This window comes from Pseudorca crassidens, chromosome 3 (genome assembly GCF_039906515.1).
Source record: "Pseudorca crassidens isolate mPseCra1 chromosome 3, mPseCra1.hap1, whole genome shotgun sequence".
Classification (NCBI taxonomy): Eukaryota; Metazoa; Chordata; class Mammalia; order Artiodactyla; family Delphinidae; genus Pseudorca; species Pseudorca crassidens.
In genome coordinates this window covers 50,105,759-50,249,937 of record NC_090298.1, presented here as the reverse complement: position 1 = coordinate 50,249,937, position 144,179 = coordinate 50,105,759, and the positions used below count along the sequence as shown (strand labels likewise).

The window sequence follows — 144,179 nt, the reverse complement described above, 5'->3', positions numbered from 1 at the left end:
AAAGTAAAAAAGACAGAAAATACCAACTGTTGGTAAGGATGTGAAGGGACTAGAACCCTATACATTGCTGATGATTTTGTATTCCAAGGTAGTGTCAACATTTTACAATTTAGTGATTCCTCAAAATATTAAACATAGAGTTACAATAGGACCCAGCAATTTCATTCTTTGTTATATATTCAGTAGAAATGAAAACATATATCCACACAAAAACTTGTACACAAATGTTTATGGCAGCACTATTTATAATAGCCTAAAAGTAGAAACAACTCAAATGTTCATCAACTAATGCATGGACAAAAATACATGGGATATATAAATAATGAGATATTACTAGCCTATAAATAAGAATTAAATACTGTTACATGCTACAACATGGCTGAACCTTGAAAACATTATTCTAAGAGAAAGAATCCAAACACAAAAGGCCACATATTGTATGATTCTGTTTATATGAAATCTCCAGAATAGTCAAATCTGTAGAGGTAGAAAGTAGATAAGTGGTTGTCAGGGGCTAGGGAAAGGGGAGGAGTAACTGCTAATGAATATGGAATTTCTTTCTTTTTTTTTTGTGGTACGCGGGCCTCTCACTCTTGTGGCCTCTCCCCTTGCGGAGCACAGTCTCCGGATGCGCAGGCTCAGCGGCCATGGCTCACGGGCCCAGCCGCTCCGCGGCACGTGGGATCTTCCCGGACCGGGGCACGAACCCGTGTCCCCTTGCATCGGCAGGCGGATTCTTAACCACTGTGCCACCAGGGAAGCCCTGAAATTTCTTTTTGGTTGATGAAAATGTTCTGTGATTAGTGGTGATAGTAGCACATCTTGTGAACATACCACAAACAGAATTTTATAGTATGTAAATTGTATCTCAATAATGCTTTTATAAAAACAAGATGACTACTGTTTTTTCCAAATTTCTAATATATTCCCCAGAAGGTTTGCCATCCCATTGTATGTCCCATCTCCTTATGCTCCAGAACTCCTTACCATTGAAGGTCACCGCTTTAATGAGATGAAATTTTCCCCTGCTCCACTGTCAGGAATGGGGAAAATTTGAAAAATTTTACATACGTATTCTTATATAAACACTACAACAGATGAGGATAGTTATACCTGTGCCCATTCTACAGATCAGCAACTCCAACCACTGAAGTTTGCTAACCCCCTCAATCTACCCAGAGCAATTTAGCTGATTAACAGCAGAGGAGCGATGCAAACACAAAGACTGACTTGTTCAAGTCACATCTGTGGCCAGCTTCGTTACAGGCAATATAGTTAGGAGTGAACATTTTTACCTGGTTTCACTAGATTCTAGGCTGTGTGATCACGTCCTATCTTAAAAACTAACAATAACAAAAAAAGAATGACAGCAGTTGTATAAAAGCTTTTTTAAGACATATAAAGTTATAACTCAATATAAAATATGAATTAAACTAAAAGGGTAGATATGCTCCTAATTACCACCTCAGTCCTTCTTAATTTAATTATATAAGCTTACTCTAGTATTTGAGCCAATTAATGTTTGCCTATACTAATTCCTACCCATCTCTTCCCATGGCATGGATTTCCTTAATGCCAAACCTTCCTCGGTTTCATTTTCTCTTCGTGCCCTGAACTATACTGACATACGTGATTGGCAGAAGGGACCTTATGTCAACAGCTGTGAGTCTACTAGCAGTTTACGAAAGGAATCAGATTTGCTTGTTCATCCTTATGGGCAAAATGCAGAGTATGGCCCTCACTTCTCCTGGGCTCCAGGGCTGTCATTATTGTCGTAAAGAAACCTTTTGTTTTCTTTCAGCAACAGAAGCAATGTCTCCTGCTCTGCTTTTAAAGGCTTCTGATATGACAGCAGTTTTGTGGCAACCAGTCTACCCTGACACATTATTTGGCACCTAGTCCCCGTCTCCACCCGCAAACGAAGCAATCAAGTGCCGTTAAAAAGCGTAGGGGCCTTGGGCTTCCCTGGTGGCGCAGTGGTTGAGAGTCCACCTGCCAATGGGGGAAACACGGGTTCGTGCCCTTGTCCGGGAAAATCGCACATGCCGCGGAGCGGTCTGTGCCTCCGGAGACTGTTTTCCACTATGGTAGAGGCCACAACAGTGAGAGGCCCGTGTACTGAAAAAAAAAAAAAAAGTTAGGTTTTAGACACAGAGTTGAGAAAACTTCAGCAAACTCTGAACCTAGAGTGGTGATTGCTTCAAGTAGCTATATTCTGTAGTTAGAAGTTTTTTCATTGTTAAGGTTGATAAAATATATTTCTAAAATCCTGAGTGGATGGAAGAATGAGCTCAGCTTTAACTAACACTGCTTTTAATTCCTTTAGAGGATTATAGCACTACAAGATGATAGATTTGTGTGCACTTTGACAATGTAAAACTTTCTATTTTTTGAAGAACCCAGGGAAAGCAAATGGTTTTCTAATAATGATAGCTAGGGAAGCATCAAAGGAAAAGCAAGCATGCTTTTTCCTTAAAGCTAGTCAGTAGACATAGAAAGAAAAGCATGTGGATGGAGAATAAAAAAGTTAATAATTAAAAACGCAAGACAAATCTCAACTCTCCTCCTCCAAGATGAACAGATAAAATAAAATTGAATTGAAAGAGGAAATTCTACCTACAGATTCTGAACAACACATTGAGCTTAGGAGATAAATCCTAAACTTAGGAGATAAATCCCTGTGCATGTGGTAGCCTCTACGGTTAGTTACAGATTGCTGGGCCTGGAACTGCAAGTTAATAGACTGTGAAAGGAAAGAATAACCATGAGATGAAAAAGCTGATACATCAGCAACTATCAGGATTGAAAATAAGGAATGACTATTACCTCTTACTTCCTAGGATGTTATAAACCTTCAGATTTCAAAAGAGAACAAATTTACTGTGACAGTGTAGATGGAAGAAGAGACATTTCTAAGAGCAATTTCTATGACACCCTTCATTTAAACAGGGACTTGGGAAGAACAGAAAAGGATACTAGAGGTGAAGCAGTACTTTGGTTTCAGTTTTCTAATGCTTTGAAGACAGCTTTATTTCTATTTGAAGTGTTAAGTTAAATATTACCTTTCTATTTAAAATTTTTTTTTAATTGACGTATAGTTGATTTACAATGTGTTAGTTTTAGGAGTACAGCAAAGTGATTCAGATATAGATATATATATATATAGATATAGATATATAGATATATATATATATATTCATTCTTTTTTCAGGTTCTTTTCCCTTATAGGTTATTACAAGATATTGAGTACAGTTCCTTGTGCTATACAGTAGGTCCTTTTTGGTTATCTATTTTATATATAATAGTGTGTATCTGTTAATCCCAAACTCCTAATTTATGCCTTCCCAAATATTACCTTTCTAAATATAGGAAAATTCAGTTTAGGGAAAAAACAAGTAAGAATTTGAGGGTAAGCCTTTGATAGTAAATGTGTTCTATTAAAAATTAAAGTTAAATGATGACACATGAATTTTATCCAAGGTATATGGGTATTATGAAAAAAGCAGAGGAGTATCCCGCAATTTTCCCTTATTCAGCTATCTAACAACTATACATTCTGGTTTTTATAATAGGAAGAACTGAAATCAGTCAGTTTATTCCAGGCTTTCTTCCAACTCTGTTGGTAGAAACAGTTTGGGTTCTGACCTGAAGCTCTCAGAGCTCAAGGTATCTATGAGTAGTTCAGTGATTAAATATGCTAGGTAGGTCTTTTTCCACAGCAACTCTGAATGCTAGGAAACAGTGATCAATCCTATTAATTCTTCAAGGAAAAAATATATACCCTATGAAATTTATTCCCAGAGGGAATACAATTTCTATGCACCCTTCTTGACAAAAGTATTAGACAACAAACCTCACAGTATCGTGTACTTCGAATTTTGTTGAGGGTAGATGTAATGTTAAGTGTTGTTACTTAAAAAAAAGGACACTATGGGAGGTTTTGGATATGTCCATTACCTTAATTGTGGTGATAATAGAAGTGTTTGCATATGTCCAAATTCATCAGATTATACACAATAAATACGTGCAGTTCTTTATATATCAGTTATACCACAATAAAACTATTCTTTTTTTAAGTCAGTGAAGCAAGAAATGAAACCATGGTAATAGAAAAGAATGAAAGTATCCCAAACCTTGATAGTGTTGGAAGAGGGAAGGTAAAAGAAGATGAAGGACAGATTGATCACAAAAAAATAGTCCCAACTTTTCAACCCTCCCTGGATTCATGCCATTGCTCTATAACTTTTCAGTGATTTCACATTGTGGCTGGAGCATTCCGCCTCACCTCCCTCAACTGGACTCAGCTAAGTTATATTCTTTAACCCAAAGCATTATATTCAATATATGTATGCATACATATGTATTTATCTATACACATATATGTGCATATATACAGATAAATAAAATTTATCATGTAGATAGGTATTATCTTTGGGGTTGGGAAAATTAAAATAGGTATAGGCAGAAGATAGAATGTAATTATTTTCCTTGTTAATTTGTTATGTGTACTCAGAAGTCCAAGGACTAAAGCAGTCTTTTTGAAATTCCCTATTTTTTAAAACTTCTAATGCTGAAGTGAAATATTTATAGCTTAAATGACCTAAGTTAAAATTTAGGCTGGCATCTCTAAACTAAGGATATGTATTTATCACTAATTCCTTTTCTGAAGAACTACACAGCCTCCATTTGCAGTTACAAAATAAACAGATTATGTTTTTCTCAATTAACAATGGAGTCAAGAAAGCTCTTCTCCTTATAACAGCCTTGACAAAGAACACTAAAAGTTGTGTGAGGAAAAATTAAAGCGCAGGTGAAATTTTAGCAAGGCAAGCCTATATATAGTGTCTTAGATTTATTGAAGAAAATTGTAATGATAGGAAAGGCATATAAACAGAATTTGTTTCAAAAATTTTGTAAACAGAAACAGCAATAATAATTGCATTATATCACATATATTGCATTACATATAAATAATTCATAAAATCAAAATTATAGCTCTGAGTTTATAAAAGTGATACTTGCCCTAAAGTTGAAGAATTATTACAGAAAATAATTCCCACTTTTTTTCTCTCCCTGCTTGCACAAATCATGCTCACCTATACCCTCTGGGAAAACTGTTATCAGCCATAAACTTTTAAAGCTATTTGTTATTAGTGAAAAAAGGAAAGACTATTCATGATAAAGCAAGTTCACCCTTCTAAGAGTAAGCATATATGTAATTTACATAATAGTTCAGTAATGCATTCTGTTATACACTATGCCATTATCTCCTACCTTAGTAGATACAAGCAGAAATCATAAAAGTAGCCATATGATCATATATAATCATTTCAGGGATTTGGGAAATAATATATGAAGAATACAATGGCCACAGTTGGCACAAGCTGCTGTAATGAAGAGATTGTAAATTCAATGACTCAATTAAGATAGACATTTTATTTTTCTCTCATGGAACAATTCCGAGATACAAAGCTCAAAGCTGGTAGTTAGACTCTGCCATTAACAAAATAGGGCTTTCATGGTTGCTCTGATCTTCTTCATCATTTCCAAGCCAATAGAAACAGAATAAGAGAAATCCGTGACAGACAAGCAGCTTTTTTTTTTTTGGCCGCACCACATGGCATGCGGGATCATGGGATCTTAGTTCCCTGAGAACCCATGCCCCTTGCAGGGGAAGTACAGATTATTTACCACTGGCCCACCAGGGAAGTCCCAGCTTCATCTTTTTTTTTTTTTTTTTTTTTTTTTGCGGTACGCGGGCCTCTCACTGTTGTGGCCCCTCCCGTTACGGAGCACAGGCTCCGGACGCGCAGGCTCAGCGGCCATGGCTCACGGACCTAGCCGCTCCGCGGCATGTGGGATCTTCCTGGACCGGGGCACGAACCCGTGTCTCCTGCATCGGCAGGCAGACTCTCAACCACTGCACCACCAGGAAGGCCCCCAGCTTCACTTTTAAGAGGAGCCTTAAGAGGAAGGTCCAGATGTCACTTCTACTCACATTCTTTGGCTGGAACTTTACCTCTTGGCTATAGTTAGCTTTCAAAAAAAGAAAAAAGAAAAATGCTGGAAAATACAGTTTCTAGTGAAATTCTGAGAATCTATTTATTAAGATAATGAGACAGTGGAAATTATAAAACAATGAACAGACTTATCATGGAGGATGTGGAGACTGCATCTTCCAAAGATGATCTGTAAATATATCTCATACCATATGTTCTTTTTAATGTCACTTTGCCACTCCAACATCAAAAGACAGAGTCTTATAGCTTATCTTGCTTCTGGGATATTTGACCAATAGAATATGGCAGAAGTGATATTCTGTGACTTCTGAGGCTGAGTCATAAGAAGATTTAGAACTTCTTCCTGGACTCCCTGGAATACACACCATTGGGACCCTCTTCGAGGAAGGAAGCAATCTTGCTGTGAGAAGTTCAAGGCACATAGAGAGGGCATGTGTAGGTTTTTCAGTCAACAAACCCACCCAAGCTCTTAGTGGACAGCCAGCATTGATCACCAGCTGTATTAGTGACCCATGTGACACATGCAGCCCAGTTACACCTTTGGATGACTCCAGCCTCAGCTTCCAACTGACTACAATTATATGAGAGTCCCTAAGCCAGAATCAGCCTGGTGTGCCCTGCCAACCACAGAACCATGAAAAATAATAATAAATTGTGTTAAACTTCTAAGTTTGAAGGCAGTCTGTTACCAACAATACATTCCTGAAGCAGATGATAAATATTTATTTTGGACATTGAGTAAAATCTCTGTCTCAGTTTCTCTCAGAGCTGAATAATAAGTATTATACTAGCAAAAGATGCTCTCTGCCTTTACTCTCCCTTTAATATTTAAAGCAATTATTTAAATCTTTACTGTAGTAGAGCAACTTCAGGGTCCTTGCCTGGAATACCTTTCCTCCATTGTTAAAATTCAGTTACCCCCAGAAAAGTAAGATTTTAGATGTTATCAAGCATTTTTACCTTAATTGGAATAAAGGATTTGCAAGACTGTGTTAAAAACGGTGTGGGACAGATTGGACTTCAGGCTTTGAATATGTAAGGGAAGTAGAAAATAAGCCATCAGCATCTAATGGGGGAGAAATTGAGAGCAATCAAATGCAAATTTCATGTACCTCATAAGTTTGTCTAAAGTCTGTCCTGTATTCAGTAGCCACTTACAGGAAAGCAAAACTCCCAGGAGGACATAATAAGAATCAACAAATTATTTTATTGTATGTCTTACAGAGTTTTGAGCTTCCATCATGGTGTTCATTCTTTCAAATTATTTCTATTGGTATCTAATCTATTTATTTGGGTGTCTATAGTTATTGATAAGAAGATATGGAATATACAGTAGTTTATAAGTGATTACTCCCTCCAGCAGATTTAGTTTCCAGAGGTTGGTTACTTGTAGAGGCTGGATTATATGATTGGTTGCATTTTCTTATCATTAATATATCAATTATTTTCCAGAAACTGTGTGAGGAAAGTATTCTTCACAAGTTGAATTAAGATCATTTTTCCATTTATCTTGAAAAGAAATTCAGATGGAGATCATCATCTCTAAATTATACATAGATATCGAGTGATCCATATACTTGAATGATTCACAATATAATTAGTTTTACTTTCAAGGATGTAATAAAATCGATGGTGGTACCTTTCCTTATCAATACATACAATTACTAGAAAAAAATCTGTTATAGTCACTTTTGAGATGTCAGAATCAGAAACTATCCTTTGGGGATATTTATGAATGGAGAAATCAAGATATATGTATTTTCATTAGCAAATGTCCAATATTTGTGCCACTGAACATATGTGAGTTACTTAGGAAAATAAAGCAGTATGACATAGAGAGGAATTGTCTCTATATAAAAAATACATAAATACATTAATACTTATACAAATATATCTCCCTGTGTTTCTAAGATTTATTAATTTGAATTCCCAAACTGGGGAAATCAACAGTCTATTGCTTATTTCTTTTTCCTGTTTACACTCTGGAACTCATCAAGATGGACCTTTCTGAGGATTAAATTATAGCCAGAGAGTTACGTGGGCCCTGAAGGGGAAAAAAAACAATACACCGTGTTAGTATCATGTTGAAGATAGGCAGGCCTGATGATCTCTATGCCGCTTGTATAAAAACATCAGACTTTTGCGACATTTAATTGCAGAAGTAAAGAAGAAAACAGACCTAGTCCCTCTACATATATGATTTTTAGTAATCCGAAGTCTACAAATTATAACTCTTAGAATATTTTAATCTTGAAAATGATTGGTAGAAAAAGTCATTGACCTAATAGTCATTACAAAGCCCAGCTATTCTGGAAAGGTTGCACCTACACTCTAGATCTGTGAACTCCTTTCGTATTACATTCCTCTGCCTATAGCAGAAAACCTAAATAGGTCCAAGTGACTTAAATATAACAGAGCGCAATTGTTCTCAGTTAAGAAGTTCAGAGGTAACTGGTTCAGAGCTGGTAGTTTGACTCTAAGAAATGCCAGAGGGACCCAGGCATCAGCACCTTTACTGAGTAGTTTCCTTTTCATGTTCACAAAATTGTTGTTCTACTATAATATATTATGTTCAGAAAAAAAATGTAGGACCAGTGAAAGGCAAAGGTGAATGTTGAGTGATTTGTCTTTATGAGGAAAACAATAGTTTTCTGTAAGCTCCAGCTAATGGAGCACTTCTTATATTATTTTGGTCAGAATTAGATCACAAAACTATTGATAATCTGTAAAGAGCCTGGAAAATTAAATATGAAGGTGGGTACCTTCCTTTGGTAATAAAGGAGGGAGGAATGCAAGTTGGATAGCAAAAGCAACATCTGCCACAATCCTGGGTGACCCTTGTTCCTGTGAAATTAAGAATTTTCCCAGGGAAAGAGTAAGTGGACTTTTATTTTTCAAAGTGTTGTTGAGAACTTTGCTATTACAGGGCAGCAGGGAAAACATTTGGGTGGCAAAAGGAATCAGTCGTGGAAAAGGGGTTGGACAGGTCAATAAATATAACACTGGCAAGCAGACTTTGATGTATGAGAGAATAACAAGCTCTGACTTCCTGTGGTGCTGTGCTACGTACCTTGATGGGAGACAAATGCATCAATAGACTCCTTAGCTTGGAATTACCATACCTAACTGGTGCAGCCACTTTCATTACTGATGGCAGTCAGATATGCTGGAGTCAGTCTGTAATCAGTAATGTGAGGGTCCTCATGGGAGAAGATAGAAGGATAATTTGAGTGAACCAGTAATCATTAGCTACTATAACTGGCTCTGTCCTTCTGTTAGAGGTGATCACCTTTTTAAAATAATGATGGTGGGGCTGCCCTGGTGGCGCAGTGGTTGAGAGTCCGCCTGCCGATGCAGGGGACACGGGTTCGTGCCCTGGTCCGGGAAGATCCCACATGCCGTGGAGCGGCTGGGCCCATGAGCCATGGATGCAGAGCCTGCGCGTCCGGAGCCTGTGCTCTGCAACGGGAGAGGCCACACAGTGAGAGGCCCATGTACTGCAAAAAAAAAAAAAAAAAAAAAATTAAAAGTAAATAAAATAAAATAATGATGGTGGAATGACAGGTATATATGAAGACAGTCGTCCCTGGGTACCCACAGGGGATTGGTTCCTGGACCAGTGGCAGATACAAAAATCTATCAGCACTCAAGTCCACACTCCAGGTATCTGCAGTTTTGCATCTGTGGATTCAACCAACTGCAGATCATGTGGTACTGTAGTATTTATTGAAAACAATCCAAGTATGGGTGGATTCACATAGTTTAAACCCATGTTGTTCAAGGGTCAGTTGTATATTCTTTATGTCCTATGTTAAAAACAATAATAATAAGAGAAGGACAGATGGCACAACTGAGGCACCACAGGAAGTAATATGCAAAAGGAATAGCTGGGCAAAGGAACTGATTTTATCTCTAAGACACTTCTTGTGATATTGATGGTTTTCATTTTCTATAAAATATACTGATAGATGTGAAAATTTAGAAGTTCCCTTTTTTCATATTTCTGAATCCCTCTTCCTATATTGTTATTCTTAAATTACTGCCATTTTTACTTTTGTATTATTATAGCACAGTAGTTAAATACCTTAAATGGAAATTGATATAGAACTGCTTTGGCTGTTGTATCATGTTCAAAATATTGCCATTGGTCAATATTATTTAGTAACCATCCCCTGTGTTCAGACTGTATGAAAAAGATGAGGAAAATAAAATGAAATCTAAGGATACTCTCTTCCAATTTGTTGGTTGCTTTCCTCAGCCTATAGACTGGCTTAAGCTTTTCTACCTGCATTCGTCTGTTCAGGCTACCATAACAAACTGCCACAAACTGCATAGTTTAAACAACATAAATTTACTGTCTCACAGTTCTGGAGGCTAGAAGTCAAGAAATCAGGGTGTCCACAGGTTTGGTTCCCTATGAGGGCTGTGAGAGGAAGATCTGTCACAAGTCTCTCTCCTTGGCTTAGAGATGTCATCTTCTCCCTAGGTTTCTTCATTTCATCTACCTTCTATGCATGTCTATGTCTGTGCCCAAATTTTCCCTCTTTATAAGGACAACAGTCATACTGGAGTAGGGGCTTACCCTACTCCAGTACGACCTCATCTTAACTAATTATATCTGCAAGGACCCTATTTCCAAATAAGCTCACATTCTGAAGTATAGGAGATTAAGACTTCAACAAATAAATTTGGGAAGGTGGAGGATACAATTCAACCCATAATACCATCCTAGAAAATCTTTGAATTTCTGCGCCAGTTCTCACCTTCCCATTATGCCAAACTTCTTGAAGGTAAATATAATTATTAGATCTATGATATTTACCAAAGCATGTTCACATGCAATTATCCCCTCCATCCCTTTTATCCTGTGGCAATACCCTAAGGTAATACACCTTCAATGAATAGGTGAAGTAACAAAGACTTACAGAGTTTCTACGATTAGATTACAACCACTGGGAAGTGGTTAAGCCACGACACAAATCCATGCTTTCTGACGCCCAGGTTCCAAGATATCTTCAATATGTTATTCTGCCTCCACTCCCTCACCATTCATGCACATCTTGATTTCAGATCGTACAGTATTTTTTATATTTTTCTGCATCAGTTTTTGGTTCACATATTATCTCAAAATGTTTAGTCTATAAGACTGTGTCATTAAAAACATGAAAGTTAACAGAAGTTAAAAAAAAAAAAATCTTAGGTAAGATTCACACCAGTTCATGCAGCTTATTTTCAGGCCAGAAAGGATTATGATAAATTGCTTAACCACACAACCTCCTCACTTCTCTAACTCTCCTCAGCCATCTCAGGCAAATAACTTTTTTTTTAAACATCTTTATTGGAGTATATTTGCTTTACAATGGTGTGTTAGTTTCTGCCGTATAAGAAAGTGAATCAGCTATATGTATACATATATCCCCATATCCCCTCCCTCTTGCGTCTCCCTCCCACCCTCCCTATCTCACCCCTCTAGCTGGTCACAAAGCACTGAGCTGATCTCCCTGTGCTATGCAGCTGCTTCCCACTAGCTATCTATTTCACGTCAGGGAAGTAACTTTTAACTGTATGGTCTATTAGAAGAAATGTTTTAAAAATTATTTATCTGTGCATCTTTTAAATCCTCATTAATACTAAGCCATTGTGACCTTATTGCTCCTACAAAAAAACTGAGTATATTTCTTCTAAATATCCAATAAAGCATATTCTACCTAATACACAACTCTTCAGAGGTTCGTGCCTCCTGGACGGGTTCGTGCCCCGGTCCGGGAAGATCCCACATGCCGCGGAGTGGCTGGGCCCGTGGGCCATGGCCACTGAGCCTGTGCGTCCGGAGCCTGTGCTCCACAACGGGAGAGGCCACAGCAGTGACAGGCCCGCATACCGGAAAAAAAAAAAAAAAGGCAACTTTTACATAAATCTGCCTGCCATGAAAATACCAAATTTATCCTCTTTTTCCAACTGTTTAGAATTTTGCCTAAACATTTCACCCATTTACCTAGCAATCTATGTAATCATTAATTCTTTGATTCATCTGAAAGAAACTTGACTTTCCAGTATAAACCAGTGCTGGGTTATTAAAGATAAGTAAGAATGTACTCATGTAAGTAATGGAGGTAAAGCATGTTAACATATATTTTAGCACAGTATATGTGCTACATCATATATTGGATATGATATGCATATATACATATATGTATGTATGTGTGTACATGATATATAGGATACACACACTTATGTGTATTACAGTGACAGTGTAAAATACCAAAAGAGAGACATGAACATAAGGCTATAGGAGGTGAACACAATAAAAAGAACTGCCTCCAACTGGAAGCATCAGTCAAGGATCCTCATGCTGTTTTCACTCACTTGGTTCTTATTTAAATAGTGCTACTGATTCAAATGAATGAGCAAGTCAGTGTGAAAAATGCTGTGCAACTTTCTTTGCTTTTCTCCTTAGACAGACTCCAGAGGGAAAAAAACATCAGAAAATTGATCTGCTCCAGAGACATCAGCTGCAAAGCCTTAGGCATTCCTTGACCAATATAGCACTGAAAAGAATAAATAAGTTTGAGAAAGAGATATTATCTCTGCTACCACATTCCTAAGCTGTGCTACACTTTCCAGTGCATTATGTGTAAAAATATTGGTTTGGTTGAATTTTAGTTTCTCATTTTTTGTTTAGCTTGTACACACACATATACTTGTATATATATATAGTTATATAATTAATATATAAATATAATTATATATAATAATTATGTTATATTATACATTATATATCTTAATACCAATAAAATATTTAGAACAATCAAAATCAACTTAACACTATAAAAGACCCTATTTGGATATGACATAATGTTAGGCAACACACAGGAAAGTTAAAAGGCATGGTTATTAAAACTCTAACTTCCATCAAATTGGCATTGTTTTGAGCACTATCTCTTTGACCTTCACAAAAACAATGTGGAGATGTTATCCTTGATCTGTGTTACAGGTGAGGAAACAAAGGCTGTGAGTGTCTAGATGATGTCCCCAAGGTCACATAACTGAATGCAGGTCTTCAGTCAATGTACGTCCCACTACATATGACTACGCCATTCTTTAATGAATGGCCCATAGCCTACTGAAGAACTTTATGGGTCTTCTTGGTGGGATAAAGTGGTATGGAACAGAAACTCTTTCTTCAAAAATTATAGATGTGTAAACTTTGGATCTCTAGATCCAAAGGTTTTTGTTTTTTTCAGTTTCCCAGTTCCCATCCCAGGGGTGTTCTTTTCCCCATCTCCTATGCTAAATTTATCAGCAATTTCTCTTAGCTCTAATACACATCTTGAATGCAGTCACTTTAGTATACGTCTATTGTTAGTACCTTAGTCCTGGTTATCATCAACTCTTGCCTGCCTTCCTGTCTCCCTGTTTTCACTCTGGTGCTCATTTCTATGAAGGGTAAAATATGTGGAATTAAATTTATAGGAAAACATAACTCTGATTTCTGTAAGCAGATTATTTCAACACTTTTCTTTTGAAGAAACCATATATTTGTTTTATAACAAACAGGATATTCTCAAAACACTAATGTCATGCATATAAATATTTAATTAACAGGAACAGAATTAAAGGAGTTGACATATCTTACAAATATCATGAAAGCATTATGTAATATATCCACAAGAGGCATCAAGTTTTTGAACTAGGTCACCTTGGGTATGCTTAAAATTTTTCAACTGGGAGCGCACGGCCCAGGTGATTAAGTCTAATGGTATGACTTAATTTTCCTACATACAAATTTTACCCTGTAATTTTGATGAACCCTGTAATTTTCCTACATACAAATTTTACCCTGTAATTTTGACACTTCAAGATAGAGTGTGAGGTACTAGGCTAGCATCTTTTCTGTGGTTGTCTTATTCCCATAGCTTCTATTAAATGAAAAGAAAGAAAAAATGAGATTTGCCCAGCATGTACCTGACAGCTACTGTGCAGGCACTGACCAGTCCTTGAGCACCATGGCTTCCCTGTATATTAAACAAACAGTGTTCTCTTTAGGGATACAGTTAATCAGTTATCTCAATCTGGTGAATTTCAGCAAAAGCAGCCTCTGTGTCAACAGTTAGAAGTTGCAGGGGAATAAGAAATTAGACTATATATTTTTCTCTTTCTTAACTTCCAGGTATTTCTCCACACTCTTTCTTCTTAATGTGGAAAAGTAGGGTTTGTTGATCCCCACGTCATTTCTAGATTGGAGATGAAACATGAAAGTTTGTTGAAACTCCTAAAATAGTTAGAGGTATAAAGAAACCAAGGGAAAAAGAAAGAGGATTTGGTATCAGTGAATGAAATAAATTTTTCATTAAATTTGAATCCTACTTCATAGAATTGACCTAGCCATAGTCATCAAGAAACAGGAAAATATTTTATTTTGTAAATTATAATGAAAGTACTAAGCTCTGAAAAATATGTGGAAGAAATTTAGGATAGATGAATACTAGTTTGCCCTTAAAATGTGATTGAGAGATTACAAAACTTGGCAAAAGCCGTGAGAAACCAGTGACAAGCAGCTAAATCAGCAGTGCTTGTCTTTCAGAGAACAGTTTTTGGGAACACTGGCATTTGAAATGCATTACAGCTGCCTGCAATAATTATTATCAAGCATATCCAGAGAACCAGTGCCCCAGATTGTGAAGATTTAAAGCATTTTCCTCCCACTCTAAGTAGAATAAAGTAAGGAAATGGAGTTTCTCAGCAACTATCAGAAAAATACAGTAAATAATAATATATTTTTTCCATTGCATCAAAGTGTATTTTTTGGCCTATGTAAAGAACAACAAGAAATTTAAAGGGATATACAAATGTCAGAGACTGAATATATATTGTCTCCTGTAAATTAATAGCCAGAAGCTGAGGAAAAATTCCAAGCTAATATACATCTGGATATTTCAAAACATTTCAACACTTCTTAAATACAAATTTTAGATATAAATCAGCAGGTCTCAGATCAGAAAGGCTTCAGAAGAATCAGATAGCTGACTGGGTGTCTTTTTTCTCACTATAAGTGATGTTTTGTTGAGGTAAATAATCAGAAATTTCTCTGTAATATTAAAGTTACAAATCTATTGATTGACTTAGAGTAATAATCAAAGAATGAACTTCATTTAATTCTCAGGGCCACACCCCAGATACTTCCAAAGAAAATCCAGCCCTATTTTGATCCTAGATATGCTCAGAATGAAATAAGTGAAGAAGCTGGGCAATGGAGTGTTTTAATGTACTTCCAAAGTCTACAATCACCATTCTTAATTATTTTCCTTAAGAGACGATGAAAAATAATACGACCTGACACATTTCAAGAGTTCTCTTTTGATATGATATGATAATTACTTCTATATTTCATTTTTAGTTTTTACTAATAGTATTTTTAGTTATAATTTAGTCAGTAAAGTATACAAATTTTAAGTGTGAAGCCTGAAGAATTTTGAGAAATGTAGACATGGACCCACTATCCAAAACAAGAGAAAGAATATTTCTATCACCCCAGAAACACCCTTGTTATCTTGTCCAATAGATCCTAATTTCTATCATCATAAATTAATTTTTCCCATCACTGAACATCTTATAAATGAAATCATGTAATATGTACTCTTCTATATTTGTCTTACTTCTTTCACCCAACATAATGTCTTTGAAATCCATCTGTGTATTAGTGTGTGTCAGTTTTTGTATTGCTAAGTAGTGTTCCTTTGTAATGAATATCCAGTTTATGTATTCTTTATCTTATTGATGGACATTTGGGTTGTTTCCAGTTATAGACTATTATGAATCAAACTGCCATAAATATTCTTTTACATGTATTTCTGTAGACATACAGGTTTATTTATCCAATTCCTAGGAGTGGATGTGCTGTGTCATAGAGCATGTTTACCGGTAAACTTGTAAGAAATTGCCAGTTTATCAAAATGGTTGTAGCACTGTATGATACTACCAGCAATTTATGAAAAATTTCATTGTTCCACATTCTTTCTAACACATAGTAGTCTCATCAAAAGTTTTAATATACACATTCTAAAGATGTGTAACATTATCTCATTGTGGCTTCAATTTGTTTTTCCCTGATGAGTAATAAAGCTGACCAAATTTTCATATGCTTATTGGCCATCTCTTTTTCTGATGTACCTATGTGAATATTTTTTCTTCTATTGTTTTCCTAGTTAGGGTGCTTGTTTACTCATAATTAATTTGTAGAAGTTTGCTATATATCTTGTGTATCAGTTCTTTGTTTCATATCTCATATGATGTCCAATCTGTGGCTTGCATTTTCACTTTCCTAAATGTTGCCTTTAGATGACAAAAGTTTTAAATTCTGATAAATTACAATTTTTTTCTTTTATGGCTAGTATCTTTTCTGTTCTGTGTTAAGAATCTTAGCTTGCCGGAAGGTCAGAAAAACACTCACCTATGTTTTATTTCTAGAAGATATACACATTTTTACATTCAGATGTAGCTAAAGGATCCATTTCAAATTCATTTTTACAATATATATCGTATGAAGTAGGGGTCAAGGTTTATTTTCTATTCATATGCATGTAAATGTATGTATATATATGTGTGTATACGTACATGTATATATATACACTACACACATTCCCACACACATACACACAGATCCACATGTTCCAAAGCCACCTGAAATGCTTGAAAATGCTTTACTTCACCTGTTGAATCATTTTGCCATCTATGTGGTCTACTTCTGGACTCTATTCTGTTCATTGATCTATATAAGTGTCACTGTGCCAATCACACTATCTTAATTGCTGTGGCTTTATAGACTTTCTTGAAATCATGTAATATAAAACCTTCAATTATGTTATTTTTTTTCTCTTTTTCAATATCATTTTGGTTAAGGCCTTTGCACTTCAATATAAATTTTAGAGTTTGCTTGATAATATTTACAAAAGAAAATCCTTTTGAGACTGAGTGGGATTGCATTAAATCTACAAATCAACTTGGGGAAAATTAACATTTTAACAATATTGAATCTTCGAATCCATGAACACAAAATACATCTTGATTTATTTAGATATTCTGTAATTTCTGTCAGCACTTTTTTTTTTGCAGTTTTAAGTGTAGAAGTTTCACATTTCTTAAAATTAAACTTGTGTTCATGTATTTGATGGAATATTTGATGCCACTGTAAATGACATTTTTTTAAAGTTTCCAAATGTTTATTGCAAGTATATAGAAATACAGTTTATTTCTGTTGTATAGACACTTACTTTGATTAATGTATTTATTATTACGTTTGTTTATAGATACATATAGATTTACTATGTACAAAATCATGTCATCAGGTATAAAGACAGTTATTTCTCAATGTAATTGCAGATACTGCTAAGTTTATGTTTACAACCTAGTTGTTCTCTACTTTTTTGGTAGTATTATATTTGTTTGCCATGGGGATTGCAAATGCATCCTTAGCCCATCACAGCACATCTGCACTTAATATTCTACCATATAATATGTAAGAACCTTATAAGAGTAAAACTGTATTTATCCACCTTTCTGCCATTTATCTTATTGTTGTCTTTATTTTATTTCTACACCTTATAAACTCTACCACACAGCTGTAATTATTTGTGTTTTAAGCAATCATTAGTCTTTTTTAAAAAGCATATATATTTACTATTTCCGGTAATTTCATTTATCTCTGAAGATCCAGGCTTCCATCTGGAATCATTGCTCTTCAGCTGAAAGAACTAATATATCTTATAGTGCTAGCTCCTAATCATAAAATTTTCAGATTTTCCTAAAATTGTCTTTATTTAACCTTCATTTTTTGGAAGAAATTTTCACTGGGTATGTAATTCTGTTTTGTTTTTTCAGCATTGTAAGGATGTTATTCAATTGTCTTCTGGGTTTTGTTGCTTATGATGAGAAAAACAGCAGTTATTCTTGTTATTCCTTTGAATATGACTTTTTTCCTCTGGTACATTTAAGATTTTCTATTTAATTTTAGTTTTAAGCCTTTTATCCAGTATATGTTTTTGGTAATCTTCATATTTATCCTGCTGAGTTTCACCAAGCTTCATAATCTTTTATTAATTTGGGACAAAATTTTGGCCATTATCTCTCCAAATATTTTTGCTGTCACTTTTGATCATAACTCTCCTTTTCTTTTGAGTCTTATATTATCTGCTAGGCCATTTGTTACTTTCCCACAATTCTCAAGTGCTTTGTTCTATATTTTACCCTTTTTCTCTGAGCTCTAGCACGTGTAGAGTATAACTTTAGAATAGTTTTTCTGAATAGGAGACAGTTTCGCCCCCAGGAGAGCATTTAGCAATGTTTAGAGACATTATTCATTGTCATAATTGGGCAGGGTTGGTTGTACTGCCTTAACAACTTATAATGTGCAGGACAGCCCTTCAGAACGAAGAATTATCTGATTCAAAGTGTCAATAGTGTCAAGATTGAGAAACCCTGGAATAGAATGATAGACCATTTTTATGCATCAGTAGATTAAAAATTGTAGAATGTTGATGCACACTAAATTGAAAGATTTAGTCCAATCTGGATCAAAATCCCAGCTTGATTTGTCATTGAATTAACAATTAATGCTAAAATTTATAGGAAATGTCATATCTGAACCACAAATTTCTTTACAGACCTTTTTTTCCTAAAAATTCAAATTTGGAGGAGAAGTGAATGAGTACTGTGAAAATGATCTTTGTGAAATGCTCTTTTTGAAGACATGCCATTTGAAGTTCTAAATTGCTTGATTGCATATTTGACATCCCTCATTTCCAGGGAAAAAAATTTCATAAATTTTTTTCAAAAAAAGTTAAATAGGAGATAACATTTTAGGGTTCAATAAATTTTGACTAAGTATAGAATTTTCCATAAGTCTTTGAAGGATTTGCTTTATTTTATTCTAGACTCTTTTACTAAATATGAGTGGATGACACCAATTTGATTCCTGTTTCTTCTTGAGTAACTTGTTTTCTCAATTATTCGTTTTTGTGGAAAATTATAGAGGCTTCCATTTTGTTAGATGATCTGAAAGTTCTTGAGGGGTGCTATGTATTTTTATATTTATACTACATGAAATCCTCTGACTTCTTTCAATCTGAATATTTTTATATTTCTTCAGTTGTAGAAACTCTTTTTATTTAATTCTTTCTTTTATTTTTCACTGTGTCCCCTTTCTGGAATTCCAGTCATGAAAATTGGACCTCTTAAATTCATCCTCTACATTCCTTAATTTTTGTCTTATACTTTGCTTCTCCTATCTTGTACTATATCCTGGGAAGTTTTCAACAGCTTTTCTTAAAAATCGTCTGTATTTTTATTTTGTTTGTTTTTAATTTCATCATCTTTATTTTTTCCAAGACTTCTTTCTTGTTCTCTGATTCTAATATTTTATAGCTTTCCAATATTAATAGATTAAATATCTCACAACTGAGGATTCTCATTGGAATAGTTTAATGTTCTTTCATATTACCCAGATTATCTATTTCCATCAGAAACAAGTCTTATGTTTACCCTGCTTTAGAGCCTTTTCTATTACTATTTGCTTTCCTCAAATGTATGGTATTCCTTAGTTCTCCATTTTCATAAATTTATCCATTCAATAAATGCTGATTGATTAGTTACCATGTGCCAATTATTTTTATAGGTAGGTAAAAAGTAAACAAGCACAGTAATTTAATTCTATAATATGTAAAAAGATGATCAGAGCCATCATAAAAAAAGGAAAAGAAAAATTAGAAGGGAATGAGGGAGATCATATTGGTGGTGTGAGGAGACAATTTTAAATAAGATGATAATGATAGATATGTTGAGAAATAACATTGAAGAGAAAGGATTCAGAAGAGGAAAGCCATTGAATATCTAAAGGCAATCACTGCAGACTAAAACAACAGCCAATGGAAAGGCCCAAAGAAGAGAGCATTTCAGGTATGTTCAAGGAACAGCAAGAATGAACCAGTGGTCAATTCAGTTGGATCAGAGTAAGCAACATGGAGAGTCATAGGTGATGAAGTCTTGAAGCTAATAGAGGATGGTTTTGTGTCATTTAGAAATATGTAGAACATTATAATGATTATTTTATTTTATTTTGAGTGAAATGGGGAGTCATTGCAAAGTTCTGGGAAATGACATGATATGTGTTACATATTTTAACAGATCACTATGACAAGACAAATTAGATATGGGATATGAGAGGAAGAGTGGAGTAATAAGAGTCCAAATTTGTTTGTTTGGAATTTTCAGGTTTTGTTGGTTGATTGATTGAATGGTCTCTAGCAACTGGTAGAATGATGTAGAAGAGTGGGACGGAAGAAACCTAAGGGATAAGTCAAGGGTTCATTTGTGGACATGTTGATTTTGAGATGCCTGTCACACACACAATTTAAGCAGTTGGTTATGGGATTCTGGTGTTCAGGAGAGTTCTGTACTGGAGATGTAAATTTGGGAGACATCAGCATGGAGAAAGCATGAAATCACTTGATTTGTCTACATTAAATTATATACTGCTTCCATTCCCCCTAACAGAATTAAGTTATTGTTTTGCAATTTAATGGTTTAAAACTTTACTAACTGGAACAATTTGTATCATGTGTGAATTTAAAGAAACACATGAATATACTTGCAGTTAGATGCTTAAAACATTTTAGATACAATTTTTAAATTCTGGTGCCTAGAAATGAAACCAGGGATCTACTTTAACATTTATAAAGACAAAAAAACTGGCAATGAGAGTCATGTAGTATTGATCTAATTGGTGATCCCTGTGTCTATGATATATTATCTAAATAAGCTTCAACTATAAAAGTGGCACAAGATCCAAAACTTAGGAGTTATAAGTACTTTAAACTTTGTGTTTCTTACCTGACTCTTGAATGACTAATTATGCTTGTGACTTGATGAGTGTTTTAGCTAAATTCATTTTTTAAACTGTCACAGGGAATTTTTTCACTATATTTTTTAATAACAGTAGCTAATCAGTGAGCACCATCTGTATGAAAAACAACTCAAAACGAATTTTTGAGAATTTCCTTCTGGTCATTTTCAAGTGTTTGTTGATGTGCTTGCTTAGTCTTTCTGTTGGATTTACTTTGTTTTGTTTTGTTTGGCTTGCTTTGAGTAAATTATAAACATTTTGCTACTGTCAGCTAAGAAGTAGAAGATAATAATGGGGAAAATCAATGAATTAATAACATTAAAAACAGTAACAAAATATTAGATGTTATGCAGATAAGTCAGAAAGAAATTAAGACTATTCTATGTAGATGATGATGATGATTATGATGATAGTATCAACTCATCTTGAACAGTTCAATGTTTCTCAAACTGTGTACCTTGGACAATCTTCAGCTAAATCAACTAAAGGACTTGTTAAAATGCAGGTTCTCTAATGCTAATGTACCTATTAATAAGAGTCTGTACAGTCAAGGGAAGGGTCTGTGCATCCTGGAAATCTACATTTTATTTATCTTTACATTTTGGAAAACACTGTTGGAGTATTATATAGTGTAAAAATATTTCTCTATTAATTTGTTTGATTATCACAATACCTGTATGCAACAGTCTGAGCAGTTGCTATTATCTCCCAGGTTACAGATTAAAAAAAACAGGCTCAAAGAGGTTAAGTAAATTTGTGACAAAGTAAAAACTTTAACATCTTCTAGTCTCTGGTCATGAACCAATTGAAAGAACAAAAATATGATGGTTCTTTACTTAGATTTGATTTCTATCTCCCTCATTTATGAAGTGTGTGCCCTTAGAATGGATATTTAAACTACCCATTCCTCCATTTTATTAGTTAATTTCTTAGTCTGAGTTCTGAAAAAGCCAACTCTGAGATGAGGATTCCTGTGCAAATGATCTATTAAGGAAATGTGACCAACAATAAACAGTAAGTGCTGATGGAAGGAAAAGTAGGAAGTGGAAAAAGCCAAACAGCTTGTGATTGCAGAAAAGGCCTAGCATCAGCCTGATCCCCACAGGGAGCTCTGGAGTGTAAATTACACCCCAGTTTGTCCTGACTCAAGTAAGCAAGCTGGGCTGGACTCCTGCCCTATATTGACTCTGAGCATCCCAGGCGATACATAAAATCCCAGCATCTCCAACAATCTGTGTGCACAGGCAAAGTGGCTCCAGTAGCCCTTGGACAGCCTCCAAAAAGAGTCACAGTGCAGGCTATTAGATGCAAGAGAACACAGAAGCTGAGGAAATATAGGTTATTTTAAAACAAACATGCTTTTAGGAAGAAAACACTGCAGATTCTAGTACCAGTAAATACAGCTTACTAGTAATTAGTCCTAAAATGAGTCACTTTACCTCATTCAACTCTTTTTGTTTATATTTTTATCTTTCATGTAAAAAGTTAATAGTAACCTCTGTCCTGCATTCTTGTAGTATTGTTCATTGGATCAAAGAGAATAATAAATATTGTACAACACTCTGTAAAAATATAAAGTGCTATTCCCGTGAAAGATATCCTTTTATTTAAAAAGGTTTTTTGTTTGTTTGTTTGTTTTTTTATATTGAAGAGACATTTTAGAAAACCTCTTTCCTGAGGTTCATATGCTGAGAGGACTTTGTTCTTTCTGGAAGCAAACTAAATAAGAATCCTCCAACATAGCTGTTCTCTGATACTAATGGTGTATGCAGTCCTAAGTTTATTATTGTTCATCAAGTTTACTTAAGACTATAATGTTTAAACAACATGAAGATCACTAAAAACACATTCATCACTAATACCAAGAGTCAGTGTTTAATGATTTATCAGTTAAAATTGAATCAGAAGAATTCTGAGGGAATTCTGCTTACATCACAGTATTGTTCTAACTTTCAACTATAATTTGGAAATTCCTTAGATATTTTGAACTGTGTATTTCATAAATAGATAGGCTGGTTATGTTAAACTTTTCTTGATCAAATTTAAAACTTATAATAGCTCAAAAATAGCCCATACTCATATATGTCATTGGATAAAGGAATATCTTCTAATGCAAATATCTCCTGACAAGTTCTGGTAGAAAGTTATGGCAACAAGAATTGAACACTATAGAATATTCACAGATCCATCTAGAAATGTTATCCTCTACTTAAAATGTGGAGATTTGTGTCCATGAATGTGTTGCAAATTTATGAGCACAGAATTCTTCAATAAGTGATGCCACCTGAAGCAAGGGTGCATTTTACAATGCAACAAAATAGAGCCCACAAGTTGTGAAGTCTGTGTTCATTACATAAAATCAAGTGGTCTTAATTTTCCCCATAACTATGGGGATTTGAAGGAGGATCATATTCTCAAGTGTTTGGGCAAAATATCTCCTAAGTAGTGCCATATTTTCAACTTAATTTGAAAGGATAGAAACCTAAATTTAGAAGTCAACTCTGATTATCATTCAGTATTATTAGTAAAAATATTTTTATATACATTATCTCAGATGATCTTTTACCACATTTATTGGGACTACATGACCATTTGTCTCAAGATCACAATTTTTAGTTTTATAAATGAAGTTGTGTTGACTCCATTGGTATTGTTGGAAACTCTGCTGTGAACATGCAGTGTGACAAAGGCCAATTTGGAACAAACATTCTCATGGGCATCTTTGTCAGTGGCCTTCATACTATTAGGAAGTCCTGACTATAGGAAATTGTTGACTTAAGAAACAGCCTAATTTGTTCTATCAGATTCTGGGGTTTTATCTTTATTCATCTAAAACTAGAAATGAAAATTTAGCCTTAATGGGAACCTGAAAAATCTTAGCCATCTAGTGGTTCAAGAAATTGTTTTTGTATCTTTTTTTCTTTCTTTCTATAGAAGAAGTGTAATATGACCTGATTTGTTTCATAAGACTCCGTGGCTGCTGCATAGAAAGTAAAAATTACTCAACCTTGGACTCTCTGTTTATAGTCCTAAAATTGTTTTTGTTCCCAAACTTGCTACCTCCTTAATTAAGTCTTCTCAAGTTTTTTTGGCAGTTACTCATTTTCTCATGTGTTTTATATCTGCATATTATGTACTATTCTTAGTATGTTTATTGCTATTAACCTTCTTTGAGGAGAAATTTCCATACAACGTACATTTTTGTATTCCTGTCCTTTGCCCCTTCCACAAAAATGATGTTCAATAAATGCTTGTTGAATAGAATAGAATTGAAAATATAACTGGACTGGTAATACTTTCTCAGAACTTCATGAGTTCTTACATTTAAGTGAGATTCTAAAGTCATTTCATATGCTGGAACTGAAAACCACCCTTATTCGGGACATCAAGTCTACATATATGTTTGCTGTCCTTGTAGGGGGACCTGCTGACTCTGTCTAACTACAAAAAAGCTACTAAAGGAACCAAAGAGCCCTTATATTTTAAATAAAGCCTCTCTCTTCAGAAATTCTGTTTTGTTCTTGAGATTTTTTTTCCAGTGATGTCTGGAGATAATCTTTTTAGGTATTCCAGGAGTAGGAAGATGTTTAGTGTTTCTTTTGTTTTCTTTTTTTTTTTTTTTTTTTGCTATGAGATCAACACTTTCCATACATCATAGAAAGATTTCAGGACACCCATCTTCTTTCACGCTAAGAAAATTTAGATTTGTCCAATGTACCCTACCTTCTCTCATACTGGCTTATGTAGGTGTGACTCTCTCTTCCTGGAATACCACCAACCACACAACCCTCCCTTTTTGTAGGTGACCCCATTAGTTTTCCATGACTTAGCTCACGTGCCACCTCATCACCCCAGAAGCTTCCCTTCCTCACCCATCCCAATGTAGATTAGGTACAGTTCTTATTGCACCAAACACATATGCCTAATCCAATGCCATCATATTGTAATTATCAAGGTACTTGATAATCTTATTTCTAGACTATAAGCTCCCTGAAAGGAAAAATCGATAGATAGATAGCACCTAGCAAAATGCCTGAAAATTCATAGGCACTTAATAATCTTATAAATGAATATTGTTTAAGTAAGCATACTTTTGTGCGAAAGAGAGAAAGGTGGTCACAATAATCCCTGTCTGTTTTTCCTGGAATTGAGACATCTACTCCAAGGCAATGTCTCTTAATTTGTATTGATCACAACAATGCCTTCTTTTTCTAAGGAAAACTCTATGACATTAACTACATCAGCTGGATATTTTACTCAAGTCTCCTGACTATGCATATAAACACTCTTTATATATTCACATAGGAAAAAGCAACATGTGATTCAAATGTCCAATGCCACCTGCCTTGGCAGATGGTAGATTTTGTTGTGCCAGCTACACTAAAATTTTGTCAGGTTTACTAAATCATACAATTAATTTTAGACCCGAATCATGCTCTTATAATGTGATGTTAATAGGGTGGTAGTAGACAAATTGTCTGAGAATTTCATATTACTAGTGTGTTATCTGATTAAAAATATTACCTTTCATAAGCAAATATGTTTGTTATTTCAAATGACAGATCACTGTTATCTTATTTACCCTACATGGTGAAAATGTATAGATTGTTCACATAAATACAGGCTCTAAAATAAATTTTCTGACCCACTTGATCCTGTCATATAAATGATTAATATAATCAAAGCAAAGCCACTCCAGTTACCACGGGCATCTATCACTACCTCTCTCTATGGGAAGTGGTCAAGGAGCACTGATCAAGTATCCATATTAATTTTCTGGACTACTGCTGAGAATTTTGCTTCATAACAGAGTCCTTTACAAAATGACGTCAGCTGCTTCTAGTTGTTTTTCAAAACTTGTGCTCTTAAATATCAGAGCTGTATTAGTTATCTCTGACATGAGATCTCTAGACACCATTATTTTAATGTGGAGTCTGAATATAAGGAAAGGTTGAACTGAAGCCCTCTGTGTATTGCCATTATTACACTGTCAAGGATATTTTCAGGAGGGAAGAATAGCACCAATTAAGAAGAAGGCTTCATTATTGAAGATGATTGACTTATAAGACTTTAATGGTAGGGACAAGTAAAAGTTAGAATAGAACTCCTTCAAAATGAGTCTGAAAAAGTAACACTTTGTTTCAGATACCAATGGTGCACTTTTAAGATATGACAGGTTAATGTTGCTGAAAACTGGAATGACCAAATTGGAATGTCTCTAGGCAAAAGGAAATTGCTAAACATAGTATAACAAGCTGCCCATCAATCCAACCACTCAAGTGACTCCTGATAGCTGGCCATATTCTGTTTTCCGATTCCAGTTACTTCCCTGGATTGTAGCCTTTGCAGTTCCTTGATATATCCCTGGTATGCCTTTTGTGACACATTCTGCTACTGATTTCTCTTATACTCATCTTAAGCATGTTTCTTTGTCTGTTTTTCCCTAACCCCAATGTGGTGGTAGATGTACCTCTTTAAGAATGTGATCTATTCACTTGAAGTTTCCATTAGTGCTTAGAGGAGAATTTTCCAATGTGTGCAAATATTAGCCAGCAGTGAAGCTATTTTTAAGTCAATTATCCTATTATTGATAGATCACTAAACCAAGAATGATCTTTGTGTGAAGAGCAGGATCATGAAAAAGGTAGCTACACAAAGGTATCTTAAGCAATGTGATATATCATCTTCAAAGTAAAAAATAAAAATAATTCTCCAAATATCATCAATTTGGCTTAAGAAACAAAAGCATGGATTCATGAAGGATTTTCAGAGGATATGTAATAAGACAATAAGTAAGAGAGCTTATTTTAATTCCAGCACTTTTCAGAATAATTTTGGATGATTTAAATTTTTAAATCCAATGAGTATAGCTCCTACCTGAACAAAAATCTCTTTTTTTCTGGTGATTAACTACATATGGAAAGATAGATGATCTGAGCTCTAAAGATTTACTCTTTGATAAACAGTATAGTATTTTGGTTCCATTATGTTAATTCAGTATTCAGAAACGCAAAATAAATAGTAGTGTTTCCATGAAGTTCATCAGTTTTATTCAGAAGGCCAATGAAAACAAACCCAGGAGGCCTAGACAGTGGCATTATATCTGGGGCCCAAGAAAATGGAGTTTCAAGCACTCAAGCAAAAACTAAAATATTAAAAAATAAGAAACAGTTATTCTTTTTATGAATAAAGGCCTCAATTGAAGATGTGCTGGATTATCACTAAACAATCACCAGGCTGTTCTCCTGGGCAGGGACCTTCCATTATATAGTGAATAAATTTGAAGAAATCCAGCCCTTCTCCAGCAAATCTCTCTGAAGGACCATATTTATGGCAAAAAAAAAAAAAAAAAAAAAAGTTCCTGAATAAAATGGCTAAAAGACAGAAGTCTGAAAAAATTAGAGACTGTAGTTATCTAAATCAAGTCCACAGCAATATTAAATACAGTCACACAGGAAGATGTGTCCACCCTAAGGTTTGAATGTAACTTGAAGGCACTGTTGTTCATATTTCTGAGGTGCTTATAAATACATTATGATGACGAAGAGGGAATTATACAGAAGACTATTGAAATATATCTTATATATTATTATAAATATTAAAAAAGAAATAATATTCAAGAAAGTATTCAAAAAGTTGCTGCTGCCAGAGCCAGTAGTTCCAGAAAACTATGCAGTGAGAGCAATAGAATAGCAAATTGTATCAGTGAAGAATACAAATTATACCATAGACCATGTGACCAGAAAGTAAAGAACTCAAATCCAGTGACTGAAATTAAGGTATACAGCAACTTATTAAGGATGGCCTTATTGTCATGTCTTAAAGGAGGCTTTAGTCATTATTTAAGGTGATACCTAGAGTAGGCAGACATTTAATAATTATAGCTAACAGTTATTGATCCCTTACAATATGAGAGGCATTTATATGTTTTATATTAATCTCATCCTCACAACAACCTTGTGACAAGGTACTATGATTCTCCCCATTTTACAGATGAGAAAACATGCTTAGATTGAATAAACTGCTCAAGGTCACACAGATAGTAGTAAGTAGTAGAGCCAAACTTCTAAGGCAAGCAGTGTGATACATTGCTTGTGCTCTTAAACACTGTGTGTTTCTATGATCCAGGAAGTGACCAGGAATCAAGGGAGAGGGAATTTGAAAGAGGAGGACTCATTTTGCTATGATTGGTCCACCAAACACAATGAGACACAGATAAATTTAAGAGGAAACTTGAAGGAATTGTGAGATTTTCTCTAAACTCCTTTAATACTTAATGCATTTATCAGTGGCTTTCAGATTTTTTAAATGCATCTTATGTGGAACCTCACTGTATAAAACAAATATTAATAAATATAAACATACTACCCCAAAATCTGTCCCCAGGTCCCCTTGCATCTTCAGAGATACCTCAGAAGAACCCTAGGATTCTGCATAACATGAATTGGAACTCTCCGGTAATTAGACCCTCAGACTTGGGAGAGATCTTCAAGGTAATCCCACCATGATTTGTTCATTAAGTTTTCCTCACACACCCTAGGTGCTTAGTATTTATTAAGTGAAACAATGTGAAGGACTGTGTTTAGGAACAACCCAAATACCAGCAACTACCTAATTGCAAAGTTGGGAGAAGTAGCCCTCAATTTCCACATGGATACAATGGGATGATAAGCATATCTATCTCGCAGGGTAAATGTAAGAATTAGAAATAGTGCACATAAAGTGCCCAGCACAAAGGAGGTATCAATAAAAGGTAACTGTTATTTTCATTTTCATTACTATTGGCATTTATTTCATACAAATACAATGTACTCAACCCAAAATGCACTGTACATTTTGCTCAGTTTTCTTTGATGAATGACTAAGTGTTATTTTTTTCTGTGTTCTATAGCTTTTAAGATGAATGTGAGAATTCAATTGAATTTCTGTAGGCGGGCATAGACGAAAAGAGAGAGCCAAATGTATTAAAGTAGAATCAGTTTGACGTGGGTTATCTCCCTTTGAGTTAAGAATACATTTTTATCATTGTGCTCAGGGATATAATCAGTTAGGGAACACTCTGATAACTCTGGTAGGAAAAAAAAAAAAAACAGGGCTGCGTAGGAGAAGAAATGAAATGGCACACCAGGTATGAAAGGCTGTAAGCTGTCTGGAGTAGTAACTAGAGGAGCTCATATACAGCAGAGGTTGCTGCCTGAGCCTGTCCACCACTGGGATCACACCATGCCAGGGCATGGCTAGCAAACTGGTAGGATGGGCCATAGCAGTGATCTTTGCAGGAAGAATTGGGGAGTCTCCTAGGGGAGGAGTCATCCTCAGAAAAGAGGCAGTCACGCATACAAGCTTGGCCCAGTAAGAATTAATGATAATGGGGAAAGGAAAGCATGAGTACAGTATGGTATTTTTTCCAAAGATTTGTCTTTTTTATTGAAATATAGTTGATTTACAGTTTTATGTTGGTTTCAGGCATACAGCAAAGTGATTCAGTTATTTTTTTAAGATTATAGTCCACTATAGGTTATTGTAAGATACTGGATATAATTCCCTGTGCTATACAGTAAATCCTTGTTGCTTATCTATTTTATGTATAGTAGTTAATATCTGTTAATCCCATACCCCTAATTTGCCCCTCCCTCCCTCTCCCCTTTGTAACTGTAAGTTTGTTTTCTATATCTGAGTCCATTTTTATTTTGTATACAGATTTGTTTGTATTATTTTTAGATTCCACCTATAAGTGATATCATATAGTATTTGTCTTTGTCTGACTTACTTCAGTAAGTGTAATATTCTCTAGGTCCATCCATGTTTCTGCAAACAGCAATATTTCATTCCTTTTTATGCCTGAGTAATATTCTATTGTCTGAATATACCACATCTTAAGCAAATCGTCTGTTGATTGGCACTTGAGTTGCTTCCATGTCTTCACTATTGTAAATAGTGCTGCTATGAACATTGGAGAGCATGTATCTTTTCAAATTAAGAGTTTCCATTTTTACGGGCTTCCCCGGTGGTGCAGTGGTTAAGAATCCACCTGCCAATGCAGGGGACATGGGTTCGAGCCCTGGTCCAGGAAGATCCCACATGCTGCGGAGCAACTAAGTCCGTGGGCCACAACTACTGAGCCTGCCCACCACAACTACTGAAGCCCGCACATCTAGAACCCGTGCTCCGCAACAAGAGAAGGCACCACAATGAGAAGCCCACACATTGCAACACACCTAGAGAAAGCCCACAAGCAAAAACAAAGACCCAATGCAGCCAAAAATAAATAAATTAAAAAAAATAAAAGTTCCCATTTTTTCTGGATACATGCCCAGTAGTGGGATTGATGGATTATGTGGCAGCTCTATTTTTAGTTTTTTAAGGAAGCTCCATACTGTTTTCTATAGTGGCTGCACCAATTTACAGTCCCACCAACAGTGTAGGAGGGTTCCCTTTTCTCACACCCTCTCCACCACTTATTATTTGTAGACTTTTTGGTGATGGCCATTCTGACTGGTTTGAAGTGATACCTCATTGTGGTTTTGACTTCCATTTCTCTAATAATTAGTGATACTGGGCATCTGTTCATGCACCCATTGGCCATCTGTATGTCTTCTTTGGAGAAATGTCTATTTAGGTTTTCTGGCTATTTTGTGATTGGGCTGCTTTTTCAGTATTGTATAAGCTGTTTGTATATTTTGGATATTAACCCCTTGTCAGTCACATTGTTTGCAAATATCTTTCCCCGTTTTGTAGGTTGTCTTTGTTGATGGTTTCCTTTGCTGTGGGAAAGCTTTTAAGTTTGACTAAGTCTCACTTGTTTATTTTTGCTTTTATTTATATCATCTTAGAAGTCTGATCTAAGGAAATATTGCTACTATTTATGTCAGAGAATGTTTTGTCTATGTTCTCTTCTAGGATTTTTATGGTGTTATGTCTTATATTTAGGTCTTTAAACCATTTATTTAACGTTTATTTTTGTATATGGTGTGAGGCAGTGTTCTAGATTCATCGGTTTACATGTAGGTGTACAGCTTTCCCAACACCACCTGTTGAAGAGACTGTCTTTCCTCCATTGAATATTCTTGCCTCCTATGTTATAGACTAATTGACCATAGGGTGTGGGATTTGTTTCTGGGCACTCTATTCTGTTCCATTGATCTATATATCTGTTTTTGTGTGAATATCACACTGTTTTGATTACTGTAACTTTGTAATATAGTCTGAAATCTGGAAGTGTTATGCCTCTAGCTTTGTTCTTTTTCCTCAGGATTGCTTTAACAATTCTGGGCCTTTTGTGGTTCCATATAAATTTTAGGATTATTTGTTCTAGTTCTGTGAAAGATGTCATGGGTATTTTGATAGGGATTGCATTAAATCTGTAGATTGCTTTGGATAGTATGGCCATTTTAACAATATTAATACTTCCAATCCAAGAGCATGGGATATCTTTCCAGTTCTTTGAATCCAAAGATTTGTCTTTTGACATAATTCCTAGTGAACTCTTATTATCTCCTTCTAAAATAGAGAGGGAAAAGAACCATATGAAAGTGCTGACAAAATCTTTTCCACTGAAATCTCTATAAACCTTGGTATCACAAGAATAATATTTTACCTTTTGAGTAATTTTAATTAATATATAAATATTTAACTTTAAACAGAGAGAGCCCTTCTCTTCATTTCTGCATGAATACATATGGCTTTATTTCACTAAAGCATTCACACACAGTTTTGGCATCCTAGAACCCCCCCCCCAAAAAAACAGCTGCAAGAAGTAAGTGTTGGTGGTGCCCAGCGGAAGGTGACTGGAATGGAAGAAGTTAAAAAATCAAATGCTTTGTAGTAGCTAACAGAATTTGGTCGTGAAGATGAAGGATATTCCCTAGAGACTCTAGGAGACAATACAGATAAAGGATATTTTAGGGGGGCAAAAAATACTTTAACAGTAAGTGCCAGCAACACATGAGTTATGTGAATGGTTAGACACTCCAGATACAGAAATAAACTTCATGGATAGAGTTTCTGCTCCTAGGTTCTTCTGTTCTGGGGTCCAAGGTGTTCTATATACTTCTTAGAACTGAGCTGGAGCAGTACCAGCTCCAGTATATTTTGGGAGCTGTACCAATTCGTGGTTCCACAATGGGGAAACCTGTGCTCTCTTAAGGATGAATGCAACACTCTCTCTTTTAGGCAGAATTTGAGTAGAGCCTTCTAGAAGGATCAGAGTGTATTGCCTTCTACTTGATATAAGTAAAATATGAAGAGCTGATACCTTATTTTGATTCACAATATTGTCCCTTCATTTTCCAAAAGGATAAACATGGTGATGAAAATTTGCCTCTCAGCTTTCCCAGTGCAGGGAGTGTAATTAACTGACACCTGCTGCTTCTCTCTGAAATCCATCAATAAGTTGGTACCAAAGCCATGCTTCTGACAGGCTGTCCACAGCTGGTAACTAAGCCTGGTAGGGGTACTGAGGCAGGCCCATCCCTGAGAAATTCAGGACTATATTAATGGGCAACTTGGTTTGAAGACTGCTCATCAACTTTGCCAAAATTATCTTAAAACTCTGTTCTAGTCTTAAGGTCTTTTCTGTCCCATATTCCTTCCTCCCCTCCTCTTCCACAAGAGTGAATGTACCTCATGGTCTGATGGCTTTTTTCCCCAGTTTTATAGTGATATAATTTACATGTGTCACTGTAAAAGTTTAAGGTGCACAGCATAATGGTTTGACTTACATATATTGTGAAATGATTACTGTAATAAGTTTTGTTAGTGTCCATTATCTCACATAGTTACAATAAAAGAGAGAAAAAATTTCCTTGTGATGAGAACTCTTAGGATTTACTCTTTAACTATTTTCAGATATATCATACAGCAGTGTTAACTACAGTCATCATGCTGTACATTACATCCCTAGTACTTCTTTGTCTTGTAATTGGAAGTTTGTACCTTTTGACCACACTTCTCCATGTCAACCTTTCCCCGCTATGGTTAAAACAAATCTGATACCTTTTTCCAAAAGTTTTTTTTTTTTTTTAAGATTCCCCATATAAGTGAGATAATACAGTAGTTGTCTGTCACTGTCTCACTTATTTCACTTAGCATAACGCCCTCAAGGTCCAACCATGTGTTTGCAAATGGCAAGATTTCCTTGGTTTTTTATGGCTCAATAATATTCCATTGTATATAAAACCACAAATTCTTTATCCATGGCTGAATAATATTCCATTGTATATAAAACCACAACTTCTTTATCCATTTAGCCATCAATAGGTGCTTAAGTTGTTTCCATGTCATGGCTATTGTAAATAAAGCTGCTATGAACATGGGGATGCCAATATCTATTTGAGCTAGTGTTTTCATTTTCTCTGGATGTATTCCCAGAAGTATAATTGCTAGATCATATGATAGTTCCATTTTTAATTTTTTGAGGATCCTCCATCCTGTTTTCCAAAGTGCCTGTACCAGTTTACATCCCACCAACAGTGCACAAGGGTTCTTTATTCTCCATATCCTTGCTAGCATTTGTCCTAACAGGCATGAGGTGATATCACATCGTGGTTTTGATTTGCATTTTCTTAATGACTAGTGATATTGAACATTTTTTCATGTACCTATTGGCCTTTCCTATCTTCTTTGGAGAAATGTCTACTCAGGTCTTTGCCCATTTTTTAATTGGATTTGGTTTTTTGCTATTGAGTTGTATGAGTTCTTTATATATTTTGGATATTAATTTTTTATCAGATATATGGTTTGCAAATATTTTCCCCACTCAATAGGTTGTCTTTTCACTTTGTTGATTGTTTCTTTTGCTGTGAAGATAATTTTTAGTTTGAGGTAGTCCCACTTATTTTTTTATTGCTTATGTTTTAGGTGTCATACCCAAAATTCATTGCCAAGACCCATGTCAAGGAGATTTTTTTCCTCTAGGAGTTAATGGCTTCATGTCTTATGTTTAAGTCTTTAATCCATTTTTAGTTTATTTTTGTGAGTGGTATAAGAGATGGGTCTAGTTTCATTCTCTTACATGTGAATATCCAATTTTCCCAGCACCATTTATTGAAGAGACTGCCTTTTCCTCCATTGAGTATTCTTGGCTCCCTTGTCAAATACTAGTTGATTGTATATGCTTGGGTTTATTTCTGGGCTCTCAATTCTGTTCCATAGGTCTATTTGTCTGTACTTATGACAGTACTACACTGTTTTGATTACTGTAGCTTTACAGTATAACTCGAGATCAGGAAGTGTGATGCCTCACACTTTGTTCTTCTTTCTCAAGAATGTTTCGTCTATTTGGGGTCTTCTGAGTTTTCATGCAAATTTTAGAATAATTTGTTCTAGTTTTGTGACAAATTCCATTGGTATTTTAATAGGGATTGCATTGAATGTGTAGATGCCTTAGATAGTATGGTTATTTTAACAATATTAATTCTTCCAATCCATGGACATGGGGTACCTTTCCATTTATTTAGTTGTCTTTGATTTCTGTCATCAATGTCTTGCAGTTTTCAGAGTAAGAGGTCTTTCACCTCCCTGGTTAAGTTTATTCCAAAGTATTTTATTGTTTTTGATGCTATCACAAATAGGATCATTTTCTTTTTCAGATAATTCATTGTTAGTGTATAGAAATGCTACTAATTTTTGATATATTGTGTATCCTGTAACTTTACTGAACATTTTATTAGATCTAACAATTTTCTGGTGGAGTATTTAGGATTTTCTATATGTAAAATTAGTTCATCTGCAAACAGAGAAAATTTTACTTCTTCCTTTCCCATTCTGATGCCTTTTATTTCTTTGTATTGTTTGATTGCTCTGGCAAGGATTTTCAGAACTATGTTGAATAGAAATGGTGACAGTGGGCATCCTTGTCTTATTCCTGATCTTAGAGGAAAAGCTTTCAACCTTTCACTAATGAGTATGATGTCAGCTGTGGGCTTATCATATACATCCTTTATTATGTTGAGGTTTCTTCTATACCTGATTTGTTAAGAGTTTTTATCATGAACAAATGTTGAATATTGTCAAATGCTTTTTCTGCATGTATTGAGATGATCGTATAATCTTTTTTCATTGTCAATGTGATATATCACATTGATTTCCATATGTTGAATTGATTTCCGTATGTCACATCCCAAGTAAAAATCCCACTTGATCACAGTAAATAATCCTTTTTAAATGCTGTTAAATTCAGTTTGCTAGTATTTTATTCAGAATATTGGCATCTGTATTCATCAGGGATATTGGTCTGTAGTTTTCTACAGACCAATATCCCTGGAAGCATACTTTCTGGAAGCATACTCTCCTGACTTTGGTGTCAGGATGATGCTGACACCATGAATGAATTTGGGAGCGTTCCCTCCTCTTCAGTTTTTTGGAAGTGTTCGAAAAGAATTGGCATTAATTCTTCTTTAAATATGTGGTAAAGTTGGTCCTAGGATCTTCCCCACTGGAATATTTTAGATTACTGATTCAATCTCCTTACTATTAATTGATGTATTCAGACTTTCTATTTCTTCCTGATTCAGTCTTGGTAGTTTATATGTTTCTAAGAAGTTTTCCATTTCTTCTAGGTTGTCTCATTTGTTGGTGTATAGTTGTTCATAGTAGCCTCTTATGATTTATTTGTTTCTGTAATATCAGTTTTGATGTCTCCTTTTTCATTTATAATTTTTATTTGGGTCTCCTTTTTCTAACTTGGTTAATCTAGCTATAGATTTTTCCATTTTGTTTATCTTTTCAAAGAGCCAACTCTTAGTTTGGTTAATCTTTTATATTGTTTTCCTGTTCTCTATTTTATTTATTTCTGTGCTAATCTTTACTACAGGCATACCATGGAGATATTGCACATTTGGTTTTAAACCACTGCAATATAGTAAATATTGCATAAAAGTGAGTCACACAAATTTTTTGGTTTCCCAGTGCATATAAATGTTATGCTTACACTATACTGTAGTCTACTAAGCATACAATAGCATTATGTCTTAAAAAAAAAAACAACAATGTGCATACCTTAATTAAAAACAATACTGTTGGGAAAGGGTATGACAGACTTGATTCATGTTAGATTGCAACAGAATTTTGCAGTATGTGCAAAGCACAATAAGGCAAAGGAAATAAAACAGTTTGCTTGTATTCCCTTCCTTCTGCTAACTTTGAGCTCATTTTGTTCTTTTTCTAGTTCCTTAAGACAGAGTTAAGATGAGATCTTTCTTAATGTAATTGTTTATTACTATGAACTTCCTCTTAGAACTGCTTTTGCTGCATCCCATAAGTTTTGGTATGTAGTGTCTCCATTTTCATGTCTCTAGATATTTTATTATTTCCCTATTAATTTCTTAGTCCATTAGTTGTTCGGTAGAGTGTTGGTTAATATCCAGGTATTCATAAATTTTTGTTTTCCTCGTTATTGATTTCTAGTTTCATATCATTGTGGTCAGAAAAGTTATCGGTTATGATTTCAGTCTTATTGAATTTGCTAAGAATTGTTTTGTGGTCTATCCTAGAAGATGTTTATGTGCACTTAAGAATGTATATTTTGCTGCTGTCAAATAGAATGATCTGTCCATGACTGTTAGGTACAAATAGTCTGTAGTATTGTTATATCCACTGTCTCCTTTTTGATTCTTAGTCTGAATGATCTATTATTGAGAGTGGAGTATTAATGTTCCCAGCCATTATTGTACTGCTGTTTTCCTTTTACCTCTGTTAGCTTTTGCTTTATGTATTTAGTTGCTCCAATCCTGGGCTCATAAATATTTACAATTATTATATTGTCTTGATATATTGACCCCTTTATCATTATATAATGACTTTTTTTTGTCTGTTTTTACCATGTTTAGTTTAAATCTATTTTTTTCTAATATAAGTATAGCTATCCTGCTTTTTTTGGTGACCATTTACATGAACTATGTTTTTCCATTGCTTCACTCTCAGACTTTGTGTATCTTTAAGGCTAAGGTGAGTCACTTGTAGGAAGCATATTGTTGGATCTAGTTTTTACATCCATTCAGTTATTCTATGTCTTTTGACTGGAGAATTTAATCTATTCTCCAGATTAGAGAATAGATTAACTCCAGTTTAGAGAATAGAATAACTACTTTAAATGTAGTAGTTATTGATAAAGTAGTTATTTAAAGTAGTTATTGATAAGAACTTACTATTGTCATTTTGTTAATTGTTTTCTTGTTGTTTAGAAGAGCCATTGTCCTTTCTTTTTTTATCCTGTTGTGTTTTTTTCATTTGTTTGTTTGATATCTTGTGGTATAAGTATGCTTTGATTTTCATATCATGTTATTTTGTGTAATTACTACAGGTTTTCCCTTGCGATTACCATGAGGTTTACATAAAATATAACACCCTGTTTTCAACTAGTAACTTCAATAGAATTCCTAAGCATTACACTATTACTTCTCCTTCCCCTCACATTTTAGGTTTTTGATGTTACAATTTACATATCTTTTGTATTGTGTAACTGATAAGAGATTATTGTACTTATGCTTACTTTACATTTGTTTTTTTAACTTTTAAACTAGAGTTGTAAGTGAATTACACACCACCATTACCTCATTACAGAATCCAATTTTGACTATATTTACCCTTATCAGTGAGTTTTATACTCCCTTTTAATGTTTTTATGATGTTAATTAGTGTCCTTTTATTTCCAAAGAACTCTCTTTGGCATTTTCTGTAAGGCAAGTCTAGTGATGATGAATTCCCTAAGCTTTTGTTTGTTGAGGAAAATCTTTATCCCACCTTCCTTTCTGAAGGACAGTGCTTTTTCTTGCCTGAAAAGTTTCTGTTGAGAAATCCACTGATAGTCTGATAGGGGTTTCCTAGTATGTAACTTCTCTCTTTTCTGTTACTGCTTTTAAAATTCCATCTTTGTCTTTGAGTTTTGACAATTTAATGTATCTCAGCGTAGCCCTTTTCAGGTTCAACCTTTCTGGGGTCTTTTGGGCATCTTGGATCTGGATAGCTATTGCTCTCTCAGGTTTGGGAAGTTTTCAGCCTTTATTGCTTTAAATGCACTTTATGTCCCTTTCTCTTTCTCTTTTTCTGGAATTCCCATAATGTGAATATTGTTTCTTTTCATTGTGTCCCATAAGTCCTGTAAGCTTTCATTACTCTTTTTCATTCTTTTCTCTTTGTTCCTCTGACTGAATAATTTCAATTTTCATGTCCTATCTTCCAAGTTGCTGATTCTTCCCTCTGATGGCTGAGTCTGCTTTTGAAGCTCTCTAGTGAATTCTTCAGTTCAGTTATTGTACTTTTTAGCTCTAGGATTTCTGGGGTTTTTGGGTTTTTGTTTTTTGGATGGTTTCCATTTCTTTGTCGAATTTCTCATTTCGTTCATGCATTGCTTTTCTAATTTCATTTAGTTGTGTGGAGTTCACTGAACATTTTAAAGAAAATTATTCTGAATTCTCTGATAGTTCATAGCTCTTTATTTCTTTAGTGTCAGTTATTAGAGCTGTATTAGCTTCCTTTGGTGCTGTCATAATTACCTGATTTTTTTTTCATGATCCTTGATTCCTTACATTGGTATCTGTGCATCTGAGTAAGTAGTAGTTTCCTTTTCCAGACTTTGTAGGTTCACTTTGGCAGACACAGTTCTTCTCTAGTAACTTCAGTTTGGGGGTTCTGAACATGTCTGCTGGCTTGGTTCCTTGCCCAAGTGTGACTATAGGATTGGCTTTGTAGTTGCCGGGATTCTCCCATCAGGCTTACTAAACACGGGGGACTAGGTAGTATACTCAGCAGTAAGTGGGTCTATGAGTAGTTTCCCAGACCTGGCAGGGCAGCAGGAACGGGACCCAGGGCCTGTGCAGCTCATTGTTTTGGGACCTGAATCAGGCAAGAGTATGTACTAAATATCCTGGTCAGGTGAGGCCACTGGTTTTGCTCCGCAGACAGGTAAAAATCTGCGGCTATGCTTTCTAAGTGCCACTGTAATCAGTGTTGTTAAATGACCTACAGTTTCCCATGTGTTCTGGTAGGATTCCCAGTCAGGTAGTCTGAAGGCTGTGTTCAGCTGTAAGTGGGGTTACATATTAATTAATTTCCCTACCTGGGTGCAGCAGGAGAAGCAGCAGCAGGAGAATCAGCTTCAAGGCTGCTAATCCTCTTTGTGATCTTAACTAACTTAAGCCAATCCGTGCCCCAAGTTCCCTGGTTGAACAGGGCCACTGGCTTTGCTCTGTGGGCCATGCTCTGCAGTGAACGGGGCTGACTCCTGCCTGGCTGAAACTGGAAGGGCCTACATCTGGCAGCTCCAAAATTTTTCAGAAGGCTTTTTGGTTGGGAGGGGCTAGGAGCTATAATTTGCAGCTGATGGAACTATGAATTAACTCCCCTACCTGGCTGTAGCAAGGGAACCCTCCATGCCTGTTACTGGCTTTGTGCTAATGGCCAATAGCTCTCTCCACCTGCTTCTCCACTTAATAGTTGCTGGGTTATGTAGCTTCCAGGTATTCTCACTAGCCCTTCCTGTCAGATGGGACTCAGGGCCACACTCTGTAGCGAGTGGGAGTATGATTCAGGCTCCTGCCTGGCTATGGACAGACCAGGCTCTATGGACAGCAGAACTCTTTGTTTGGGGACCTGAATTAAGAAGACCTGCACCCTGCCAAATTCCCTGGTCAGACTCTGCCCCTGACTTGGTTCTGCAGATGAGCAAAACCACTTGTTGGGACTACTACTTGAGCCCTGCAGGTAGGAACTTGGCTGGTTAGTTGGAAGCCCCTCCTCTCTTTGCAGTATCAATCAGATTCCCAGTGGTTGAGCCCCACAGATTCCTCTGTGATCCCTGTGCTATCCCCATGGAGTGAAACCAGAGTAGAGACTCCGGCACAGCAGTCCACAATGCCGTAAGAGCTTGATGTCACCCCCGGCTCTCTTTCCCACTAGAGGAAACGTAGGCTCAAGGGAGACCTCTTGGTGTACTGGCCTGGGGGAAGGGCAATGTAGTCAATGTGTAGCTACTCCTTTCACACTTCTAATGCAGTCTGTTTGGGTTCCTATGGTACAGAGAGTTGCTTCAGCTTCAACTCCAAGTTCTAGGATTATTTTCATGGTCTTGTCCATCAACAGTTGTTAGTTGTTGTTCTTATGAGGGAGAGGGAAGTCAGGATTGACCAATGTTGCCATCCTGGTGATATCACTCTTCATGGCTTTTCCAATAGCTGGCTCCCTCTCCTTTTCTAACTCGCAGGCATTTTCTTAATAATGCTCTTGCATGTTTAATTCCATCTTGGTGTCTGCTGCTCAGGGAATCCAAACTAACAATGAATAAAGTGAAAATATTTTCAATAATTGCTTTAACTGAAAAGCAAGTAAAATTCTGTGAGCAAAACAGATCCTGGAGTCAGATCACATGGTGGTGTGCAGCATAACTAAAACCTAGGCTTGGGCTTCCCTGGTGGTGCAGTGGTTGCGAGTCCGCCTGCCGATGCAGGGGACACGGTTCGTGCCCCGGTCTGGGAGGATCCCACATGCCGTGGAGCGGCTGGGCCCGTGAGCCATGGCCGCTGAGCCTGCGTGTTCAGAGCCTGTGCTCCGCAACGGGAGAGGCCACAACAGTGAGAGGCCCGCGTACCGCAAAAAAAAAAAAACACAAAAAACCTAGACTTTATCTTACCTCTGTTTTCTCATCTGCAGCAAATGAGTTAATATACTGCTCAGATTTCAGTCATAGTTGTAGCATACACTTCCATGCTAAGCATGTCCATTATTTTTTCACTTTTTTGCTTTGGGTCTTTCTTGAAGCTGTGGAGGCTACTCAGGCAACTGGCAGGTACAGTCTGGATATTCTGGGAAGTTAACATCCCTGGGGAAACATTCAATGGAATACATGTCAATGGATAAATGTCCCAGCCCCTATCCTTTAGATAGATTGTTCTGGAAGTCATTCTCTGTGCTTCTCAGAGGTCCCTGCAGGATCGACCCTCTACTGCCTAGAGCAGCAAAAATCAGCAACACGGTTAAAAAGTTAAAAAAAAATCAGCAACATTACTGTTTTTGGCTTTCTTCCTTCCCTGTCCCACTCTCCTCCATCCTTTCCTCCTGATTCCTAGGATAACTTCTGAGTAAACTATCTGCACCAAAGCCCTTGCCTCAGGTTCTACTTTGGGAGAACTCCAAGGCAAGATATCATCTCTCTAAAATAGTGACAGGAATTTTTAAGATGATCAACTTCTATCATGAACATTCCACCAAATGTTAATATGGCATATGTGGCACTTAATAATTTGGTCGCTTGGCTACCCTTTAATCATTCACAACTCTTCAGCACACACTGTGTCCCATACCAAACAACATACAATTCTAATCAAAGTGCTTTTTTAGCCACATCACTATACCTTTCATATGCTAGTTTTTCCTTCTCCATCAATCAACCTGAGGAAAATAATAGAGAAGTTCATTTACCAGTTTTGACACTTTATCTACCCACCTCAGCAAATCAGTAGTAAATGTAGAGGCCTCTGCAACAGCATGTATCACGTTGCATTGTAATTGTTAATTCATATGCCTAAATTCCTTACTGGAATAGAAGGACAGAAATCTTGTCTTCTAGAGTGGCTTGCACATTGTATGGTACTTGGAAGTTTCTCAAGCATTTTTTCCCATAAATGAGTAAAGCAATTATTAACAAAATAATATTTAAAGCAGAGCAAGATATGATACAGAGATAGTATAAATGAGAAGGCTTTAATGTTACCTGTCTTGCTCTTAATACATGTCGTATCTTATGATAATAATTACTTTTAGCTACTAATTAAGCTTTTTAATAACTAAGTTTTTTACCATAATTAAAGCAAATGTTAACTTTAACTAGTAGAGGAAATGGTTTTATCCTAGAAATTCTCTTTCCTATGTAATCTGATCAGAGTCTCATTTTTCATATAGAGGTTTAAAAGGATAAGGGAAAGAAATTCACCAACACCAACTCCTATTTGTATAGTACTAGCATTGCATTATCTCCTTTGATCTTTACTAACAATTTAGAAAAATCAGATATTACTGTTTCCATTTAAAAGATGAGGAAACTAATACTTTAAAAGTTAAAATGAATCACTCAAAAGCACACAGATGAGAAGTGCGAGGCTAAGATTTAAATCTAGAAATGCTAAACATTAAGTACTTTTCATCTAACTCAAACCTCCTGGCATTGTCATTATCTGAGATAAAATGACAGATGCTATATAGAAATTAAAGCCAATGCATCTTGTTAACATATTGCCAAATACCTAATACAGTATGTTGAGGGGGCATATTCTGGAATGAAAACATTATTTTTAATAAAGATATTATAAAATAAAGGAAAAATCTGGAAAGTACATATCATGAATATGAGTGTTTTTATAAAGTTAAAAGTACTCTTTCTTACTGTATGATCCAGAAATTCAACACCTAGGTATTTACCCAAGAAAAATGAAAAGATATGTCCACACAAAATCTGTGAGTGAATATTTAGGACTACTTTTTTACATAATCACTCAAACTGGAAACAATATGGTATGTCTATTCAATGGAATATCACCCAGCACTAAAAAGTGAATTTACTGTTACATAAAATGACATGGACATATCTTAAAAGCATTATGCTACCTGAAGAAGGTCAGACACATAATATGATTCCATTTATATGATTGATTGATAGTCTGAGAAAGACACAACTATAGGGACAGACATTAGATCAGTGGTTACCAGGAGATAGTGGTAGGGGAGCAGGTTAGCCCCAAACTTTTGGAAGTGATGGAAATGTTCTATATTCTGAGATAGTGGTTATGTGACTTGATACATTTGTCAAAAATTCATTTAACTGCACACCTAAAGAGTATATTTTACTCTAAATTATACCTGGATAAACCTGAAAATGTCTGAATGGTAAGATACATGGACAACCTTTAATTTGAAAGGAATTTACATCTTCAGTCATATTTTTCATAAGTAATCACAAAATACAATGCAATTATAATCAAGATCCTTTGTAATGTCTCCAGCAATTTCTAACATTTACATGAAAGAGCTAAAGACCAGATTAAGCATGATATTTTGAAGGCGCACAGGTTGGAGTGACTTGCTTTAATCAGATATCGAGACATTATAAAGCTATAGTAATTAAAATGTGTGCTATTGGCTCAGGGAAAGATAGATCAATAGGAAAAAATAGAGCACTGAATAAGAGAATAAAAAGAGAAGGCATTAAAAATCAGAGGGGAAAAGTAGTTACTTCTTAGTAAACAGTGTCAGAGCAATCCATTTCTATTATAAAATTAGATGCCTGTGTCAAACCATGCACAAAATTACTAGGTATATGACAAAGACCTAAACAAGAAAATTTTTTAAAAACTTTAAAACTATAATAAATACTATTATAAAATTTGGGCGGGGAAGGTTTTCCTTGAAAACAAAACAGCTATAGTAAAAAGGACCATAAAAGTACAAGGACCATAAAGTTTGTTTTCCTCAAAAACAAAACTGCTACAGTAAAAAGGACTATAAAGTTAAGAGAAATAAACTGAAAAATACAACCAACATGCACTACAGGCAATAGAAAAAATTCAAATAATCTCTATCAGTCAATAAGAATATGATAATCCCATAGAAAAGGCACAAAGGATATGGGTATGGCTAACTCAAGGAAGAAGACAAAGAAGAAAGATACAGACATCATTAGTGGTGGAGAAAAGAAAATGCAAAACAAGATGAGATGTCATTTCAAATCCATTATATTGGAAAAATTATATTAACTCCAAATGATAGGATATGGGAATGAAAATCTCATACACAGCTAGTGGGAGTATAAATTGGGTTTGGAGGGTAATTTGGCAATATCTCAAGTTGAAAATAAGCATATCCTACAGCCCAACAGTTCCATTTCTCAGCATATTCTCACATATTCACGTAAGATATATGCACAGAGACATCCACTAGCATTGTTTGTAATAGGGGAAAATGAAAATAATGCAAATACCTGTCAATAAAGGGATAGATAATTAAATCATAGTACATATATACAATGGACTATGATACAGCACCAAAATAAATTAGCATCACTAGTTCTAAGTGGCTTAATTTACATGGAATAATTAGAAAACAATGCTGAGAGAAACTTTAAACTAAAATAATCCATAATCGTACCAAGAGCCTTAAATATAGATAATTTGGTCTTTTCCCAACTTAAGTAGCTTTTCCACTTGTGTTAGTTCCATCCATCTATTCCTCATTGAAGGGTTATGCATTGGTATCTCTGCCCGTTAAAACCTTCCTTAAACATTCTTCAATACTGAGCACAGATTGTATCTTCTATATGAATATTTCCTAATATGTCATTGTTAGAATTTATATTTCTCTCCTCTGGTTACTTGAACCAAATGGAAATATAATGACAAAAAAAAGCCTCAGAAATTGTGGTTTAGTATCCTCATTATATATAATCAGGAAAACCAAATGCATAGAGGTTGACCTAACCAAAAAAACCAAAGACTAACATCCCCATGACAAAGATACCTTTGCTTCTATAGACAGCCACCAAACTCTTAGCCATTGACTATCTACATATGTTCAGCGCATCTGCTCAATAGGCATGATGTAAAAAATTCCCATTCTGGCAGGAGATGATGTTTCAGTCTATTTTTGCAAACTTTAAGCATACGTTGTGATGGGTTAAGTGCAACAAAGATTATAATTAACTTACTTACAGCTGTGCTCAAACTTCAAAATTCATTCCCCAAACTACAAGGAACAGAATCCTATTTACACCAATATGACTTATAGTCATAGTGAGACAATGAAACACACTTTTTAAAAATTGTTTTTAGGTTAAAGCAAATTGAAATTACTGGAACATCATTTTAAGAAGACATGGGTATAAGTATCAATTTTTACTTTTAACCTGGAATCAAAACTCTGCTTTTTTTTTTTGTTTTCTTTTTCTTGTCATTACACTGATCCAGTTCATTTTAGTTCCTTCTGAGAGGAATATGTGAAAATAAAATTTCTCAGGTGTGGATGAATTAGATTATATTATTAGCCAAATAGTATGTGCTACTCTCAGGAAGGATCACCAGTAAAAGTGTAAACCCGGTCTTCCTTATATGCAGAAGAGTTAAAATGATCATTTGATGCTTTATTTTTCCATTGTTCATTCTTTTATGTTTTTATTCTAACAAAATCTATGTTATCATGTTACTATAGTCGACATTTATTCCTAATTGTTTTTTATTAGGCCATTGAGTCATGCTGCTTAAGAATTATTCAGTTATGAGAATTAGTACTAGAGTCCAGTTTTTTCCCTGATATTTCAAAAATTTACATTCAATAAGCTATAAAAGTCTGTATACCCTTAAACGTAATAAACGGATTTCTAGGAATTTATCCTGAGAACATGGTCACTGATGGGCATATGGAAATGCACACAAACAAAAAAAAAGTGTACATTTATTATAATAGTGGAAACTGTAAATAATGTCCTAAAGAGTAAACTGGTTAAATAAGTGATGATATATCTCAAAGGAAAGGCTCTGTGATGATTAAAATTGTTAAATAAATAGACAATTAACTTTTCAAGAGTGTTGTTTAAAACACTAGTCCTACATGATGTTCATAGGCATTTTAGATTCTCAAGCCAGGTGGAATTAGGTGTATTGTTACTCACAACTGAAAGCATTCTGAGCATTTCCCACACATATTTAACCCCTGGGATAAGTCCTTAAAGGAATGTCTTCATTCATTTAATTAGAAGTCTAAAGAAAGTCTAAATATTCAGCAATATTTCAGCCAAGGCACTAGCTCCATTTTTCTGTGCTTCTCTTAGCCCTGTCTTCCTCCACATGTTGGCTTTATCCTCAAACTGGCTTTCCTCATGGTCACAACTATTGGGGAAATATAATAAGCATTATACCAGAATGTGACATGCACCACAGAGAGTCACTAAGAGATTGCAAAGGCAAACAGAAATCTCACCCTTTTATATAGCCAAGAAGATACAATCCATTACACATGTTCTCAAGATAAATAACTAGTCAAGTAAGAGAACAGCACAATTTGTCACATATAGCTCATCCTAAATTCACTTGGTAATGGGGGGTGACCATCTGGGTTAGCTAATTGACTTTATTCAAAGGAACAGTAAAATTCTCATATCTTTATGACCAGAGGTAATTTTGCTATTTAGAGTGAGTGTCCCTGCCAAAATTAGGCTCCTACCTTCACACAGAAATTGAGAGATAGCCATCAAAGAGATGGCTCTCAGGTACTTGAAAAAGACATTCTGGGGTCACAAAGCCGGCCTAAGTCTTATTTGGCTTTTAAAAGGATTTACACACCTTCAAACAGGCAGAGAAAGAACTTACAGTTTCCTAAGGTAAATGCTCCAGGAAAATAAGGAGAAAAGTCACTTGTCTTATTTTCAACAGGAAAATTTAGGCTTCTTATTTTTATTTTGTATTTGTCCTTACACAACAAAGCTGCCAGTCCCAATCTGGGCAATGTGTTTTGTCCTATCTTTCCCCTAAGTATAGAGTAAAAGTCCTTCTCTTTAGTCTGATGGAATAAATCTGGTAAAACAAAATAACAACCGAAAACTATGTACCTGTTATCTTAGGCGTGGTAACTGGTTAACTATCAATCGCTTCAATAAGAACTCTGGGGCTTCCCTGGTGGCACAGTGGTTGAGAATATGCCTGCTAATGCAGGGGACATGGGTTCGAGCCCTGGCCTGGGAGGATCCCACATGCCGTGGAGCAACTAGGCCTGTGAGCCACAACTACTGAGCCTGCGCGTCTGGAGCTTGTGCTCTGCAGCAAGAGAGGCTGCGATAGTGAGAGGCCCGCGCACCGCGATGAAGAGTGGCCCCTGCTTGCCACAACTAGAGAAAGCCCTCGCATAGAAACAAAGACTGAACACAGCAAAAATAAATAAATTAATAAACTCCTACCCCCAACATCTTCTTAAAAAAAAAACAAGAACTCTGACGAGAAATTAGAATTACCTGCCTTTGAGTCCTTCGGAACACACTCTTGGAGGTAGAGTTGAATTAATTCAGCTGGAACCACACATGTGTCAAACAATGAGAAGGAGGAGGAGGAGAGGAGGGAAAAGAGGAGCATCCATTCTGCCAGGAAGTCAGCAGCATAGCTGAAAATAACATTTTCAGATTCTCATCCCCATTTCCTTTCTTTCCCGCCACCTGCCTTCAAGTTAGTGTTATGGGGCTGCACATATATATAGTTCAGTAGTGCTGCTACTGCTTAGTCCTGTCTTGGAACTTCTCTTGGTTTACCTTCAAAGCTGTGGTTCATTATTTTGACATCCTAAGTAAGGGTGAACCTTCTACCAAGTAATGGCCAAAGGTCACTAGCACCAAGACAAGTAAGAAAAGAAATTACATGGAAAAATTCTGCTGGTTTCAGAGGTGGGAGAAAATAATTAAACAGCTAGAAATATTTCCTTGTGTGGTAATATGAACCTCTTCCGAACAATAGCAGCATTGTTCAGTACGTTTTTCTCCAGAGGTGCTGCTTTGAATGGGAATGTACATATTTGAACATAACTAAGTCATAAAAGCTTAATTTTATTTATTTATTATTTATTTATTTTTTGGTACGCGGGCCTCTCACTGTTGTGGCCTCTCCCATTGTGGAGCACAGGCACCGGACGCACAGGCTCAGCAGCCATGGCTCACGGGCCCAGCCGCTCTGCAGCATGTGGGATCTTCCCTGACCGGGGCACGAACCAATGTCCCCTGCACCAGCAGGCGGACTCTCAACCACTGCGCCACCAGAGAAGCCCCAAAAAGCTTAATTTTAAAAGGTCTCGATTCTTTCCAGTAAAGGAAATCACTACTTTTTGCTATGTTGTTCATTAATATATAAATATCCTCAATTTGAATATTATAAACTAGTGGTCTACCTTGCTAAATAGTCTGACAAACATTCAATCTAATCAATAGCAACCTTTATAATTTTAAACATCTCTTATTTCCAGGCAGGTTCATTGAGTCATTAAATACCACCTCCTGTGGATATCACAGCTATAAAATGTTAGTTGGCTGGATTGTTGTATTTTACTTCGCTGATGATGATGGCATACGGACATTTTAGTGTGTTCTGGTGCACTAATAATAAAGACTACAAAACTTCATTCATTCAAAACTGCAAAATTATGTTGTAAAAATGGTAGGATTAGAGTGTATCTTGGTTATTTCCTTACATACCTCTAGATAAAAGGTTTGTCGTGGTTAATTGTATGTCAACTTGACTGGCCCACAGGAGCCAGATAGTTCAACATTGTTCCAAGTGTGTATGAGGGTGTTTCTGGGTAAGATTAGCATTTGAATCAGGAGACTGAGTAAGGAAGATTGTCATCCCCAATGGAGGCGGGCCTCATCGAATTTGTTGACGTGAATAGAACATTAAGAAGAAAGTCAGAGAGCTTCCCTAGTGGCGCAGTGGTTGAGAGTCCGCCTGCCGATGCAGGGACATGGGTTCGTGCCCTGGTCTGGCAGGATCCCACATGCCACGGAGCGGCTGGGCCCGTGAGCCATGGCTGCTGAGCCTGCGCGTCCGGAGCCTGTGCTCCGCAATGGGAGAGGCCACAACAGTGAGAGGCCGCGTACCGCAAAAAAAAAAAAGAAAAAGAAAAAGTCAGAAAGAGAAAAACAAATACCGTATGCTAACACATATATATGGAATCTAAGGAATAAAAAAAACGTCATGAAGAACCTAGGGGTAAGATGGGAATAAAGACACAGACCTACTAGAGCATGGACTTGAGGATATGGGGAGTGGGAAGGGTAAGCTGGGACAAAGTGAGAGAGTGACATGGACATATATATGCTACCAAACGTAAAATAGATAGCTAGTGGGAAGCAGCCACATAGCACAGGGAGATCAGCTCGGTGGTTTGTGACCACCTAGAGGTGTGGGCTAGGGAGGGTGGGACGGAGGGAGACGCAAGAGGGAAGAGATATGGGAACATATGTGTATGTATAACTGATTCACTTTGTTATAAAGCAGAAACTAACACACCATTGTAAAGCAATTATACTCCAATAAAGACGTTAAAAAAAAAAAAAGAGTAAGGGAGAAAGAATTAGCTCTCTGCACTTACCTGTCTTTGAGCTGGAACACAGCTCTTCTCTTGCCTTCCGACTGGAAGTTGACCATTGGCTCTCCTGAGTCTTCAGCTTGTCAGCTTCAGATCTTGACATTCTTCCATAATCATATGAGCCAATTCCTTAAAATAAGTAAATAAATTGATAGATATGTAGATCCACCCATTGCATCCTATTGACTCTGTTTCTCTGGAGAACTCTAATACAGGTGGGAATGAGGGAAAAGGAAAAGCATACAATGTAAGAACCATAATATTTTAATGTCATTCCATTATAGCCCACACTTGCTATATACACACACACTCACACACAAATCATCTTTACACCCATTATTTTTATAGATTGCTTAATCATTAGGGTATAACCTTGGAAAAAGTTCTCATAGAACTTCAATTGGAGAATTTTAAATTTGGTCATTTTAACACAGGCACATTCCATCTTTTAGTAGGGGATAAGAGACTTTTACTAAAGCCTTTGGGATGTGGAATACACGTGCTGAGCAGAGCTTTTCTTTACTTAAAACTGCGTTCCAACTGATCCCATCAACAATGGGTTTGTGGTTGCTTCTCTCTTCTCCTACCTGTTTCCAAATGATCTTTGCTCTCTAAATAAGCCATCTTCCTGTAACTATTGCTTACCTGTTTGGTAATGGATGTTTTTCTGAGACAGTTCTCTCAGGCCTTCACATTGCTGGGGGTTTCCGTCTTTCTTCTGCCGGGACCTTTCCACTCCCTTTGGCAGCAGAGCACTGCCAAGACTGATGCTAGCAGTGCCTTGAGTGTCAAATTCTCCCTCTTCCCTCCCCTCTCCACAGCCAAAATTGTCTTACTTAAACTCGTACTACTCCTCTCCTCTTTCGTTCAGTTAATATTATAGCACCACTCTACTGGCCAGAGGACATACAACGGTACACAAGAAAAACATCTGACTCCATGAAGCTTACAGTCTAATGGAGGATTCAGATATTAAACAAAGAGACAAATGACCAGATGGCAACTCTTGGTCGAATCAAATCTGTTTTGCTCATCTTTGAATCCTGAGTACCTGGCAGAATGCTGAGTTCAACATTATTTACCAAATAAACATTATTTACCAAATAAAAAGTATTTACTCCTAGAATGAATGTATGAATCTGACTTCTATATGAAAGTTGAAGACCTAATAAGAAAGGAGAGTAACTCCAGATTAGAAGGCCTGGAGAGTGCTAACCAACTGAAAGTGCATCAAACAAAGAGAACATGCATAAATGGCACTACATTTTCAAACTGGGCTAAGCTAATTGAGTAATGAGAGATGCTATAACTGACTTACTGACTTTCAACCAAGTATTTGACCTCTTTGTTCCTGAAATGCCTCAATATATAATATGAATGATACTATCTCATTTACATATTTTCTAATATCAAAAGTCTATATAACTTTCACCCTGAATTTGATTCAAACTACAATAAAATAATTGTGCAATTTGAAACCATGACCATGTGGGATGTATTATAGTAGACGAACCAGGAAGGAAACTGCAAGAGAAGGAAAAGAAGAAATCACTATAAATCACAGAACGATGAACTTTGTAGGACAATTTTTTTTCCCTTTTAGTTGTGAAGAAGTAAACAGCCTTAAGTCTGTTGTTTTATTATAAATTATACAAGCTAATTCAATGATAACTGCACAGTCCTGAGTTCTCTACAGGAATTAGAGCTGTATGAAGTAAATTATTAAAACAGTGCATAGCTAGGAAGAGTTAGTGTCCGAGCTATGTTGTTGCTGCTGCTTTTTTTTAATAGGAGGGGAATAAATAAAAATTTAAAGATAAATAACTTTTGAGTTCTTATTTGGACAAAAATTTCTCAACAAACAATCCAGCTTTTCTATAGCCTAATTACTGTTTCTTCTTTTGAAATGATCAGCCTCTCCTACTTTATCTTCATTTCTGTAAATAACTAGGTATTATGGCCATGATTCAAACCCATAACTCCAGCAGGGAAAGCAATTATGGCAGAAGCAATGAACACCAATAGGGAATACAAACCTGTAATAAACCATATTTAGGTCTGAAGATCATCTGGGTTTTGCATAATTTAGGTTAGAAAAATATTTAACTGACAGTTAAGATTCAACTAGGAAAATTCTCAGGACTATCTTTACACCTAAAGTGTGATAAAGCAGATCCACTGGCGTGCAATCTCACCATGATGTATATCAGAATTAGAAAAAGGGGGTGCAAATGATGACAAACACTTGGAGGCTGGAATGTTCGGTCCTTGAAAAGTAGTGCAAAACTGTGAGAATAAAGTGTTATCTAACTTAAGGAGCAAGTTATAAGCAAAGAAGTCTTGTGTTGAGATCATTCTTAATTTCTTCAATCAAGTACCTCAGATGGAATCCAAAGTCTTAAAGTCCATGTCATAGCAAGCGATTTCCAAGCAGAGTTCTTATTGTAAAGGAAAATAGTTGATCCATATCATTTAAGTTTAATACTGATTTGTCTCTACCAAGTGCTTCTCCTGAAGCCCAGTTTCCTGCACCTTTAAGCAAATTTTCACATGGTCCTTATAAATGAAACAAACAAGAAAGAGTTTACAGAAATCGCAGCCAACTTGAAATTAAGCTTACATTTGCCCTGTTTTAAAAGCCTTTTTAACGTAGGGTGGAAAACTTCCCTTTCTACAAACGTTCTGACACACAGAAAGAAAAAAATTAATCAAATGTTATATGCAAGCCAAAGGAAACTTAATTTAACATTTTTTAAAAGAAAAGGTGGTTGTTTCTTCCATGTTTTAAATTAAGAATGTGGAAAAAATATTTACCTAGTAGAGACTGGAAATGCATGCTTTAGCATATGTTTATAAATATCATAAGGTAAAGGAGATAGAAGAAAGGAAAGCAGGGAAAGATAAAAATTTAGGAAACCCTGAATTACATTTTTTAATATAAGTTAAGTGTCCACAAATGCTATAGGGGCCTTCAAGTTCCACAGAATTTAGAATGTCTATTATCATTGCCTTCTGAGGCTCTTATTAGCTCTCCAGGAGTTAGAAATCTTCCCTTTGCCTGAGGAAAAGCTTCTATTCTCATTTTCAGGCTGCAGAGATATTTTCAAAATAAAGCCTTATTTTTTCCTTGATCTCCTGAGTGTTTATACATGACTTAGGAATTCTTGAAATATGATTTCTCATCTTGGAAAAGCTGATAAATTTGCCCATCATTTCTAGAAAAGTCGCTTTAACTTTGAAAACTTCCCAGATGAGCTTATGTCAGTTTCTTACATGTTCAGGGCTGTTTATTTCTGTTGTCAGACAAATCTCTAAATCCTTCTGGAGATTAAGTTTCCCACTTAGAAAATCACTCAATTGACTTGGGTCATCTCCAGAATCCAACCTAGCTTTAATATTCAATCACTCTATCTCTAAATTTGCATTCAGAATCAGTATTTATTTAATGATTCCAAGCATCACTCCCACACACTTTAAAAATCAAACAAACAAAATCTCTTTTTGGTTAGATCAGTCATAGTAGGAATAACCCATATTTTCTTTTCTGAAGTGAAAACCTTTCAGACAAAAAATGTGAAATGTGTTGACTTTCTTTGCTACTCCAGTTTGAATGAAGAAATTGCTTCAGAGGTCTCTTGGAAGGAAAACGGTTTGGGTACTATAGTTACCTACTTCAGAGTCTCCACTTTCCTTCCCTGATTCATCTCCACCTCTGACTAATTTAGGGGACTCTAACTGGACCATCACTGAACTTCAAGTCTCTTCATTAATTAAAAAACAATATTTTCTTATTATTCTTCTAAGATTTAACAAAATGAGTAGGACCCAATCATCGCCCTCAATTAGTTTAAAATTTAGAATTAGGAGTTTGTAAACAACTGCCTATAATACAAAGCAGTCACGATGGAATAAGAAAAAAAAACTGTTACAGGAACATAGAGAAATGATGATTTATTACATCTCAGATGTATTAAAGAAGACTTCAAAAAGGAGGCGTTATTTTAGTTGTACTTTGAAGGAAGAGTTAACTTTCAATCCATGTATTAATTGAGCCTTTCAGGAGAGGGATGAGGAGGCATGCTCCCCTCTCCCCTTCCAACCAAAGTGTGCTCTTGTCTCTGAGGTACCACCTGTAGATGACCAAGAGCAGGTTGATTCATTCATTCAAGCAATAGCTATATTTGCCCTTTGAGCACCTAATGCATGCCCACCCAGCACTGGGCTAGGTACTGAGAAATACAGCAGTTATGAGGACAGGGAGGATGCATTGATAAAATGATGCTTTAAAGGTCTCCATCAGCTCTAATATACTATGAAGAACTAAGGTTCAAATTTCCATTTCTTGCTGTTTTCTTTTCTTTAGAATTTACAAATTTATTTTAAAATATATTGAAAACAGTAGTAGTGAGCCTCATTTGAATAATAAAATAATTTAGTTTTCTGGAATTAAAAAACAAAAAAAAGTCAAAGATTTTATTTTCAGGTAATTAATAGTCAGGTGTAATTTCCCTGAATAGCTGAGGAATCTGTAGCAAAAAACAGACTTGGTCCTCAAGCATTTCATTCTCTTTTGTTTGTATTATACTATGGGGTGGAAAATTTTGAGAATCAGTGAACTAAATAAAGTACTCCAACTGACCATCTATTTCCTCCACATACCCCTTAAGCTATTTTTTAAACTCCCAATCAAGTGTGTAAAAGTTATTGTTTATTATAGATTAGTACATTTTGGTGAAATGGAGCTAGCAATGTGTTGTTATATTAGAAAGAATGAACAAGAGAAAAGGAGAAGAATAAGAGGACCCCCAAATTATTGACGATCAGAGCTAGAAATGACCTCTGAAACAGAACAATTGGTCCACTTATGAAATGGGTAGTAATGTCTTTGATGTGCCCCCTAATATGTAGAAAAATGTGTGGTTCATATATGACCTCTTATCCTGTGTACATGATACATGTCACTAACTGAACATGATGCTTTTCCTAGCTGAGCCTAGACGCACCAGCATATTCATTATCACAAAGTCAGTGCCATGAAACTATTCTCAATCAGAATTAGTGAACAAATTAAAAACTATTTGGGATCCATGACATTGTCCAAATATGTCATTTTACAGATGTGGAAACTGAGGATGAAAAAGTGTTCCTGAGGTGTCCATTTATCTAATTACTGTCAAGGCATGAATAATAGTTTTTCTTTTCTGTCTTTTCTTCAAGAAATCATTCATTTATTCAATATGTATTGAAGACTTGATATCTGCCAGGCTAGGCACTAAATATTGGGTTATATATATGAAAAAAACATTAAAAACTTCAATGGGTTTTTAAAAAATACATCAATGCGATACCTACAAGCTTTTCTGACTGAGCAATGGAAATATTTAAACATAAAATAAAGTTATGAATTTAGACATCTCTAGTTAGCTTTGTAAAAAGCACATATCTTAATTTTTCTGTAAGTGCTATAAAGTAAACATTAATGGGTGTTTAATGAATGCTTATTTTTGCTAGCATGCTAGGTTTAAGTAGGTCAAATTTAGATAACACTGAAACATTTTTTTTTTTTTTGCCATGCCACACAGCATGTGGGATACTAGTTCCTCAACTAGGGATCAAACCCAGGCCCCCTGCATTGGAAGCACAGAGTCTTAACCACTGGACCACAGGGAAGTCCCAAACACTGTCCTATTTTACATTGTATTATTACACATATTCAAAGTACATTGAGCATCCTAAAACATTACAGTGCTCTGAACACTCCTGCTGAAGTTATGAAAGAATTAAAAATAAACTGAGAATCAAAAGAACAAAGTTCTAATATAATTTCTGTCACTAATTACCTATGTGCCTTGGTCATAAAATTTGATTTTTCTGAAGCCTCAAAAGTCTTAGTAAAATGAAAGAAGTGGAAAAAATATTAAAGACTATTTTTGTTTTTAACAACAATTTAAAGCAAAGCATCAATATTTTAGATTTTTTGTTTCACAGTTGTTCTTATCTTTTTCTTCTATAGATTGCTTATATCTACCCTTTTGTGTTTGAACTAGCTCATTTACAAACAAAGCAAACTCAGCAAACAAAAAAGCAAAGTCTGAATGTATAACATTTGAATAACCCAAATTAACTTCTACAATTGAAAAACAAAATTATTGAAGTTAGAATCTCAGTAGCTAGATCAAACACTAGCTTAGGCACAGCTGTAGGAAATTAAAAATAAGAATATAGACCTGAATAAAATGTACAGAATGAAACACAGAGAGAAATAAACATACAATTGAAACACTTTAGTTTAAATTAATTCATGGACATTTTCCACAATTGTCTGTATTAGAATACTAGTGTTTTATTATTACTTTAACTGTCACAAGTTATTTTATCATTGATATAAAATAATTTACTTGTCTGATTGTCTATTTGTATGCACTTAAGTTGTTTCAGTTATTTTTGCTCATGGTATTCTGGCATTCAATACTGTGAAACAAATAGCTAACAACAGTCTGATTTGTTTTTTCAATGTAAAATATACTTATTCTCTCTATATTCTTGTATTTTTTGTTCTTTACTTTTTAATCTCATCTAACTCCTCTTCTTTTTTTCCCTCATAAGTCATGGGTCATTTTGATATTCAAATTCAGGTCTTTTTCCATTTCAGAAAGTTTTATTAGAATTATAGGAATAGTATTATCATATTGGAATTCTCATTCTGTTCACTTCTAGGATATCAGTTATTGTTATTTTTTATTTCCCATATTCAGTCTTCCATATATCTTGTTCTCTGATACTTTTCACTATATTCTAGATGCATCTCAAGATCATCCATGACAATATAGATATAATTTTCTGCAAAATTAATACTGTTTTTCTTTTCACTCACTATAAAACAGTTTTTAATTTTTCTAGGACATTCTCTTCAATTTTTCAGTTCCACTCTGCATTGAATATACAACCAATTAAACTTATACATAGGTATATTGCACTGTTTTTACAAATACCAAGTTGATTAGAATTTTTGTTTGTTTTCTTTAATTTAATAAATAATGGCCATAATTTAATCAGCATTTTAGTTTGTATGTAGGGAGTACAATAATACTTATCTATGGGATTCACATGCATACTGATTTTGACTACTCCATTCAAAATCAATTTGTCAACATCCATTTATGATAAAAATTCTCAACAAAGTGGGTATAGAGGGAACATATCTTAACATAGTAAAGGCCGTTTATGACAAACCTATAGCCAACATCATACTCAATGGTGAAAAACTGAAAGCATTTCCTCTAAGATCAGGAATAAGACAAGGATACCTATTCTCACTCCTTTTATTCAACATAGTATTGGAATCTCCTGGACCCTGACTCTGCCCACCAGTGAGCCAGCAGTAGCCCCAAGGACTCCCAGGGTTCCACAGCCAGCTGCCTTGTGACTTGGCCTCTCCTACAAGCAGCCAGCAGCCTCCACAAAAGAAGGGCTTAGCAACCAACCAGACTGGGGGCTGCCGCACCTGTCAGCCTGCCACAACAGAAGGATCAACAGCCCACAGAGGGGGCACCCCTGGAGCATATAGCTCAGGCAACCAGAGGAGAGTGCACTTTTAGGATTCATAGGGTATCTCCTACAAAAAGCCACTTCTTCAAGGCTGGGAAACATAACCAATCTACCAGATACATCAAAATAAAATCAGCAAGTTAGGCAAAATGAGATGACAGAGGAATATGTTCCAAATGAGGGAACAAGATAAAGCCCCAAAAGAGAACTAAATGAAGTGGAGACAGGCAATCTACCAGAGAAAGAGTTCAGGGTAATAATCATAAAGATGACCAAAATAATCAGGAGAAGAATGAATGAACAGAGTAGAAGATAGAAGTTAGAATTTTTTAAACAAAGAGAAAATACAAACAACAAGCAAACACAAATAAAGAATATAATAACTGAAATGAAATATACACTAGAAGAACACAACATTATGAAAAAAACTATACCCCAATTAAAAAAATACACTAGGGGGAATCAACATAGACTATATGATATGGAGGAATGAATCAGCAAGCTGGAAGACAGAGTAGTCAAAATCACTGATGCTGAACATAAAAAAGAATAAAAAGGAATAAGGACAGTTTAAGAAATCTGCAGGACATCATGCATACTAACGTTCATATTATAGGTGTCCCAGAAGAAGAAGAGAGAGAGAAAGGGGCAGAGAACATACTTGAAGACATGATAGCTGAAAACTTTCCTAACCTGGGAAAGGAAAAGACATCAAAGTCCAGGACCACGTAGAGTCCCAAACAGGATCAACCCAAAGAGGACCATGCAAAGACACATTATCTTTAATTGTTTCCATTTTAATTACAAAGAGAGGATATTAAAAGCAACAAAGGAAAAGCAACAAGTTACATACAAGAGAACTCCCATAAAGCTATCAGCTTTTTAGCAGAAACTCTGCAGGCCAGAAGACTATGGCATGATATATTTGAAGTGATGAAAGGGAAAAACCTACAACAAAGTACACTTTACCAGGCAAGGCTATCATTCAGATTTGATGGAAAAATCAAAAGTTTTACAGGCAGGCAAAAATGAAAAATGTTCAGCACCACCAAAACAGCTTTACAAGAAATTTTAAATGGACTTCTCTAAGTGAAGAAAGAAAGGCAACAGCTGGAACATGAAAATTAAGAAAGGAAAAAAGCTCATCAGTAAAGGCAAACATATACTAACAGTCTTATATCAACATGTACACAAAGCTGGTAGGAAGGTTAAAAGACAAAAGTAGTAAAATGATCTAAATCCACAATAAGCAGTTAAGGAATACAGAAAAACAAATAGATGAAAATTTGATATGAAAAACAGTAATTATGAAAGGAGGGGAGTAAAAATGCTTAGCTGTTAAAATGCATTTGAAATTAAGAAATCAGCAGCTTAAAATAACCACATATATAGAGAGACTGCTATATATAAACATCATGGTAACCACAAATAAAAAATCTAAAATAGACACACACACACACAAAGGAATTCAAACATAACACTAAAGATAGTCAACAAATTACAAAGGAAGAGAACCAAAGAAGAAGAAAGGAAAAAAAAAAACCTACAAAAACAAACCAAAAGCAATTAAAGTGGCAATAAGCACATGCATATGAATAATTACTATAAATGGAAATGGATTAACTGCTCCAGTCAAAAGACATAGTGCAGCCGAATGGATACAAAAACAAGACCTGTGTATATGCTGCCTACAAGACAGTCATTTCATATCTAAGGATACACACAGACTGAAAGTGAAGGGATGGAAAAAGGTATTCTATGAGAATAGAAATCAGAAGAAAGCCAGAGTAGCAATACTTTTATCAGACAAAATAGATTTTAAAACAAAAACTGTTACCAGAGACAAAGAAGGATATTATATAATAATCAAGATATCAATCCAAGACTATATAAAAATGTAAATGTATATGTACCCAAAATAGGACCACCTAAATACAGAAAACAAATATTAATAGACATAAAGGGAGAACTAGAAAGTAACACAATTGTAGTAGAGGAGTTTAACTTGTCAAAGTACAGATCATCCAGACAAATTTATAAGGAAACACTGGCCTTAAATGACATATTAGACCAAACGCACTTGATATAAAGAGAGCATTCCAACCAAAAGCAGTAGAACACACATTCTTTTCAAGTGCACATGAAATATTCTCCAGGACAGATCACATGCTAGACCACAAAGCAAGCCTCAGTAAGTTTAAGGAAATTGAAAGCATATCAAATATCTTTTGTTACCACAATGCCATGAGACTAGAAATCAACTACAAGAAAAATAACTGCAAAACCACAAACACGTGGAGACTAAACAATATGCTATTAAACAACCAATGGATCACTGAAGAAATCAAAGAAGAAATTAAAAAGTACCTGGAGACAAATGAAAACAAAAAACAATGATCCAAAATCTATGGGCACAACAAAAGCTGTTCCAAGAAGCAAGTTTAAAGTGATTGAACTTACTTTACAAAACAAGAAAAATCTCAAACAACCTAACCTTACACCTAAAGGAACAAGGAATTACAAAAAGAATGGACAAAACCCAAAGTTAGTAGAAGGAAAGAAATAATAAAGATCAGGGCAGAAATAAATGAAGTAGAAATTAAAAAGAAAAAATTAGAAATGATCAATGAAATTTAGAACTGGTTCTTTAAAAAGATAAACAAAATTGATAAATTTTAACCAGATTCATCAAGAAAAAAAAAAGAGGGGGCCCCAAATCAGTAAAATCAGAAATGAAGAAGTTTCAACTGACACCACATAAATACAAAAAAATCATAAGAGACTATAGGTCAATAAAATGGACAACCTAGAAAAAATGGACAAATTCCTAAAAATGTACAATCTCCCATGACTGCGCCAAAAAGAAATAAAAACTACCAATAATAAAAAATATCAATTACCAGTAATGAAATTGAATCAGTAATTTAAAAACTCCCAACAAACAAAATTCCAGGACCAGATGGCTTCAGAGGTGAATTCTACCAAATTTTTAGAAAAGAGTTAACACCCAGCCTTCTCAACAATTCAAAAAATTTCAGAGGAGAGAATGCTTCCCAACTCATTCTATGAGGCCAGCATCACCTTGACAGCAAAACCAGATGAAGATATCACAAAAAAAGAAAATTATAGGCCAATACCACTGATGAACATAGGTTCAAAAATCCTCAGCAAAATATTAGCAAACTGAATCCAGCAATACATTAAAATGATCATACACCATGATCAAATGAGATTTATCCTAGGGATGCAAGGATGGTTCAATATCTGCAAATCAATCATTGTGATAAGCCACTTTAACAAATTAAAGAATAAAAACCACATGATCAGGGCTTCCCTGGTGGCGCAGTGGTTGAGAGTCCGCCTGCTGATGCAGGGGACACGGGTTCATGCCCCAGTCCAGGAAGATCCCACATGCCATGGAGCGAGTAGGCCCGTGAGCCATGGCCACTGAGCCTGCGCGTCCAGAGCCTGTGCTCCACAACGGGAGAGGCCACAACAGTGAGAGGCCCGTGTACCTCAAAAAAAAAACCCAAAAAACAAAAAAAAACCACATGATCATCTAATAAATACAAAATAACTTCTGAAAAAATTCAATATCCATTTATGATTTAAAAAAACTCTCCAGAAAGTGGGCATAGAGGAAATATACTTCAACATAATAAAGGCCATATAGATTAAGCCTACAGCTAACATCATAATCAATTGTGAAAAACTGAGAGCATTTCCACTAAAATCAGGAACAAGACAAGTATGCCTACTCTCACCCCTTTTATTCAACATGGTATTGGAAGACCTAGCCAGTGTAATCACACAAGAAAAAGAAATAACAGGAATCCAAATTGGAAAGGAAGAAGTAAAACTGTCACTGTTTCCAAATGACATGACACCATACATAGAAAATCCTAAGGATGCCAACAAAAAACTGCTAGAGCTCATCCGTGAATTTGGCAAAGTTATAGGATACAAAATTAATATACAGAAATCTGTTGCATTTCTAGACACTAACAACAAACTATCAGGAAGAGAAATTAAGGAAACAATCCCATTTAAAATCATGTCAAAAAGAACAAAACACTTAGGAATAAATCTACCTAAGGAGGTAAAAGACCTGAACTTGGAAAATTATAACACACTGGTGATAGAAATTGAAGATGACACAAACAGATGTTAAGTTATACTGTGTTCATGGATTGGAAGAATTAACATTTTAAAAATGACTCTACTACCAAAGGCAATCTACAGATTCAATGCAATTCCTATCAAATTACCAGTGGCACTTTTCACAGAACTAGAATAATTTTAAAATTTATACAGAAAAACCAAAGACCCTGAATAGCCAAAACAATCTTGAGAAAAAAGAACAGAGCTGGAGAAATCACATTTGCTGACTTCAGACTATACTACAAATCTACAGTAATCAAAACAGTATGGTACTGGCACAAACACAGACACATAGATCAATAGAACAGAATTGAGAGCCCAGAAATAAACCCACTCACTTTATGGTCAATTAATCTATGACAAAGGAGTCAAGAATATACAATGGAGAAAAGAAAGTCTCTTCAATAAGTGGTGCTGGGAAAACTGGACAGCTATGTGTAAAAGAATAACATTAGAACATTTTCTCACACCATATAAAAAATAAACTCAAAATGGATTAAAAACACAGATGCAAGACCAGAAATCATAAAACTCCTAAAAGAAAACATAGACAGTATACTGTTTGACCTAAATCATAGCAATATTTTTTGGGGGTCTGTCTCCTAAGGTGAAGGACACAAAAGCAAAAACAAACAAGTGGGTTCTTCCCTGGTGGCGCAGTGGTTAAGAATCCACCTGCCAATGCAGGGGACACAGGTTCGAGCCCTGGTCCAGGAAGATCCCACATGCCGTGGAGCAACTAAGCCCGTGCACCACAACTACTGAGCCTGCACTCTAGAGCCCGTGAGCCACAACTACTGAGCCCACATGCCACAACTACTTAGCCCATGCTCCTAGAGCCCATGCTTCACAACAAGAGAAGCCACCTCAGTGAGAAGCCCATGCACCGCAACAAAGAGTAGCTCCCACTCACCACAACTAGAGAAAGCCTGCACACAGCAGTGAAGACCCAAGGCAGCCAAAAATTATTTTTTTAAAAAAAATATAAACAAGTGGGACCTAATTAAACTTAAAATCTTTTGTACAGCAAAAGAAACCATGGAGAAAACAGAAAGACAACCTACTGAATGGGAGAAAATATTTTCAAATGATATGACTAGTCAGGGATTAATATGCAAAATATACAAACAGCTCATAAAACTCAATATCAAAAAAAAACCCAATTAAAAATTGACAAGGCCTGAATAGATGTTTTTCAAAAGGAGACATACAGATGGCCGATATGCACATGAAAAGATTCTCAACATCACTAATCATCAGAGAAATGCAAATCGAAACCACGAGATATCACCTCACACCTGTCAGAACGGTTGTCATTAAAAAGACCACAAATAACAAATGTTGATAAGGATGTGGAGAAATGTGAACTCTTATACATTGTTGGTAGGGATGTAAATTGGTGCAGCCACTGTGGAAAACAGTATGGAAGTTCTCTAGAAAACTAAAAATAGAACTACCATATGATCCAACAATTATATCCCTGGGTATAGATATGAAGAAAATGAAAACACTAATTCTTAAAGTTACATGCGCCCCAGTGTTCATAGCAGCACTATTCACAATAGCCAGGATATTGGAGCAACCTAAGTGCCCATGAATAGATAAGTGGCTAAAGAAGATGTTGTATATAATGGGATATTATTCAGCAATAAAAAAGAATGAAATATTGCAATTTTCAACAACATGGATGGACCTAGAAATTATTATCTAAGTAAAATGTGTCAGGCAGAGAAAGACAAATACTATATGATTCACTTACATGTGGAATCTAAACAGCCAAACAAATGAGCAAACATAACAGAAAGAGAATCATAGAAACAGAAATAAAGAGGTGGTTTCCAGTGGGGACAGGGGGTGGCAGATGAGTGAAATAGGTAAGGGAGATTAAGAAGTGCAAACTTCTAGTTGTAAAATAAATGAGTCCTGGGAATGATGCAGAGTGGGGAAGGTGGTCATATCTTTGTATGGTAACACACGGTAAATAGACTCATCTATTGTGGTGATCATTTTGTAATGTATAGAAATATGGAATCACTATGTTGTGCACCAGGAACATAGTGTTGTAGGTCAATTATACTTCCAAAAATAAAACCAAACTATCTCATAGAAAGAGATCACATTTGTGTTTATCAGAGGCAAGAGGTAGGGGAAGGCAGAAGTGGATGAAGGTAGTCACACTTCCAATTATAAGATAAATAAGTACTAGGAATGTAATGTACAATATAATTAATATAAGTAACACTGTTGTATGTTTTATATATATTATATATACACATATATATGAAAGTTGTTAAGAGAGCAAATCCTAGGAGTCCTCAACACAAAGAATTTTTTTCCTGTTTCTTTTATCTTGTATCTATATGCAATGATGGATATTCACTAAACTTATTGTGGTAATCCTCTCATAATATATGTAAGTCAAATCATTTTGCTGTACACCTGAAGCTTATACAGTGCTGTATGTCAGCTATATCTCAATAAAACTGGAAGGAAAAAAATCATTTTGTTGAGAATTGCTCAGTCTGATGTTTAACCCTACTTGCAAGCTAACAAGTAATACTGCCACAGTTTCATGGATGCAAGCAGAAGATACAAGACTCCTGGGTCTTTGACAAAGTACTTTTTACTCACAACGATAGCAGTAGGTAAGGTATTAGCATTTTCACCAGCTGTTCTAACCTCAAGTCCTGTGGAGGCATATGAATAGGGCCAAGGGCTATGGGCTGAATGTTTGTGGCTCCTCAATATTCTTATCTTGAAGCCCTAATCCCCAAAGTGACAGTATTCAGAGGTGGGGCCTTTGGAAGTAATTAGGTTTAGACAAGTCATGAGAGTGGAACTCCCATGATGGGATTAGTGCCCTTATAAGAAAAGAAAGAAGCCAAAGCTCTCTCCCTCCCTCTCCACCATGTGAGATGTGAGGATAAAGCAGGAAGGCAGCCATTTGTAAACCAGGTAGAGGGCCCTCCTCCAAAGATACTGAATCTGACAGCACCTTGTTCTTGGAGCTCTCAGCCTCCATAAATGTGAGAAATAAATGCCTGTTGTTTAAGCCACCCAGTCTACTGTATTTGGTTACAGCAGCCTGAACTATACAGCAGGTGACACCTGCACACATAGTGGGTTTTGTTATAAGAAAGGAACCTCAAGCTTAAAAAACCTGAACCTTTTATAATGGACAGTATTTGAACTTTGTTCCAAAAGGAAGCATTATCTTTATTACACTGAACCGTAAACAAACCTCCTTTTGCTATGAGAGGATTTACTATGTTTAGTTTCCAAGGCTATATGCTATTCAAGCATCCTTGAAAAGATAGTCTGGAACAAAGCAGTCAGTGCCTCTGCTTGCAGAAATGAGAGACCATGAAGAGATGTCTCCCAACATATATGATGATTTAAACTAGATAATAACATTTGTGCCTCATTACTCATGCCAAAACAAAAAATCCGGGGCAAGTGATCCAGGGCTTGTTTAGTGGTTCAGTGACATCATCAAGTACCAGTTCCCTTCTGTCTTTCCTTGGCTTTTATCCACAAGCTTTCTGCATCAGGATGGCAGCATGGCTGATACACTCCACCCATCATTTCCACATTCAAGACAGGAAGAAGATGGAAGGGGCAGCACCTCAATCAAGAAAGTCAAAAGCTTTCCTAAAGCCCTCAACTTGTGTCCATTCACCAAAATTATGTACAAAGTTGCCATTACTGCAAAGCAGTTTAAGGCAGCAGGTATGTTTATCTGGCAATTTAGTCTTAACTGTTTCATGGTAATCTTTACTCTTTGATGGCCCTCAGTATGCTGTTCCAAGTTCTAGTTTCCAGTACATTGAAGAATCTCTCTGAGATCTTGTGTAAATGGTAACCCCACTGCTATAGTTTTCTTTGTCTTGCCAGGCACAATACTTGCTGCCCCTGGTGAACCAGTAATGTGGAACAAAGAACATTGTTTTCCTCTCCCTAACTGAGCATAGTACATTGCTGCACCAGGGGAATTTGCAAGATTGAGAATGTCTCATTTCATAAATATTAGAACAATGACTAAATCAGTAAGTGATTTTCAAAATAAAAGTCAATCGCAGGAGCAGACCTAGAATGCCAGGGTTCAGAATTAGTTTTGTATTTTATGCTGTTTCCATGGAATACATTACTCACTCTAAATTATCATTGATCTTTCTCATAAGCAATCGCTTAAAACACTGTTCAGTTATATCTTCTTGGCGGATACGTCTAAATCTTGACTGGAACATAGAAATAAATGTGAAAATATTCCCCTCTATTTTTTCTTCTTGCCTGTGGAGTTAAATAGGTAATACTTACTGCTACCAATATTGAAAAGAAGGAATAGATATCCTTTTCCAGCCACCAGACTTATATTTTTATGTGGAAGCTTAATTTTTGTCCTAATGCATATGAAAACTAAAGCAAAAATTCAGCCAAACTCTCAGCCTTTTCTATCATTTTTAACATCCCTATGAAAATTTCATATAATTGAAAGATAACCCAAAGAAATGTATCCTTATGCACAAATATTTTCCAAATATATTCCAGGTTATAATGTAGTGGTTCAGAGAATCCTGGAATATGAAAGATCTGTGTTTGAATTACCACTCTGACACTTACTTGCTTTCTAACTTTGGGCAAGTTACTTAGCTTCTCAGACTAACTCATTATCTGCAAAATGATTATATAACAATGCCTATTTTGCTGGACTATTTTAAGAATCAAATGAGATTATATTACCAAAAATTTAACACAGTTTCTTAGTATGGAACTTAGTTTGTGCCTAGTAAATAGTAGCTATTATTATAGCTCTGGAGTATTTTTTACTAGTTACTCCAAGTTGATTTCTGGAAAATCCCCAGATTTAGGAAATACTGTTGTAGACAGAAAATGTCACCTGCCATTTCACTAAACAAAGGATGTTGAGGCCATCAAGGCATCAGCCAATGCAGCCACCTCCAACAGTGTTCCCTGAGGGGTTCAGGATAGAGAAAAACGGGATACTGGCCCTAAATAGTTAAGGTCCATATCAAAGGATTAATTTCAATGAGCCCAGACCCTTGCATCTTCCCATACATAGAACAGTACTAAATTCATTAACTTGAGATGTCTGGTTTTCTTTAAATAGCAGTAATATTCTGATGTTCTGACTATATATTTTGTTTGTTTTTCCAAAAACTCCTATATATTATGGCTCTTCCCTTACCTCTTTGGACCAGTCTCTGAGTGACTCTTGAGCTTAAATCCTCAGTAAAGTCCACCAAATAAAACATAATTCTCAACCTTTAGGTTGCACATTTTTTTCAGTTAACACTATATACTAAATATTGGGTTGGCCAAAAAGTTCATTCAGGTTTTTCATAACATCTTACAGAAAAACCCGAACAAATTTTTTGGTCAACCCAATATCTTACTTAAATATTCTCAATATACATTATCCTAACACTAGACCTAGAGAGTCCTGCAACAAAGAAAGCTGTTTAACTTGATTAGCCTAGTCATGATTTGAAGTGTCAATTGATTACTCCTGCTCTCCTCTGGGTTCTAACAGAGTACAGATATGGGAGTTAAATGAGGGTCCAAGTGTCAGTTTATTAGTGGACATTCAATAACTCCTAAAGAAGAGAGCACAGCTTTTCTCTGGATTCAAAAACATATCTAGAACCTCAAAGCTGCTTCACAATGTCAGCATTGCCTATTTGCCCCTTGATGTAGTCAGCCAATCATCTGAAAAACTTGTATCAATAAATGCCAAGTTCACAGGGGGTAAGCAAAGCAAGGGAAAACAGGCACCAGAGAGGCAGAGACAGAGGGGTGGGGGGAAGGGGGGGTGGTATTCTATTATCTCTTACAATACTCTCTAGTACAAACATGAGAATGGGAGAATAAGTGGTCTCCTTATAATTTAGCATTTTCTAAACGTTTTTAACAGAAGTATTTCATGATCAACAACACACCTAAGAACATTCTAGAATAGTATTCTGCAGAATAATAGCTTTAGAGAGCATCAGTCATACATATGTGTGTGTGTGTGTGTGTGTGTGTGTGTGTGTGTGTGTGTAGGATCCAACAGACTTGTTTCCAAAGTGTATTAGTTGGGATTTTTTTTTTTAATCCCACCATGGAATCACTTTGGCACTTTGTCCTACTTTTCTTTTAGCACTTAACACGCATTGAATTGCTTTATAGCTATTTGTGGGCAAGACTTATCTGCTAGACTTCTCTGTTTGAGGTTGGAAGTCTTACCTCTCTATATATGGAATCCTCCACAATACTCAGCAGTGGGTTGTGAAGGTAATAAACACAAATGTAATAGTTATAGTATAAACAAGTTGGTCATAAAACATTTAGCCTCTCAGTGACACTAGTGTTTCTTCTGCCTAGGCTATCTGAGAAAAGAATAGAAAATGCCGGCTGTACCTTTTGTGTCCTGAATGAACATGAGGTGGTTGCAGTTCATTTAAGTCAGATCGCTTCCTAACAAATGGATTTGCATGTACATGTATAAGCTTAAATACTCAGGACATTGCTTAATGCCAGCCTTATCTAATGGCTCAGATATAATCTCAGAGATGATTTCACCAAAGAAAATAAAATCATCTCAGGATTTTGGGAAACCTTTGAAAGACAGGGAGTCAACTTTTATCCTAATTCTATCATACTTCCTAGTGATTCCAATTCCAGAATTCTTAAGGAAATCATGGTTATATCCCAACTCCACAAGGACACAATGTGGCATAAAACAAACAAGAACGTTTCAGGACACTGAATAAACTGACAAATGTAAAGTAAAATCTGTCATCAATAGGTAGCCATCTAAATTCAGTTCTGACCTGAACTTCTCATTAAGTCGGTGGTCAGAATTCTCTTATTTTTATGGCTGACCACGAACCACAGGCCTCAGTATGAGCCACAAGCCACCCATATCCTATGAAAACTGAAACATACAAAAGGACATTCTGGTCTTTATGAAAAACATTTTATCTTGTGAATTTGGGGATGAGTGATACTATATGCACACTTACTACTATGCATCAGAAAACAGCATAATCCCCAATGTCTAGTTTGTAAACTTCAGCTATACTGTGATTTTGATTTGCCCCATAGCTGGTGGTCAGAATTTGAATTTAAGTTAATTTAAACTGTCTCAGCCCAACACCTATACAGCTGGAGACAAATGAACTGCTTAATCAAACTGATATAAAATCAGTCAATTTAAGCAGCTGTTTGGCTAGTTTTGCTTATTTCTTTATTTCACATTCACTGAGCAGAGGTTAAACATTTTCAGTATGTAGACAAGACTGATTCAATATAACCACCAAAAAAGTATTAAATGCCCCCTTAATAATGGTGCTTTATTCATTCCTTCTTCTAATAGGTAGTGAATAGCAGTGTTTATTATCTTCAAAGCATCATTCTTCCTGCTAAGGAATCAAGATAATGTGTTCCTAGCACTGAGGTAGAAAGTTCACAGTATTACATGGAAGTTTATTACTTAACATGGACAGAAAAATGAAAGTCCAATATGTGACTATGACTATGGGTAAGTATCAATAAATGTAGTCATTTGTGGATAACCCTACGATGTTTTACAGGTTGATTTTAAAAGTACCTTAAACTGTGGACATTTGTGAGACAACATCCACTTATTGTTCTAAAATTACCCCTGAGGTGATTGTGATGCTAGAAGGAGGAACTTTCCATTGAGGAACCTCCACTGGAACCATTTTAAGGCTAACACATATACCACCTTTATCATTTGGTTTCATTTTTACATAAATTTATGAGTTAACTTTAGACTTCAATACATACCTTTTTTACTTGCCTCCTCCAAGCTCAATCACAGAAAGGAGTTTGTGCCTTGAATTACCTGTCTATACCTATTCTTACAAGGGGAGCCTATAGCATGGCAGAACAGTAGCAGTGCTATGTGCTTCTTGGTGATAAAACCCAGATAGTATCCTAGGGAGACACAGATGGGCTGGTAGAGCAGAAAACTAGATTATGCCTTCAGCTGTAAGATATTCCTGCACCCTAGATGCCAAACTTAAAGATTTCCACAGGTGCCCCATTTTTCTTTCTGATTCCCACTATATAAGCTCCCTACAAAGCATGACCTACAGCTGGCTTCTTTCCAGGGCAGATACTTAGCTCTCAGGCCTATGACTGCTCTGTCAAACATATACACACACTCCCACTTGCATATGACTTGTTCCTACAAAATAATCATACTCCCTGTCAGAATTCTACTATACAGAAGCATATGAAATAGTTCTAAGAGTCTGAGAACTCAGGCCCAAACGTGAAACAAAAAGATAACATCAGTTTACTTGAGGCCATTTTTTCCAATCCCCTGCATCTTACTGAAGGCAGAATGAAGGGTACAAGGGAAAGAAGATAAAGTGAAAATTCTTAAGCTCTTTGTGCTGGCATCAAAGTGATAGCAAAATGGCTTCAAAGCTCGGACCTAGGATACTCCACAGTATTTTGACAGTGCTGGACTTTTATATCACTGCAACATCTGGAACTTCTAAAGACACATCCAGCTCTTTGAATAATTCTATTGACTTTATCCAGTAAAAAAAATATGGATATCTTATGATATAACCAGTTGATGGCTGAAATTCCAAGAACCTGGAATTCAAGATTTTTAAATTGTATTTAGGGTCTTATTGATCCAAAATGTCATTCTTCTCATATATAATCCAAGTTATATTCAGTCTCTATCTTTTGCTTACTGGTACAACCATCCTAAAACTCCAGGACTCTGAAGAGTTCATATACATATATACATATTTTAGAAGGTAAGTTAATTAGCAATTGTTGACTGGCATTCATCAGATAGTCAAGAGGAAAAAAAAAACAAATTTGGAATAGGTAATTAAAAATCTTGCCTGATGGTTATGTAAACTGTAGGTTTAACTATGAGTCATGAAAAGATGGAACTTTTTTCCTCTTTCTGCTTGCTGTGTATTTTTGTGTCAGTTACTTATATTATAAATGCAAAGACTGTTTTTACTCCCAAAAGATCTATAGAGGCAATAAAACTATGGATAAACAAGCTGGATATTCTCACTCATCACATACAAAGTTTCACTTCTAATTGCAGAATTTGTGGTTTGGTGATGATGCTAAGTAGAGAGAGCACAGCTTGATATTTCACATCATGGGCTGAATTTTCAAGTCTAGTTAAAAAAATCAGTGTGTGATTTAGAAACTGTGCAAATGCAAGTAAATACGATTAAGAAAGATAAATATGGAAATCTATAAGGTTATACTCCTCACATATACCACAAGGTTCTTATCATATTTCAACACTAACACTTTAGCAGAAACCATCTGGGATGCTGTAATGGTGCTTCATTCATTCATTTAGTTATACGTCAAGCGCTTTTGGAGTGTCTACCATGTATTTGGCCTATTATACCATTTGAAAATGCAAAGATGAAAAACACCTCAGTTTCTCATGGAACACACAGTTATCAGTATTATTATTTTTTTTTAATGTAGGATGCTTGAGAAGTTATGACAGGAGAATCTAATCATGGACATAAGGAAATTCTTCCCTGAGGAATGTCATTTGAGCTACAATCCAAATAAAGCAGAAAAGGTAATTAGGGGAAGGTGCTGATTAGAGATGGTGTGGCAGGCATGTGCAGTCCTCGAAGTGGGAAATGAAAAAAGGTAAGTTTGTTGGGACAAATTTAGAGAGAATGGCCAAAAGTGATAAAGATATAGGTGACTAAGCCACCACTGAAGGTTTTTAAGTATAAAAGTAATAGGGTGAGATGTAGGGTTTGAAAAACATGTTTTTTGCATACAGTATAAAAAATGAATTGGAGTGTGTTGAGCAACAGTGGTTGCATGGAGACTCATTAGGGGGCTTTTACAGTATAGTATTGAGATGAAGGTGGCTTGAAGTTGGATTGGGAGTGGAGGATATACAGAGGAGAAGTCAGATTCTATATTGCAAAATTAACAGAACATAGTGATAAGTATGATAGTGGGGCTGGGAAGGAGGAAGTGAAGCAAAAGGAGTTAGGAGAAGTATTCTCAGATTTTTAACTTGTGCAAATGGATAACGATGTTCTTGACTAAAGTGGGAATTCTGGAGGAGGGAAAACTTAGGGGAAGATCACTTGTTAAATTTTGGACTCTTTACCTTAAAGGTGCTTTTGAGATACCTGAGTAGAGATAATGAAGAAGCAGTTGGATACAAGGGTCCAACCTGAAATGGTGATATACATTTAAAATTTATTTGCATCTGGTTGGTTATAGAACCCATGCATGTGGGATAATACTCCCAAGGAAAGAATTTAGAAACAAATAAGGAAAATTAGGACTGGACTTTGAGGACCTAAGTATAGCCAGAGGTTGATAAGCCAGTAAAATGGTCAGAGAAAGAGTAATCTGGAAACAGTAGGAAAACCAGAAAGTTCTTATGTCATGGATGCCAATGGAAAGAGAGGTTTTCCAGAAGAAAGGAGATATCAAATATTATTGAATAATGTTAAGAGGTTGAGTAAGGTGGTCATTAAATATGACCATTAACTTTAATGACAAGAAGTTAGGACCAATTTTGCAGAGTTTTAAGAATGAAAGCTAAATCTTAATGGCTGAGGAATGAATGAAAAGTAAAAAAAGGAGACTATAAATGTACACTACTCCTTCTGAGAGACCCAAGAAGAAGAGAAATGAGGGCCATACATAAGGTGAAAGTAAATTTGATTTACATTTTTTGTTGTTTCAAGTTTGGAGGGATCTGAGCTTGATAACGAAAGAAGAATAAATTATTGACTTTACGAACAATTTATTTTCCCAGAATACACACGCTACTCTTTTGGCTTAATACTCATTCTTTTTGAGAAAATGGATAATGTATTCACAGAATCTTTCCCTCTTAGAACATTCATCATGAGAGAAATGTATAATTCACTAGAGTCAATTAATTTGAATTTTATAAAACTTCTAGATAAGTGTACACATAACAACTTAACTATTTGGAAATTGATTCAAGTTGATTGCTAAGATATGATTGGGTTACTAAATCGAATGACAATTTGTACAATCTTAACAGAAAAAAGAAACCTATTTATTTTTAGGAAGTATATCACCATTCAAGGTTCAAACAAAGAAACAAAACCAGTAGAAGAGATTTTATATATATATATGTATGTATATTTATACATATAATAGATAGATAGATGATGGATGGATGGATAAATAGATACACAGGATATATCTATATTAAGGAATTCATTAAAAGCAATGTGCTTACTCATACGTGGGGACCTGACTAAATGAGTCTGAAATCCATCGAGCAGATAGCAGAAAGATAAGGTCACAAGCAGGCTGTAAACCCAAGAGCACAAGCTAAAACATTTTTGTCCACAGATGAGAATCTCTCTTTACTCAGGGAAGACTCAAGATCTATTTTAAAGATTGTCCAACTAAGTCAGGCCCATCTACGATAATTTCCCATTTAATTTACTTAGTAAAATAACTATGGACTTTAATTACACATGCAAATTCCCTTCACAGTAGCACCTATATTAAGTTTGATGTAAAGAACTTGGAGAGGGAGAGTGATGTCACCAAAATGGAAAAACTAACAACTGTTCACGGACTATGCACCACGTAGAGTACCCTAGAACGTGGGAGTGAGGCTGAAGCACCCCACTGTACTACAGAGACCAAGACAGACTGTATTAGAAAGGTAAGAGGAATGGTTATACCCTGACTGCATTGCCCCTCCCCCAGACCAGCAGAGCACCACTCCAACAGGAGGCTATGGTTCCCCCAGTGGGAAAAAAGAGCCGAGGGGTGACTCCTAGCTCCCCTCACTCAGCATATTGGTTCACTTCACGGGAGCCCTTATTGTGGTTTCACCACACAGAGATAGCAGGGGTATCCGCAGGGTTCAACCCCTTTAAATCTGAGAGACTGATAAGGGGTTAGGCGCTTCCAACAACCAGCACTTGGATTATGGCAGCTGAGTTCCTTCCTGCAGAGCTCAAATAGTAGTCCCAACCAATGGCTTTGATCATCTGCAGAACCAAGTCAGGGCCAGAGTCTGACCAAGAAACTCAGTCGGGTATATATAGGTCCCACAAATGAGGAATCTTGCCAGCCCTGGAGCCTGGTCTGTCCATATCCAGGAGGAAAAAGTGAGTCATATCCCCAGCTTGGGTGAACAGCAGCTCCCAGCCCCTTTCAAACAGAAAGCCTATTTAGGAAAATTTGGGACTAGTTACCTGAAGTGGGCCCTCCCAGTCCCACCCAGGCCAGAACCAGAGTTAGAGCCCTACCAGCTGCAGAACATGGTCTCCACCCCCATCTGACAGGAAGGTCTGACAAGAACACCCAGAAGCTGTGTAACCCAGCAATGCTAGACCAAGAGGCAGAAGGGCCCCTGAGCAAAGCCAGTGGTCCTGTTTATCCAGGGAACTTGGGGCATGGGTCAGCTTGAGTCAAGACCACAAACAAAGAGCATTAATGGCCTTGGAGTGGCTTCTCTTGCTGTGCCCAGGCAAAGAAACTTATTTGTAGCCCCACCTATTGCTGAATACAGCCTTCATACCCCTCAACCAAGGAAGATGGGTAGCCAGTCCAACAGCCCTGCTTATAGTGGCACTTAACTAGAAAGAAGAGCCTCTCACTTTCATTGTCTGCAGAGCAAGTCTTGTGGCCTCACCTGACCAGGATATTCAGTGCACACTCTTGCTTTTTTTGGGTCCCAAAACTGTGAGTTGTATAGGTCCTGGTTCCCATCCTGCTGCCCCAGCAGCACAGGGAAGCTAATTCATGGCTCCACCAACTGCTGAGTATGGTACCTAGTGCTGACTGTCTAGTAAGCCTGACCAGAGAATCCAGACAACCATAAAGCCTATCCTACACTCTCACTTGAGCAGGAAACCAAATCAGCAGTCCTATCCAGTTGTTCTTAGCCAGTGGTACTCCTCCCACCCCCAACCTCGGAGCTCACACAGTTGCCTTGCCCCCAAATTGACTCTAATAGCAGGCTCCACCCACCCAAGGATGTTACCAGCAGACATATCAAGAAACCCAAATTGAGCTAACTGGTGAAGAACTGTCTCTGCCAAAGCAAATCTGCGAAGTCTGGAAGAGGAGACCACTTACTCAAATGTGCAGTTACCAAGGTAAAGAATCAGGATCATGAAAAACTAGGTAAATATGATACCACCAAAGGAAAGTAATAAAACTCTAATAACTGATCCTAAAGAAATGGATATCTATGAACACTCAGACAAAGAATTCATAATGGTTCTCTTAAAAGAGTTTAGTGAACCCCAGGAACATGCAGAAAGACAATTTAAAAAATTAGGAAAACAATGCATGAAAAAAATGAGAAATTCAACAAAGAAATAGAAATTTTAAAAAAAGTATCCTAGAGCTGAAAAATAAAATAACTAAGAAATTCAATTGAGAGTTTCAAAAGCAGACTCAACCATCAGAAGAAACAATCAGTGACCTAAAAGATAGGATAATTGAAATTATCCAGAGAGTCAAAAAGAAAAAAGATTGAAAAAGAGTGAAGAAAGCCTATGGTATTCATGGGACATAATGAAAGAAACACAATCTCATTATGGGAATTCCAGAGGGGAAGAGAAAGAGAAAGGGGCACAAAGTATATTTAAAGCAATAAATGGCTGAAAACGTCCCAAACATGGGAAGAGATTAGACATCCAGATCCAAGAGGCCCAAAGAATCCAAAATAGGTTGAAAACCACATAAAACTATGCTTAGATACATTATAATTAAATTCTCAAAACTCAAAGACAAAAATATTTAAAGCAGCAAGAGCAAAGTTATATACAAGGGAACCCCCATAAGATCATCAGCAGATTTCTCATCGGAAACTTTATAGGCAAGAAAATGGTATGACATATTCAAAATATTGTTGAAAAAATATGTCACCAAGAATACTAATACCTATCAAAGATGCCCTTCAGAAATGAAGGAAGGATAAAGAGTTTTCCAAACAAACAAAATTTGTTTGAGGGAATTCATCATCAATAAACCTGCCTTACAAGAAATTCTAAAGGGAGTTCTTTGAGTGGAAATAAAAGGACACTAGTTAACATCATAAAAATATAAGAATCTCTGTAAAACTCACTAGCAATGGTAAATATATAGTCAAGGTTGGATTCTGTAATAAGGAAATGGGGTGTGTAATTCACTTACATCTCTAGCTTAAAAGTTGAAAGGAGTGTAGTAAAAACAATCATAACATAAATTTATTAGTTACATGATATAAAAACTATGTAAATTGTAACATTAATAACCTAAAATGTGAGGGAGAGGAGAACTAAAAGTCTAATACTTAGAAATTCTATTGAAGTTATGTTGTTGTTAGTTTAACACAGGGTGTTATAATTGAAGATATTTTATGTAAGCTTCATGGTAACCACAAGGGTAAAACCTGTACTAATTACATAAAAGAACATGATACAGAAGTCAAAGCACACTGTCTTGTGCTAAGAAGACCTCAGAACACACACAAAAAAAGCAGGATAAAAAACAAAAACCAATGAATCAAAAAGTAACAAGAAAACCATTAATAAAATGGGAATAGTATGTCCTTACTTAGCAGAAATTACTTTAAACATAAACAGATTAAATTCCCCAGACAAAAGACACAGAATGGCTGAATGGATGTAAAAACTAGATCCAATGATATGCTTTCTAAAATGACTCACTTTAACCTTGAAGACATACATAGACTGAGAGTGAAGGGATAAGAAAATATTTTAAGCAAATGGTAACAAAACAAAACACAAAACAGGAGTATCTATACTTATAGCAGACAAAATAAACTTTAAAAATGGTAAAAAGACACAAAGAAGGCTTTATATAATGACAAAGGGGTTAATACATGAAGAAGATACAGCAATTGTAAATATTTGTGCACTCACAATGGAACACCTTAATGCATAAAGTAAAGACTAACAGAGCTAAAAGGAGAAATGAACAACAATGCAATAATGGTTGGGGACTCTAATACCCTATCTCAACAAAAGATAGATCATTCAGACAGATGATCAATAAGGAAATAGTAGATTTGAACAATACTATAGTCCAAATAAACCTAACAGACATATACAAAACATTATATCCAACAGCAGAATTCACATTCTTCTCAAGTGCACAGGGGACATTTTCCACGATAGACCATATGTTATGCCACAAAACAAGTCTTAGCAAATACAAAAAAATTGAAATCATAGCAAGTGTCTTCTCTGACCACAATGGTATGTAACTAGAAAACAGTAACAAAAGGAAAACTGAAAATTCATGAATACATAGAAATTTAAAAATCTCTAGTGAACATATGAAACAAATAAGAAATTAAAGAGGAAATTTAAAATGGAAACAGGAGGGACCTTGAAGATGGCGGAAGAGTAAGACATGGAGATCACCTTCCTCCCCACAGATACACCAGAAATACATCTACATGTGGAACAACTCCTACAGAACACCTACTGAAGGCTGGCAGAAGACCTCAGACCTCCCAAAAGCCTCAGAAACAGCAGATTAAAGCTTCACAATCAACTTGATGTACCCTGCATCTGTGGAATACATGAATAGACAATGAATCATCCCAAATTGAGGAGGTGGGCTTCGAGAGCAAGATCTATGATTTTTTCCCCTTTTCCTCTTTTTGTGAATGTGTATGTGTATGCTTCTGTGTGAGATCTTGTCTCTATAGCTTTGCTTCCACCATTTGTCCTAGGGTTCTATCCGTCCATGGTATTTTTAAAAATTTTTTTTCTTAATAATTAATTTTAATAACTTTATTATACTTTATGTTCTTTCTTTCTTTCTTTCTTTCTTTCCTTCCTTCCTTCCCTCCTTTAGACAACGAATCATCCCAAATTGAGGAGGTGGTCTCTGAGAGCAAGATTTATGATTTTTTCCCCTTTACCTCTTTTTGTGAGGGTGTATGTGTATGCTTCTGTGTAAGATTTTGTCTGTATAGCTTTGCTTCCAACATTTGTCCTAAGGTTCTATCTGTCCCTTTTTTTTCTTCTAATTATTTTTTAATTCAATAACTTTTATACTTTATTTTATTTTACTGTATCTTCTTCCTTCTGTCTTTTTCATTCCTTCCATCCTTCCTTCCTTCCTCCCTCCCTCCCTCCTTTCTTTCCTTCTTGCCTTCTTGCCTTCTTTGCTTCTTTCTTTCTTTCTTTCTTCCTTCCTTCCTTCCTTCCTTCCCTCCTTCCTTTCTTTCTTTCTTCATACTTCTACTAATTCTCTCTACTTTTTCTCCCTTTTATTCTGAGCCATGGGGATGAAAGGCTCTCGGTGCTCCAGCCAGGAGTCAGGGCTCTGCCTCTGAGGTGAGAGAGCCAACTTCAGGACACTGGTAAACAAGAGACATCCCAGCTCCACATAATATCAAACGGCGAAAATCTCCCAGAGACCTCCATCTTAACACCAGCACCCAGCCTCACTCAACGACCAGCAAGCTACAGTGCTGGACACCCTATGCCAAACAACTAGCAAAACAGGAACACAACTCCACCCATTAGCAGAGAGGCTGCCTAAAATAATAATAAGGCCACAGACACCCCAAAACACACCACCAGACGTGAACCTGCCCACTAGAGAGACAAGATCCAGCCTCATCCACAACACAGGCACTAGTCTACTCCACCAGGAAGCCTACACAACCCACTGAAACAAACTTAGCCACTGGAGACAGACATCAAAAACAGTGGGAACTACGAACCTGAAGCCTGCAAAAAGGAGACCCCAAACACAGTAAGATAAGCAAAATGAGAAGACAGAAAAACACACAGCAGATAAAGAGGCAAGATAAAAATGCACCAGACCTAACAAATGAAGAGGAAATAGGCAGTATATTCTTTCTGATAAAGAATTCAGAATAATGATAGTAAGCATGATCCAAAATCTTGGAAATAAAATGGACAAAATGCAGGAAACAGTTAACAAGGACCTAGAAGAAATAAAGATGAAACAAGCAATGATGAAAAACACAATAAATGAAATTAAAAGTACTCTAGATGGGATCAATAGCAGAATAACTGAGGCAGAAGAACGGATAAGTGACCTGGAAGATAAAATAGTGGAAATAACTACTGCAGAGCAGAATAAAGAAAAAAGAATGAAAAGAACTGAGGACAGTCTCAGAGACCTCTGGGACAACATTAAACACACCAAAATTCGAATTATAGGGGTTCCAGAAAAGAAGAGAAAAAGAAAGGGACTGAGAAAATATTTGAAGAGATTAGAGTTGAAAACTTCCCTAATATGGGAAAGGAAATAGTAATTCAAGTCCAGGAAGCACAGAGAGTCCCATACAGGATAAATCCAAGGAGAAATATGCCAAGACACATATTAATCAAACTGTCAAAAATTAAATACAAAGAAAGCACATTAAAAGCAGCAAGGGAAAAACAACAAATAACACACAAGGGAATTCCCAAAAGCTTAACAGCTGATCTCTCAGCAGAAACTCTGCAAGCCAGAAGGGAGTGGCAGGACATATGGAAAGTGATGAAGGAGAAAAACCTACAACCAAGACCACTCTGCTAAGCAAGGATCTCATTCAGATTTGATGGAGAAATTAAAACCTTTACAGACAAGCAAAAGCTGAGAGAGTTCAGCACCACCAAACCAGCTTTACAACAAATGCTAAAGGAACTTCTCTAGACAAGAAACACAAGAGAAGGAAAAGACCTATAATAACGAACTCAAAACAATTAAGAAAATGGGAATAGGAACATACATATCGATAATTACCTTAAATGTAAATGGACTAAATGCTCCCACCAAAAGACACAGATTGGCTGAATGGATACAAAAACAAGACCCTTATATATGCTGTCTACAAGAGAAGCACTTCAGACCTAGAGACACATACAGACTGAAAGTAAGGGGATGGAAAAAGGTATTCCATGCAAACGGAAAACAAACGAAAGCTGGAGTAGCAATTCTCATATCAGACAAAATAGACTTTAAAATGAAGACTATGAGAAGAGACAAAGAAGGACACTACATAATGATCAAGGGATCGATCCAAGAAGAAGATATAACAATTGTAAATATTTATGCACCCAACATAGGAGCACCTCAATACATAAAGCAAATAGTAACAGCCATAAAAGGGGAAATCGACAGTAACACATTCATAGTAGGGGACTTTAACACCCCACTTTCACCAATGGACAGATCATCCAAAATGAAAATAAATAAGGAAACACAAGCTTTAAGTGATACATTAAACAAGATGGACTTAATTGATATTTATAGGACACTCCATCCAAAAACAACAGAATACACATTTTTCTCAAGTGCTCATGGAATATTCTCCAGGATAGATCATATCTTGGGTCACAAATCAAGCCTTGGTAAATTTAAGAAAATTGAAATTGTATCAAGTATCTTTTCTGACCACAACGCCATGAGACTAGATATCAATAACAGGAAAAGATCTATAAAAAATACAAACACATGGAGGCTAAACAATACACTACTTAATAATGAAGTGATCACTGAAGAAATCAAAGAGGAAATAAAAAAATACCTAGAAACAAATGACAATGGAGACACAACGACCCAAAACCTATGGGATGCAGCAAAAGCAGTTCTAAGGGGGTAGTTTATAGCAATACAAGCCCACCTTAAGAAGCAGGAAACATCTCGAATAAACAACCTAACCTTGCACCTCAAGCAATTAGAGAAAGAAGAACAAAAAACCCCAAAGCTAGCAGAAGGAAAGAAATCATAAAAATCAGATCAGAAATAAATGAAAAAGAAATGAAGGAAACAATAGCAAAGATCAATAAAACTAAAAGCTGGTTCTTTCAGAAGATAAACAAAATAGATTAACTACTAGCCAGGCTCCTCATGAAAAAAAAAGAGACTATAATCAATAGAATTAGAAATGAAAAAGGAGAAGTAACAAATGACACTGCAGAAATAAAAAAGATCATGAGAGATTACTACAAGCAACTCTATGCCAATAAAATGGACAATCTGGAAGAACTGGACAAATTCTTAGAAATACACAACCTGCCAAGACTGAATCAGGAAAAAATAGACAATAGGAACAGGCCAATCACAAGCACTGAAATTGAAACTGTGATTAAACCATCTTCCAACAAACAAAAGCCCAGGACCAGATGGCTTCACAGGTGAATTCTATCAAACATTTAGAGAAGAGCTAACACCTATCCTTCTCAAACTCTTCCAAAGTATAGCAGAGGAAGGAACACTCCCAAATTCCTTCTACGAGGCCACGATCACCTTGATACCAAATCCAGACAAGGATGTCACAAAGAAAGAAAGCTACAGGCCAATATCACTGATGAACATAGATGCAAAAATCCTCAATAAAATACTACCAAACAGAATCCAACAGCACATTAAAAGGATCATACACCATGAACAAGTGGGGTTTATTCCAGGAATTCAAGGATTCTTCAATATACGCAAATGTATCAATGTGATAAACCATATTAACAAACTGAAGGAGAAAAACCATATGATCATCTCAATAGATGCAGAGAAAGCTTTTGACAATATTCAACACCCATTTATAATAAAAACCCTGCAGAAAGTAGGCATAGAGGGAACTTTCCTCAACATAATAAAGGCCATATATGACAAGCCCACAGCCAACATCATCCTCAATGGTGAAAAACTGAAAGCATTTCCACTAAGATCAGGAACAAGACAAGGTTGCCCACTCTCACCACTCTTATTCAACATAGTTTTGGAAGTTCTAGCCACAGCAATCAGAGAAGAAAAGGAAATAAAAGGAATCCAAATCGGAAAAGAAGAAGTAAAGCTGTCACTGTTTGCAGATAACATGATACTATACATAGAGAATCCTAAAGATGCTACCAGAAAACTACTAAAGCTAATCAATGAATTTGGTAAAGTAGCAGGATACAAAATTAATGCATAGAAATCTCTGGCATTCCTATATACTAATGATGAAATATCTGAAATTGAAATCAAGAAAACACTCCCATTTACCATTGCAACAAAAAGAATAAAATATCTAGGAATAAACCTACCTAAGGAGACAAAAGACCTGTATGCAGAAAATTATAAGACACTGATGAAAGAAATTAAAGATGATACAAATAGATGGAGAGATATACCATGTTCTTGGATTGGAAGAATCAACATTGTGAAAATGACCCAAAGCAATTTATAGATTAAATGCAATCCCTATCAAACTACCACTGGCATTTTTCACAGAAATAGAACAAAAAATTTCGCAATTTGTATGGAAATACAAAAGACCCCGAATAGCCAAAACAATCTTGAGAACAAAAAATGGAGCTGGAGGAATCAGGCTCCCTGACTTCAGGCTATACTACAGAGCTACAGTAATCAAGACAGTATGGTACTGGCACAAAAACAGAAATATAGATCAATGGAACAGGATAGAAAGCCCAGAGATAAACCCACACACATATGGACACCTTATCTTTGATAAAGGTGGCAGGAATGTACAGTGGAGAAAAGACAGCCTCTTCAATAAGTGGTGCTGGGAAAACTGGACAGATACATGTAAAAGTATGAGATTAGATCACTCCCTAACACCATACACAAAAATAAGCTCAAAATGGATTAAAGACCTAAATGTAAGGCCAGAAACTATCAAACTCTTAGAGGAAAACATAGGCAGAACACTCGGTGACATAAATCACAGCAAGATCCTTTCTGACCCACCTCCTAGAGAAATGGAAATAAAAACAAAAATAAACAAATGGGACCTAATGAAACTTAAAAGCTTTTGCACAGCAAAGGAAACCATAAACAAGACCAAAAGACAACCCTCAGAATGGGAGAAAATATTTGCAAATGAAGCAACTGACAAAGGATTAATCTCCAAAATTTACAAGCAGCTCATGCAGCTCAATAACAAAAAAACAAACAACCCAATCCAAAAATGGGCAGAAGACCTAAATAGACATTACTCCAAAGAAGATATACAGACCGCCAACAAACACATGAAAGAATGCTCATTAACCTCATTGATCATTAGAGAAATGCAACTCAAAACTACAATGAGATATCATCTCACACCAGTCAGAATGGCCATCATCAAAAAATCTAGAAACAATAAATGCTGGAGAGGGTGTGGAGAAAAGGGAACACTCTTGCACTGCTGGTGGGAATGTGAATTGGTTCAGACACTATGGGGAACAGTATGGAGGTTCCTTAAAAAACTACAAATGGAACTACCATATGACCCAGCAATCCCACTACTGGGCATATACCCTGAGAAAACCAAAATTCAAAAAGAGTCATGTACCAAAATATTCATTGCAGCTCTATTCACAATAGCCCAGAGATGGAAACAACCTAAGTGCCCATCATCGGGTGAATGGATAAAGAAGATGTGGCACACATATACAATGGAGTATTACTCAGCCATAAAAAGAAATGAAATTGAGCTATTTGTAATGAGGTGGACAGACCTAGAGTCTGTCATACAGAGTGAAGTAAGTCAGAAAGTAAAAACAAATACCGTATGCTAACACATATACATGGAATTTAAGAAAAAAAAATGTCATGAAGAACCTAGGGGTAAGACAGGAATAAAGACACAGACCTACTGGAGAATGGACTTGAGGATATGGGGGGGGAAGGGTGAGCTGTGATAGGGCGAGAGAGAGTCATGGACATATATACACTAACAAATGTAAGGTAGGTAGCTAGTGGGAAGCAGCTGCATGGCACAGGGATATTGGCTTGGTGCTTTGTGACCACCTGGAGGGGTGGGATAGGGAGGGTGGGAGGGAGGGAGACACAAGAGGGAAGAGATATGGGAACATATGTATATGTATAACTGATTCACTTTGTTATAAAGCAGAAACTAATACACCATTGTAAAGCAATTATACCCCAATAAAAATGTTAATAAAATAAAATAAAATAAATTGGAAATAGAACATACCAAAACTGATGGTATGCAGCAAAGCAGTTCTAAGAGGGAAGTTCTTGACAATAAGTGCCTATATTAAGAAGAAAGAACCCAAATAAACAACCTAACTCTACATATTAAGGAACAAGAATAAGAAGAACAAACTGAGCCCAAAGTTAGAAGGAAGGAAAAATAAAGATTAGAGGAGAAATCAATGAGAGAGAGACTAGGAAAACAATAGAAAAGGTTAACCAAACTAAGATAAACAAAAAGGACAAACATATATCTAGACTAATCAAGGGAAAAAAATGAACAAAAATCAAAATCCTTAAAAGTCATATCACAGAAATACAACAAACCATAAGAGGCTATCATAAACAACTGTATGCCAACAAACTGATTGGCTAAAAATTAAGTGAAAAAATTCTTAGAAACATACAAACTACCAACATTGAATCAGGAAAATGGAAAGTCTGAATAGATCAATTACTGGTAAGAAGATTGAATCAGTAATCAAAAACCTCACAAGAAAGAAAAGCCCAGGACCAGAGGACTTCACTGGTAAATTTTACCAAATATTTAAAGAAGAATTAATGCCAATCCTCTGCCCTTCCAAAAAAAAAAAAAATTGAAAAGAAGGGAATACTCTCTATTTCATTTAACAGGGCCAACATCAGCCTGATATCAAAGGCAGAAAAGGACACCACCAGAAAATAAAACTACAGACCAATATCCCTGATGAATATATATGCAAAAATTCTCAATAAAATACTAGCAAACTGAATTCAGCAGCACAGAAAAGAATCATTCACCATGATCAAATGGGAGTTTTTTTTACCTGGGATACAAGGTTAGTTCAACATATGTAAATCAATCAGTGTTAAATCACATATTAATAGAAGAAAAAAACCACATGATAATCTCAATAGATCCAGAAAAAGCACTTGACAAAATTCAACATTTATTTATGACAAAAACTCTTAGAAAGTTAGGTATAGAAGGAATGCATTTCCACATAATAAAGGCCATATATGGTAAGCTCACAGCTAATATCACACTAAATGGTGCAAGTTTGAAAGCTTTGCCTGTAAGATCAGGAGCAAGACAGAGGTGTCCACTCTCACCACTCCTGTTCAATATGGTACTGGAATTCCTGCCAGAGAAATCAGGCAAGAAAATGAAATAAAAGGCATCAGAATGGGAAAAGAAGAAATTAAATTGTCTCTATTTGTAAATGACCTGATTTTATGTATAGAAAATCCTGAAGAATCCACCAAAAACCTGTTAGATCTAATCAACCAATTCAGTAAAGGTATAGGATACAAAATTAACATACAAAACTCAGTAGCATTTATATACCCTAACAATGAATTATCTAAAAAGGAAATAAAGAAAACCTCATTTATGAGATCATCAAAAACAATAGGGCTTCCCTGGTGGCACAGTGGTTGAGAGTCCACCTGCCGATGCAAGGGACATGGGTTCGTGCCCCGGTCTGGGAAGATCCCACATGCAGTGGAGCGGCTGGGCCCGTGAGCCATGGCCGCTGAGCCTGCGCGTCTGGAGCCTGTGCTCCACAATGGGAGAGGCCACAACAGTGAGAGGCCCACATACCACAAATAAAATAAATAATAATAATAAAATAAAAACAATAGAATACATAGTAATAAATTTGAGGAGAAATATCTCTACTCTGAAAACTACAAGACATTAATGACATAAAATGAAGAAGACACAAATAAATGTAAAGATGTCCTGTGTTCATGGATTGAAATAATTAATACTGTTAAAATGTCCATACTACCAAAAGCCATCTAGTGATACAGTGCAATCCCTATTAAGATTCCAATGGTTTTTTTTTTTAACAGAAGTAGGAAAAGTACTCCTAAAATTGAAATGGAAACATAAAAGACCCCAAATGGTCAAAGCAATCCTGAGAAGAACAACAAAGTGAGTGGCATCACACTTCCTGATTTCAAGATATACTATAAAGCTACAGTAATCAAAACAGTGTGATATTGGCATAAAAACAGATAGACCAGTGGAACAGAACTGCAAGTCCAGAAATAAACCCAATGATATAAGTCAACTAATATTTGACAAGGGAGCCAAGAATACTCAATGGAGAAAAGACAGCCTCTTCAGTAAATAGTGCTGGGAAAATTGGATATTCACATGTAAAGGAATGAAACTAGACCCCTATCTTACACCACTCACAAAAATAAACTCATTATGGATTAAAGACTTAAACTTGAGACCTGAAACCATGAAACTGCTAGAAGAAAACATAGAAAAACATTTCCTTGTTAGGGGTCTTGGCAATGTTATTTTTTGGATATGACACCTAAAGCACAAGCAACAAAATTAAAAATAAACATATAGGACTATATCAAACTAAAAATTATCTGCACAGCAAAAGAAACAATCAACAAATTGAAAAGACAACTGATGGAATGGGAAAAAATATTTGCAAACCATATATCCAATAATGGATTAGTACCCAAAATATATAAAGAACTCATAGAACTCAATAGCACAAAACCTCAAATAATCCATTTTAAAAATAGGCAAAAGACCTGAATAGATATTTCTCTGAAGAAGATATAGGAAAGGCCAACAGATACATGAAAAGATGTTCAACATCACTAGTCATTAGGGAAATGCAAATCAAAATCACAATGAGCTATATCACCTTATGTCTGTTAGAATGGTCATCAGAAGGACACAAGATAACAAATGCTGGTGAAGATATGGAGAAAAGATAACTCTTGTGCACTACTGTTGGGATTGTAAATTAGTACAACCACTATGGAAAACAGGATAGAGGATCCTCAAAAAATTAAAAATATAAATACACATAGGATCCAGCAGTTCCATCTCTGGGAATACAGCTGGTCCTTGAGCAACATGGGTTTGAACTGCAGAGGTCCACTCACACAAGGATATTTTTCAGCAGTAAGTACTACAGTACTACATGGTCCATGGTTGGTTGAATCTGTGAATGCAGAGGAACTGCAGATATAGGGGGATGAGTAAGTTATACATAGATTAACCCTCATGTTATTCAAGGGTCAACTGTATATACAAATGAAAGGAAAACACAAACTCAAAGATAACCCAACCCCCATGTTCAAAGCAGCATTAGAATAGCCAAGATATAGAAGCAACCTAAGTGCTCATAGATAGATGAATGGATAAAGATTATATATATAAATATATATATATATAATGAAATATTATTCAGCCATAAAAAATGAGGGAATCCTGCCATTTGCAACTATATGGTTGGACCTTGAGATCATTATGCTAAGTGAAATAAGTCAGAGAAAGACAAATGCTATGGTCTCACTTATAAGTGAATTTTTTTTAAAAAAACCATAGAAAAAGAGTTCAGGGATTCCCTGGTGGCACAGTGGTTGAGAGTCTGCTGATGCAGGGGACATGGGTTTGTGCCCCGGTCCAGGAAGATCCCACATGCCGCAGAGCGGCTGGGCCCGTGAGCCATGGCCGCTGAGCCTGCGCGTCCGGAGCCTGTGCTCTGCAATGGGAGAGGACGCAACAGTGAGAGGCCCACATACTGCAAAAAAAAAAAAAAAAAGAGTTCAAATTTGTGGTTACTAGACACAGGGGGAGGAGAGGGTTACGAGAAATGTGGTCAAAAGATACAAACTTCCAGTAATAAGTACTAGGGATGTATTATATATCACAATGACTTTGTCAACAGCATTCATATATATCACATAACAGTGCTATGAGAGTAATTCCTATGAATCCTCATCACAAGGAAAATTACTTTTCTTTTTAAATTTGCTTTATCTTTTTATTAGGTCTACTTGAGATGATAGATGCTAACTAAACTTATAGTGATAAATCATTTCACAATATATGTAAGTCATTATACTGTACACATTAATATCTTACAGTGATGTATGTCAATTACATCTCAATAAAACTGGGAAAACATAACTTGGGGAAGGTGTGTGTATGCTACAAAATGGCTGTCACCTTACCTCCATCCTTTAGCTTTCACAAGACAGTACTCTGTGAAACCTAAAACTAGAGATAAAAAGGACATCAAAATTGAGATCTGTTTGAAAGTCTGACCACCTGAACAAAAGAGCAACTGTGATGAGCCAAACTAAGTAGGGATATTAGTGAAGTTATTTCGAGGATGTAAGAACTATAAGTAAGTTTTTCTAGTTCTTGTATTTTGAGATAAACTCAGACAAACTGAGTACATCTGTATATTGCAGAGAAAGCATGTTAGACTTCATCCCTGGTATATTAGTTATCTATTGCTGCAACATGCTACCTGAAAACTTAGATAATTTTTAGTTAATATATATTGATGTTTTACTTCACGAGCAGTTGCTGATATATGTAGGAATGGAATAATGGCATACTCTGCTTGGGTTATTTTTTATGAGATTGAAGTCAACATGTCAGCCAGCTGCAGTCATCTGAAGGTTTGACTGGGGATGGAGAACCTGTTCCCAAGATGGTTCATGTTGACTGTTGGCAGAAGTCCTCATTTCTTCACCATGTAGAACCTCTACATAGGACTGCTTGACTATAAAACATTGTAGTTATCTTCCCCCAAAGCCAGTGATCGGCTCTAGCCTGTGAAAAATACACTGTCACTTCTTCAGAAAAGTTATGACTAAAAACTACATAAAACATGAATATCAAGTGGCAAGCATCACTGGGGGCCCTCTTGGAGGCTGGCTACCACGCTTGGTATTGATATCTTCAACTTCCAAGGCTAGATCTTTCCACAGAGCAGCTGTTAGAGCAAAACACAGATTAAATTTCATAATCAATCTGAACTTCTGCCTTTTTCAAAACCTTTTAAGGATTTATGGTCTCTTTTTTTCCAACTAGCATATAATCATGTGTATTCGTTCGCTAGGGCTGCCATAACAAAATAACAAACTTATTTTCTCACAGTTCTTGAGGCTAGAAGTCCAAGACTAAGGTGCTGGAAGGTTTAGCCTGCAGATGGCCACCTTCTTGCTGTGTCCTCACATGAATTTTCTCACAACAAACTTATTTTCTCACAGTTCTTGAGGCTAGAAGTCCAAGACTAAGGTGCTGGCAGGTTTAGCCTGCAGATGGCCACCTTCTTGCTGTGTCCTCACATGAATGCCCCTCAGTCTGTGTGTTATCTGTGTCCTGATTTACTCTTTGTATAAAGATTCCTGTCATACTGGATTAAGGCCCACCCATGTGACCTCATTTTACTTAATTGCCTTTTTAAAGACCCCATCTCCAAATCTAGTCACATTCTGAGGTACAGACGGTTAGAACTTCAGTGTATGAATTGGTGGGTGGGGAGCACAATTTAGCCCACAACACCATGCATCTGACCTAGCCTTTAAAAGACTATACAGTTGACCTTTGAACAACGTGGGGGTTAGGGGTGCCAACTCTCCTCACAGTCAAAAATTTGCACATACCTTACAGTTGGCCCTCCATATCCACCATTCCTCTGGTTCCATATCCACTGATTCAACCAGATGTGCAGTACTATAGTATTTACTATTGAAAAAGTCTGCATACAAGTAAACCCATGCAGTTCAAACCCATGTTGTTCCAGGGTCAATTGTATAGCTAAAATCCAGTGACTCATACTTTGCATTTATTTGAGTGACAAAGAAGGTCAAACAGTTTCAAATCATCTATCATTACATTCCATTGAACCAAAGCTAAGAAGTTTTTTTTTTCTTTCTTTTATCAATAGAAAAGCAGTATCCTTCCTTTTAAAAGAAATAGTCCAAAAGGAAACCTTCTTGGACAGCTCTTCTAGCTCAGCTATCACCTTTTCAATGAGGACTACACAGACCATAGCTACCTTTCCTTACCTTCTGCCATGACCAGTTCTTTATGTTGATTTATGTTTTCATAGTACTGTCTAAGGCCTAATTTATTTATTATGTTTATTGCTTGTTGCTTCCTACTGGAATTTTAGCTCCATGAGAGCAAGGATTTTTGTTTGGCACATGGTATGGCTCGATAATAGAATTTATCTTATCTCACTAAACAAGCTCCATTTCCCTTATTTTCATCTTTTTAGTTGTGTCATTATTTACATCACAGCCCTTCCCAGCATTACACATGGACAACTAAGGGAAAACTGAGAAACGGACCTTCAGGAATATGAGGGAAAGAATACTCTAACCTGAAAAATAACATCTCCACTTGTTTGTCTTTCATCAAACAATTAGGGAAAGAAATTCAGAGTAACATAGTATTTATACTAAAATCATGTAACAAATAGTATCAGATCCTTCACTGTATTTCCATGTAAGCATTATTTTTCTCCTTAAGAAAAACATATGGAAGAAAGGAAACACTAATATAAACATAATTGTGATATGCTCCACAAGACATCTTCAAAATAAAGGAGGCAACATGTATGGGTATGAAATTAAAGGAAGTCTTGCTAGAGAAGTTGATATATGAAATTGAAAGGAAAAGACTATTTTGACAAGTGGAGATGGAGGACAGCCTTTCAGGTGGCCAGAATTAAACTGGAAAGCCAGAGAGCTTAGAAAGCCATGAACACTTAGTTGTAGTGAACATTACCTATGGTAATTTGACTGAACTCAGAGTACATGTTGAGACACAGTAGAAAGAGTAACTAGAAATACACATTGGAGAAAAGTCATAGAAGACCTGAATGGCCACAGTAAGTTGTTGGAATTTGGCCAGTTAGCAACTGAGAGTCACTGAACTTTTCTTGGAAGAAGACTATCATGGTCAGGGAGTCCCTCAAGGAAGATTAATCTGGCAGTATCAAACTGATACTGAAATTTTGACAAATTGAGATAAGAATACCTCCTATGTAACTTAAAACCCTTAAAATTGGTTCATTAACTTAGAAGTATTTAAGAAAAGTGCTCTAAAATGATACATTTAGTGTGCCTCTGTTTCCTTATCTCTAAAATGAAGGCAATAATAGTAGTCAATCCACAAGGTTGTTGTAAGAATTAAATGATTTAATATATGTAAAACACTAAGCAAGTGCTATACAGGAGTTTATTGTTGTTATTATCCATTTGAACCTGGATGAGTCATTTAATCTCTGTGCCTTGTTTTCCTTATCTGTAAGATGGGGATAATAATGGTAACCTAGGTCTGTAGATATCCTTAAAGCTGAAATATGTTAAGTATAAATCTCTTTAAAATTTCCAGGTATATACCAGGTGATTAATAAGGGTTAGCTATTGCTATTGTTGTTACAATCACTCTCAACATACATGAATACAATTGGGAAACATCAGGAAAAAAATGTAAAATTCTGACCCATTCATACCAAACTTCTATGTCATTATTCCATAGTTTAATAATTTAAGTAGATAAGACTTTGATTGTGGCCACTCAACTCAATTCTCCCCAAAACTGTGGTTTTCCCTGCCAAAGTATCTTTTGACCTACATCAATTACTTTTTTGGTGTGGGTCAACATGGATGTGCTTGACTGGCTAATGAGAGGAGGAATTTTCCAGAAAGAAAAAGATGCTATTTTCTAAATGCTCAGAAAGAAATCTTAAAGACTTTTCTAGTTGGGGAAAAAGAGACCAAACCTGGAGGAAAATTTCAGGATAGTTACATTAATCAAAAAATTAATGCACCAGCAAATCTTAATTGCAGCATGCTTTGTACAAGGTACTAAACTAGGCACCCTGAAAGGTCCAAAGAAATTAAAGATAAGGCTTAATTCTGATTTAAAATCTGACACATATATTAGTTTCTAATGCCACATAACAAATTATCTCAAAATTAGCCTAAAACAACAGAAATGTATGGTCTTATAGTCTTTATGGGTGAGGTGTTTGAGAACAATGTAGCTGGATTCTCTGCTCAGGGATTCACAACGCTGAAATCAAGGCATTGGATGGGCTGTATCCTCATCTAGAGCTCAGGATCGTCTTTCAAGATCATTCAGGTTGTTGACAGAATACACTTCCTGTGGCTAATAAATACTGAGGTCCCTATTTATTGCTGGATGTGGGCAAGGGAGAGGGTTTACTCTCAGCTCCTAGAAGCTGCCCTTAGGTCTTAGCTACATGGCCCTCTTACAACATGGAAGGTTTTTCTTCAAAGCCAGCAGAAGACTCTCTCCAGTCTGCTAAGAAGAAGTCTTATAGAACTTAATATAATTACTTTAGTGACTATACTATTACATTTCCTATATCGTGTAACTTATATTAATGGTTTCTACCCACATTAAAGGGTAAAAGATGATACAGGGTGGACGTGCCAGGAGGTGGGAATCTTGGGGACCATCTTAGAAAATACTGTCTATCTCACATATACATTTTCAAAAACCTGAAATATATGAAAGTAAAACCTACGAAAACCCCTGTGGGCCAAGGCTGACAAGGAAGAAGAATGGTTTGGGGAAGAATTTCTGAAGGGAGAGAAAAAGAGGGCCAAGGATCTGAGCAAGTCAGATACATGTTGGCAGCAGTTTCACCCAAACCCCCTGCTTCCTTTAGTAGTTCTTCTAGCCTGGGAGTTTTCAAGCTCAGCTTCTACTAAAAAGTCTCTCTTTTTTGATTTCTCAGAAACAGACTAATGGGGATTTGTATGGTATGTTAGTATCTTCAGAGCATTCTCTCATATACATGTCACTTAACATTTTTTAATCCAATTTCAAGAATCAAGAACTTCCCATGTCTTCATCTCCACATTCCTTCCTCCTTCCATGACCGCCACCATTCTTGACCTCTGGTGCTGAGCACAATGCTACTGAGATCACTGTGCCCAGAAGCCACTGCCAGTCTTTGACTGGAACACAGAAACAACAGGAGGATCCTGGAATGGTCACTGGCTACACAAGAACAACCTAGGGGCATCAGGCTTAGTGGCCTTAGTTTCACTTCAAGAGAACAAATCTTCCAATAAGTGTTCTTCATGAAATCTTTCAACACTATTCAGTGTTGAAACCAGAAAGTTGCTAACAAATCCTAAAGAAAACAGTTGACATAGGGAATTGTCTATTGTTGGGCAAAGACCATGATGTTATTTTTAGTGCACATAGCCATTACATTATGGATGTCAAGGGGAAAAAAGGCTTTCTGAGAAAAATTATATCCCCATAATTGTGGAGACAGAGCAAAATGAATGCTTTCAAAAATTGTATTAAGGAGCTTGTTACTTTTTTTGCTATTCTTATTGTAGTTATGCCCTTTGAAAAGGACCATAGCAGGTTATTCTATCTAATCTTTGTTTTACTGAATGCAGCATGCAACTTTTGGGTTGCAAATAATCAAACCAAAGCACAAGGGATGGAAATTTGAATATACAGGTAAATACAGGATTCAAGTGTCAAATCTTATCATGAATTAAAAAAGTATATATATATATATATTTTCATTTTTGTTAAATGGACAAAAATATAATCAGTTTTGATGTATTATTTATTTACATGAATGCAAAGCCTTCTGCCAGGTGGTTTAGAGAATAGGATACAAAATGAAGCAATAAATAATAAAGTCAGAGTTGGAGAAATAATTATTAGTCAAATCTTGAAACTGGTAAACAGGGAAAAAAACCAAGAGAATATGGACTTCTTAGTGAAGAGACTTATAAGAGAAAACATAGAATAAATGAGAATTAGAAATTCTGTCTCAGATATTTTATTATTTTATCTATCCATTCATTCTTTCCACAAATAGTTATTATCTACTATAGGACTCTCACTATGCTAAGTGTTTTTCATGTATTTTATGAGTTTATTTAATCCTCCCAATCAACTCAGGAGGTTGGCTCAGTTAGCATCCCTAGCTTAGAGATGAGAAAACTGAAGGTTTCAGAGGATAAATTGCCCAAGATCACCTAGCTAATACATCAGAGAACCTAGCTTTGAACCTAAAACAAATGGGTTTAACTAACAAGTTGACTCTTCCTAGAAAAGACATTGTCTAACAACCATTGAAAATAAATGGCAATGCTAAGAAGAATAGTGCAATTTGAATATAGGAGTACCATGATGAAAATATATTTAAAGACCACTACTCAGAGACAGCAGTGGGCATTCATTAATTTTTTGCCTTCTCAGAAATGTACTTCTGTATTTTGAATAATTCTTTACTATGACTCACCCCCTGACAGGTTCTGATGAAAGTCCAATTCCAGTACTCCATGCCCCTGTCTATAGAAATTTCTCTGCAGATGGTACCTTCATCAAAGGGGTCAGTCACAGCACATAGCCAGATTATTTTCTGACTAAAACTGGCAGTCAAGTGTCTCTTTCTTCTTAGATCACTGCACTGGAGGACTGTGAATGTGGAGTAGCCCGAGACCATGCCCCTTACACAGAGAAAGTTTTATGTAAAAGATGAGAATGAAACCAACAGAGAGAAGAAATTAGAGATGGGAAAGAGATTTGATAGCTTGCAAGTCCTTCAATTCAGTTGGCACTGAGGCAAGTCTTACCCCTCCCTTCTTACCAGGTTAGTTACATGTGCCAATAAACTCTCCTTTTTGACTTAAGCTAACTCACTTAAAGAGTCTTAGAGAATACAAGCTGACTAAACAGGAGGTTTGTATGATCTTGAGAGTTGTAAGGTGCTGACGAACCATGCTAGTGAAGTAACAGTGTAAATGGAAAAGATGTTCTCAAAGATATCTTAGAGAAAGTATCCACAGAACTTCAAAACATGATGAACTTGACAGGATGGTGGAGAACAGAGATTCCAAATCTAAGGGAGTAGCAAGATCATCAGTTAGGAGATGGTATCATCATCTAATTGATTATATTGTGGTAGATACAATGATAGCAACTGAATTTTGCTTTGTATGTAGTACACACATCAACCCTCTGAGCAAAAAACATACTAACTCCTTGACTAAGCTGGCCCCAACCATTCTCCAAATCAGCCATATTTGTCTAAATTTTTGCAATTCCTTGCAGATCCCTAGACCACCACCACCTTGTCACGCCATTCTTTATGAACTTGTTCTCTTCTTCCTTCATGTTCCCTCTTCTAGGGCTTCAAGGCAAAGTTAAATTCTCTAAGTTCTGCAAAACCTTCTCTAAATGTTTCCAGGTCTCCTCTTTATCAGACAGCAAATCTATTTGGGGCTTAGAAAGTACTACTTTGCATTGCTATTTTTGTTATATGTAAATCCAGACAGACCTAACAAATTGAAGAGCTATCGACTTTTTAAGCCTTAGGACCCTCATGTATTTATTACTCAATAACATAAATATTATACAGCAAAAATGAGTTCTAGTAATTACAGACAGCAAAGTAAGAATTTTCATTAACTACATATCTGTAACATATAATTTTATGTTTTAATTAATGATAGATTCTTATTTTACTGGTGACTGTAATTACTATGGGTCAATATGTACTTACATACAGTATGTATACTGCATGTGCGTGTGTGTGTGTGTGTGTGTATTGTGTGTATTTTCAGAAACATTTCAAATAGTATATAAGCTGAAGCATAACCTGGACAAAGACCAAAGCCAGAGTATAAATAACCTGCTAAAATTATTTGTATTTCATTCATTCCTTCTTTTCTTATTTTAAAATTCTAGATGAAAAAAAATCCTTTTTGTATTAAAGGCAGTTCTATAGTTTCATGTATTCAGGCAGGTAGGTCAGGCACCACTGTATTCTTCATTACATGAGATTCAGGTTAAGAATTTAGGCTTGGGCTCTGCCTTTTCCTAGTTATGTGACCTTGGGCAAGTTATTCTCTACATATCTCAGTTTTCTTCTAAGTAAAGCTCAGATATTAACAGCTCTTTCCTCATAAGGACTTTGCAAATATTCAATAAGTTAATGCATGTAAAGCCATTAAAAAAGTATTCAGCATATGGAAGACTTCAATCAGTATTTCATTAATAATATTTCATCATCATCATCATTGTTCTCCATGTCTCTAAGAAATATTGCAGGCATACCAGAGCATAACAAAAACTCCTGACTCATATAGAGAAAGTTACTGCTTCAGTCGGCACCATATTTAAATTTAAAACAATGGGCAAAAATTGAAAAAACGCTTTCTTATGGAAAATGAGTTCTTACGATATGTGACTTTTTTATCACTACAAAGTCAAATGTTCTGAGCTGAGCGATTTATGCAAATGTCCCAGGGTAGTAAAGTACAGCCCTTTATTGTCACCTCAAGTGCTGTGGTAAAAATGCTGGTCCTCTGTATTTTTCTCACGTAGAAGCCCCATAGAATTTCTTTCTGTTTGCAAATTATTTTCATATTATTATTGCTATTTTTGCAAGTAAATAATTAAACTTTCAACAAATCTTTATTTAAATTGGCATTATATGTCACATTCTTAGTGCTGCAACCAAAAAGTAAATCTGAGTTTCTATGCATCAAGGTGCCATTTCAAAAAATGCCAAAAACTTAATTAATAGAAGATGTGTTGCCACACTACAGAACAGAGACCCGAAAGGTTTATCAGTGAAGCAGATCAATGGAGAAAATTCTGGTTTCGGCTTCACCAGGATACCAAAATATCTGTGTCCCTTTTCCAGAACCCATGATATGTGATCTTAAACCCAACAAGGAGAAATCTCCTAGCAAGAAGTTAATTTTGACACAATGCATTTAACACCTTTGGAGAAGAAACTCATGCATACTGCTTTCTTTGGAGAATGGAATCTGAGATATTTCAGACTTCTTTCAAAGTGTAGATATTTGCAAAAGTAGTGGCCCCACAAGGATCTTATTCGAGGTGCTGTTCTTTCACAGACAACAGACTTACTTACAACTTGTTAGTTTCCAACTTGCCTTGGGTCCTATACATTGAGTATTAGCTTTATCTAGTGACATGGCCATCACGCTCTTGAGTAGTTCTATGCTGCAGTGTCTATTTCCATTGTCTCTTGCTATGGAACTGTTTAGTCCTGACAAACCTACTTTCCAGAAATGTTCTCTCACTCAAATATAATTAGCTAGCTTTGAGCCAGCTTGAGACCACATGTCTCAGGGAGAGGCAGCATCTCTTGCACATGTAGAGCAAGCTGAATGTATCCCAGGCTAGTGCTTCCACAGTTCATTCCTAGGTCAAGGGCATAACTGAGTTTAGGGTAGCCACCTGGAACTGCCAGTCTAGGGTCAGAAAATTAAAGCATCTAACTCTCTGTGGGACACTTGGAGCTAAGAAAACTTAGCAAATAAAAGCAGCAAATAACTCTCTCCAAAGTGTAAAGGACCTGTAGGCACAAAATAGCTTCTCCATAGTTCAGAGTTTTGCTTCAGCCAAGGCTGCTGCAGAATAGGTCAAACTAGTCTGACCTACTGCTTGTGCTTCTGCTGAGTACCAGGCACCACAGGGTGATATCCGAGGCCCCTTGTGCTCATATCCAACTAAGGCTCCCACACACCTTTGCTTTGGTGAGGCTCCAGGGCCCCATTCATTTCCTGAAGCCCAGAAAGACTTTCATCTTTCCTGAGATGTGTGTGGCTAAGAATATTCCCTGAGCCACTCATTTATATCTTGTGTTATTGTGACTTTACCTGTTGCCTGCTACTGATGGCAGTTTTTGTATACAGACAAGTTGCTGTTTTCCCACCATGAAGAAGGAGAGTCTATTTCCCTCTTCTTGAATCTTGGCTGGCCTCTGACTGTTTCTTTAAAGTCCACAGACTTCAGTGAAGAGATTTACCTTTCTATACTTGTATGTATGTGTGTGTGTGTATATGTGTGTGTGTGTGTGCATGTGTGTGTGTGTATGTGTGTATATATGTTTTCTTACATGGTAAAATCTTAGATCAGAGAACTGCTTGGCCAGGACCATCTGCAAAGTACTTCATGTGAGCAAAAAATGTATTTTACTGTGGGTTTACTGATATTTATGATAACAATTAGCCTATCTGGTCTAATATACTGATCAATCTAGGCTGTCATTTTTAAAGCAAGAAAAAATAGAAAATAACTCCACAATAAAGAATAATCATCAGCCTGAATAAAAATACCATACTGGGTATTCAGAAAGTGTTGATGGAAACCAAGGGATAAATTTTTTAAACTCCAAATTTGTAATTTCAGTGAAAATTAAAAGGATAACTTATCAGTAATAAGAGTAGCTATAGAAAAAGAAAAATTTCTTAGGATGTTAAACAAAAGAACTACTCCCCAAATAATTAAAGCTTTAAAATATTAAAATATTGTAATAGCTCAGTAGGGCATTTAGGCAGAAGCATTACTACGTAATAATAAAATACTCAGTTTACCAAGAATATATGATAGTTCTAAACTGGTATGCACAAGAGAACTTCAGTAGACATCTGTGCAATATATACAGCCAACTAACAGTAATAATCCATATCATATAAAAATAATTGCTATGAATAAATAAGACAATCTGATAGAGAATGGAGCAAAAACATGGATGGATTTTCATTGAAGAGGAAATACAAATGGTGAATAAACATGTGAAAACATGCTCCATCTTCTTAATGATCAGGAAAGTAAAAATTAAAGGCAATTCATTACACCCACAATTTATGGCAAAAATAAAGTTTGAAAATATAAAAATCAAGTATGAGCAAAAATGTAGAACAATGAGAATACTCTAAACTACTAGCAGAATTGTATATTAGTTTAACTATTTTTGAAAATATGGCATTTTTTCTAAAAATGGATATAAACACCTTACACTCTGACAATTATTCTCTTAGGTATATTTTATATATATATGCATTAGTAGACATAAAAATAGAATCATTGTAATTACAAAAAAAAAAAAACCTGGAAACAACACAACTGCTCATCAATAGTGAAGAGATAAGTGAGTTGTGGAATTATTTATATATTTGAATATACCCAACAGTGAGGTGAACTACAGCAACTGCCAAAAATATAATGTGGAAAAGAAAAGTGATATTGGTAAAGAATAGATAAGGGATGTCTCTGTTTATATAAATATACAACAAACAGGCAAAATTAAACCACTACATGTAAATACACACTCATGCACGTGGGCACACACACATGTGTATGTGCATTTGTGTGCCAAAAGCAAGCACTGTACTTAATACAAAATTCAGAATACTGGTTTTCTCTAGGGATGAAGGATATAGAGTGTGACTGGGAAACGGCACATAGGATACACTTCAAAGTTACTGGTAATGTTTGATCATTTAAGCTTAAGAGGGATACATGGGTGGTTGTTGGTAAAAATTAATTATATATTAACATATATTATACATATAAGTTATATATATAAATATATATTTTTTTACACAGGCCACTTTGTGTGTAAAATATCCTCCTCCTCAAAACAAACAAACAAACAAACAAAACCTAGAAAAAAATACTACATAATGCCTAAATACAAAGACCCACTGCTGAATGTTACTAGTATTGATATATACCAACAAAGGTCATAACTGTGACTGAAGAGGGAATGCAGGTCCCTAAACATCTGTGAGAGCCCCAGGAAGACAAGAAGGCTCTGCAATCAGAAGACAACCTACTAGTAATCTCATCCTTTTAGCACACATATTTCCGTCCTCGAAATCGCTATGTATAGTCCATGATAATTACCACTTCACGTCAGCCAAGAAAAACCCAAATGCAAAGAAAAATTCAAAAGCAAAAAATATTTAGATAACCAAGAGTCACCAAACATTTAAGGAAAAGCAGCACTTCAAAAGTTAAGAACTAGATTATGCATCAGAAAAATACTTGACAAAGCAGAAGTAAAAGGTTTAGAAATAATTAATATCCTCTGTGAAAATATTCATAACAAGCTGTAATAAGAAACATCTTAGACATGTTAATATTATTTCTATATAAAATGTAATAGTTGGCTTGAATATAAGAATGATAAAAATGGAAGACAAATTTGTTAGCTAGGAGTTCAAGCCAATGGTTTCTCCTAAAATGAAAAGACAGATGAAAATATATGTGATAACAGTTAAAGGAACAAACAAAAAAAGATACAGTCTATTTCTGAGATTTGTAAGAGAAAAGACAGAATATGTTAAAGTAAATGAATAAATATTACAATATTTTAGAGATAATTAAAAACTCTAGTATTCAGATTGAAAAGGTTTATCTCATACAAAGCAGGATGAAGGAGAAAGAATACCTGCCCTACACACACTGATGTGAAATTTAAGATACTGGGTACATAAAAAAAAATTTAATCTTTTCCAGAGGGGAAAATAGGTTACAAAGAGGTACAAGAATTCCACTGACATCACACTTTCCATTGCCAACTCTAGATCATGAAAATAGGTAAATTAAGTTCAAAGTATTGTAGTAAAATTATTTTGTACTTAGAATTTTATACCCACATGTTCAAGAACGTTGCTGATTACATGAGAACAAAATGTTACCAGCCATAAATCTTTCATTTAAAAAAATGAGGGCTTCCCTGGTGGCACAGTGGTTAAGAATCCGCCTGCCAACGCAGGGAACACGGGTTCAATCCCCAGTCCGGGAAGATCCCACATGCCGCAGAGCAACTAAGCCCGTGCGTCACAACTACTGAGCCTGCTCTCTAGAGCCTGTGGGCCACAACTACTGAGCCCACCTGCCACAACTGCTGAAGCCCATGCTCCACAACAAGAGAAGCCACCTCAATGAGAAGTCTGTGCACCACAACAAAGAGCAGCCCCCGCTCGCCGCAACTAGAGAAAGCCCGCATGCAACAATGAAGACCCAACGCAACCAAAAATAAATAAAATTGATTCTTTAAAAAAAAAAATTATACCAAGTATTAAGGGTCCACCCCATACTTTTAACCCACAGTGATGTAGTCCAAGAGTCATTGGGTGAGCTGAGCATCATTGCAACAGCAAGCTTCTTAGAGGATAACAAAGTGAAACACAGCACTTGAAATCAACATTTGGGAATCTGCATTTTTCAAACCAATCACTAAAAATAGAATATTTTCATATGTCTGTTCTGTCTATCTCACAATAGCCTTGGAGCCAATTACCTTCAGCTTCCATTTGAAATATTTAAGTTGTTATAAAATAATGAGAGTCAGAGGTGCACAGCAATAGATGAGCCAGTCAACTAACCATTTAGGAGTTGCAGGGAGGGGGACAATGTGGACTTCATTTGTTAGCAAGAATAAAATCTCACCAAGATAATTTTAATTAAAACATCTTTTTTTATACTTTACAGAAAATTACCTTTTCTAGTCCAAATTATGTTTTATTTATATATTCTCGAATTGCTTAACAACATGTTTAAAAACATGCACTTTAAAAATATTTCAAAGTGTATATTTTTACATAGAAAAGGTCTTATCATTTCAATATGAAAAGGTACAGTTAAGTAGGTTCCTGAAAGGTGTTGGATCCAGAAAACAAAAAGTGCTAAGAAGTCAAATAATGATAAGTAAAAATCACAATCATAAAGCAATGTCAATTAATATCAACACACACACACCCACACACACCCTGATGATAATAATTTGGCAAATGCTATTACCTGACATTCTACAAAATATTTCCAAAGCTTTACCAGCTAACTTATATTCATGGATTAATTATAGTCACATATAAAACAGTTTCTAAAAGGGTTGAGTTTTACTCAAAGTCATGAGATATGACCTAAAACACTAATAAACTACACTTTAAAAAAAAAAAAGATTTGCCATTACCTTCTCTTTCTACAAGAGTATATGACTTTCTTGAAAGGAATGATTACCTGTTTCTCTGTAAGTGACTTAGAAAAAAGTGGAAATCATTTGGAATTACCCAATATATGACCTTATTTAAACTTCCCACAGCACCTGCTCCCTACGTTTATAACTTGATGGAAATAAGTATATTGTGAAGATCTGAAATGAAAGCCTGTTCAAAGTTATGAGGAAGCTAAAGAGATCTGGACTTTATATAAAGATTGCTTTTTATTCTCCAATGTCTTTTGCAGAAATCACAAAAAGTTTTCAAAAGTTTCAATTGAAAACAAAGAAAATGACTGTAAAATCAACTCTTTAAGACATAAATATTGCTGCTTTTTCAGATGGAAAAAGGAAACCAAAAAAAGAATTATCGTGGAAAAGCTATGTGTCATGGTGAATCAAATTTACCTATCGACAGTCTGAATATGTCATTTTTTTGTGCACAATGCATGGTTTTGTATGAAATAACTTGGAAGTATATGTCAATTTTTAGGGATTAGACACAGAAGAAAAAATACTGTAACCAACAAAGTTTAGAGTTTTACAATTTTATTTTGTGTGATTAATAAAGAGTTGTTATAAGGGAATTTTTTTTTCTAAATACAGTAAGAATGAAATGAATTTAATTTCTTTGGCTTCTTTGCCCCCTAAGCTAGGGCCTAATGATCTGTGAATATTTAATAAGTAATGAAATACCATGGTTCACATGATAGTGATATAGAGCAAGAGCATGGACAAACTTGAAGATTTTGCTTAGAACTTAGTATTATGAAATATGTAAAGGGAGCGTTTGTCATTAGCATTTGCAGAATGGCTCAAAAATCAAATAATGCCAAGGGTAAAATATTCCTCAAACAGGGTTAGTCCTCACTGTGTCCTTACAATGCAAACATACTTGAATTAAAAACATAGATTCTTGTCAACATTCTGAATACTCATTTCCAGACAAAACAAAACAAGCACATATTTCCAAGACTGCATGTGAAAACGCTCTTCTCGTTTTCAAGTGTATCTAAATATTCAGACAAAAATCTTACTTTGTATTTGAATGTTTTGATGTCATACAGACATACTTCTTTCCTTTTATCATTTCTTTTTTAGTTTAGGAAAAACCCCCAGTTGAAAGCCTTTGATTTGAAGAAGAGAAAGACAAAGGAAAACTAGAGTAAATGGAAAAGACAATTTAAATATTTGGTGTGGAAGAAAGACAGGTAGAAGAAGTAGGCATGAGAAGGGCAACTGGAACCCTCCTACACTGTTGGTGGGAATGTAAACTGATACAACCACTATGGAGGACAGTATGGAGCTTCCTTAACAAACTAAAAATACAGCTACCATATGATCCAGCAATCCCACTCCTGGGCATATATCCACAGAAAACCATAATTCGAAAAGATACATGCACCCCAATGTTCATTGCAGCACTATTTACAATAGCCAGGACATGGAAGCCACCTAAATGTCCATCGACAGATGAATGAATAAAGAATATGTGGTACATATATACAATGGAATATTACTCAACCATAAAAAAGAATGAAATAATGCCATTTGCAGCAACATGGATGGACCTAGAGATTGTCATACTGAGTGAAGTAAGACAACAGAGAAAGACAAATATCATATGATACTGTTTATATATGGAATCTAAAAAAAGGCTACAAATGGACTTATCTACAGAACAGAAGTAGAGTTACAAATGTAGAAAATAAACTTATGGTTACTAGGGGGTAAGGGGGTGGGAGGGATAAATTGGAAGATTGGGATTGACATATACACACTACTATATATAAAATAGATAACTAATAAGGACCTACTGTATAGCACAGGGAATTCTACTCAATACTCTGTAATGGCCTATATGAGAAAAGAATCTAAAAAAGAATGGATATTTGTATATGTATAACAGATTCACTTTGCGGTACACCTGAAACTAACACAGCATTGTAAATCAGCTATACCCCCCCCAAGAAAAGGGCAATTGGAAATGGAAAAAGGTAATTAAGAGATTCAAAAGCCCATGCTTATTCACATAGCTGTCACAGATGTCCCAAGAAAGAGAGTGAAGTAGGCAAGTCCTCTTGTAGTTCAGAACTGATGCTGTTGCTTCCACTAGTATGCTTTTGGCCAAAGCAAGGCATAAGGCCAGCCAGTTCAGAGTGGGGAAGTAGACTAGGTTGTCATACTAGAAAAAAAAAGTGCTAAAGAAGGATACTTTCCTTATCTTAGCTTCCTCTATACCTGGAGAGAATGTAAAAAATTAAGATCTCACCTAAGAATTACTCACCTTGAACACATACTCATAATGAGTTCGGAGTTATAATTCAAACCTAAGTTAAAAATGATAAATGTCCTGGGTTGTCAGTGCCCCTGGGATTAGGGCAGAAATATATTTAAATAATTTCAGAACCAACTATTTTAAACATAAAACTCAAAGTATTGTCATGGGCAGCATTGCTAAACTCATGAGATCACAATAAAAAATACACAAAAAGAATTGAGAAAACAAGCCATTATGAGCAAGAACATAGAGACACAACAAAAAATAGCCTCAGATATGCAAAGACTACAGAAGTTGAAATGATTACATATATAACATTAAAAAATGAGAGAAAGAGACCCAACTAAAGGTGGAAATCTGATAAATGGTCTAGCTGACATTGCAGAATACTAAGTAAAGAATTGGCTATTCAAAAAATGGTGCTAGGATAGCTGTTAACACATAAGGGAAAAAATAAAAGATTGACACATCACACAGAAATCAAATTAATAAGTACTTAAATGTGAAAGACAAAACTTTAAAACTTTTAGAAGAAAACATAAAAACATGCATAATGAAATAAGAAGTACAGACCATTTTAAAAAATAAGAAATTACATTAAAAATAATTCATTTTTCAAAAGACATCATAAAGGACTTCTGTTTTAGGGCATGAGGAATGTGTCCCACTATAAACAATTAGAAAACTGAAGAAATATATATTAATTCTTTTCAGACATTTGACAATGGGTAGTGCATAACTGAAATCCCTGAGAGAAGGGAAAAAAATGAAGTCAGCCCTACGATCACCCCAGATTTCTGTCTCTAAGCAATTTCTAGACCTTGGTTCATGGAGCAGGATATAAGCAGAGCCTGGTGGTCTCTCAATTAGAAGATGAGACAGATACACCAAGGTGGTGAGAACTTAAGGAGGAGAGTATCAAAGGGTAGGAGCTACATAGGGTAAAGTGTCCATAAATTGTTGACTCTTGAGTCTTTGGCCATATACTAAGCTATATATTTATATACTAAAATAGGCCAAGTGAAGAATAACTTCCAGGGAAAGAAAGTTTTCTTGGGAACTTTAAGCCAAACAATTTCAAGACCTAAAAAAAGGCTGAGAATCATCCAAGATTATACAGACCATAATGAAGGGACCTGTTGAATCCATGGAGCTTTAAGTAAGTATCCCAAATATCAATACCTTAATTTCAGGACTAAATTAGCCTTAGTATAGGGGCTACAATATACATGACCTTAAAAACCTTCAAAATAGGCTTTGAAAGAATGAAGTCACTATGCCAGAATTGTAATTTCCTTCCAGGAAAAAGGCCAACAGTCTCTGAGTACAACCCACTCAAGCAATCAATCACATAAACTTCATAACGTCTGGGATCTAATAAAAAGTTGTAAGACATGCAAAAAAAGAAGAAATATGTGATTCATTTCCCAGAAGGAAAAAAGACCTAGTAGTCACAGAAATGTTGAAATTAGCAGACAAGGACATTAAATGGCTTTATAAGAAATGAACCACTAATACATGTACTAATATTAATAAAACTCTATGGCATCATTGTAAGTGAAAGAAGCCAGACATGTAAGACTATACCCTGAATTATACCCTATATATAAGATGCCAGAAAATGTAAATCTATAATAATAGAAAACAGATCAGAGGTTGCAAAGAGCTTGGGATGGAAATAGGGGATTTGCTGCAAAGGGACAGAAGAAAACTTATGAGGCGATTAAAATATTTTTGGTTGTGCTGGTAACAGGACTATTCTTAACTTAGGAAACTATTTCTTGATTTTGGTGGTGGTTACATGACTATATATATATATATACACTTTAGAACTCACTGAACTGAACATGTTAAAAGGATAAAAGTATATATAAATTATGTCTAAATAAATCTGATTTTTTTGAAAAAGAAGATATTATAACTCTGTGAAAACAAATGGAACTTACAAATAAATGAATGAGAAATCAAGAAAAGAAAACATCAAAAACAAAGAGTTCAGTGAACAGGATTGATAGATTAGATGCTGTAAAACAGAAGATCAGGGAAATAAAAGAGGTAGCAATAGAAACTACCCAAAATGAAGCACAGAGGAAAATGACTGAAAAAAGTGACCTGGGAAACAATACCAAATTCTCTACCATGCATGTCATTAGAGTCCTAGAAGGAAAGGAGAAAGGAAAGAAAAATATATTAGAAGAAATAATGGGAATGGTGAAAAATTTTAAAAATTTCCACTAAGATCAGGAACAAGACAAGGTTGCCCACTCTCACCACTATTATTCAACATAGTTTTGGAAGTTTTAGCCACAGCAATCAGAGAAGAAAAAGAAATTAAAGGAATCCAAATCAGAAAAGAAGAAGTAAAGCTGTCACTGTTTGCAGATGACATGATACTATACATAAGGAACCCTAAAGATGCTACCAGAAAACTACTAGAGCTAATCAATGAATTTGGTAAAGTAGCAGGATACAAAATTAATGCACAGAAATCCTTGGCATTCCTATACAATAATGATGAAAAACCTGAAACTGACTTTAAGAAAACACTACGATTTACCATTGCAACAAAAAGAATAAAATATCTAGGAATAAATCTACCTAATGTGACAAAATACCTGTATGCAGAAAATTATAAGACACTGATGAAAGAAATTAAAGATGATACAAATAGATGGAGAGATATACCATGTTCTTGGATTGGAAGAATCAACATTGTGAAAATGACTCTACTACCCAAAGCAATCTATAGATTCAATGCAATCCCTATCAAACTACCACTGGCATTTTTCACAGAACTAGAACAAAAAATTTCACAATTTGTATGGAAACACAAAAGACCTCAAATAGCCAAAGCAATCTTGAGAACAAAAAATGGAGCTGGAGGAATCAGGCTCCCTGACTTCAGGCTATACTACAAAACAACAGTAATCAAGACACTATGGTACTGGAACAAAAACAGAAATATAGATCAATGGAACAGGATAGAAAGCCCAGAGATAAACCCACACACATATGGACACCTTATCTTTGATAAAGGAGGCAGGAATGTACAATGGAGAAAGCCTCTTCAATAAGTGGTGCTGGGAAAACTAGACAGGTACCTGTAAAAGTATGAGATTAGAACACTCCCTAACACCATACACAAAAATAAGCTTAAAATGGATTAAAGACCTAAATGTAAGGCCAGAAACTATCAAACTCTTAGAGGAAAACATAGGCAGAACATTCTATGACATAAATCACAGCAAGGTCCTCTTTGACCCACCTCCTAGAGAAATGGAAATAAAAACAAAAATAAACAAATGGGACCTAATGAAACTTCAAAACTTTTGCACAGCAAAGGAAACCGTAAACAAGACCAAAAGACAACCCTCAGAATGGGAGAAAATATTTGCAAATGAAGCAACTGACAAAGGATTAATCTCCAAAATTTACAAGCAGCTCATGCAGCTCAATAACAAAAGACAAACAACCCAGTCCAAAAATGGGCAGAAGACCTAAATAGACATTTCTCCAAAGAAGATTGCCAACAAACACATGAAAGAATGCTCAACATCATTGATCATTAGAGAAATGCAAATCAAAACTACAATGAGATATCATCTCACACCAGTCAGAATGGCCATCATCAAAAAATCTAGAAACAATAAATGCTGGAGAGGGTGTGGAGAAAAGGGAACACTCTTTCAGTATTGTGGGAATGTGAATTGGTACAGCCACTATGGAGAACAGTATGGAGGTTCCTTAAAAAACTACAAATGGAACTACCATATGACCCAGCAATCCCACTACTGGGCATATACCCTGAGAAAACCAAAAGTCAAAAAGAGTCATGTACCAAAATGTTCATTGCAGCTCTATTTAAAAGCCAGGACATGGAAGCAACCTAAGTGTCCATCATCGGATGAATGGATAAAGAATATGTGGTACATATATATAATGGAATATTACTCAGCCATAAAAAGAAACGAAATTGAGTTATTTGTAGTGAGGTGGATGGACCGCGAGTCTGTTATACAGAGTGAAGTAAGTCAGAAAGAGAAAGACAAATACTGTATACTAACACATATATATGGAATCTAAGGGAAAAAACGTCATGAAGAACCTAGGGGTAAGACAGAAATAAAGACACAGACCTACTAGAGAATGGACTTGAGGATATGGGGAGGGGGAAGGGTAAGCTGTGACAAAGTGAGAGAGTGGCATGGACATACATACACTACCAAACGTAAAATAGATAGCTAGTGGGAAGCAGCCACATAGCACAGGGAGATCAGCTCAGTGGTTTGTGACCACCTAGAGGGGTGGGATAGGGAGGGTGGGAGGGAGGGAGACGCAAGAGGGAGGAGATACGGGATCATATGTGTATGTATAACTGATTCACTTTGTTATAAAGCAGAAACTAACACACCATTATAAAGCAATTATACTCCAATAAAGATGTAAAAAAAAAAAAAGAAGGTTATAAATAGGTCAAAATAATGGAAAAAAAAGAAAATACTTTTCTTACTCTATTAAAGGGTCTTGGGACCCTTGTTAAAAAAACACTTGATTATAGATGTATGCTTTATTTTTGGACTCACAGTTCTATTTCATCAATGTATATCGTTATGCCAATGCCACAATTTTACTTTGCAGTAAGTTTTGAAATTGGGAAGTGTGAGTACTCCAACTATGTTCTCCTTCATTAAGAATTTTTTAGCTATTTTGAGCTCCTGGTAATCCATATGAGTTTTTGGAATTATCTGATAATACCTACAAAGAAGTCATCTGGGATTCTGGTACGAATTGTATTGAATCTGTAGTTCAATTTGGGTAGTATTTCCATCCTAACAAACAATATTAAGTTTTCTAATCCATTAATATATTATCCCAATTATTTTGATCTTCTGAAATTTCTTCCAACAATGTTTTGTAGTTATTTAAGAGTATAGGTTTTACAATTCTTTTGTTAAATGTATTCCTATTTTTTATGTTTTGCAAATGGAATTAGAATTGTTTTCTTAATATCATTTTGAAATGTTATTAAAACCATGAGAAATACTATAAATTGTGTATATTGATCTTGTGTCAGCAAACCAGCTGAACTTGTTTATTAGTTCTAACTCTTTTTAGTTATTCTTTAGGATTTTTATATACACAGTTCTATCATCTGTGAATAGAAACAGATAGAAGTAATTTTACTTCTTCCTTTCCAATCTAGATGCTTTTTGGGGGGGGGGGATCTAATTGCCCTGGCTAAACCCTCTAGTTCAAGGTTGAATACAAGTGGTGAGTGCAGGCATCCTTGTCTTGTTCCTGGTCTTAGAGGAAAGCATTTAGTCTTTAAGCATTAGAGATGATAATACCTTTGTTTTTTTTCAGAGTTGTCCTTTATCACGCTGAGAAGTTACCTTCTATTCCTGGCTTATTGAGTATTTTTATCATGAAATGATGTTGGATTTTGTCAAATAGGTTGAAACTAAAGGATGGCAAAAAAATATACAACACAAATTGTAACTGTAACAAAGCTGGAATGCTATTCTAATATCAGACAAAATAACCTTTAATACAAAAAATATTACTAAAAACAAAGATGGCCATTTCATAGAGATAAAATATTATTTCATTAGGGAAACATAATGACACAAGCACATTGTGCCTGACAAGAGAACCCAAAAATACATGAAACAAAAATTGATATAATTGAAATAAAAAATAGGCAATCCAACAATAATAGTTGGAGATTTTAATACCCGAGTCTCAACAATTGATAGAACAAAAAGGTAGAAAATCAGCAAGGTTAAAGCTAACTTGACCTAACTGACATCTATAGAATACTACACACAATAAGAGCAAAACACACATTCTTTTCAGTGAATATAAACCTTTATGTGATAGACCATATGACAGTCCATAATACAAGTCTCAATAAATTTAAAATGACTGAAATAATCCAAAATACATTCTCCAACCATAACAGAATTAGAAATAAGCAATATAAAGAATTTTGGGAAATCTTTAAATATTTGGAGATTAAACAATTCTAAATAATACAAGTGTCAAAGATGAAATCATAAGTAGAATTAGAAAATATTTTTGAATTAAATTGAAATGAAAACAAAACAGATTAAAAATTTGCAGGGTGGAACCAAAGCAATGCTGAGAGAAGTATGTAGAAACCCCTATCTTAGGAAAGTAGAATGATCACAAGTCAATAACCTAAGATCCCACTTTTAAAAAAAACTACAAAAATAACAAAAAACTGAACCCAAAGCAAATAGAATAAGGAAGCAATAAAGATTAGAGACCAATAGGTTAAATAAAAAACAGGAAGACAGTGGATTAAAAAAAATAATCAAGGAAACTAATTTTCTTTTGAAAAGATGATCAAAATTAACACTTTTAGATAGAATGAACCAAAAAAAAAAAAAGAAAGAAGATACAAATTAGCAATAATGGGAATGAATTTGGACCCTTACATTGCACTATACATGAACACTAACCCAAAATGTGTTATACATGTAAATATAAGATCTAAAACTATAAAATAATTAGAAGAAAACATCACAGAAAAATCCTTGAGAACTTATATCAGGCAAAGAGCTGTTGGATATAACACCAAAATATGATCCATAAAAGAAGACTATCAATGAATGAATTTCATCAAACTTGAAAAAACTTGTACTTTAAAATACATTAGTAGGAAAATAAAAATACAAACCAAGACCTGGAAGAAAGTATCTGCAAATCACATATCTGATAAAGAACTTGTATCCAGAATATAAAAAGAACTCTTACAACTAAATAATAACCCAGTTGAAAAATGGGAGAAGAGTTGAATAGACATTTCATCAAAGAAGATATAATAATGGCAAATAGGGGCTTCCCTGGTGACACAGTGGTTGAGAATCTGCCTGCTAATGCAGGGAACATGGGTTCGAGCCCTGGTCTGGGAGGATCCCACATGCTACAGAGCATCTAGGCCTGTGAGCCACAACTGCTGAGCCTGCGTGTCTGGAGCCTGTGCTCCGCAACAACAGAAGCCACGATAGTGAGAGGCCCGCGCACCGCAATGAAGAGTGGCCCCCACTTGCCACAACTAGAGAAAACCTTCGCACAGAAATGAAGACCCAACACAGCAAAAATAAATAAATTAATAAACTCCTACCCCCAACATCTTTAAAAAAATAAAAATAAAAAAAATAATGGCAAATAAGCACATGAATACATGGCCAACATTATTAGTTATTAAGGAAGGGCAATCAAGGGTACACTAAGATACCACTTCACACACACTAGGATGACCATAATCAAAAATACAGACTATAACAGGTGCTAGTAAGGATGCGGAGAAACTAGGACCCTCATGCTTTGTTGGTGGTAGTGTCAAATGTTAGAAGCACTTTAGAAAACAATTTGGTAGTATGGCAGACAGACCCTAAAATGACCCCAAATAATTCCCACCTCCTAGTAGTCATTCCTTTTGTAATCACCTCCCCTTGAGTCTGGGTATGACAGGTGGCTTACTTCTAACCAATAAAGTATGGCAAAGGAATGTTACTTCCATGATTACATTTTGTAAGAATGTAACTACTATCTTGCTAGTGGACTCTCTCCCTTGCTGACTTTGATAAAGTAAGCTGCTGTGTTGTGAGCTGTCCTACAGAGAGGCCCACATGGCAAAGAAGTGACAGTAGCCTCTGGCAGACAGCAAGAAACCGAGGCCAGTCCTACAACCCATAAGGAAATAAATTCCGCCAAGAACCACAGGAGCTTGGATGCAGATTCTTCCCCAGCTGAGATCTGAGATAATACCACTGTCAGCACCCTGACTATAGCCTTGTGAGAGACTCTGAGCCAGAGGACACATCTAAACCAAGCCCAGACTCTGCCCCACAAAATCTATGAGATAGTAGCTAAAAACAACACGTAGCTATTAAGTTTGCAGTTTATTTTTACACAGCAAAAGATAACTAATACAGGCCATTTCTGAAAGCTAAACCTTAACTTCCCATGCAATCTAGCAATTCCAATCCTAGGTATATACCAAGGATAAATGAATACATATGTCCACACAACTATTTACATACATATATTCTTAGCATTATTTGTCATAGCCCCAAAACTTGAAATAATTCAACTATTCATCAATTGGTGAATGGATAAACAAAATGTGATCTATCAGTTCTATAGAATACTATTCACCAATTAAAATGAACTACAGTGCAACATGAATGAACCTCAGAAACATTATGCTAAGTGAAAGACACATGCCAAATATTAAGCTAAGTGAAAGAAGACAGATGCATATGATTCCCTTTATATGAAATATTCATAAAAGCAAATCTTATAAAACAGAAAGCTCTGTGGTTGACTGGGGCTGGAGCTGAGAGTGGAGCTTAACTAAAGATGGAAAGGAGGGATCTTTGGGGTGATGGGAATGCTCCAAAACTGGATTGTGCTGATGGTTACCCAACTATATTAATTATTAAAACTCACTGAATTGTACACTTACAGTGGCTGAAACTTACAGTATGTCAATAGTACTTTAATAAATTAATTAATAAACTCCTACCCCCAACGTCTTCTTTAAAAAAAATAAAATAATGGCAAATAAGCACATGAACATATGGCCAACATTATTAGTTATTAAGGAAGGGCAATCAAGGGTACACTAAGATACCACTTAATAAAGTGTTTCTTTTAATCCTGATGGAGATCCTACCTTAGAAAGGATTATTTTCACTCTCTGGTCCCTGCAATACAGCCCCATATGGAACCCACAGAGTATCCTCACCAAACCATCAAGAACTTCCCCAGCCAAAACTGACCCCCTCAGACTGTGGCTTCTCTAAGCAGCTAAAAGGAGGAAGATCAAGATGATATGGCTACAGACCTTGATGGAAAAAGGGAATTTCTGCACTGAGTCTTAAAGGAAAAGCAGGAATTATAGAGCCTGAAAGGAAGACAATTATAAGTAAAAAAAAAAAAAAAAAAAAAAAAAAAAAAAAGCAGAAGCAGGAAAGAACAAGATGTATTTGCAGAAGACTAAGTATATTTTGTTTTAGTTAAAATGTTTCAGAGGAAGAAAATCTAAAGATGAGAATAGGATTCTTAATGTGGGTTGGTCTTTACAGATAGAATTTCTGTGATCATCATTATCATCTTCTTCAGCACTCAGCAGATACTTACCAAGAATGTGTGGCACACAATGCTACACCGTAGGGATAAAATGTGCAACACATATGCCCTATAGACTAGGCATAAACATTAAAAATGGTAAAATTATCAAAGAGAAAGAATCCTCTCTGAAAATACTTGTACTATCATATTTTCCTCTCATTCTCCTTACGTGGACAGGGAAGAAAATGGTGAAAGAAATCTAAGCTATTTTATCTTATCTAAAAAGTCTCTCTATTCCAGAAACCAGAGGAACAAAGAAAGAGGTGCATAGTCACCTGACAACTCCCTTTTTTTTTAACCCTATATTGAAATGGATGCATGCTGTAAGGTCAGAGATTCTAGTTCTAATTACTAACTTTTGCCAACCTTTATTTCTAAGGCTCTTTCTCAGAAGCACTGCTAATGGCTGGTAAAATATACACTTCCACTCCAAGTAATGGGACAAGGGAAACCTAGTAAGAAAACAAATAGAGGGCACTCCATGCTTCAGAGATTAAAAAAATCTAATTTTTCACAAAGTCATGGTGAAAAAATGGTAGCTATTATTCAACATTTAAAAGGAGAATCTCAGCATTCCCTTGTCTCTTTACACCTTGTAGAAGACACAGTAATAATGAGGACATTTCCTTGGGGCTACAATCAAGTTGCTGAAATAAAGACTAAGCTACAATACCCTTTGTCTTCTATCCTGATGTCAGTGACAGCAGGGCAAGTCCTCTGCTCTAGCCAGTGTTTCAGTACTTTCCATTAGCAGTTAACATACCAAACACATGTTTTTAGAAGTCCACGAATTATTTTAGGAATTCATCTGTATCTAGAAGTTTAGGTAACTTCAAAGGAGATGGGAGCCACACATCTACAATGAAAGTTACCCTTTGATTATTAAATGCAACTACAGGAATGCATGTAGGAATTAGACCTGCCAGAAATGCACAATTCAAAATGAGGAAAGGCAACAAAAGCTGCAATGAAAGTCATTATAGCCCTTTGAAAAAAAGCTTCCAAGAATTTGAAACAGACTCTGAAATTCTCACTAGCCCTAGCCCTAACTGGTTTCTACACAAATATAAAGAGAGAGAGAGAGAGAGAGAGAGAGAGAGAGAGAGAGAGAGAGGGAGGGAGAGAGAGAGAGAGAGAGAGAGAGTCCATCTGTCTGTATGAGTACACATTCTTCTGTTTTGGCTAAACTTTCATTTCATTTCTAGGTTAACTACTATAGAGACATTAGAAAGTTTTGTTCTGCAGTGTTAGAATGTCACAGAGTGACTAAGTCAAACTTAAAATAGAGAAAGAACATTGTGAAAGGCTGAGAATGTGACATTCAACTTGAGGGCCACAGGGGGAGCGATAATACCAAGTAAATAAATTTGTGTGCTAGATAGACCCACTAACTGCTTCTAAGAGATTACTTCTCAAGTTTTGGAACCTTAAGAAATATTCCCAGGCAACCTTTTCTTTCCAGTTCATCCTCACTCATCTAATTTAGCTCTGCTAATTAAAATTTGCTCAGGTAGTTGTAAAGAGACACATCCCCTATCTTAATTGTTCTAGATAGAAAACTGACAGGAAATGGGTAACTGCTGGATTTATTGATATTCCTATTTGACTCTGAATGGATAATACTACCAACCTTATTTTATGTATAAGAGAATGGAGGGGGAAATGAGATCTAGAGATTCTGAATCATATACCAAATGGAATTATGATTCTATTAGTATAAAAATAATCATGAACATTTTCCTCTAAACAACAATTTAAAAAAAAAGATGAGACGAAAGCAAAATGTCATAACTTCTTGTTTCGCAGATACATCCCAACTCAGAGCTGACGTGGACTAATGGGTTGACAGCACACTCTGAACAGGCAACCTGCTAATTGTGGGTGGGGTAGAGAATTGAGGATGTTTGCAATAAAAACTGCTGCTGCGGCCCACGCTCTCACCTCCCAGAGAGCCACGGGACTCAGTGAAGAGACATCTTCATTCTTGATTTTTATGAGCAGAGATCAGAGCATTTCATTTACTTCTTGCAAGAACTGAACTTCCAGTGACAAACATTTAATCTGATGCAGAGCTACGCAAAGACAATTTATCCGTTTGTTTATTTTCCTGAGTTTCTAAAAATTGCTCTTCATTAAAACAGCCCCAGGATACAAGAACAATCAAACCACATTAGTGAACAACCAGAAAAACAACAAGCTGAAATGATTAAAATATATGAACTTACTAAAGCATATTTTAATTCTATCTCAATTCATCTATCATTTGGGATGCCTAGCAGTTTTAAAGTATACATGAATGTTGGCCACACAGAGTATTTAATGCAGACAATGAGAAAGTGTCTCATTTGAGGAAATTATAGGAGTGTAGCTATGCAGGCAGGGGGAAATAAATTACTGACAGCACAGCAAAAACCATCCTTATGGATCACCACCAAGGTCTAGAATTCAGAGAATACCACTAGAAAACTCTACTTTATCATTTTGTGCCATATGCTGGGACAAAACCCAAAGCTGTCATTGTCTGAGTTCCTGTAAGGCTAGGCTCAGGAAGAGGCTCCGACAGGCAGGAACCACCTCACTAATATTTTTATTCTTTCACTTATTTAACAATTTATTGAACATCTATTATGTTCAAGGTTTTGAGGGATACAGGATAAATTAGACACAGTCCTTGAACTCAAGAAGCACTTGGACTATGCCTCTTTGTGGTAAGAATATTCTTACTCACCCCCTATATACTCCTCTCCCTCATAAAAACTAACCTCCCAGAATATTTTTCACTTAGGTTGGAGTTTGTTCATGTCACTAACACTAAAACCACTGATCCCCACCTTCCAATAGCCCGATAATTATCTTGAATTGTGAACCTCAATGTCAGCTCGAGCTTGTACTAACAAATACAAGCTCGGGTTAATGTCTGTCTTTGGAAGAAAAGATGTAAAATATAGACAGGATCGCTTTACAACAAAGAAGCCCAGTAAGACCAATAGGAAAGTATATTAAAGACCTTAGTGTGTGCTTTGGGTTAATTCACATGCCAATATTTATACACACACACGTTCATAACATACATATATACACACATATACACATATATATATATAAAACAGACCCTAAATAATTTTAGAGAATGCTTGTTTAGAAAGAGAAAAGGATGTATGAATATGCCACAAAGCAGAAAACAACTTACACAAGTCAACTGTGGGGCCACAATTCCAGAAATTAAAAGAACCTAACTTTGTTTCCATTCTTCTCTCTGCATTACCTACATCTTCACAAAGTGAACCTACCATAGGAACTACTTTCTCCTTTCCAGTTCTATTGACACCTTGTAAAACTGGGGCATCTGTTGACCCTAACTGGCTAAGGAAAAAGTTTCTAAGCCATTTCATGACTTTAACTGAACTAAGAATATGAGCAACACACAAAGCCTCCTCCCTGCCATTTGACATCAAGGATGGTTGGAACTGGCCTATTTAGGTGTAAGAATGACATTCAAGACAGTGGAGGATGGGAATGTAAGTCTCATCAACAACCAGTTGGAAGGAATCTACCTGGGAGTGACTTGGGGATATTTAAGAAGCCATCCTCTAAATACTTAAGACAAGTGAAAATATGTATCACAAGACAGAAAACACAACTATAGAATTCAGATACTGTAATCCAGGTCTAATTCTCTAGAAGCCAAGTAGATACTTCCATAGAGGTCCAATGAAAACTATGAGATATTCTGTTAAACACAGCAACTTGTATGTAAACTATTATCTAGGCTTACTTCAGAAATTTCACTAAAATTACAGTAAAGGAACTAAAAGTATAAATCCAAAAGGAAAATGAACTAGAGAGTAGATAACAGACAAGAGAGGTCACCAAAATTTTGCAAGATGGACAATAAAAGAATACAATTGACTTAGGTGTAATTATGCTGTCAACAGTTGTATACAAGAAGCAATCTGATTCATCCTATAGAATCCCAGAGAAGCTCAGGATTTGGAATCAACAGGCATATAGATTGATTCCAGGATTTGGAATCAACAGGCATATAGATTGATTCCAGGATTTGGAATCAACAGGCATATAGGCAAAGACGACACAAAGAGCTGGTATCAGATATTATTTGAAAGTCTAGTTAGACTTGAGAGCCTCTCACTCACTCCCAAGCAAGAAGCAACTATTCTTCCCCAACTCCTGAAGGAAATGATTAGATGTAGATCTGGAGGATTGAACTACAGAGGCTCCAGATTTCGTGACAACAGGCATAGGCAAGTTCAGGGAAAAGGCCCCTAACTGACAAGAAAAGGAATATATGAAAGTCTTCATAATGAAGGATGAGGCCTCCCCAACTCCCCTCTCACCCATCCACCACCAGCCAGTTCTAGGGACATTGGTGGCCAGCCAGGAGACTAGAATGTTCTTCTTTGGAGAAAACTGAAGTCTCCATAGAGAAGGGAGGAAGGGCGGGAAGGAGGGAGGAGAGTGAAAACATTTCCTGATGCTTCTGATGATATTTAGGACCTACTGGTCCAAGCTATGTGTTCACTAATTAGCATATACTATGTATAATTAATGTCAACCCTACCTATCTCATCTTCTCAGCTAAACTATAAATTTCATAAGTTCAGAGCCCATTTCTCAATGCAGTATCTTCTGTATAATAGTTATTTCATTAAAGTATCAATGATTGCTTTAATCAAAAAACCGTCTCTTTTCATTGATCAGCACAATTGCTGGGCACAAATACAATAAGGCTTTCCAATTGATATGGAAGAAATAGCTTCTATTATTTAGAGAGTTCCTCTGCCCTTTCTGATTATCTTCTATGGGAGCCAAGGAACACAAGAGTGTTGTGTGTGGTTGGGGTAATGATACTTTATTTCTCCTTTGGTGCATTCACCTTGTCCAGAACTCCAAAAGTAAAGTGACTGCTTCAACATAACATGTTGCTGTATCTATACTATTGGTTTCTAATTTCTGTATAAAAATAGAGCTCCCAAGATTATGGAATCCGCTGCATTTTAACAAACAAGAACATAAAAGCCTATGAATTTTAGTACAAATGCAAATGTAAGTGTAAGTGTAAACACACACATACACACAAACAGATCCTGAAGTGCTTTTCCTCTTGGGACCTAATCAAAATTCACCCTTTTCGAACATGTTCTCACTGATGTAAATCTCAGTCCTAGCTACATGTAACATATTGAATTATTTGATGCAAACCAAGATTTGAGTCAGTTTTCCATTTTAGTAAGTAGAAACAACTAGCTCAAACCTTGATATCAAACCTAAAATGTACATTTTACAGATAAGCAGAATTGCTTTTAAAAAAGTGCTTCCCTGGGTATATTTTTAAAAATAGCTCATTTTTAAAGTAGCAAGGCAGTAATATCTCGAAGTTTAATTGTGTTGATTCTTAACATATTCTAAAGCCCTGTAATGCTTGGATAAATATGTTGCCTAGTTCCTCAGGCCTCAATTATATACCTTTTTAAAAAGACTAATGCCTTGGAACTGGAAGCATAAATAATTAGAATAAAAACATGCCCATTTATATGAATTATCTATAGTCCTCAAAATGTGAAAATAACCAAGTTAGCACTTGCTGTATATGGCTTTTAATTTTTTTATTATATACTTTTTGTTTCTTATATGAGCATCTTTATTGCTTACAATTTTTCTTGTGGCTGATGGGAAGAGATACTATAAATCACCCACAATATACTATATGTTGTAGAATTTTCAATTTGTGAATCACGGGTGATGAGTCCCTGTGTTGGGACCCTGTATAAAAATGATGAGCTAGAAATAATAATTAACCAATAAGTCAGCTTAGTTTTTTTTTTTTTTTTAGTATGCGGGCCTCTCACTGCTGTGGCCTCTCCCATTGCGGAGCACATGCTCCGGACGCACAGGCCCAGCGGCCACGGCTCACGGGCCCAGCCGCTCCGCAGCATGCGGGATCTTCCCGGACTGGGGCACGAACCCGTGTCCCCTGCATCGGCAGGCGGACTCTCAACCACTGCGCCACCAGGGAAGCCCGTCAGCTTAGTTTTATGCTAAGCTGAAGACTCTTTGCATCAGAATCAAAAAGATTTCACATTCAGGTAACAGATTACACATTACTGTATAACATGCTCGCAGCATCTAGCACGTGGCAAGTATTAATACTGGTTGGATGAATGAAGAGTTAATGATTTAATTTAATTTCTCCATCACACAATCAGCTTGTTTTACCTTTCCTATTTGAGGACATATTTAAGGATAAAAGTCCTTTCATGCCAACAAGCACTCTACAGAGTTCCTTCTCCATTACCCCAGTGATATATTATTATTAGGAAAGGAACACAACTCAGCTACATATACCTAAAGGTCCAGCCTAGAAAAGAGGGGAGAAAGAGAAACGATCAATGATAAAATAAAAACAAGCCACTGGAAACAGGAGGATTTCAATGGGTATGGCTGCATCTGTGCTGTGCCTTTGTAAAGGAGTTTATCTATGCATGATGTAATTTTACCTGGAAGTAGTAGACTGACGACCCCAACGATAATAATGTACTAAGGGCCTATTTTGTGCCAAGAACTGTATTAGAGGCTTTATATAAAACTCTCACTCAATCTTCATATAGATTCTCTTTTAAAGAAGAATAATATCATTGCCTAACCACAGCAAACTCTTCCAAATGGGAGAACTTACATATTAAAGGACTTTGAGTGATATGTCTAGCAAATTGGTAGCAAAAGCATAGCCAACTCCTCTTAGCTCTCTACTTTCCCATAACCTCAGATACAGCATAGTGTGGTAGGCAAGGAAATTAGGATTATAAATTACCTGGAATGTAGTTCAAGTACTGGCTGTATCACTTACTGATATTATACCATTGGGCATATTATTTGACTTTCCTCAGGCTAAACTTCCTTGTTGATAATAATACTTTGTCCTGTTATGAGACTGGTATGTCTCAAGATGTATGATGTACTTAGTTCAGGATCTAAAACATGGCAAACAACTGTGGAAGCTGTTCTTTATGATGCAGGATTTTACATTTCTGTGGGTATTAAGAAGGAGTCTATTATGCTCTATGTGCATTTTCGGAGCTCCTTAAAAGGTAGACTGACTATGTGACTCAACCATCCTAGCCACAGCAGAGTAAAACAGAGATCTACGCCTCCCCCATAGGCAGCCAATATCTTTATGGCCAGTAGCACCTGAAGTGATCTGGCATGACAGATTTGCCCAACAGGGTCAAAAATGTCTAACTAACCGAATAACATCTCTGTGTTGGAGATTTTGAACACACAATCTTTAGAGATAATGTAGTTGGTGGCTGCTGGCATATCCCAAATGCTTATATACTAAGATAGGGTAGTACACAGAAGCAGTTAGCAATAGAAGCCATGAGTAAACCAGAGGCCGTGAGAGTACTTAATTCGTTGATTCAACTTGAAGTGCCTCTGATCATTAAAACCGGAAGTAATTTAACTAAGTTTATTTGATATTAGAATCATGAGCAAGGGGACCAAGTGAACACAGTTGATCAACAACCAAACCACTATATTGAAGCACATTTCCCAATCCGAAAGACTACAAGGAGGAATATGATGTCTGTATGATTATTTAGGGAAAAAAGAGATAATAACGAAGGGAATACATGGTCTTCTCCCTCAGAACAAGAAAGTTTTTCTCTAGGATTGTGTGTTAACATAACAACTGCAAGAATAGTAAAGAACAACAATGAAATGGTCAACTGACCACACCAGCCACTTCCATCAGCACAGCAACAATTGACAAATAATTTGCAAAATGTCACGGGAAGCATTTCATTAAGCCTGTGATGGCAGTTTCTGTTAGCTTTGTCTATAATTATTCTTTATTTCCTTAACATAAACAAATTAGCTTTAATAGTATGTCAGATAGTGTTTTCAGTCCCCGCAGAACTTCTAATTTGTAGGCTTTTCAGTTGCTGATTTATCAAAGCTGTCCGTAAAACATGTTCTCAACCCCGTGCATCTGCCTTCTGGTGTTCTTCTGGCCCCTGAATATCTATTAATATACTGTCTTCACACTGGGACAATTTTTTTGTTTTTTTTTTAAAAGGGATAATTTCACTTTCTGAGAATAGATGTAACATGATGTCAAGCATGTGGTAGAACTCCAGGATACTAGTATAATTTTGAAAATTCATGCATGTGTTAGAAAATTCCCATGTTTAAGGCAACAATGTTCCTCATCTGCTTAATGCAACTGAAAGACAAGACACATTTTAGAATTTGCAAATATTTTCTCTGTCAACTAGTTTAAAATAGTGAGTTGCTACTGGCATCTAAACATAAGTAATAGGGGTGTCATACCTATCTACGAATATGAAATAGCCATTCAAGTGAGAGCCAGGAACAAGTGAATACCTTCCCATCTGTGAAATAGAGGGGACTTAAAGTGTTGCTGAGTGTCATGGTGTTAGTCATCATTCAAACTACTGCCATCACTGCCTATCAAAATGGGTCATCAAACACAGGCTTCCAGGGCTGATATGTGCATGGCAAAGCGGGAGAAAGAGACATTCAACCCTCTCACCAGTCCATTCTCATTCCCACTGTATCCAATGTAGTCCTGATATTTTGTTGATATTTTTATTAAATCACATGGACCCGAAAAGTACTGCCTGGGCAAAACAATGTTGACAGTGCTCTCAACCAATTACTTCACAGTTGGCATCAGTCTCTTATTCTAGCTCAGCATAATGAGTTGTCCCCTATTTAGAAATATATACTCTAAATTTATAATCCCAAGGTCATTTTAGAGATGGGATTTCAATATTTCAGTATATTTCTATACCAAGTGGCTTACCATAGCTTCTCAATCTTCTCTTACACTTCCTAAAACTTATCTTTCTTATTGTCCTATGCCCTTCCTATAAAGTATTGGCTTTAAAATTTCTTGAGTTTTCCCAAATTCTGAAAATCCACATATTTTAGAAGTCATTTGGGGACAAACAAAATGTTCTGGAGATGAAAACAATGTCTGAGAGAAACCAGTGAAAAATATAATCATAGTAAGCAATGTCTTCCTTATGCAAGCATGTCAGGGGGAAACATCTTTTATGAATGCTAACCCACCCCATGGGTAGCACCATGCTCAACGAATAACTCAAATGAAGATTCCAATGTCTTTATTTCTTTCTTAGTTCATTTCTGAGGCATCAGAGGTCCCATTCTAAGTTACAAAGACCTATTGCTTTAGAGACATCTCTATTTTTCAGTAATCCTTTAGCTTATATCAGTATCACAAAAGACCAGCTGGAAAGAATGCCAGGGTTTTTATAATAATGACTTTTAATACTCCAGGGCATCTGAATTCTTCCAAAATGGAAAGACCTTCCACCCTCTCTCTACCCCTTAGCAGTGTTCATTGATATATGTTTCTGGCATATTTAAATATTTTAACTCAACTTGATTGAATTATAGAATGACAAAGTAACCAGTAAACCTTCAGAATCATTAAATGTCAACAAGAAAAAAACCTTCAAAGTAGGGGGATAATATCTCATAGCTAAGGTTTTCAGAATCTGGTGCTTATTGCCTGTCTCCTCTTCTCTGGGAGATTGCTTTGTGTGCCATGTGAATGGCAACTCACAAAGGAGAAACAAATACTTCATAGTGAACATACTAGCCTTCATTTCTAAGTTTTGAAATAAATGATTTTCTTTTTCTAAATGCAGCAACATTTTCCTCAGTAAATGTTCTAATTCAATACCTAGAGAGGTTTCTTGCCCTTTCTTCCATAGATTTGTTTTATAATACTTCCTTCTAGTCCAAGGAAAGAGCTCAGTGTCAGGCAGTATCTAACATAAAAACTCCGGTCTCCATTCCACATGAGCCAGGGAACAAAGCTAAAAGCCATCTACTTGCTGTTATACAGTAAAGAAATATGTTTAAATTTAAATGAAGTATGTAATACTGGGTGTTATAGAATCAAAACTCTACAGGTTTTATAGAGATGGGGCCAAATGTATCCATTATTTCAACTGTCCAATTCTCTATAGATTTCCATGTGCTTTTGACTTACAATGCTGTATGACAGATTACACCAACATCCTGAATGGGAAGGTGTTGGTTTATTTTTTATATATCAAACTCAGAATTTTTTATTCCCTTTGCCTTTTGGAAACTTCAGCTATTGACCCAAGGACACTCCTTACATCAGTGCAAAGACCAATAAATATAGCTTAAAACAAAGACAGTATTACTCAGCTTTTGGTTGCAAATTTAATTTCCTCAGTCCATAGTTATCTCTAATAGTCTTGAAGCTAGGCCATGTTTACAGAGGAAGTCTCCCCATTATATATCTAAACCCAAAAGTTGTTTGGCTCATTGGTTTTTTAAAGTACTACTTTTGAAAGGATAGATAATATGACAAAGGAAAAGTTCCTACTTGACAGGAAGAAGAAGTAGAAATCTTGTGCATTTTGGATTGTAAAGAGATATGGAAGTATAAGACTAGGGGAATTATGAACCCTGAGTTTCTGGGGAGAGACATTGTTGAGAAAAAACATCTGGGGAATTGTCAGATTGTCAAGCTGGTGATATACATCCTTACAATATGACACAGGAGGAAGAGCTCCAAGGACAGAAATGCATCGAGATAGATGGTCCTGGAAGATTGAACTCAAGTTTCTCTGATCTTCTGTGTCATGTTAAAAGAATCCAGATTATCTCAAATGTCCGTGAGTGGCTGTGGAAACTCTTTCATCATAACAAAGGACAAAAGTGGCATTGAAACAGAAAGACAAAGAAACTTAAATGCTTGATCAGATGGTGCTGCAGCCAGGCTTCAGGGATTAAACCATGCTTTCAAGAACACTGTAGAAAAAGCCATCATACCTTGCCTGTAACAAAAGAGCATGCTAGAACTTATACAAGCCCAGACTTTGCTTCAGTGACTGTAGTCAAGGTCAGCCAGAGCCCTCAGAGAAGACTAACATGCCCCTCCCTTAACGCTATGGTGAAGCTTTCCACAAGCTTTCTCCACGAGTTGGGAGGCACAAAGCAGGGGAGAGACAGACCTAGAGAAGAGTTTACCCAAAGGATGTTCAGTTAAACTGAAACAGACTGCTTAAGGCCAGAAGAGTTACCTCTAACTGGCAAGTTTTCCTTTCTCTTCTACTATCAGCAGAAAGGGGGGCTTAAGAATATACAAGCAGTTACATTTTTGTACATTTTACAATATAAGTTATGCCCACTTTTCTAATATTGTATTTTCATTCATATCAGCTTGTATTTATGAATGTTTCTCTTAGATGTGACAACTGTATCTCCCTCAGTGGTACCTATTATGTCAGTCTGCACAGAAACACCACCCTCATTAGTCATCAAATCCACTCATTCTACCTGATGTCACTGTCTTTTAAATCTGCCCAGTTTCCTTCATCACCATGGCCATTCATATGGATAATCGCAAGAGATTCCTAAATGGTCTTGATCTCTGTGCCTCTGAATTTTTTCAATTCCATTCATAGCCAACACAACCTCGGTCCTCTGTTTCATTCTTTATATGCTGCATCTAAAATAATCTCTCAACTGATTCACTTTGTTATAAAGCAGAAACTAACACACCATTGTAAAGCAATTATACCCCAATAAAGATGTTAAAAAATTAAATAAATAAAAATAAAATAATCTCTAAACATACAACTCTGTTCCATTATTGCCCTGCTCAAATTCCAATAGTTTTCAATTTTCCTGAGAATAAATCCTGAGAATAAATAAATTGAAATAAATTTCAATTTTCCTGAGAATAATTTCAATTTTCCTGAGAATAAATCCAATTAATGGTGTATCATCCAGGGTCCCAATGGGAAAGACATGACACATTCAAATTAGTATCATTTCAGGTGGATCTTATAAGTAATGACTTATTTAGGTACTATAGGGTATAACATCAGGAAACCATAAGGAATAGTGTGGTGAGATTGCATCGTGTCAATATGGCTAAGCTAGAACCACATTTTTCAGAATCTCCTTCACTGTATGGTTATGGATGTGAGTTGACCAGAAAAGAAGTTTATTTTGAGATCTGGAAGACAGAAGTGAGGCAGAGGCCATTACAATCCAACGGCAAGTGTTTTACAGTGGTAAAGGACAGATACAGAGGTACAGATGGGTCCCAGCTGGTCCTTGCCCCAGTTCCAGCTGTCCTTCCCAACTGCTACCTCAGGATCCCTGTTAAATGCAGACTTTTCCCCTGTGGCTCCATCATCACCCCAGTCCACGAGCTGAAAGTGACTGGCATCCCAGATTGCCTGAGAAGTTTTGATTTACACACCTGTACCAGTGCTTCAGAAGGGCTGATTTATGACTTCTCTCTCATCCTCTAACTCTCCCCATGGACCGTTATTTCCCCAGCTTCTCCCACCATTGTGGAAGGTCTTATTCCTATAATAAATCCCTTATTTCATAATATCCATAGCGGTTCTGCTTCCCTGACTTTGCAGAGCATTTAGGAGTCTGGGATTATTGTTATCCCTAGGCAGAAAAGAGAGAAAACAATCAGGTGGAGGAAGCCTCCTTGAGATTAGGAGGGACTTCAAGCTATGGAACACAACTACTTCAAGGCTATTTCATAGGAAGGACAGTAGGGAAATAAATACCCTGATATCACTCTCCTCCTGCCTTCCAGTCTACTGTCTGGGGTCCTCATTGGCACAGGAACTACAGGCACAGGAACCATTGATATAATCCATACATGTTGACCTCCAGTGCAAAAAGTAAGGGACATATTGGAAGACACCCAGCACACATATATTACATGACACATCATGACCTGCCCCCTACTGCCCAGTCCTTTTAACCCCACATATCTCACCACCCTTTTCCCCATACTCTATGCTATACCACTCTTCTTCTTTTTATGTATTTGAGTCTTCTATATTTTTACTTTCCTGAGGGCCTTTGCAAATAATCTCTCTGTATGTGCTATTTTTTTCCTTTCTTCTTCTTCTTCACTCGGATAGTTCCAAGTTGCCTTTCAGCTATCAACTTTATCACTTCAGCATAGAACCATCACTAGACAACTTAGCTAAATTATAAATCCTTTAGGTGGGCTTCTATAACAACATGTATTCTCCCTATTATATCTTATATCTCATTAATTATAATGTCTTTCCTGATAGAACATTAACTGTAATAGGAGAGGCCATGTATATACTGTTCACTGTCATAACTAAAATAACAGTGTTGTGCCAGGCACATAGTAGACACTCAGTATTTGTTAAATAAGGGAAATGAATAAGTGAATGAATGAGGACTATGGCTTTACTACTAAGGCAGCTGAATACCAACTAGAATATTTTTGTACTTGTAGAATTTGAGCCTAAATCTTGAAAGTGAACCCACTAGCATGTGGTGTCCATGTCTTCTTTGCTTAGAGGGATCACCAGTGTGCAGAGAGCCCATACTCCTGAGAATATTGTCTCTTTCTGAGAGAGAAGTAAAAAGGGAACAAACGATGACCACTGTGTCTCTAACAGCCCAGGACCAGATTTCACTGGAAATTTCACTTTCAAGTAGGACACTAAGGCTACCAGATGGACCCCTCTGCAGAAAACAACTATAAAACTTAGACATAATACAAAAAGCAAATATCTGAAGGTACTGGAGAATGAAGATAACAGAGTCTGGTGGAAAGTGCACACTCACTTGGAATGGGGAATATGGCATGCTCCATGACTATGTTTCCATCTTTTGTGGCCTTAACCTAGGACCAAATACATGCACATGGAACACACAGTGGTGAGAGAGTCTCACATGGAGAAAGTCCCACTCTCTCTGGTCTGGGGAACCAGAAAAGTGAAGCTAGGCAATGTCAAACTCTGAAGGAATTATGGCAGTTCTGAAGTGGCAAAAACCATAAAGGGGATCCCCAAACTCTTCTGTCAGTATCTCCAACTGAACCTGAACATGCTCAAAGCAGAATAGGCTCAAAGCACCTGAATTAAAGACAAAAGCTCTCAACTGAGACCATATCTGATACCCATGCAGCAGAGCTTAGTTCAAATCCAGACAAGCCAAGTACCTGCTGCAAAGGAAATGATCCTTATCACAGATAACAGAAGCTAGAATCTTTCCAACATTCATAATATCTTGAATGCAATCCAAAATTATTCAACACGAGAAAAACCAAGAAAATACAAAGGAGAAAAGGAAAAAAAAGTCAGGTCTGACCCAGAGATGAACAAATGTTGGAGCTAACTATAAGAAATTTTAAATGGCTCTTATAATTATCACCAAGGAAGTAAAACTTTTGGTGAATGGAAGAAATAGAAAATTGTTCAAGGCAAAGAACACGGAGATAAAATATTGAGAAAAAAAAATAGTCTCAAGAACTGATTAGATGGTATCAAATGATCTAATATACATATAATTGATATACCAGGAGGAGAAAGTGAGGCAGAAAAAATATAAAATAACAGTTGAAACTTTCCCAATTTATTGAAATATAGTATTTTTCAAAAAGAAGATATTAAACATCAAGCAGAACACAAAGAACCTGTTATGAGGCTCATCATAGGCAAAATGGTGAAAATCAAAGATAAGGAACAACTCTTGAAAGCAGTAAGAAAAAGCGTTATATACAGGGGACAAATGATCCAATTAATGGCTGATTTCTCATCAGAAACCATGAAGAGTGAGAAAATCTCTCTGTAGTGCTGAAAACTGGTTTGTTTTTGGTTTTGGTTTTTTTTGGGGTCTAACAAGGATTCTATGATATCTTTATCCTAGATATACAGGATATTTTCCTTCAAGAATGAAGGCAAACTAAAGATTTCCAGGTAAAAGAAAACTAAGAAGACTTATTACCAATATAATTGCACTATGATAAATGCTAAAGGAAATTATTCAGGTTGTGGGAAAATGATATTGGTGGAAACTTGGATCTTCTGAAAATAATAAAAAGCAAGAACTGAATTCTGCTAGAAACCTGAATGAACAGGGAGATAGATTCTCCTAGCATCTCCAGAGAAGACTACAGCCCTGCCAATACCTTGATTTCTGATATACGAAAGAGTGAGATAGTAAATGAGTGTTGCTGCTAGTTTGTGGTAATTTGTTACAGCAGCAAGAGAAAACTAACAGAGGGACTTTCTGATAAATGTTAACCTCACGTTTTGAATGGAACGTGGAAAAATCCACACCATTTTTCCAAGAGTCCCCAACAGAACTGAGTCCCACTTTTCTACAGCAGTAACCAGCCCAAAGATGTTACTTGGGATATACTTTCCTTCCTTTCTTGATTTATTCTTCCCATCCCCCCCATCTCTGGGTCTCTGGAAGCACATTCTAAATTAACCTACCTGAAAGGCAGGCTTTGTCTCAGGTTCTGCTTTTGGGGGGACTCAGGTTAAGATAGCTGGTCTAGAGAGTGGCCCTAGACGGGAGATCCTTAGTTTGGGAGAGTCCTCAGGTTAGCATAAACTAGCTAAATTATAAATTTAGAGTTGCCAGGTAAAATCTGAAACTAGAGGGCAAAGAGAGAACAGAAAAAGAGGCAGACCACTCCAAATTGGTAGGTGGTGTCAATAGGTGGAGTGGTGATCAGAACTGGCTGCAGAAGCATCATAATTATAACACTCTAATCCTCTGCAGATTAGGACAAGTTACAGGTGAAAGTGAAGCACTGGTTTATGAGGTAGGGATAGCACCTGAAAGGTTTGGGGTCAATGGTAATAAGGTCTATAGAATTGGCTGCCTTTGGTTAACTGTTTTTAGAGGTTTTTTTTTTTAAAGCAAACACAGGTTTGGGTTATTCAACTCAATTCAAGGCATACTGTGAAAATCAGAAAGCCTCATAGCAATATTTAAGACCCTTTGCAGGTCCAAGTGTGGGGAAAATTTCAGGTTCAGACTTTAAAGGTACTGGTAGGACACCTACAAGATGAATGATAGCCTCAGCAGGACTTCTGCATCAAAACCAGGACCCTAATAGAGAGTGGGACCCTGATACCTGGGAAAGACTCATTTGCATGAAAGAAACTGAGAAACTTGAACCCCCTCGGCCAATTGTAGCAGATCCCACCTTCTTGATGGAGAGCCAGACTTCACTTGCCTGGACACCTTGCAAAGACCTCATCTGAGGCAGGTGCCTTATAAGATGAAGACTTTGCCATTTCCATCTGCAGAAAGGCTAGCTCTAGCAAGAGTTCACCTCTCTTGTAGGACTTTTTGGAAACTGCAAGAAGCAGATAATATACCCTTTTGCAGCACAGGGAAATATAGCCATTGTTTTGGAGTAACTGTAAATGGAGTATAATCTGTAAAAATATTGAATCACTATGTTGTATACCTGAAACTAATATTGTAAATCAACTATACTTCAATAAAAAAGCAGCTAACATACTTCAACATTTTGAATTCATATGAACTTAAGAATATACAAAACAAAACTCTTTTTCAAAGGTGTAAAGAGAAAAGTCAGAGAAATAGAAAAGAAATATTAAAAATGTGGGTACTAGAATAATTTAAAATCAATTACATATAACAATGTTTTATCTTAATAAACATTAGTGTTTAGTTCTTACAAGGATTTCTTTAGTCAGGAAATGCTATTTAAATTCATGAGTACTTCCAAAGATATCATTATTTGAATGCAGAACCTGAGGCAAAAAAAAAAAAAAAAAAACAAGCAAGCACAAACACCAGGTAGTAAGTTTTGGTTTGTTTACATTGGTAAAGAAGGTTAGAAAAAAAATTTTAAATTTTTTTAAGGTATTAGTTTAACAGGTAGTATTCCAACTGTTTATGGTTGCTTTGCAGTCTAGGTACTTTAAATAAAGGACTTGAATTCATGCTTTTGGAGATAAATATGCTCCTCACTATTGCTCCAGGCATAAATGAAGAGAATTGTCTTCCATCTGACTTGGCCCATAAGTCAATTGAGCACATTTAGCAAGTAAACCTTAGTAATTCTCATGTCAACAACAAGTCAATGTTATTGAATGCAGTATGACAACATATAAATAAGTGATATATCTGCTTATGAGAAATGTGGCACAATGAAATAAAAGACTGTGGAGCTAAAAAAAATAAAAGTTCAAATTATATTCTTCATTTATAAGTTATATGAACTTTGGTAAGTCAATTTCTCTGAACTTAAGCTTTCTGTTTCAAAACATTGACATAAAAATGCATAGTTCAGAGGGTTATATTATATAGCACATGCAAACATAGCAAATATATTGGAGAAATATAAATCCAAGACAAAACCTTCTGCCAACCCAGAAAACTTTTCACAAAAGTAGAAACAGAGTTTATTATTGAATGAACATTAAGCCAGAATATAAGTGCATCACAGTCAGTCTGCTAAGGGACTGTGAAGACAGAAAGAAATCTTCCCCTTTTATGTAGCCAAGAACATACAGCCCATTAACCACATGTTCAAGGTGAACAATAACTAGTCCTCAAGCAAGATGACTTGACAGCACCATGTGTCGTGCATAGTCCATCTTAACTTCACCTGGTAATTATGGTGGCCACCTGTGTTTGCTAATTTGCTTTAGCCAAAGGAAAATAAGCGTCTCCTATCTTTATGATGGGAGGTAGTTTTACATCTTGGAGCAATGGACCCACTGAAGTTAGGCTCTGACCCTCTGACAGAGACGAGGAGATAGGGATGCTACCTTTCTTGATTACATTTTAAAGGAATGGCTCCCAGGTCCTTCAGAAAGCCATTTCTGGGAGAATCTTAACTACATTACATATCAAGTAAGCATGTTTTTCATTTTTTACCAAAATTAAAACTGGTACATAAAGCCTCCAAATATTTCTTGTTCCTTCTGTCCTATTAAGTAGCAGTGGAAAAAATAAAGAACTATAAAGACTCTCAGTATTACAGTTCAGCCCAACAGAGGCTAAGGGAAATGGTGTGGCTGGGGAACACCTTTGGGAGTTGCCAGGTAAAATCTGAAACTAGAGGGCAAAGAGAGAACAGAAAAAGAGGCAGACCACTCCAAATTGGTAGGTGGCAGTTTTACAACAATAAGCAACAGAACTTACATACAGGGCTTGTCTTAGGTGGTCATAAGACGAGCAGATCTCCACACCAACCCACCAGAATCTTAAGAGTTTATATAGAGGTCCTAATTGGGTTCAACCCCATATTGAGTTCAGGTGGTCTCAATCACTCCTTACTCTCTCAAGGTTTTATCCTTGAAACCGAATCCCACTGTAGGAACAGTGGACAGAATGTATATTCCTAGACAGGGGAGGGGGTGAAGAGCCTCCAATTGCCAGGGTCCAGCTCACAAGACCTCCTCCAACAATAGTCTACTATACTCTGATCAAGATGCTGACCAAAGTTAAATGGATAAATTACTCAAAAATTTAAAAAAGCCAACACTGTTGCAACAGAAATAGAAAACTTAAGTTTTAAAGATACTGAAATAATTCAAACACTTTCTCACAAAAAAAAAAGTTTGCAGATAACTACTCCCAAGTATTCAATATCAATGTCAGGTTTTCTAATTTAAGCTAAACAAATATTGCTGTTTCCCTTAGCCTCTGTTGGGCTACCCCCCAGGCCTTATAGTTGCCCAGCCTCAAGACCTAAGAAAGAACCCAGAGACAGCTACAGACACAGCAACAGTATATTGTACAGAGGATCTTACACACCTGAAACAAAGGGTCCTGGAGTGACACCCCCACTGTGTACAGCAGACAGCAGGCAGGACGTGGCAGCACTCTTCACTACTTGGGAGAGAAAGAGGCTACCATTTATAGAGGGAATTGACGTTGTGTTGACTCATCTGTTACCAGGGAAACGAATGACTAGGGCAGGGGCAGGAATGTAGGCAGTTACTGATTATGCCCTATAATTAGGAGGATTGGATAGTCATGGGAGTGAGGCAGGGACTGGTAGAGCAGGGGATATACAGACAGCAAGAGAACAGCCATCTTGAATGGCCTCAGAAGAAAAGTAGAGTCAGTGGCAGGGAGCATACAAACATATTTTGTTACAAACATATTTCAAAGGTAATTGCTTCTAACTTAAAACTTTAATGACAACTTTCCATTTGGAGTTGAGTTTATCTATGACCAGAAATATTTCCATAACAAGTTATGGACAGACTGGGAAAAATCTCCTTGAGTTCAGAGTTAAATCTCCAACAATCTATATAAAAATTAAAATTTACACTGCAAAGGTGAAGAAGCAAAAGTAATAAAACTCAGTTACAATTAATTGATACATATAATTTGAAAACCAGCACACCAGTTGATTAGGCTGTATGGATTGAATAAGCATCCCAGCACCCACTCAAGGCACTGCTCCTTTGGGGATAAAACACCTTTCACTCTGAACAGATGACTTACAAATGGACTTTGGAAAAGATGCACTGTCCCCTTCTGATCATTGAAGCTTCCTAGGTCCACAGCCCTAAGTTCCCTATGTTTATATATCTATGCCATTTTAATAACCCATAACTGTTAAGAATAAAATAATTATTTTATTAAGAGATGGATCTGACTGAACCAAGAAACAATCAACTATGATTGAAAAGTACACCTCTCCTAAGCTATTCTTTAAAGCAAGCATAGTTCCCAGACCAGTAACATCAGCATCAGCATCACCTGGGAACTTGTGAGAAATGGAAATTCCAGGGATCTACTGTAGATTTACTAAATCAGAAATTCTGGGGGTGGGCCCCAGCAGTTTGGGTTTTAACAAGCCATCCAGGTGACTCTGATGTACACTCAAGTTTGAGAACCACTGGCCTAAAGGTTGACTCCAAGAAGCAGTTACTAAAGGTGTCTGTAAAGTACAGATTGTCAAACAATATTGTTTTCTACAATGTGCCTGAATTTACCTGTCATTTCAAAGAATCTGAAGTCTGCAACCTCATTTGAGTTATATTTTTCATGCCTCCAGAAAACTGTAAGACTGAGAGCAGGCAGGTTGTTGAGGTTCCTATCATGCTCAGCAATTCCTCTAAATGCTAATACCTTGGATGTCCCTGCTCTCCTTCTCCAGACTTTAAAACACAACTGCCCAGGCCCCAATGCCAGCAATTCTTATATAATAGATCTGGAGCAAGGCCTTGGTATCAGTATTTTTCAGCCCTGCACAACACACACATGTATGCAGCCCACCACCACCCCACAACGGCCCCCCACACACCTCCTCCTAATATATAGGCAGAGTTGAATACCATTGGCCATTGGCCTTTGAAACCATTGCTACATAGAGGTTAAAGAATCCAAATAAACTTTCAACAAGAGACAAGACAGGACACTGGATAATGATTAAGGGATCAATCCAAGAAGGAGATATAACAATTATAAATATTTATGCACCCAACATAGGAGCACCTCAATACATAAGGCAACTGTTAACAGCTATAAAAGAGGAAATCGACAGTAACACAATAATAATGGGCCTCTTTAACACCCCACTTACACCAATGGACAGATCAAACAGAAAATTAATAAGGAAACACAAGCTTTAAATGACACAATAGACCAGATAGATTTAATTGATATTTATAGGACATTCCATCCAAAAACAGCAGATTACACTTTCTTCTCAAGTGCGCACGGAACATTCTCCAGGATAGATCACATCTTGCATCACAAATCAAGCCTCAGTAAATTTAAGAAAATTGAAATCATACCAAGCATCTTTTCTGACCACAACGCTATGAGATTATAAATCAATTACAGGGAAAAAAATGTAAAAAACACAAACACATGGAGGCTAAACAATACGTTACTAAATAACCAAAAGATCACTGAAGAAATCAAAGAGGAAATCAAAAACTACCTACAGACAAATGACAATGAAAACACGACGATGCAAAACCTATGGGATGCAGCAAAAGCAGTTCTAAGGGAGAAGTTTATAGCTATACAAGCCTACCTCAAGAAACAAGAAAAATCTCAAATAAACAATCTAACCTTACACCTAAAGGAACTAGATAAAGAAGAACAAACAAAACCCAAAGTTAGCAGAAGGAAAGAAATCATAAAGATCAGAGCAGAAATAAATGAAATAGAAACAAAGAAAACAATAGCAAAGATCAATAAAACTAAAAGCTGGTTCTTTGAGAAGATAAACAAAATTGATAAACCATTAGCCAGACTCATCAAGAAAAAGAGGGAGAGCACTCAAATCAATAAAATTAGAAATGAAAAAGGAGAAGTTACAACAGACACCGCAGAAATACAAAGCATCCTAAGAGACTACTACAAGCAACTCTATGCCAATAAAATGGACAACCTGGAAGAAATGGACAAATTCTTAGAAAGGTATAACCTCCTAAGACTGAACCAGGAAGAAATAGAAAATATGAACAGACCAATCACAAGTAATGAAATTGAAACTGTGATTAAAAATCTTCCAACAAACAAAAGTCCAGGACCAGATGGCTTCACAGGTGAATTTTATCAACATATAGAGAAGAGATAACACCCATCCTTCTCAAACTCTTCCAAAAAATTGCAGAGGAAGGAACACTCCCAAACTCATTCTATGAGGCCACCATCACCCTGATACCAAAACCAGACAAAGATACTACAAAAAAAGAAAACTACAGACCAATACCACTGATGAATATAGATGCAAAAATCCTCAACAAAATACTAGCAAACAGAATCCAACAACACATTAAAAGGATCATACACCATGATCAAGTGGGATTTATCCCAGAGATGCAAGGATTCTTCAATATACAAAAATCAATCAATGTGATACACCATATTAACAAATTGAAGAGTAAAAACTATATGGTCATCTCAATAGATGCAGAAAAAGCTTTTGACAAAATTCAACACCCATTTAAGATAAAAACTCTCCAGAAAGTGGGCATAGAGGGAACCTACCTCAACATAATAAAGGCCATATACGACAAACCCACAGCAAACATCATTCTCAATGGTTAAAAAACTGAAAGCATTTCGTCTAAGATAAGGAAGAAGACAAGGATGTCCACTCTCACCACTGTTATTCAACATAGATTTGGAAGTCCAAGCCACGGCAGTCAGAGAAGAAAAAGAAATGAATGGAATGCAAATTGGAAAAGAAGAAGTAAAACTGTCACTGTTTGCAGATGACATGACACTATACATAGAGAATCCTCAAGATGCCACCAGAAAACTACTAGAGCTAATCAATGAATTTAGTAGAGTTGCAGGATATAAAATTAATGCACAGAAATCTCTTGCATTCCTATACACTAATGATGAAAAATCTGAAAGAGAAATTAAGGAAACACTCCCATTTACCACTGCAACAAAAAGAATAAAATACCTAGGAATAAACCTACCTAGGGAGACAAAAGACCTGTATGCAGAAAACTATAAGACACTGATAAAAGAAATTAAAGATGATACCAACAGATGGAGAGACATACCATGTTCTTGGATTGGAAGAATCAACGTTGTAAAAATGATTATACTATCGAAAGCAATCTACATAGTCAGTGCAATCCCTATCAAACTACCAATGGCATTTTTCACAGAGCTAGAACAAAATTTTCACAATTTGTATGGAAACACAAAAGACCTCAAATAGCCAAAGCAATCTTGAGAAAGAAAAACAGAGCTGGAGGAATCAGGCTCCCAGACTTCAAACTATACTACAAAGCTACAGTAATCAAGGTAATATGGTACTGGCACAAAAAGAGAAATATAGATCAATGGAACAGGATAGAAAGCCCAGAGATAAACCCACACACCTATGGTCAACTAATCTATGACAAAGGAGGCAAGCATATACAATGGAGAAAAGACAGTCTCTTCAATAAGTGGTGCTGGGAAAACTGGACAACTACATGTAAGAGGATGAAATTAGAACACTCCCTAACACCATACACAAAAATAAACTCAAAATGGATTCGAGGGCTTCCCTGGTGGCGCAGTGGTTGAGAGTCCACCTGTCGATGCAGGGGACACGGGTTTGTGCCCTAGTCCGGGAAGATCCCACATGCCATGGAGCAGCTGGGCCCGTTAGCCATGGCTGCTGAGCCTGCGTGTCAGGAGCCTGTGCTCCGCAACAGAAGAGGCCACAACGGTGAGAGGCCCGCATACTGGGGAAAAAAAAAAAAAAGGATTCGAGACCTAAATGTAAGACCAGACACTATAAAACTCTTAGAGGAAAACATCGGAAGAACACTCTTTGACATAAATCACAGCAAGATCTTTTTTGATCCACCTCCTAGAGTAATGGAAATAAAAACAAATATATACAAATGGGGCCTAATGAAACTTAAAAGCTTGTGCACACCAAAGGAAACCATAAACAAGACCAAAAGACAACCCTCAGAATGGGAGAAACTATTTGCAAATGAATCATCAGACAAAGGACTAATCTCCAAAATATATAAACAGCTCATGCAGCTCAATATTAAAAAAAACAAATAACCCAATCCAAAAATGGGACGAAGACCTAAATAGACATTTCTCCATAGAAGACATACAGATGGCCAAGATGCACATGAAAAGCTGCTCAACATCACTAATTATTAGAGAAATACAAATAAAAAGTACAATGAGGTATCACCTCACACCAGTTAGAATGGGCATCATCAGAAAATCTACAAAGAACAAATGCTGGAGAGGGTGTGGAGAAAAGGGAATCCTCTTGCACTGTTGGTGGGAATGTAAATTGATACAGCCACTGGGGAGAACAGTATGGAAGTTACTTAAAAAACTAAAAATAGAATTACCATATGACCCAGCAATCCCACTGCTGGGCATATACCCAGAGAAAACCATAATTCAAAAAGACACATGCACCCCAATGTTCATTGCAGCACTATTTACAATAGCCAGGTCATGGAAGCAACCTAAATGCCCATTGACAGATGAATGGATAAAGAAGGTATGGTACATATATACAATGGAATATTACTCAGCCATGAAAAGGAATGAAATTGGGTCATTTGTTGAGACGTGGATGGATCTAGAGACTGTCATACAGAGTGAAGTAAGTCAGAAAGAGAAAAACAAATATCATATATTAACGCATATATGTGGAATCTAGAAAATGGTACAGATGAACCAGTTTGCAGAGCAGAAATTGAGACACAGAAGTAGGGAATAAACGTATGGACACCAAGGGGGGAAAGCAGTGGGGGGGGGGGGTCGGGGAGGGTGCTGTGATGAATTGGGAGATTGGGATTGACATGTATACACTGATGTGTATAAAATGGATGACTAATAAGAAAACAAAGAAAGAAAAAAATATTTCAACTGGGGATCTGTGTGAGGAAGATTTAAACATTTCTGATGTTAAGTGCCCATGCTGTTCTTCTGCACTCTGCCTTATCTCCTCTTCACATTCCAAGGCAAATTATGATGGATAGGGGCAAAAGTGGAAGAATAGAAATAATTAGGATCATGAAGCTCCATACCACCATGTCCCACTTTCGTAACTCGTGTAAACTCCAGAGAAAGCATCAAACACGAGCCACTCATGGAAAGTAGAAAACATTTTTTTCAAAACCAAGAAGTTCCCTATTATACAGATTAGCACACTTACAGGACATTACTAGCAGTATTATTGTAAAAATCAGACCTTGATCTTATAAGAACATATCTCAACAGGAGTGACTTTTAGCCATTCAGACTCAATCTCTTCCTGAGTATTCCGTATTTAAGGAGAATTACATCACTGCTCTTATCCTCAGGTTTGACAGAAAGAAAAACTTGATAAGTTACAATGAAGATAAGCAAGTTTTTTTTCTCTCTTTTTTCTGAATTTATCTTCCCAATTATATCTGTTTTCTTTTATTCATCAGAAATTGACTTCAGATATTTCTCTAACATGTTTCAAAGACTCTTACTCAAATGGTTTAGCTGGGCCACTAGCCTGACACCAATCCTTGGCCTCTCTCTCCTTTAATTAGATAAATCAGATGAAAATGTTGCCCAGGGGGCTTGGGTGACTCATGTCACTAGACAGGATAATAGGCAGAGGAAAAGATATCAGACCAATACCACCATGGATACAGGGAAGCCTGCATTTCACTCAGTAGAAGTATAAAATCTCACAGAAAGCTTACACTATTGTGACTTTTCTTTCAGCTCTTCAAGAGATAGATGGACAGGACTAAGCAGCATATTGCAACTTGAGTTTGCCATGGATCTGGAAGGAAAATTAAAATCTGTGCTGAACCACTAGTATTTAAGAGATGTCAACGGAGTAAAATATTTCCCCTGGCCAGAGGCCTCCTCACACTGTATAAATCTTAGGTAGTATCAAGGAAAGCCAAGTTTATAGTTATCAATATAAATGTCTAAAACCTCAGTTTTTAGACTAATTTTAGCTAATCATCTGAGGTCGAGAAGCCAACTTATGCAACTATTCAAGCAGAACAGACTGTCAGCACTAAAGAAGAAAGCTAACCATAGAAGATAATACCTATGTAAGACTCAGTGAGGTCTTCAATCCGATCAGCTGATTCTCATAGGTGAGGTAACTTGTGACTCCTCCCTGGAAAACTGCCTAGAGGCAAAAAGGTTCTGAGTACTTGAAGCTGGGAAGACAAGGCAGCCTAAGAAAGAATATCAGAAAGATGGGGAGCAATGGAGTCACATGTCACATATATTTAAATTGAGTAAATATTGTCCATTTATGTCTGTTTTTCTATGAAGGGACATGAACCATCAAAGACTGTACTCAGCTATTAAAAAAAATGGTCAAGCCTGGAAACCAGAATTACACTCATTCTCTGAAAATCAATCAAATAATGATGAAGTAATAACATTATATTTTATTTATGAGTAATTATCTTTTCCTTACTAATAAATATAACAATTTTCCCAATAGCCCTATGTGATGGACAAAGAAAGAGAAAACTATCCCCCATTTTATAGATGGGAAAATCAAGATCCCAAGTTATTGATTTGCTTAAATTAGCAATAAAATTGAGGACTCGGGACAACAGATTTCTTATTTCACAAGAGACACTAGAAGAGTTAATGTGATTCACACAAAAGGAATTTGGTTACAGTCACAAGGCAGAGAAATAGGATTTCCTTGACAGATTTGGAAACAAATCACATTCTGTGAAGCAGTGATGTTCATTTGCCTATTTTTCATTCTGAATCTACCCTTCTGTGTGCTTTTACCTGTGGAAAATATGAAAATTAATAAAAATGGACAACTATATCTAAACTATTATAATTAACAAACTTATTTAGGAAGTTTAGAATTTAAAAGTCATAGTACATCCAGGGGAATACAATGAAATACTGACATACTAAATTTTAAACGATGGGATACATAATGTGCCAAATAAAATACAATCAAGAATAGAAGGAAGTTTTTTAACGTCATAAAGGAAATCTACTAGAACCTACAGTAATCATCATACTTAGTGATAGAAAATGTAAAGAATTCACATTCTTTACAGGAAAGAAATGCCTGCTACTACTTTTACTTTCCAACATTGTGCTCAATGTCTTAATAATTCAGTAAGAAAAGACAAAGACATTAAGAGAGGAAAAGCTTAAAACTGTCATTATTTTGAGGTAATGAGTTATAACTTACAAAAAAGCCAACAGAAAAGGCAATTAGCTCTAGTTAGAATTTATTAAGGAGACTTGATATAGATGTTAACACTAAAATCAATAGCTTTCCTACTCCTTATCAATATCCAATTACAAAATGTAATGTTTTAAGTTCCCATTTTTTAACTTTTTATTTGAACTAATTATAGATTCATAAAAGTTATAAAAATACTACTGACAGGTCCCACATACTCTTCACTTGGTTTGTCCCAATGGTTACCTTCTAGAATGAGAATATTATACCAAAGCAAGAAATTGATATTGGTATACAGTGTGTATGTATTCCTATGTCATGTTATCACATGTGTAGATTCATGTAACCACCCTACAATCAAGAAACAGAATTAAAAGATGTACTTCATGCTACCTTGAGAAGATGTAGGTATAGATCTTACCTATCTCCTTCCTCCTCACCATCCCTAATGCTTGACAATAATTAATTTGTTCTCCATCTCTGTAATTTCTTCACATCAATAATGTTAAATAAATGGAATCATACAGCTACAGCATGTGACTTAAGTTTTTTTTTTTCCTGTTCAGCATAATGCGCTTGATGAAAACTGGATATTTTGAATATTATAATGTAATAGCCCTGAAAATCAGACTCCTTCCCCCCCTTTGGAGTCTGTTTATGTAGCTTGATGTAGACACTAGCTCTTTCTTTATTTAGTGACTTTGTTTTGTGACTTTTCTAAACGATTTTTGTTAAACTGTACTTTTTTGTTCTATGTGGTCTCTGAAAGGAACTGTTCATTTAGCGTAGGTTCAGCTAGTATTTTGAAAGTTTTCCTTAAATGCCAGGAGCCAGTTGAGATAGGGGGGAGAGAGAGAGCTGAAAAAGAAGTAGAACAAGAAGGAGGAGGAGGAGAGGAAGACAAAGGAGAAGTAGAATAAGAGTAAGAAATAAAAAGAAAAGAAACCCTTTCCCAGTTTTTGAAGACTGGTACTCCTTCAATGCTTAACCAAGCTATTTACAACCCTGCCTTAGCTTTCACTTCTGCTTGCATTGTGCCTAGAGATAAGTCAGAGGTAAAAGCTTAAGGTCTTCTGAGGTCTGTGCTAAGCATGCATTCTGCCCTGGTCATGTCTGTGGCATTCTAAAGTCCCCACTATACACAGACACTTTTGTATGCTCAAATTCCCCAAAGAACCTCTCTCCCCAGCTTTACCTCCCTGGCTCCCAGTGTCTATAGTTGGCCTCAATTTAACCTTTTGCCTCAGGTGGCTGCTGATTGTTCATTTACCTCATAATATTTTTGAACAGTGACCAGCACTTTTCTGCCCTCAGTGAGTTCCAAGGTAGGTGAAACAAACCTTGTCCTCAGGTAACCCCCAGATAGGTTAGAATAATAGTTTACGAATAAAGTCAACTCTGCTCCCTCCAAAACCAGAGACTAAGGTCCCATGCTGGAAATGCAGGCTGCCATCTTTAAGACCGTCATCAAGCCTGGGAGAGGTATGGAACAAGGGCAAATAAAAGGCTGCCAAGCTTTCCTACCATTTTTAAGTTGCCTTTTTCCTGATTCAGCCTTTGTTTGGTTGGTATAAACCTTTGACTATTTTCCAGAATGCTGACGAAGTTGATTCTAATAGCATTTGCTTTCTTATTCAATGTTTCCATGGAGGCCTGAGCCCTTGGAGCTACCTGCTCCACCATTTTTGCTAATGCCACTCAGTTTAATGCCTTTGAGATGCACCTAAGCTCTTGTGTATATCAATAGCTTATTCCTTTTTATTGCTGAGTAGTATTTCAGGATATGGATCTACCATGGTTTGTTTACCCACTCACCTATGATAGGACACTTGGATTGCTTCCATTTGGGGCTATAATAAATGAAGCTGCTATGAGCTATCATGTACAGCTTTGTGTGGACCTAAGTTTTCATTTAGATGCGATGAATGCCCAGGATTATGTATGCTGAGTGACATAGTAAGTGTATGCTTACTTTTTTAAGAAACTGCCTATTTTCCAGAGTGACTATACCATTTCATAGTCCTATCAGTAACGTCTGAGAAGTACACTTTTTCCACATCCTAACCAGTATTTGGTATTGTTACTATTTTTCATTTTAGTTATTCTAATAGGTGTGTACCGGTATCTCATTGTGGTCTTAATTTGCATTTCCTTAATAGTTAATGATGTTAAACACACACACACACACACCACACACACACACACTGGAATATTATTCAGCCATGAGAAAAAAAGGAAATCTTGCCATTTGTGACAGTATGGGTGAAACTTGAGTGCATTGTGCTAAGTAAAATAAGTCAGACAGAAAAAGACAAACCCTTATGGCTCTTACACGTGGAAACTAAGAAAACCAAACTCACAGAAATAGATAGTTTTATGGTGGCTGCCAGAGGCCAAGGGTGGGAAAAATGAGAAGATATTCATCAAAGGGTATAAATCGCCAGTTATAAGATGAATAGTTCTGGAGATTCCAAGGTACCACATGGTAACAATAGTTAACAGTACTGTATTATATAATTGCAGATGGCTAAGAAAGAAGGTCTTAAATGTTCTTACCATAAATAAGGAATGGTAATTATGTGAGGTAATGGAGATAATAACTAACCTTACTGTGGTAATCACTTTGAATATATGTGTATCAAATTATCATGATGTACATCTTAAACTTATACATGTCAATTATATCTCAATAAAGCTGGAATGAATGAATAAATAAATACATAAAATAACACAGGTTTCTGAGCCTCAAAAAAAACTGTAATGGGATAAGCAAATATATTTAATTAAAAAGACAAGTTGAATTGGAAAGCATATCTCTAAATACATTATATAATTATATGTTATTATATTTATTTATTTATGTTTTGTGGTACGCGGGCCTCTCACTGTTGTGGCCTCTCCCGTTGCGGAGCACAGGCTCCGGACGCGCAGGCTCAGCGGCCATGGCTCACAGGCCCAGCCACTCCGCGGCATGTGGGATCTTCCTGGACCGGGGCACGAACCCGTGTCCCCTGCATCGGCAAGCAGACTCTCAACCACTGCGCCACCAGGGAAGCCCTATATGTTATTATAGAGACATCTAAAGTACGGTGATTCTGAAAGCTTTGAAAGTAAGAGAATTAGAAGTTTGGTCATTTTGATTATAATTAACCAAAATCACAGCATTATCTGTATACAGACAGAACCAGTTTAGAAAGATTACTAAAAGGATAAAAGATCTACGTTAAAACTTATGCTTAGGAAAATATACAAGGAAAATGAACCAAAAGGCCAGTTGAAAACTGGGAAAAGTTATTTCCACCGCATATGATAGATGAAGGGTAAGATGTCCTTAACATTGTTAAAAGAAGACTAAAACCCAATAGAAAAAAATTTTTCAAGCAGATCATAGAAAGGGAAATATAAATGGATCTGAATACTTGAGAAGATGCTCAACCTCATTCATTATGTAGCAAGTATAAATCCACACGGAGAGGCCCTTAGGCTATGTGGAAAGGAAGAGAAGCTCAGCTGAACCCAGTCTTCCAGTTGTCATTTTGAACCTCTAGAAAATACCAGCCACCAGCTGAACAGCAAGTGACCCCAGACAACACCATATGGAAAAGAAGAATAATCCAGCCAAGCCTTTCCCAAATTCCTGACCCACGTATTCAAGCACAAATTAAATGATTGTTGAATCTTAAGCCACTCAGATTTAGGGTGATTTGTTATACAGAAATAAGTAAACAGAAATTGGTCCCCAGAAGTGCTACTATAACAAAAAACTAAAACATGTGGCAATGACTTTAGGAACCAGCAGCAGGCAGAAGAAGCTGGAAGAGCTTTGAGGACACTATTGATGGAAGGAGAAGGGCACTGAGGCAGTGTCAGCAAAGAGTGGAAGGAAGGGGAAAGAGATACTAAATTCTAGAGTATCTGCCTCTCCAACTTTTCAGTCTGATATATCTTTTTCCCAGTTACAGCTTCCCAGGTAACTGGAAACTGTGTCTTGTCCACCATTCTCTTGACCCCGCCTGAGAAACCTACAATCTAGCTTGTTTTGTGTGCGGATGGGATAGCCTACGCTTCAGAGAGGTTTGGCTTCTTTGCCTTTTGTTGGCTACTATTGGTTTGATCAAAAACAGTCACATAACCTGTCAGTGTTAATTCTTAATCCTCATTCCTCATGCTTCCATAGAGACAGAAATGATTTGTACACTACTGACCAGGAGGAGCCGGGTTGACTCTTCTCTGTCCCTCTTCATCCCTTCCCATGGAGGAGGAGACACTTGATGGGATGCTAAGTTCAAGAAAAGAATTCAAGTTCAAGAAAAGAATTCTTTCTGTTGAAAGAATTCAACAGTTGCTCCAGATTCTCTCCTCCATGTCTTTCTGCCTGGAAAGACTGCTGTGTGGTAAGCTTAGCTGGGAAGGCTATGCTGTGAGAGGGGAGACCTGCTGCTGTATCTCTCATCTCTCATTTGGTTCTAAACTATGGTGGAGACAAGGAGGATATTTACACCCCATTCCCCCAAAATTCAAAACTTCTAAGATGTTTACCTGTATCTTAGTTACAGGAAACTACTCGCTTACTTGACTCTATATCTACTCAATTGCATTCTAGAGCAGAGGTTTTTAATCATATAAGCTTAGAGGATCTTTGTGCACCATGAAAATATATGCATAATCTTGTCTTCATTTGTATTTTTTCTAGGAGAGTGTCAGTAGACTTCTCTCATCAGATTGTCCAAGAGGTCCATAACCTAACTCTGGTTAAGAACTAATGCTCTTGAAATATCCTGCTGAGCTCCTATTTCCTATTCCCACACCCTCACCCCACCCCATGCACCTAGTTCTTAATTGCAGAAGTAAAGGATCCTTTCCTCTTTCAGAGTATTCTCTGACAGGTGTCTGCTTTCAAGGATCTTAATTTTGCAATATCAGTGTATCCCAAATTTAGGAAAATAGGAAAATCATCTTCACCAAAGCTAAATATGGAAATGAAATTTGACAGTCTACAAGCCTCGGGAACAGATGTGTTTCAAAATTCACACTTTTTCAAACTTTAGAGAAGATGGTGCATATATTCTATGTTACCCAATGCCACCAACAAGGCCTGGAACAGTATTCCATGACCAAACACATAAGTATTTCTGCAACAAAACATGAATATTCACACCAAGTGGGAGAGAGACTGTAAATAGTGTCACCTCTATTCAGTCAGGTTTTTGCTATAAAATGAGTTACGAAATACTTCTTTTTCAGTGACTTGGGGGGAGCATGTGGTTAAAGAATTGTGAACCTATAACTAAATACCATCACTGCCTTCCTTTAATCTCCCCTTGTCCAAGACTAAATAATTCTAGTTTCTTAAATATTTCTTTGAAAGTCTGTTTGTCATCATCTTAATTATCCCCATAGCTGTCCTGTTTCAGCATAATCTGGCAAACAACAGAACTGAGAACACTGTATGTTATTATGCAGTAGGGTTTAAAGGGAAGATTACTTTTGACTTCCTAGGACTGTGATGATACCTGAAAATATTCAACTTCATATAGCCTCAGAGACAACACAATTTGCTCTGCATCACTCTTCCTAAACTTGATTATTAATCCCTGATCTAAACTCCAGTCTCCAAACATCTGCAAAAGTAATCTTCTTACAGCCCCTGGAAATAGGCCCAGTGATCCTTTTATCCTACAACAAAATGAGCTGTCCAAAAACGGAACAGGCTGTCTTAGAGTATAATGAGTTCCCTTTTATTAGAGGTTTTTAGGTGGAAGCTAGACAATGTAGTGAATGTGCTCATAATACTGAACAAATAAACAATGAAAGAAGTTCATTTAATCCCTATGTGATTGCACATTTCATCTTGTAAAGCCACGGATACAGAGTTCATAACTAAGCCTTGTTCCACATGCTCAAATTTATTAAC

General features: G+C 36.2%; 1 long non-coding RNA gene across 1 annotated transcript; it reads right to left on the bottom strand.

Moving 5' to 3' along the window:
• Positions 1-40,544: 40,544 nt before the first annotated feature.
• Positions 40,545-130,484, bottom strand: LOC137220702 (uncharacterized). The gene is made up of 4 exons (XR_010941751.1): positions 130,396-130,484; positions 49,660-50,538; positions 49,018-49,143; positions 40,545-40,729 (listed from the first exon to the last, which is right to left on the bottom strand). It is a non-coding gene; the product is annotated as an uncharacterized lncRNA (long non-coding RNA).
• Positions 130,485-144,179: the final 13,695 nt, after the last annotated feature.